Here is a 144,179-nt window from a genome sequence, read left to right on the forward strand (position 1 = left end):
TACCTGTACACCACCATGGGACATTCACATTCTGTGAATTAGAATGAAATGTGTTTTAAAGTGTTAACGGTTTGCATTCGTTTGTTTTGAAGCCACACGGTGGTACTGCCAGATGGAACTGAATTTCCTGTACCCTTGCGTCCTGTAATACTGTTGCCAAACAACATACTCCCAACATGATCTCAATATCACCACACAGGAGATGAAGATAAGAGGCATTTCCGTTAATTGCGTCAAGTTTGGGAAGTAAAAAAAAAATCTTTTGTAGGCAATTTTACGGTTGGGGTACAATTTATGCAAGTCAACCTGAGTGTATCGTCACGCTGCCTGAAGTTTCATAATTTTTTCCATAAAGGTCCAGAAAGTGGGTTAATGCTGCACAATGCAGGGGGAATACTTAAGTTGTGAATTTAAGCGTAAGCCTACAGCAACCGCTTCAACAGTCTTCAAACTCGCGACAACACCGCTCCTTCACAACAGGCGCTTTAATTGCCATCGTGAGAGCCACCATACTGCGTTGAGAGCAAAGAGGGGGGGGGGGGAGGAAACCAGATTCTCCTGGGCGGATGGCGCAATGCGAAAAATATAAAAAAACACTTCAACTAAAATTATTACACAATGTACACGATGACCGACTTGCCTTGCCTGCTCATCCCTTAAAATTCCCCTGCACCTTTCACCCTTCCCACCGAGACAGACAGCCTCGCTCACCCCTCCACGGTCACTCCGTCTCGCTGTTAAGTGACACAGAGTCACCTTTGGGGGATGATGCTCGCGATGACTGCCCCTTCTCTCCCGGCGCTTCTGAGCCCGAGCCTGCATGTGCTGCCACTGTCGACATCGTCGAATCATCCACGCAGCCGCCCCCTGGTGGTGCCGGCGGGTTTACCGCTGCCGAGGATGTTGTTGAGGAGGAGGAAGAAGACGAGGATGAAGATGAGGAAGACGATGACACGGACACGGCTGATGCTGGCGGTGATGATGACGATGAGGTGGAGACGGACCGCGGCTTCTCTTTGAAGTCGGTGATGATGACGGTGAGGTTTCCCACAGTGACGGCGAGATGCTGGGCGCTCTTGCGGTCCACGTTCTTCAGCCGCGGCCTGCCAGGAGCGAGTGCAGGGCAAGCCACCACACGGTTAGGTTTGTGACTTTGTGACTGTTTCGGTGCAAACAGCTGTGATGAAATGGTCCCTCTTTGTACTTTTCTAGAAATTACTGGCAGCCAATAGAGCAAGCTGTAAACGAAAGTCATAACCGATTAAACTTGATAACTATACTCGCTATATATGTATTCATATGTGCATCTGAGAATCAATTAGACTAATATACTCATGTAGGTGCTAGCTGGACTGTTGTTAGATCACAGGACGTGAAAGATGGTGTTGACTTTGGGAGGCCTTAATCTCGTGGTCAATTGATCATGGCTGATGGTGATGTTTATTTAATTCACCACTAACTATTATTTTGATGCATACCACTACAGATTCCACAATCTTGACAACAATTTAACTAATTGTTGGAGGAGGTTAAATTGTTACGGTCCTACAATTGCTTGCCATATTTCTGTTTGATGACAATTATATACTATGATACCTCCTTTACCAGTGGCAAAATATAGTAATAGGTTTTTACCCTTACCAGATGACGTCATCTGGTCCAACACCAATGGAGACTAGGCTCTAAGAAAAGCTGTCTCGGGTGTGGACCAATCAACTTCAAGGACAGTGCATATCATTATCATCATCAGAGTTGTTTCTTTTTGTTTGCATTTTGACTGCTTGTGTTGTGGTTATTGCAAACATGATGCCTTGTATAAAGGTGTCAGTTTTTGTACCAGTTGAAAGGGTAAAAACCTATTACGACAGTTATAGAGTTGCAGATAAACAATGTGGTGATATGATTGAAGCACCTTAAAACACCCGCACAGGTGGATTACATGTAAACATTGATCACTCATTATAGCAAAGATTTTCATCTTGAGATAATGCTGCAGCTCAATGCAAAAACACTCTTTGGAATTCTCAGTGTAACCGTTGATAATTATTTCTGAACGGTGCAGCATGACTAAGTTGTAAAAAACTCGTTCACAAGAACACTCCGTTCTGAAGCCCGAAATTTAAATTGGTAAGAGAGCAATTGGCTGTGTCGCCATTGAATTGGTCGTCCAAATCGTGGCGCAAGACTTTGAAAGCCCTTCCAGGACACATCAGTGATGATTACAGTATCCTGGCATTTAAGCATCCAAGTCAATTCCTCAGGGAGTATTCTACTTGGGAGATTGTTCAACATCAACATTTTCAAAATGTGTACCAAGGGGATTTTTTTACATTAATATATATGTCTCCATTAGCATACATGCATGAAATTGTAAATGCCCAGATAAAAAATAAATCTCCGTGTCAGCATTAATTTGATTTTGAAAAGTGTACATTAAAAAAATATTAACCTATTTATCTATTAATGTTTGACAGTCTAAAAGACTCCATTGAGACGTTTGGCCAATTCAATTTTAAGAAGTACCCGGAGATAACCCACAACTCACACAAGGGAATAGCACTCAAATGTCCACACGTTTTCTGTACTTTCAACCAGCGGGTTTATCTACCGACCCTTGCATCCAAAGTGCCAGGCTACAGGAAAGCAGCGCCATGCCCATCGTCATCAAATAGTGTACGCAGGGGTGCAGCGTGGTCAGCATGGGCCCTGACACAAGGAATCACATGGGACCCCCCCCCCCCCCACCCGTCCAATTTCCTCCCCTCTTCTGCCTGTGCCTCTCCGGCTCGTGGGCCGTGCTTCGGTTGTACCACCTCCACATTCGACAGTTGTGCCACTGAGTGTACGGTTTTGTAGACTCGTGATACACATCAACGGTGTTGAACAATATCCCACCAGACGATAGTGTGCACCTTAACAAGTTTCACTAAAATAAGACAACAAATTGTGATCCCACATTATTCTGGAATTGAAGCGTTCGTGACTGCAGGAATCCATACTCTTTGGTTCTTTCGGTAAAGTCTGTTTCAGCTGTTTCAGCAGTATCCCTGCTGTGATTGTCTCACCTGATGACGGTCGCTTGTGTTGCGATCGAAACGTCGTGATCTATTATTTTTTTTATCCCACATCATATTCACATCCCTGCCATCCTTGCATCAGGGCCACTGAAATTATTTTGGAGCCCCAGGAAAAAATGTCAGATGAGTCCCTATCCGAGGCCCCCTTGGCCCTTTCTAACACCTATTTGGATCTAAGTTCAGGGAATGGCGACCTTCTGCACCTCCCCCCACCGCTATGGCCCTGTCTCACTTACCGAGCCTTGCGGCCGCTGCTCTTCTTTCCTGGCACGGAAGAGAGCGAGTCCTTCTCCTTGTCGGTCTTGTCGCGCTCGCTGCCAGCCCGATCCTTCTTCTCCTTCTTGGGGGGCGGCTGCACCGGCGAGTACTGCTGCACCACCTGCTGTGCCACCAGCTGCGAGTAACGCGGCTTGCTGGTCAGCGACAGGTCGGAGGTGGGGGACAGTGGGGGTGGTGGGGAGGGTTCGGCGTGCAGAAAAAGGTCAGTTTTTTTCTGCTTTTAGAAACATCACTTTAACGTTTTTAAATCCGTGTTTTACTAAACCCCAAACGGATGTTGGGAATATCTCTGATGGACAGGAGGCAGAGTGCAGAAGTTAGAACCTTAAAATAAGTTAATAATAATTTCCAGGTCAGGGAAGCAAGACACAGATGGTTTGTACATTTGTTTTGAAGAAGAAATAAAGAATATGCAATGATAAAGACTATGGAGAAGTCACTGGTGCAGGGCAGAAGGAGTAGGGGAGATGGATGAAGAGATGGGAGGATGCGATTTAATGAGATACGAGGACGGTGGATGTGACTAGAGACGAGGTACAGAATAGAAGCGCACGGACAAAGAAAATCCAAGCAGCCAAAGCCATGTAATTATGGCACTTTGTGGCTTCGAAGAAGAAACGTCGAAAATATTGACGTATTTTTGCGCCACTGTGCTGCAATAAACCTCTTCCTCTCTCTCTGTGGAATGCACAGGAGCACATGGATTAGGGAACAAAAGTTAATCCAAGGAGACCGAAACATAACATTGTTGAGTTGGCTTGGGTAGAACACTTCGCTAGAAAGGATGATAGTCAGTGGATGAGACAGGTGTGGCATAGGATGCCTGTGATGAGTGGCATCGGCATGGGGAAGCCTTCAACCTGCAGTGGATAAACCATGGCTGGTGATATTGATGATTACAAGTGTGCATTTACATGTATATACTCTATGTGCTATGGAGTGATGAAATCGCTTCATGTGCGGGATAAGACCGATTGCGGCATCACAGAACCGTGATCGGCAGTGACAGCATGGTGAGGCATTCATCCAGCCTTGGACAGAGAATTGAGTTTTCATGTGCAGAATTAGACAGATTGCAGACTATGACGATTCTGTAATAAAACAGGTCAACTTAACAAAACATTGTTATGTGGCAGAGTACTGCATGTTCTGGCCGGCTTCCCGCTACCCACATCATTCCACGGTCTATTTATAAAATGGTGTTTGGAAATTATAATTTAATGGAAGGACACCCTGTGCCTAGGAGTCAGAAGACTGCTTCACCTGCTGGCACAGGGGCAGCATGAGCTCCTAGCTGGGCACATTATAATTGGCACAACACAGATCTCATCTACTTGGCACACTTTTGCCTGAGCTGGTTAAGCATGCTGATCAGATTCTCACCAGCCTGCATCCTTTGGCAGATGCTCATCGGATAGATTTACACATCCCCCCCACCCCCCACCAAAAAAAAAGACTTGCATTTGTATGTTGGTGTAAATTGTTCCTTCCACGTGCAAGCTTTCCATCATTAAATTCCACTTGCAAAGCGCACAGGCAAATCACGGTGGGGGGGGGGGTTAAAGCGATGCGTGGCCACAAATGCCAGACCACAAGCACGCCACGTTCCATAAATAGTCGCCCCATGGTTAACCACCGGGCTAGCAAGTGCCATTACCACAGCTTGGTCTTGCATGAATTCATCTGTTGTCTGCATCGCCCTGTGGATGTATTTGGCCAGGCATATGAAAACGCAAGTGGAGCAGCGGTTCAGGCACTGCGCTATGAACTCGATGAACCGAGCTCGATCGCTGCGCACCGTTAATATCAGTGGCAAGTGAATTATTAAACCGGTCTTGGGAAACCCTCTTTACCAGCCTACACTGACCACTGTGGTGAAGTATGGTCAAACAACACACATGGGGGAAGCCTTCATCCAGCATTGAATTGACAAAAGGGCTGAAAATGAAAGTGATGATTAAATTATAATGTAACAAAGCAGCTTTTACAATGACAACTCTGGTGTGCTTTACATGACAGCCCTAACCACTCGGTAAACAATGCTTATTTGACAATGGTCATGACACGTGCATTATTGGCCAGCTCCAATGAAATGGACCTTCAACTGTTACTGTGCGTTCGAGTGCACTGCACCCGACAGTCGACGTCTAAAAACACAACTAAATGCATGGAGCATGACCAGAAAAAACTTAATGCAGCGCACGTTTTCTTCTGGCGGCAACTTTCCTTTGTATGGACCAAGGCCAAAGACCGCCAGGCAAAAACAACGTAACAGTGCTTTCTAGTTGCAAAAACCCTGCCCCAGTGCACACACCCACACAAACCAGACATGCACGGTCCTTTTTATAGCAGTGTGGCATGCAGACATGTGTCTGGCAAAGCCCTTTCCTCCCGTTCTCACCCTACCCCCAATGCACCAGCCGAAATTTACAGCCAACCCCGACAACCCAGGGTTTGTATTTATTTATCTTAGCCACGAGCCTCTGGAGGGCCTTAACGTGCCACGTTAAATTAAACACGAGCAAACCTCCCCTCGCTTTTCTCCAAGGCAGCCGGAGTCTGGCGTTTTTCACTCGATGCCGGCGATGCCTTGTTGCTCGAAGCTTACCGCTAATAGACTTATCGGTGCAAACCTCATCGCCGCTGCTCAGGCTGCGATTATATAAGCGGTGGACAGGCACGGATAATCGTGCCTCACAGCCTGTTGTCACTGCCAACAATACCACGGCGGCCCTTTTGATTCAGAAAAGGATGGAGGGGAGAACCAGTCGGGGCCATCTGGAGCAGTGTCTAAACACGCTTTCCCTCTGTGATGAATTTACCACCGTGAATTATTAATGTCAATTTTTTTCAGACACTCTCACTCCAAACGTTTCATCCCCATGGTACGTGCAACTAGAAGTGGCTCATTTTCACTCAGTGCCACAAAGAACGGTTTGCTTCGGCTTACTGAAAGCACTGTCAGCTTGTGATATGCCGCTTTAATCTTGCGTGAAAAATAAATAACAAAATGAATATAACAACATTATGGTCACACAAGTCAGTGACTTCCTGCTCAATTGAGGTTAGGGTAGTGCTCGTCTCTTGTTTACAGACCTTAACCATTTGTGGAAATGTAGCATTCCTATGTAGGGGTACGCTAATCCATTGACTACCACTGTTAACCTCTCACAAAGCGGTACTCCACTTTATCAACCACGGAGGGTTTAAAAGGCCATGTCGGCCAATGACAGAGACACAAACTCATCGGATTGAGAGCCACGTCAGCAGCTCTAAACAACACAACCACATACCTATTGCCCTCCACACTACAACATTCATGACATGTTCAGTACACAAAATGCCTCTGGATGTTTGCCATTACCAACCATATCCACGTGGTTTTGTGTTATGTTTTAACACCCCACAGGAGGGGGGAGCATTCAGATGTTTCCTTGCTCCAGTGAACTGACACAGAGCTCAGTGCCAAACTGTCCACCCACGCATATCCAGGTCTGTGCCAGGAGCCATATAACCAGGAAACAATGATGACGATGACGGACGGTGACCGGTGATACAACACCTGGCCACTTTTTACCACCACTGCCGCACGCGACGGCAGATAACGAAACAAGTTATCTGGTGTTGTGGACTGCCCCTGATCGTGTTTGAACAACACATGGCAGGTGCGGCTATCTTCTTGAAAAATGGAAAATGAGTCACCTTATTGTGAATGTAGTGAAGTGAAATCTGTTCATCACATACCTGACCACTGTTCATTCTACTCTTATACAGGATGTGTGAGCGCTATGCATTCAAAAACTCCTGGTGCCATCGAATAGATTGCCACACTAAACAAACAATTGGAATGTATTATTTGCCAGTTGGTATTCATACTCTTTGGTTTTTTCGGTAAAGTCACGTAGGTATAAAATAAACTCACGACGTTTCGGGCGCAACACAAGCGTCATCATCAGGTGACTTTACCGAAAAACCAAAGAGTATGGGTTCCTTTAGTCACGGAAGCTTCAAATCAAGTTGTTATTCAGTGCCATAAAAGAGAGACTGATCAAGTCACTATACAATGAGCACCTACATTTGGCAGCCTATGTATGGATGGTGATCTACTGTAGGTGTAGAAGTCATGTCCTTCAGTTTGTCCATCTGTTGTGCTAGATACTAACGACAGCACAAATCTGATTTATCAAGCATCTAAACATGACTGACTCTCAAGTTATTGCACACCAGGGTTTCCCAACTAGTCTCAGGCAGGCCACATTATAATACAGTAAAACCTTGGATTGCGAGTAACTTGGTCTGCGAGTGTTTTGCAAGACGACCAAATTTTTTAAATAAATATTAATTTGATAAACGAGCGAGGTCTTGCAATACGAGTAGTACGTGTTTACGCTTTGTCTGCCGAGCGTCACGTGATCACAACTGTTATACGAGTGCTTTGATATACGAGTGCTTTGATATACGAGTGCTTTGATATACGAGTGCTTTGGATTACAAACACGTTTCCGGAAAGAATTATGCTCGCAATCCAAGGTTTTACTGTATTAGCATACGCATGTAGGCCATGTGTCATTATATGCCATGTGTAACCACTAATCTATACCTCATCTCCAGGTCTCTCATCTCTCTCTCTAGTTTATCTCACGTTCAGGTCACTAACCTGCATCCCTTGCCCACAGCTTTCTCATACATCGCTATTGTTTATCCCTCGGCTCACCAATATTCATCGCACGTTTCAGCTCTCTCATCTATAGCTCATGTAGATCTCTCTTATCTCACAAGTGTGTATCTCGTGATGGCTCGACGAGACAGCAACTGCCTTTGCAGGCCGCGAGCCGCCAGTTGAACAACCCCACTGTACAAGATGGAGGGCGTGCACTCCATGGGGTTCAGGGAAAGTGTAGAGGTTTTTTGGGGTGTGAAGGAGAGGGTGAAGAAATGTTAGGATATGGACTGAAAACTACAGTACTGTGATGGTGGAAACAACACAGAACAACAGTGTCAATAATTATAGGCATAGAAGCACGAAGCCTTAAACCTGAACAAGGGAAAGGTCTTATAGCAGGGTGGACAGCCAGAGGAAGATAATTCAGATATTGAAAGCATTAGTAGAGAATGAGCGACTTCCCGATGAGTGGAGGTGGTGTTGGCAGACTAAGTTGTAATTTTAATGTGTACAGCGTCCAAATGCAATTACTACGCAAGACACTGTACAAAAAAGAGATAAGTGCTTTACAGAGAACTAAAAAAGGAGGGATAGGCAATATATGTTTACAGTAAGGTGTAGCTAAAGATACTCTAAGGCGAAGCAACAATCAGTTCAAAGAGGACAAAAGTACAATCTTGAGACCTGGAGTTTAACAGGGACGAGGAGTCGGCAGCACAGATGACATCGGGAAAGGAGTTCCAGACTACAGCAGCAGCATCCAAGAAAGAGCAGCACTCCTATCAAGCAGAAACTGAATGAGACACTGTGGGGAATGTACCGGGATGAGAGTGGAGAGGTATGTGGCAGCAGGGCTTAATTACAGCCAGGTGTGTCCACGTTCGCGACCCAGAAAATTTCAGTCACCCGGTACACCACATCGAATAAACATCTCGTTATAGCTTTAGCTACTGGTTACGTGCCTACTCGTCCACCTTTGACCCGGAAAATATTCAGAGAGAAGCCCTGGATGGGCGTGAGTCCACCCTTACCGCGTGGAGGTCCCCTTGCGCACGTCACACATGCTGCACTTGAACGCCTCCGCCTTGTTGCGGTACGTGCACACGCTGCAGTCCCAGAAGCCGTCGTCTTGGTGTTGAGGTTTCGCCGCTCGTTTTGGTCTAAAACAATGAAAGAGCAACGTGAACGTATTGCAGGCAGGCGCAACGAAAAAATCCTATTACCAAAATAACCAATATACACCAAACCTCGGAAGCTAAGCATGTGTCTGTGCCTGGATAGTGCTTGGATTGCTGTCCTCACACAAAGCAGGTTTTAATAGGGTTACAGGGATATTTTGTCAGCAGAAGGTAATGGAGCGAAATCTATTGTTGGTATTGTGATAAACTCCTAAAGCTATGCTCCCTGCCTTTACCACACAGCGCTGACCAGAATGGAAAAGTCTGGTCAAATAACTCCCATAGTGTGGGGAAGACCTCTTCCAGCAGTGGATTGGCGAAGGGGTGGGCCAGGGCCAGTTCAGATATCTCCGGCCAATGATGGTCGGCATGAATGGGAACAGAATTGAGATCGCCAGGTTCATAGATTGATGTACTAACCACTACACCACCTCACGACTGTGTATACAAGCTAAATGGCTCAAATGTCAACATTATTAGACTTACCTATACCAAAACAACATAACAATCGCTTCCTCCTAAACACACAGTGAGACTAAGGAAACCGTATTGAGCTTTGGCTTTCCACCAACACCAACTTGTTGCAGTACTTGGATGAATGACATTGTCAGCATGAGAAGTTATTTTTTTCAATTAACTTAAATCGGTGCCTGGCTCATTTACCAGTTTGCCGTTCAGAGAAAAATTAAGGCAGGAACTGCTGCTTGAAGCACGGCATCCTATAATACATTTGACCATTGTTGGACCGCATTGGTATGTGACCTTATGACCTGTGCTGCAGACATAAGGACCCCATTGTAAAACTAACGGTATGCGGCAGGGTTTCACTCCCATATTTCCTGCCCGATGCTTCGCTTTACATTAACTGGGTTTTTTTACCCCGACAATTTAGGGAAGAACACTCACCACAGCAAAAGTGGCGTAGTGAGCGTTTTCGAACTTGAGGATGCCCGCACAAAAAAACCCCACACAATTGAAGCACTGCGTGCCCCCTACAAGTACATTCTCAGTACCCCGCGGAAATGTTTTTGGGCTCACACACAGCCATGCTGAGACACAAGCAATGAGGAAGAGAAAATAAGCAGTTTATTTAATGACCCAAAAATTACTATACTCATTCGTTCAGTCACAAAAGCTTCAATTCTAGATTGACCCGAAAATGTAGAGGGTATGAAGAGACATAACTTGAAGATTGGACCGCAAGGCCCTGTACAAGTGTGTATAGGCTTAAATTGTAGTTCGGCAAGTTCAACAAACTTGTTGTGTATGTGATTAAAAACCAGTTGCATATGTGGTTAAGCTTTATGGACTATCATGAAACGAATTGAAATATTAACAGACACTGAGACATATGTGAGAAAGCTGGGTGGTTGGTATTCAGAATGAGGTAGACACTACTAACTTCGTATATGGCAGCACCACGTCTCTATTTGCTTATATAATTGCTGGGGAAAGTAATGATACCTCTCAGGGCATGAATCACCCATTCTATTGTGTTCATGCCGTCTTCCCTTCAAAAGCCAGGCCACTGCCAGGAACTCATGCAGGTAGGTAATAAATATTTGCAGGCAGGTGTGAAGGTGTCAGGTGTACACCGTTAAACAATAAAATGAACCAGGGATGTGCATTAACATGTATTCACTATTCCTCAACTTTACTAAAACCACTTCTCCAAGTATCCTCTTATTCACAAACTCTCCCCTCACTCGTTTACATCACTCCATAGCTTTCTTACATCATTCTGCTCCTTTCTACCATCAGCCTTCTTCATACTAACCATCCTTTATTAGTTTTTTGTATATTTTTTTTCACTCCAAAGCCTCTCATCAATGTGATATGGTGGTACAATAGTTAGTGCACTGCACTATGAACTCCACAACCAGATTCCTGGCGACAGCTAGCATCTTTTGCGAGTGATATGGGGTGTCACTGGAACGAGATGTTAACTACCTCAACTAGTATACAGGAGGTCGTGGGTTCTATCCCGGCCCTGATGCCCGTATATTTAGAGTTTGTATGTTCTCCTCGTGGTCGCGTGCATTTTTCTCCGGGTCCTCCCGTTTTCCCCTCCACATTGAGAAACATGTGTTTAGAGTATCTGGCTGCTATACGTTTCGACATGATAATTCACTTCATTGGGCTATCATTTGTGGCCAAGTAGCTTCTGAAAAAAAACCTTACCTGGTATAAAAAATGTTTGTTTAAATACCCGAATCCCTCCTGGGCACCCACCTTTTACCGACCCGCACTGACCAGTGTGAAGTATGGCCAAACTATCCTCTCACTACCCCTGCCCCCTCTCAGCCTCTATCCTCACCTCTACCCTATCCCCTCACTCTTTCTCTTTCAGCCTCCCCCCTCATCTCTACCCTACCGACACCTGACTATCTCTTCACCCGGTACACCACATCCGCCCCCCCGCCACCGTTCCATTCCCTGGCTACCACATTCAGATAAGCCCCTCCCCCCCTCCCCCTGAACTTGTATTTAAGAGCTTGTCTCTTGGATTTTTCCTCACTTGATACAGGAAATTTAGCTGTGACGGTCCCACCTGATGACAGAGACTTGTGTTGCCTTCGAAACGTCGTGATTTATTATTTTATTTCTATTATTATTTCTATTATATATATTATTTATTTTTATTTTTACCTACGTGACTTTACCGAAAAAACCTAAGAGTATATCTCTTCCTTTCATAACCTCTCCCCACAATGTTACCCTCCCAGCCTTTACCCTCTCCCCTCACTCTACTTTCCATCGTCGGCTCTTCCCTCACTCCTACCTTCTCCTTTCCTCTCGCGCGTATCCTCCCAGCCTCTATCCTCACCTCTGCCCTCTCCTCACTTCCTTTCTCAATATCTACCCACTATCTTCACCTCTCACCAATACAACCTCCTCTGTCTTCACTCTTCCCGTCTCGGATTCTTCTTCACTACCCCTCTCATCTCACTGTAACCTCACAGCTTCTCCACTCACCTCTCCTCTCGTTCTTTCTCTCTCGGCTTTCCTATCAGTTTCTCCCCTCTCTCTCGTCCCGTCATCACAGGCGGGCAATTGTAAAGCACCAGTGGACCCCCCCCCCCCCCCCCACTTTCTGTGCGCCACGGTGGCGAGATTTTAACTACCTAGCATGGTATACAGGAGGTCATGGGTTCGACCCCGACCCTGACGCCTGCTGTATATTTGGAGTTTGTGTCTTCTCCCCGTGGTCGCGTGGATTTTTCTTCCGGTCCTTCGGGTTGTCCCTCAACGTTTAGAAACATGCGTTTAGAGTATTTGGCTACTATAAATGTCCACATGATAATCCACTTCGTTGAGCTATCACTTGTGGCCAGGTCGCTTCTGAAAAAGAACGACCCCATGAGAGAATCCGATCCTGGTTTGAGACAGCATGAATTATCGAGAGACCTCTGATAACCCCAAAGAGACCCCAATAACCCCGTGTGCGAGAGAGACCCTGGTCCCGGATGTGGCAGTGCTAATCATCGAGAATCCGTGATCAATACACCATCCGTGGATGATACAGTCTGGAACATTGGGACCCACGTGAGAGACCGCAAACCGGTCCAGAGTTAGACCGTCTGAATCATCGAGATCCCGTGAGAGAGAGACCCCGGACCTGGGTAAGAGTCAGAATCAATGAGGTCATGAGAACCCGGATAACCGTGAGGAAGCTTCAAGTTCCCCGTGGGAAACATTGGTTCAGGGGAAGAACATTGAAGTCATTGGCACTCGCACGACCGCCATGGCACGACCGCCTTTGGAAATCGCAGAGCGAATGCGCGCGGGGGCGCCGTTGCTTGGCACGCCATTGGTCGACGGCGCAGGCACCGGGCCAACGCGGCGATCCCAATGGTCAACTGCGTCTCCTTCAACCAATCAGGGCTCGGGAAGCTTATCCGCGCTACGAAATCTACTCCAATTCGCTTCTCTATCTCTATGGAAGGGCCATTACCCGAAACGTCGCCTGTTTTTTTTTTCCTTTTAGGTCGGTGATGTTACGGGCGAATATGTTGAGTTTGTGTTGTTAGTTACTTGCGCAGCATCACAAACAATAAAGGTGATCGCCTTCACCCAGTCCCGCTCAGTCCCGACAAACACTTAAAACCCGCGGCGAGGCACGACGGATTCGCACATTTCGCTCGGCAGAATCCGTCAAAAACAACAACTAAAAGCGACGGAAATCGGAAAGACATCGAGTGAAATGGCCTCTTTACCTGCTCAGGGTTCTTCTGTCGCCCATGGCGCTGGAGCGTGCAGGGGGGAGCTACGCTCGCCTCGCCTCGCGGGGATCGCAGCCGCCACCACCGCCGGATGACGTCATCGCGCCGAGTTACGACCGCGCGTGATAACGTCAGAGGGCGTGACTCCGCCCATGCATCAACGTCACCGGGTGACGTCATCGCGCAACTTCCCACGTCTCAATTGTCTCCGGTGGGAGGTGATGACGTCATGGCGCCGAGTTACGACCGCGCGTGAGAACGTCAGAGGGCGTGACTCCGCCCACGCATCAACGTCGCTGGGCGACGTCATCGCGCAACTTCCCACGTCGAAAGTCTCGGGTGGGAGGGGGTGACGTCATGTCGCCGAGTTAAGACCCCGCGTGATAACGTCAGAGGGCGTGACTCCGCCCACGCCTCAACGTCGCTGGGTGACGTCATCGCGCAACTTCCCACTATGAGAGTCTCGGGTGGGAGGAGGGGGTGACGTCATGGCGCCGGCGTAAGACCGTACGTGATGACATGATGAGACGTGACCCCCACACACGCATAACACGTGCAACCTGAATATATAACTCAAAATAATAATTGGCATTGTGGAGAATATACGTTAATTAAAAAAGGCAGACAATGCCTTCCTTCATATATCTGTCGCTTCATATTTCACAATGAAAGTTTTACTTTATCAACCCATCAGCCGCACGGCCTTCTGGGGAGTGTATCATTTCACAGCAGCATTGATTCAAGACAAAGCAAAACCTCTGGACTGGTTTCGACATTCAGTATCTCATCAGCAGTCACGTTTGCTTGAATACATTCGAGTGAACTGTGGATCTGATGGGTCCGATAGATCGACAGAAAATGCGAATTTATATCGTCTACTTATTTACATTGTAATTAGGGGCCGTCCATAAATGACGTCACGCGATTTTGAACGATTTTCAACCCCCACCCCCTTCGTCACACGGTGTCACAAAAAGTCAGACCCCACTCAAATATGACGTCACAAAGCTCTGCCCCCCCCCCTCCCAATTTTTTAAAAATATGCTTCAAATCGCTTTAAACTATTGTCATTGTAGTGCGTATTTAATGTGGCGCTGCACTCTGATGTTGTAAGAGAAAACATTGAAAAAAGTCTATTTAATTCAGTAGAACGTGTTGTCGATATTTATTTAAAGTTGCGCATTTTGATGTGACGTCACAAATGTCTGACCCCCCCTCCCCCCCCAGGTGCGTGACGTCATTTATGAACGGCTCCATACTTCACAACAATGCAACATGTGGCTAGTTCACCGGCGTTGGTGTAAGGAAACCTGAACTCTGCTCATGAGACACCGTGCGTGGAAATCGGTGCAGTCTTGCACGTGCTGGATCACTGCTGCTGAAACTATTCACTTTCTAAAATGCCGTCGAGCCTTTAACTACTTTTGTTTACGTGGAGAAATATAATATTGTATTGAGTTAACTCGTCTTTATTTTTTATTTAAATTTTGATTTCAAGCTTTCGTGACTGCAGGGATTCGTGTTATTGGTTCTTTCGGTAAAGTCACGTAGAAGAGAAATAATAATAAAATAATAAAAATATAAAATACAATTCTCACGACGTTTCGACTGCAACACAAGCAATCACCATCAAATTTGAAAAAAAGAAAATGTTCTTGCTGTGGATTTCACACCTGATGATGATTGCTCGTGTTGCAGTCGAAACGTCGTGAGAATTTTATTATTTAATATTTTTATTTTATTATTTCCCTTCTACGTGACTTTACCAAAAGAACCAAGAATATATTTAACCTTGTTGTTACAGCTCTCTCGCTGGTTCAGCAGTTTCACTGCTGGATTATATTTTTTCTCGCCTGAGGACGACCGGTTGTGTTGCGATCGAAACGTCGCGATTTGTTTTTACCGAAAGAATCAAAGAGTAACTATTTTGAACGTAAACTTCCCGTGACGTCATTGTGTTGTGACGCCATTTTGCGTTACAGGTGTGCGTGGGGTTTTCGTGCAGGTCACTCATGCAAATGAGACTTCTGGATCTTGGGCCCTTGAGTTCTCACCGGGTTAAATTAAATAACCTTGAAAATGGATACACATTCCTAATGTGGGTCAAGGAAACATTAAGTTCCAATCACATATTCATGGTTCTTACGGTAAAGTCACGTAGAAGGGAAACAATAAAATAATAATATAATAAAATAAGAATATTCTTTTATTATTTCCCTTCTACGTGACTTTACCGAAAGAACCAAGAATATGAATCCCTGCAGTCACGAAAGCTTTAAATCAAAATTCCAATCACATGTCAACAATTCCCGACGTTGGCATTTTTACTGGGTTGATGGCGTCACACCAAGCTTGGTTGATGACTTTCGTGATGACGTCATGGGCAATACTGGGGGGGCTCTCACACTAGCCAGACGTCATGTCTTTGCTTATGCGCTATGACGTCATATTCCGTTCGAGTTCGTCCGAAGCGAAGATGTCGTAACGTCATGACGTCATGGATGCGCGTGGTGTCACAACGCAGAGGTCGTTCACGCGAGCGCCCCCGACAGTTTCATTGCTAAACTTCCCGTTAATTCTAATTGCTCGTTAAAAAAAAACACTAACTTATTTTATACACGATATGCGGAATTATAATATTTTTGAATTAAATAAAAAACAACATCGTATACAAAATGATGTGATTAAATTTTTCATTAATTTGAGATAATCAAATAATAAAAATAAAACAATACAATTCTCACGACGTTTGATTGTTTTATTTTTATTAATTTATTATTTCCTTTCTACGTGACTTTACCGAAAGAACCAAGAATATGAATCCCCGCAGTCACGAAAGCTTTAAATCTAAATTTGCTATAATCGTTAAATTGTACTTAATGCAGTACTTCAATCACAATATGTATTGTGATTATTATGAGTGAGTGTACACATACTCTTAGGTTTTTTCGGTAAAGTCACGTAGGTAAAATAAATAATAAATAATATAAATAATAATATAAATAAAATAATATAATGTACACATATTACGAGTCTAAAACTATATCCACATAAAAACGTTCTAAAATTTTCAAGGATGTAAATTTAGCTTGAGACTTATAATTGGGATTACGTTAAATGGGTTACACTCAGTAAATATGGAACGTTGGGCCAATAGTTCGATGATTCTATAATTGCATTACTCGATAATTACCTGCAAATTACACAAAGCAGCAATCATTGCCCCCCTACTGCGAAAACGTGCCCAGGAGCCTTCTGAAACTGAGTCTCATGAAACTCGGAATAAGAATGTTTATTTATACTGCAGGAATCCGATGAACTCTAAAGCTCTTTTTGACAGATGCCCAGTCGGGGCAGGTCAGAACGTTACAACAACAAACAATACAAAAAACACGATAGGAGTGTAACGTATAGGAAATGTAAACAAATAACCTTAAAAAAATACTAATAAAACGAAAGTTTGTTTTCTTACCAGGTAAAGACCATTGAGATATTAGCTTCTTTTTCAGACGCGACCTAGCCACAAATGATAAGCTCAACAAAGTTGCTTATCGTGTGGAAATGTATCGCTGCAAAATATTCGTTGAACTGGAACAGTTATCCTCTTGCGTATGAAAATGTTTAGATGTCAACAATGTCTGGTGTCGTCTTGCTATTCCTTCTCCGCAGTGCACCTGAGTGATTGTTGTTGTTGCTACTTTGTTGACTCCTGCAGTTTTACTATATGGTCCACACCCTGGGTTGTTACGGCCACAATCACACTAAATTTTCCATTCATGAGCACGGTAACAAAATCATGGACAATAATAAGATGTATAACATTTCAACCGCCAGTAAATGTCATAATTTATATTGTCCCCTCCGCTTCTACGGAGTGTGGACCATCGGGGTAAACCGGCATTGCTAAGCAACACTGCACGTGAAGCACCACGTGCAGTCCTGGGTTGCGTAATTCTCGCGTGGCTTTGCTATGGCTCATGTGGATGTAGATTGTAGAGCAACAACAAGACTTATTTTTTTTTACAACGAGGGGTGATTCAGCCAGACGAATGCGTCAGGACTTGGCGGAGTGGTGCATCACTGCGATGACGCCTCCTTCGTTTTTGTTGTGTGTGAGTCGTGTGGTACTGCTTATGGATTATTGGATACTGTCGAGCGACCATTGCAGATTATTTTGTTGTACAGGGTGCTCCAGATGTCTTGTGATCCCAATTTTAATATCTAAGTTGTAATGTCTGTGTACCAATTAATGTATAATGTAATATTAGCGATATAAAATTTTAAAATAAATGTTGGGGTCAATTCATTGGGGGTCACTAAACGTCTGGACCACCCTGTAGGTGGTGTAGACATTCAATTGCACTGCAAACGCGATTAATGACAAAAAGGAAAACATTATTTTGGTGATGCTGCGTTGCCACTGGTGCACAAACACAAGTTACCACATTCGTTCATAATGTTGTGACATGAATATTAAAAAATAGACGTTTTAGGTAATGCCCCTTCTCTTAATAAAACATTACACTTAGGGTGAATTCTACATGCTATAAAGAAGAGCAATTTCCCGAATCGTCATCTCTTATGTATTTAATTTTTGTGTTATTAACCAACGTTTTGAGTTTTTTTTTCATGACAAAAATTACTATATTAACATTACAAATAAACAATACTAGACCTGGCATTGGCCAAACATCCCAATGTACAGCAGGACTCTCCTGAAAAGGGCCTTGAGACTTAGTGAGGCTGTCCTGGATAAATGGTATAATTTGGACCTACCATCAGTGTCAGCCATAATCCACTGCTGGATGAAGGCCATCCCTAATGCTCCTGCTAATCAACAACATACCAAGGTCTTGCAAATACCGTGGTCTTTATATTATATTTATATATAAAACCCCAGTGGGTCAGGCTGACACTCTTACGATTACTGGGGTGCAGTACCGAGTACATCCCCCGAGTTAACGTGATGGAGGTGAATGGGTTTGTGTTCACTCCTACAGCATGTTTAATCCATGTGCCTGGATGTCTTCCCTCCAGGGGGGTACATAGCTGCCAAGTCAAAAACAATGACTTCTTGAGCTCCTGGCGGGTTGAATGCCAAATTCCTAACATTCATTCATTCTGATCGCTGTTTTGGAAGTCAGTAATATATCAGCCTAACTACAACCGCAGAATCAAAACGTTCTACGGGAGCCATGTACATGCCCCTCGAAGACGTCTGGACAGCGTGGAAGAGAAGGCCAAAACACCCTTCCGCCAGCAGGGCGTTAGCAAGTAACCGCAGAACTGCACCTTTACGTTTTGATATGCATCGACAGCCCTTTTGTTATTGCCTTGCACGTTGTGATGCGTGGTGGAGCGATTCCCATTGTCGTGAGCTATAAGAATAGATTTGAATGGATGGACTCGATACGTTACGTGAATAGCGTCCACAGCCTTGGTCTACATAGCCAATATAACCAGATCAGATATTAAATATCACAATATAACGATTATCGCCAATGTCAGTTTGCCTTGACTTTGCAGTTGCATTTGACGTCATTTATCAGGCGACAGCTGATGAAGCTAGTTGTAATTACCGTTGAAACGTCGTATTCAAGATTGTAAATGTTGTGACTTTGCTCTCCAACACACCGGTGTGCTGTACTAGTAACGAATTGCCACGTTCTGTTTACGTAACAAACCTAATTGGCTGTGTCGGGTGGTGGCGGGTTTAACGACACATTTATATATTTACGCCACCTAAGCCCCCCCCCAAAAAAAACCTGTATTATGAATTTGTTAATTCGCATATATTTGATCAGCAAATATATATATGTATCTGATTTTGTTTGTTAAACGAGCAACGATAATCACGATGGAACGATGGTGCGTCGAAACGGACCATACGATTATCGATTATCCTTGACATCGTAGTATCGTCGTGTGGAGGAACAACCCTAACAGACAGAGGTGGGACAAAGTCATTGTTATGCAAGTCACAAGTAAGTCTCAAGTCTTTGCTCTCGAGTCCCGAGTCAAGTCGAGTCAAAGATGAGGCAAGTCCAAGTCGAGTCTGAAGTCATCAAAATCATGACTCGAGTCTGACTCGAGTCCAAGTCGCATGACTCGAGTCCACACCTCTGAGGTGGGACAAAGTCATTGTTGTGCAAGTCACAAGTAAGTCTCAAGTCCTTTCGGTAAAGTCACGTAGGTACCTACGTGACTTTACCGAAAAAACCTAAGAATATGAATCATTGCAGTCACGAAAGCTTCAAATCTAGAATTAAGTCTCAAGTCTTTGCTCTCGAGTCCCGAGTCAAGTCGAGTCAAAGATGAGGCAAGTCCAAGTCGAGTCTGAAGTCATCAAAATCATGACTCGAGTCTGACTCGAGTCCAAGTCGCATGACTCGAGTCCACACCTCTGCTAACAGAGTCCTGTATAAGTGTCTTCAGAGACCCCCCCCCCCCCCACGGGTATAAACCCTCAAACACCAACAACAAAGACCAAAAGATCACTGTTACATTGCTTTTATGGCTTTATTTTGGTGATTTCGAAAACGTTTTTTGGTTTGGCCATATTTGTTTGTTGCAGTACGGAGTTAGACTGATGGCCTTAATCTAAGTTGTCTTGTGGTTGTTGTTGTTTGACTTGCATCCCACTTGGATCTTTGCACACAGCCTTGGTGTACGGTGCTTTTTGTGGAATATTTTGCTGTCTTTTCTTGGATTTTCTGTTTGCACTTAGTCGCTTGAAGATGTTTTGTTGTCCATGTTTTTGTTTCATGTTTTTGTTTTTTGTTTGTTGCGGTTGCATCCAATTCAAGAGCGGAATGGCTCACAGGGCCATACCAAAAAAATGAAACTGAAAACTGAAAAAAACATTTTCATATTCTTGGTTTTTTGGTAAAGTCACGTAGAAGGGAAATAATAAAATAATAAAAATAAAACATAATAAACAACATTCCTGCTCCTCCGCACAGGCACTTCGCGCGAGCGCCACGGACACCCTCTGACCTCGTGCTCACGGTGGGGGTGGGGTAGGGGGGTAGGGGGTGGGGGCGGGGCTGTGTGTGTGGGGGGGGCCACGGAGGAGTGACGTCACCACCGCCATATTGGCGACCAGGAGGAGGCCGCGTTCGAGGCGAGGCGGATCTCTGAGCCCGGCAGCCCGCAGCGCGACATGGAACCCGAGGCCTTGCTGGAGGCCATAGCAGGCGAGTGTTGCGCGTGAGACTGTGTGTAGATGTGTAAGTGTGTGTGAGAGTGGAGCGGTGGCGCAGCGGTTAGCGCAATGCGCTACTAACCCGGCGTCCCGAGTTCGAATTTGCCCCAAAACCGCGGCTCGCGTTTATCGACGAGCGATGTTCTGCTGGGCCGTGTCCCTCCTGGCATGTCTTAGTTTCGAGCCGGCATTACATGAGGAGTACAGCAGCTGGTGCCGTGTGCGAACATCAGCACTTGGGGAGACAAAGGCGGCCGGGCGTGGTCCAAGTCCACACCACCTCCGTCGTGCGCCGCCGCGCCGCGCCGGACTGTAATCGCTGCTCGCCGACATCAACTTGCCCCGACTAACTTGCCGACGATTATCGCCGCTCGTCTTTGTGTGTCCCGTCAGACCCATTTTTTTTTATTAATTTGTTCCTCGGTCGCGTTCGCGTGGAGAGTGCGCACGGGTTGGAGTAGTTTGCGTGCTTTTGTTAAAGTGCGTGCGCGCTTGTGCTCGTGTTGTTTTGCGGTGTGGGCAGAATTTGAGAAGAAGCCGAACAAGGAGGTGACGCCCGAGCTGGATGGGTTCATGCGGCACGTAGCCAAGACGGGCGAGACGATGTGAGTCGGCATGGGCGTCCCGGCTCAGGCAGTGTTGAGGGGGGTGGAGGTCCCTGGGGCATTGAGGCCTCGGGGTTGAGGCCCCTGGGGCATTGAGGCCCTCGGGGTTGAGGCCCCCTGGGGGGGGGGGGGGGGTTGAGGCCTCCGAGTTGAGTCCCCTGGGGCATTGAGGCCTCGGGGTTGAGGCACCCTGGGGGGGAGGGGGGGGGTTGAGGCCTCGGGGTTGAGTCTCCTGGGGCATTGAGGCCTTGGGGTTGAGGCCTCGGGGTTGAGGCCCCCTGGGGCATTGAGGCCTCGGGGTTGAGGCCCCCTGGGGCATTGAGGCCTCGGGGTTGAGGCCGAGCTCCCCCGGTGGCTTTAAAGCCGGAGTTGGGGCTGGGCAGAGGCCGCAGTTGAATTGGTGGGGCATTGAGGCCTCGGGGTTGAGGCCGAGCTCCCCCGGTGGCTTTAAAGCCGGAGTTGGGGCTGGGCAGAGGCCGCAGTTGAATTGGATCCGAAGCAGAGTTTTTGGTTCGAGCTGGGAATTGGGTCGAGGTTGAGGCCCATTTGGGGTTGAGGTTGGTACTGATTTTCGGTGGTAGCGAATCCTGAGTTCAGATTAGGGGGGGATTGGTTTGGTTCTATTGTTCGAGTCGGGGCGAGTGAGGCTTTTGTTGGTGTTCAAACCAACGTTGATGATTGTGTTTTATCAGGTTTGCGGCTGGCGGTTGCATCAGAGTTGGAGGGAGGGTGGTGGGGTGCTACGTTTGGATTGGTGTCGTAGTGGGCCCCGTATGGTCGTTTACCCCCTAACCCCACACCCACCCCCTCGCCACATTTTCACTCCTTCGGTGCACAACTTGCCGGGTATGGGATCGCGGAGAGAGGGGAAGGCGTCGTGCTACGACTCTACCGTGTCACTCGGCCAAGTGAAGTAAAAACTCCGGTTAATTGTGATACGTTAATGACGGCAAAGAACAGCACAATAACAGTCAACAGCGTTATCAAACACCCCGTCCACGACAGCTGCATCAATATTTGCGTTGTGGACCTGGCAGAAGAAGCTGCCCGAAGACGGCTGTCTAATTATTAGTACAGTGGCTTGCATTAAATGAAAGATCACATTAATTTAATAATTAAAAAAAAACTAAATATTTAACTTGATGCTTTTAATAGCCCCAACACCCACCCCTGTGACAACACGAGGCTGCCTTATAGCCTTTGCCAACCTTTGTATCATTTCCCATTGGGTGGAACCCCATTGCGACTTCCTGTAAGGTGAAGTTTTTGCATGAGTTACGATGTGGCGTTTTAAAAAAAAGACGCACCTTCCCGGAGTGCACATTATACTTTATTAAAACGTAAGCTTCTGGCGGGCGTCGATTACGTAATGGTAGGTTAAGCGCCATTGGGTCGGGATTGAGCCGAGCATGGAATGTTTAGCATGGTGGGCTGTGAGGCTTGCTGGTTTTAATTTACGTTGAGCATATCCAATTTGTAATTGTTGCAATTTATACACGCCCTACCTTGCATAAATACACAACGTTAATGTTGGTTGTGCTTACTCTGTGGTGCGGTGATTGGTGACCAGTAGCATTGAGCTGCTGCTGAAGCTACCTACACAAGTATTGTTGGCTTACTGGAGACTGATTTGAAACCAGGAGGTGGGATACTCTTAAGAACAGACCTTGGGGTTCGGGTGGCAGTAACTTTGCAGCAACTGATGTAGCTATCGGACAGAAGTGATGGTGATGTGTGGTGGCATCATTGGAATTGGCTGTGATGACCTCCTAACCTTATCGGATTGTTTTTGGTGTGCTATGTAAAAAACCTTTTTGTCTGTTTAGCGAGCTCACAGATTGGCATACAACTCTGTGCCTATACAGGGACGGTTAATAATTATTTAAACTGTATAAAATATTAGCCTTTAATATGAAGTACGAGAAATTACACGTGAATTAAATTCAAAATTATGGGGTTCCCTGTGTTATCGTCAATGGATACGTTACATTTGACACGGCAATGTTGTCTAAAGTAGGATATTTTTACGGGACGTACAACGTTTTTTGTAACTACCCCACCAGCTCCTAAACCATTTCCAGAATTATTTCAGCAAATGGGTAATTGGAAATAGGGTGACCATAGGTTTAATTGCAAAAGACTGTCCCTGTGGCGACTTTCTTTCTGCCTGACATTACATTTATTAGTTCCCCCCCCAGTAATTCGTTGCGTAAGCCGAACTTCTAAACCTATTTATACCGACGTACAACTCTGTTATTTGGCTGCCTGAAGGGTAACAAAACCTTACCCATGTTTCCTGATAAATAAACAAATTACACGATTACATTCATCATCAGCAGCCATTGTCAATCCAAGCGGCTCTCCTGGTCCTGTGGTGTTGTAATCAACCTCGCAGCTCCGCACAAATTGACTTCATCGCGCCGTCTCCTCGGTACACATCCTCTAGGATGCATTGCATTCCTCAGATGTGCACTACGGTGGCAAGATGTTAATAACTACTTCACCTGGAAAACAGGAGGTTGTGGGTTCGTTTCCGATCCTGACGCTTGTATATTTGGAGTTTGCAAGTCCTCCCCGTGGTCGTGTGGATTTTTCTCCAGATCTTCCGGTTTTTCACTCCACATTTAGAAACATGCATTTCGATTATTTGGCTGCTGTAAATTTCCACACGATAAGCCACTTTGTTGAGCTATCATTTGTGGCCAGGTCGCTTCTGAAAACGAGTGAAATAGCTCAGTGGGCCTTATCTGGTAAAGTAAAAATAATTGAGTTTTCTACTCCATAATTATTCTTAACCATCGGACTTCATCCCTTCCAGCGATGACTAACTAAACTAACAATAGTTTTAATTTACCAGTTAAAGCCCACATGATTACATTAGTGAGAGAACCTCTTGTCTGCTGCATCACGGAGATGAACATGGGCATTAGCTCCTGGCATTTTTGCCAATAGCGGCGGGGGGTTCATGATGCCGAGTGCAGTGCATTGCCCAGATTGGCCAGGCAGGAGAGAAGCTAGAACCTTGTGCGTGCTGCTGTGGCAACGCAGGTTGCCGTGGACCCAGCTCAAGGGATACTTCATGTACAAGCTGGAGCGCGTACTGGACGACTTCCGTGCCTCGGTACCGGAGGTGCGCGGGCCCCCCAATCGGAACGTCGACTACGTCCCTTACGACGATATGAAGGAGCGCCTGCTCAAGATAGTGGACGGCTTCACGAGGTGGGGCATGGGAATTTGGGACGAGTGCGGGTCAGCTTGCATTCCACCCAACCCGCCTTCTGACTTGGAAGCTGAGCTTTGTGCCTGGTGTGTTAAAGAGTTTGGGTACAAAAAACTAATCTACAGGATTTTAAAAATACAAAAACAAACAGATATTCTTTGGGTCTTTATGTAAAATCACGTAGATAGGTTCAAAGAAAATAACAAAAAACAACGACGTTTTGATCACAACACAAGCGATCATCTTCCTGATGACAATCGCTTGTGTTGTGATCGAAATGTTGTAGTTTTTTGTAATTTTTTTTGTTATTTTCTTTGAACCTATCTACGTAACTTTACCGAAAGAACCAAAGAATATGAATTCCTGCAGTCACGAAAGCTTTAAGTCGAAAGTTAGAAACAAACATCTTTTATTTTCTAAATACACACCTAGGATGTGTCCCAGGCTGTCTGTGTTTGAAGCTTTGTGGAGAAAAAAAAACGCATTTAAAGGTTTTAAGCACTGTAGTCATGTTACTATCGTGTCACTTCTACACTTCCAAATACCCACTGCAGTGTTGACAATAAAGCACTTCCTACTGACTTAAAATGCTTATTTTTCTCAATCAGGAACTCAGGTCAGGCAGCCTGTGACGTGCAGCCTTGGTACGTAGTGTATTCAGAGGATAAGAGCCCCTATTTTTTTAGGGTCACATTATGTAATTTACTTATCCTGGCTTGTCTCTATTTGACAGCTGCATATGCAGTGGCTGGTTGTATTGTTAAGCAGACAGACCAACTGGAGTGGGCCCTTTCAGCTTGTTGTCAACTGCTGCTGCTGCCTTGTGTTGTGTGCAGCGCACCTTTCACAATACAACGGTTATGTGAACTGCTGATGGAGCCGAAAAAACACTACAAGCGCACGGACAAGTTCATGAGGGGGATAGAGAAGGTAAGGGGGAGGGGTCCCCTTGCTGTGTGTTTGTGTGCACTAAGCTTGGCAACTGACTGGTTGTGCTGCCACTAATTGAGTGTAATTGAGTGTTTGTGGCAAATGGAAGTTGGCCCATGGTTCTCAGCCCGGCCTCAATATTGATCATCCCTCTCGGACTGCTTGCTGTGTTCGCATTCTATTAATCAGTAATACTTTAAAATTACAATGTAAGCACAGATGAGGCTTGGCATCTTTCTGGAAAATGTCAATAAAAGCGTTTTTGTTATGTACTGTGGTGTATGACATGTACTATTATCTAATTTTTCAGAATGTGTTGGTCGTGAGCAGTGTCTACCCATCGTCGGAGTAAGTGTGCACATACGCGCACACACAAAAAAACCCGTTCATGTTTCGGCACTCGTGTAAAATAATACATTGTTGGCAGGTATTTTTCACTGCTAACCATGGCTGTTTTGTTTTCTTTCCAGGAAATTCAATTTCAGTACAAGCACCCTTAATCGAGTAAATGGAATTTTACCATCTGGTCCCAATACTGCTTACCAAGACAGGTGAGTGATGAGGGCAAATTTGGAGACATTTTGAGGAAAATTTTTACGTAATTTCCGTAGAATCTTGTCGGGTTGCACATTGTCGCGTCGTCGGCAGAGTCCATTTGACGTGTTTGATGTGTGATGGATGTGCGCATCTGCGCCTGCGCGGTTGCTATCCCCTGCGGCTACAGGTCAAACGTGAATGGCCCGGGAACGCCACGACCTCCCATCAGGTCCCGGTCGCCCTCCCCGGGGTCTTGCCCTTTGCTGCCGTCATCCAACGGGTTTGGCGACGGCACAGTGCATCACGCGACGGACGAAGAGCGCGCCTCACAGAGGTACTGTTCTCACCCATCTAAGTCACGGGTCGACTGTTGCTGCTTCACTCACCTTGTCGGTGGAAAGGAGTTTTCTTTCCAAATTCCGCACACAGCCGGTTGCATGGCATTTGAATAGTTTGTTGCAGAGCCTTATCTTACATTACATGATACTGTCGGTTTTTAGTGATAAAATACTGATTGGCATTTGCAAGCACAGGTCCCACATTATTTCTTGTCCACACGGTGCATGTGCAGCCCTTAGTCAGTCCACTGCCGGACTATAGCTTATGCATGCAGTGCGGAGCATGAGTGTTATTTAACCATATTTCACCTCGCTGCTCAATATGAAGACGGGAGGGACCGATGTGGGGGCATAAAAGCTTTGTACAACAATGGATTTTGCTACACTGTCCTCTGCTGTTCGTCACATAGCCCACAGAACACTTTGTGTCCAACTCAGGGATGGTGGACTTACATTTAATTTGACCCGTGGTCATTCGAGGCCTACCACGGCAAAACGACCTACAAATGATGGTAATCTATCACTGCAAGTACCTTGGTTTGCACGAATCGGGTACTAAAGTGGAATATTTTCAATTTGGAAACACTTCTAATTATAGCACATGAGGTTACTTTTATCCCTGCAAATAGCTCTTGCAGTGACAGAAGTACGTTGTGTGTGTTTGCACGCTAATGTATTGCTCGGCAAAGGTATTTGAAAGTTCTGCTTCAACTAAACATAACATTTTTTACATTACCAGGTAAGGCCCACTGAGCTATGTAGCTCTTTATCAGAAGCGACCTGGCCATAAATGATAGCTCAATGAAGTGGCTTATCATTTGGAAATTTACGACAGCCAAATACTCTAAATGCATGTTTCTAAATGTGGGAGGGAAAAACCGGAGGACCCGGAGAAAAATACACACGACCATGGAGAAAAATTAGCAATCTCCAAATATACAGACATCAGGGTCGAGATCGAACTCATGATCTTCTGTGTACTCGGTGTGGCAGTTATCATCTTGCCACCGTGGCACCCTGCTTATCCGTCGGTAAGAAAAAGGCTTCAACACCTCTGGTCTAACCCGAGGCTCGCGTGTTGCACCAGTTCCCCCCCGCCCAGCGAGAGCAACCCGCTGAAAACCAAGCACGGGGCGCAGGACCATCTGGAGGAGGGCACGAGCGACGACCCCCAGGCCAAGCGGCTCCGGTTTGATGAGGAGGACGAGGAGGAGGAGGAAGATGAGGATCAGCAGTCTGCGGATGAAGAGGAGGAAGAGGAGGCCGAGGAGAGGGGGGCCCGTGGGTCATCGGCTCGCTCCCCGGAGGCCACGTCCGGCAACGCGAGGTCGCCGCATGGCTTCGAACAGCGCCCGGTATCCGACATCACAGAGGAGCAAAGCTGTTCGGCCAGTGCAGGTGAGGAATAGTGTCGGCTAGCATCTGACGGAGATACGGTTTGCTGCACTACCCTCTGTTGATGTGCGTTGTCGTTGCCCATCCAAGCACCATCCAGGCTAAAATCTACATAGCTTAATACAATCTGAATAGATCGGGTGCATATTCTGGGTATTTTTTGTCATAGGTCCTTCAAGTCAGCGTTCACCGCGTAAATTTGAAACGATGTCTCATGCTTGCGTCCTCACCCTTGTAGATACTGGCGCTACGGAACATTGCAGCGTGGTGGAGTCCGTGCCCAGTTCGGTCGGTTCCGAACCGAAGGTCACTGGGGAGGAGCAGGAGGACGAAGAAGAGGAGGAGCCTGTGCACGACATGGACCAGTCGGATTGTGGGGGTGGGGTGGGTGGACCCGAGGCTGCCGACAGCGAGGCAGGAGCGGTGACGGCGGCGGCGGCGGCAGCGACGGAGGCAGCCGTTGGGAGTGGTGGAGAAGCGGCCGTGAGCAGCTCGGGCCTCGCCGGTGGTGCCGACTCTAACTCGAGCGACGGCAGCGGTTGCGGCGGAAGCAGTTCGGTGTCGTCTTCGGCCGAGCCCTCCGAGGACACCGAGCAGCCGATGGACCAAGACTGACCTCTCCTCCACACCCCCCCCCCCCTTTCCTACTCTCCGTTTGCCCTGTGTGTGTGCGACCCCGACCCCTACCGTGTGTGCACAGCGTTACCGCCCCTCGTCCCAAAAACCGCCTCCGATCCATGCCCCCTCCCCCGATCCCCCCCAATCTCCCCCCTCCCCCCCTGCAGTGCCTGCCGGTCAGTGATCAGCCAGGCACGAACTAAAGCAGTATTCTTATTTTGAGCGGGAGCACGATTTAAAGCGCTGCCTTGAAAATGGGTCTGCGTCTCTTCTCAACCCGGCTTCTCTTGGTGAAGGTATGGTGTTGTGTTCTCTTGTTGTGAGTCGATGGTCTTTGGGTTGGTTAGCGCTGTGTTTGTGCGTCCTATCTCGTTTGTTTGTTTCTTATTGGCTACGAGCAGTTTATTTTAAGTGTGTTTTTTTAATTAAACGAATTTTTTTCTCGTCACACATCAGAGTTTCTTTCCAGCTACAGAAGTGGTTGGGACTGAATGGGGAAAAAAAAGTGTCAATCGATCTTTGGAACTGCTTAAGCAAATTGCAAACGAAATAATAAGTAACATCGCACTTGAACCACCCGAGGTTGTAATTGGTTGGATATAAATAAATTGGCTACCATTCGGCAAACCAGTGGTAGGAAGGAATGTTGCTCTCACTTGGGTCAGCATTATGGAACCGTAAAACAAACAAAAAACATTGCTGTGGGAAAGAATGGGATGGCAAACATTTTAGCAGAGGCGCACTGTTCAGCAAAAACACTCATGTTTTCTTTCCTGGCATTGGTTAAATTCCCGTGTGGATTATTTGGAGCTGATTGACACTGTGTTGTGTTTTGTGTGTGTGTGTGTGGGCCGGCAGAGTGAGACGCGGATGTGTGTTTTTATGGGTTTTGATTGATCATTTTAAAATTTCCAAGTTGTCACAAGATTATACCTGAATACAGCTCTTTGTACTGTGGAAGCATCGCCTATTTTCAGGTATTTCTACTGTTGTACGCACTGAACGTTCCTTGAATTTGTAAAAACGGCAAGCTGGGGTTTGTGTAAGTTTGTACATCATTCTCTCCTCACTGTTTTTAAACAGTTATGCGAGGCCGATTCCCCCCCTTCCTCCCCTGTGCTGTTTAATTGTCATGTTGCTGTTTAGATAGGTAACTTTTGAGAGAGAAAAAATGTTGCTTAATTTATTTTTTTTAAACAGTTTCCACAGCAAAATACAGGAGTGAAAGTTTTGAAGATTACTTTTTTCCATAAACAGTACCTACATTCTCTCACACACACACACATTTACATACACACATTTACATAGGCTAGAAAACATTCCGTTAGAGAAACTCCACATGTGGACTTATGGTGCATAAATACACTCGTAGCTGCAGTGAAATTGATTGAATCTTGTCTCGTTGAGGTTACTGAAAAAATATATACCACCCGTTCGAATTTTGTGTGTAAAATGCAACGGTAATTCCTCCACCAAATGTTGTCTCCGAGGAGAGGCTATGACGTGGGAGCCAGCGGCTTTGGAATGTTGAAATGGCTACATTGCACACACGCACACACTGGTGTGTCCCGTAGGCTGGTGGTTTGCTGTACCCGTGAGTGTACACCAAGGCCTCCTGTTTAGAATCGCTGTCGTTCGCAAGTTTGAGTTGCAGTACTGCATGCAGTTTGGTGCACACAGGGCATGCGTAATATGCAAAAGTGAGCTTTATCGACCTGAGTTGGCACTTACCTCGCTGGTGCGACCACAGGCCGACTGTTTTTAATATCGATAGGTGACTTGCTAGGTTTGCTAAGCATTAGGATTTGTTCGGGAGATCCAAGTGTACAAGCTTTAGACGCGATATCTGTTGGCTCGAGCAGTTGAGAGACTTGAAACCGTTTAACAATTTTAACAAATCTAATTTTATAACGAAGGCAAACTTTGTTTTTGGTGGTGCATCTTCAGGAGCCCAATCATATCCCAGTGCGTGATTCTTGTTGAGTATCTGTCAGCGTGCTTTCCTACCATCTTGATAATTTATTTGTTTTGTCCTTGGGCTTGGCTAATCTGTGAATGTGGCACCCCCAACAGACGGCTGAAAAGCATAGCCATTCATTTGTAGCCCAGTGATGAAGAGTTGACATTTTTTTAAAGGATAAAATATCTCCTAAGGACCTTTTAAAGCTTTCTTTGTGTGTGTTTTGCATTTTTAATACTACTATTGCTTTCCTCTCTTGTCACGGCGACGTTTTTGGCCACGGCGAGCGAGAGGAGCGCGGTGGCGCGGCGTTTAGCGTGTCCTCTGCTGTCCGGTGTTTTCTCGTTCGTAGTAATTTGTTGAGTTTGACCGCAGCCACGTGTTTGTCCATTCGTCATGTCTGGCTATTACCACCCCCCCCCCCCCCTGGGCGGCCACCTCTAGTGAACATAATATAATACCTTTTTTTGATATGGTGAGTAGGTTTATAAACACACCCCTGTAGAAGCTCCTCTAGGGTTTTTTTGTAGGTTGAATGTTTATGATTGCGTTAAATGTTATCTATAATTTCCCCCCCCCTCCCCCCTTTTTAACAAAAAAAATGTTTCTCGTGAAAGCAACTTCTGTACAAAAATCTGTTTTGTGTGAGCTGACAGGCTCTGGCTTACAGTACATTTACGTAATGAAGCAATAAAATGGATGTTTGCCGATCACTTGTTTTCCACGGCGTGACATTTCATCTGTAGAATTGTATTTGTTATTTTAAGACGTGGGAGGTGGTGGTTGAGGGGTGTGGGGATTGAGGAAAAGCTTCCTGAAATAAATAGGAATTTAAAAAAATGTGTTTTTCATATAGCGCCTTTCATCAGAAGATCACAAAGCACTGTCACATCTGAAATCGTGGACGCTCCACACGAAGCAAAATCGGGAAAACAAAGTACTGTATGAAACACTCAAATTCCATAAACAAATAACTTTTTGCACATGAAGTCGGAACGATCTCTGAACCCGAAGAATGGTGCATCTCCACTCGTTACTTGCGTGTAAATGTCGCCCCTTAATATCTTGCGGAAGAATGTCACTCCTCGCACGTGCCCAGGCAAAACGCGAACGGTGTGAACAAGGGTTGACCAACAGAAACATGCGTGCTCCATTGCAATGCTCAGTCCTGTCTGGATGTGTGCTAAAGTAATGTTTATCGGCCGGTCTTGTAGAGAGGAGTAATTATCAACAATGGGGGGAAAATGCAAGTTGTCTCCTTTTTTGAGAATTGATGGTGTGTTTGGGTTCAGGTTTTGCTGGTACCAGCAGCCAGGAGGGTCATTCTTTTTGTACAAATGGTTTATTTTTGTTTGATATGTTATGGCGTAAAAGTCACGACAACACGACGGAAAACGCTGTACATTGCTAACGCCGCTCGGGTTATTGTACAAAACGTCCTACGCGCACGGGTGGTGGTGGTGGTGTTGGTGCGACGACGCGCCCCTCGATGTATACGACAGCGCCCACGTGCTCACGGTTTGGTGCACTTGGCATGCATGCATCTTGTGTTCACATTAGCCCATCCATGCGCACATTTTTTCTCATCTGTGTACCCTTGGCAAATACTTTCTATTCGTGTAAACCTTTTAACACTGTTTCTGGTGGCTTAATGTATTTGATCTTTGACTAAATTACCCGGAAAGTGCTCAGTCTTATCAGATATTGGAAGCTAAGCCGGATAGGGCCTGGATGGGCAACTGCTTCTGCACAAAAGGTTTTTTGGACTATGAACGTGGTGGGCAGCAGAGGGCAGTGCGGCTAAATTCGATGTTTCTACGTCTTTGCTCCCACACCTGTGCTCCCTGCGTTCACCACGCCGCACCGATCAGCGTGGTGATGTATGGTGAAATGACCACGACCCGCAGAGTGGGGGGTAGATTGACAAAAGGGCTGTTCGTGTACCAATGCATACCTAAAAGTAACATCGGGTGACTTAAATGTTACTGGGGTTAAAATGGTGACAATTTTGAAAGCGTTACTCTAAATATTCCAACTGATTTGCAAATATTAGTTTGTTGCTAGTCGCCCAAGTTTAGCTACAATGTTTGTTATCGGGCAATCAATCGCTTGTCAATGTCCTGTTGTCAGATGCTGTGTTGTGAATTGAAACGAGATTTGCCAAAAATATAATTGGAAAGGATTTGCCGGCGATTCACCAGAACACTGCATGTAGAACCATTACTTTTTTATAGGACAAGATTTACAAAATAAATTTTGGATTGTTTCTGTTGGAATTCATAATGTGTGTTGTTTGCAAGACGTTACCATGCTTAAACGGAAGTTAATTTGTCAGCAAGTTGGGTAAATGCTAGAAGGACAAATACAAACCATTAAAAAAGCAAAACTTTTTCCATGCCAATTTATACCATTATATACAACAGTGGGCAAATACGTATTTTCGGTTGCGAAATGTTTCCCGTAACATTTAAAACACAAACATCGTCCGTTTCCTAAAGTTACAACACTGCTCGGGTAAGTTTCATGTACAGAACATTTCTAAATGCATTTAGTCATAGCACATCTCAAAAATTACAAATAACAAAGATAGACTTACAAAGGCGAATATCTCTTAAGCCATGGGTCACAATATTGTTTCTTCCAAGTTGCTTCACAGAAACGTTTGCTTTTGTTAAGCTAACGGTTATATTTTTTTTATCTGTACATTTATGCAGCATTGGACAAGTTCAAATCTATATGCGTTAATAAACGTCAGGCTTTGCTTATCTTTAAAGTGGTCAAAGTGCAGAAGAGGATAAACTTTTGGCCGTCTTTAATGTGACATTAACATTTTACATTACAACTGGCGTGGACGGCAGAGATTGTCATCCACTACAAAATGATACTCCAGCGGGGCGGGGAGGGAAATATGTTTGCGTTCACGTTAAGTGAAAAGGGGATGGGGGCGGGGGCTACTGCGAGAGTTTCTGTGTTGTGATGCGATGGCGAGCCAGTGGCAGCCTCAGCCCAGAAGAAATGCCACGAGGACTGCTGCCAGAACCACCATCGCGGACGCGTGACCCAGGGGGTTGTGGCCGCCACTTGAACCTGTGTGCCAAGGAGTCGAAAGGTCAGCCAAAGGTCAGGGCAAAGACGCGTCTCTGGAACGGGCAGACATGTCACGTTTTACAGGTTCGGGTACACTTTACAAATCCACGTTTTTCAAGATGCGAGTACGAATTTGGAATCGATCGAAAGCTTGGAGATGTGCAAACAAATTATCATCTCCTTTACCTCGTCAAGTTAATGGTGAAAAGCGAATTATGTGGACTACAACATTAAAAACCTCGAAATGCCTCTGTGCTTTACAAAAGCAAATGTTTATTTGGTGGCCGTGAGGACCAACCATTAGCCTAGGAACGTGTTGTCACTAGCAACGGCTGGCCCTGGAAGGAGAGACCATCAGGGGCCCTGGTGGCTGAGGTAAGAATAATCAATGAGGGAGGAATGAGAGAAATTTTATCTTAAACATTACAAAATAATTCTAGATTTGAAGCTTTCGTGACTGCAAGGATTCATATTGTTAGGTTTTTTCGGTGAAGTCACGTAGGTAAAAAATTAAAATTAATAAAATACAAATAAAATAAAAATCACGACGTTTCGGAGGCAACACAAACTTGTTAATTTTTACCTACGTGACTTTACCGAAAAAACCTAAGAATATTACAAAATAATGTAACAATTCTGCTTATGTACTGTGAAAATCAACACAATCTAAAGCACTTGTGTACATCGAAAAATGTAATTTTTTGCTGCTAATTTCCAGAACGCAGTGCAAATGCAAAGAAACGAGTGCGTAAATGAGGGAAGAATAGATATAGTAAATAGATGTAGTGAATGACAAATGAGTACCTGATTGAGGGAGGAATTAATAAATGACGTAGTAAGAATGAGTAAAATGCATGCGGGAATGAGTTGGTGAATAAAATGATGACGTGGAAGGTCCGGGAAGAAATAGAATGCATGAGAGGGATGAGGAATTGGGTGAGAATAAAAGTTGAATGAATGGACTGAGTGACGGATGAGTAAATGGAGGAATTTGGGAGTAATAACTGAGCAAGTGACGGCATAGTTTGGTGGTGTGAGGTTTTGTGTGAAATGGTTTCGTATTTACATCATGGGATCTCCTTTGCCAGTACCAAAATATGATAATAGGTTTCCCCTTTTATTTCTGGCAACAAAAACAGGTGTTAAGATGTTAAAACACCAAACAAACCTTTTACGAGGAATCATGTCTGCATTCACCACAATGCTTGTGGTCAGAATGCAAACAAAAAAAACACTGATAATATATGCATTGTCCTTGAAACTCATTGATCCACACTAGAGACAGCTTTCTTTTGAGCCTCCTCTCAAACGGCGTTAGACCAGAGGATGCCTGTTTTTGTTGCAAGAAAGAAAGGGGAAAAACCTATTATCATATTTTGATGTAGTATTGTAGAGTGGTGATGTATTGTACTGTCATGGTGCAATATGTATGTGGGTGTGGAGAGTGTACGATGACGCAGGTGAGGTGTGGGTGATGTCTGCCGGGTTTCAGCAGAGCAGTGTGGTGAGTGTCCCAAGTGGCGAGGTGTCTGGTGAGGGCCGGTGGTTGACCGGTGAGTTCTGGTGTCGTGGGAGTGGTGAGACATCTGATGAGTGAGAGTGGCTTCCAGTGGAGAGGTGGAGTTCAATGGTGGAAGACCCGGTAAGGGGAGAAGGGGACAGTCCATGGGGATGATAACCCCGTGTATGGGACGGGCTGCTCTAGTGTTTTATATAGTGTCTGAATGCAGTGAGCGACTTAAAAAGGGAAGAAACAACCAAGACTCGCACTGAGCTCTTATCTTGTAGCTTATACAACCAGGCTGCGTCCTGACATGCCTGACATGACGTTGGAAACTCCTTTTTTTTTTAAACAATAGATTAACATTTACATTTAGGCGCTCCGCCGAAGCTATGTAATAAAGTTGGTGTGGCGCGAATGCCTTGTGATTTACCGTCAATCGGTTGGTGTCACGAGAGGGTTCTATTGCGGAGTTTTTTGTTGTTGTTGTTAAAGTTACTAACCAATGTGGGCCTGCGAGTGAGTGAAAGGACAAAGCGCCGTGCTGTCAGCACGAAGATCCTGGGTTCGAAACTTTGAATGTCGGCAGGTACCCGCGATTACAGCGGGGCTTCAGGTGGAGCGAGTTAATGGGCTCAGCCTGGTCACCACTGATCACGTGATTTCCCCCCCACCACCACCACCACCCCATTTACATGAGATTTAAAAAACAAATTGATTTGACAATTCCGAATCTGACATCTTCTATGGGTGTTTCGGTAAAGTCACGTAGATGGTTCAAAGAAAATAACCAAAAACTACGACGTTTCGATCACAACACAAGCGATCGTCATCAGGAGGAAAGAGGATGTAAGCTGCTTAATGCAGACTTTTATAGGATGCAGATCTTGGGTCATTAACGAAGTGGGCGGGGCTAGTTATGTTAATGTGAGAGATTTGCATGTTGATGTAAGATCAGCCTGCATCCAGCAGCTTTTCTCCTCTTTCCTCCTGATCGCTTGTGTTGTGATCGAAACGTAGTTTTTTTCGTTAATTTTTGTTATTTTCTTTGAACCTATCTACGTGACTTTACCGAAAGACCCAAAGAATATGAATTCCTGCAGTCACGAAAGCTTGAAGTCAAGATTTAATCCACAACATCGGTTTCATTGGCACGTGATGAACACTGACTTTCGTGTGGACAAAGACGCCGATTGAAGTGACCCTCAGAAGTAGTCGCGTGACATCTCTGCAGGGCCGGTCTCTAACACGGGACGATGCACTACCGTTTCGATTTAAAGCTTTCGTGACTGCAGGCATTCATCTTCTTGGTTCTTTCGGTAAAGTCACGTAGAATGGAAATAATAAAATAATAAAAATAATAAAACATAATAAAATAATTCTCACGACGTTTCGGCCACAACGCAAGCAGCCGTCCTCAGGTGAAGACCAGGTCAGTCATTCAGACTCTGTCTTCTCGACAGACCTGTTCTTCACCTGAGGACGGCTGCTTGCGTTGTGGCCGAAACGTCGTGAGAATTATTTTATTATGTTTTATTTTTATTATTTTATTATTTCCATTCTACGTGACTTTACCGAAAGAACCAAGAAGATGCACTACCGCTCTACGTGCAAAGTTCGCAATGAAATGTCTTCGTCTCCAAGACGTCGATGGTGCAATTGGAATGCAATTGAGGGGGCATGGGGGGGGGGAGATCTTTCAAACTCACTTGGCAGCCTAGGACATCCATCTCGGGTTTAAATCTACAAAATAAGAGCCAATAATTTTCAAGGGGGTGCCTTCCATCAGCGGCTGCTGCTGTCGTCATATCGTGGGGGTGTGACAAGGGTGGCGTGATGCTCGTCGCGACTTCAAAAGATCGGTAACGTCGTGCGGTCACCACCTTGATTGCCTTTTTTAGCCGGCATTTTCTCCAGAGCCGAAGCATGGTTCTCTGTGTAAAGAAAGCACAAGCGTCTTTCGGTGATGCGTGGGTTGTTCGAGTGGTCTTAATTTTAAAGGAAGATTTGCAATCCCAAATACACACTACAAGATGAGCGCAGTGTGAGTGTTCCAGACTTTCCCACACATTCGAAGCTTCGTTGGTGACAGGAAAGAAAAATCATGCATATGCATGGTTTGTGAAATGCTTTCCAACATGCCTTTGCCATTCCGCAGTAACAATGACATTGGCCATGACGATCTTCCGAGCCACACAATGAGATGACGTCATGCGGCATCACGAGATGACGTAATGACGTCATCACGTTGTCCAGCAAGGCATTATTTTCAGTGCTGGTTTCTATCACCAAGTTTTGGGCAATCATTTGATCAATTTGACCAGTTTTATCCATGATAATCCCATTAATAGAAGTAGAACTTTCCCCAAAAATTGTGCATATTCGCTCATCTTTGCGAGAGTTATCGTTACCCCCCCCCCTCTGTTTTAAACAGATAGGCAGACGGGCAGAGCTAATGCAATTACACTTTCAACCTTAGTTGGAAAATATTAAAATAAACTTTTAAAGTCACAGGCACACCACCCCAGCACCGTGGTCACGTCAGTGCAGTGACACTATTCAGAGGTGTGAGACTGATGCAGCAGTGAATGCACGAGTGCTCCCCGACCTTGTATATAAAATTTTTTTTTTTTTAACAAAGCGTCAAGCTCGTGTCAGACAGTCTATGAACATACGAAAGTTACAAGTTAAGAGCTGACAACAGATTCGGGCATGGCTTCACATTCATATTAAGAAGCGGCTGCGCAGCCCAAAGAATAAAAAAGCAGCATCAAGCTTTCACGGTCTGCTCTCCCGACACATTTCCATTTCTGCCGGCTGCGGTTTGTACAGCCAGTGCAGTCTTCACCAAGGGTTCTTAGGTTCCAACCCAATGTAAGTATTAGCAATTTAACGGTGGCAATTGCGCTATGAGTGTCATTTGATGACACGCAGAATCCATCCAAGATTGATTGTGGCCAACTGCCAAATCGCTGTCTGTGGTGCTGACGTTAGGAAAAACCGCCACTTTTTCAAAATGTTCTTGCTGTGGATTTCACACCTGATGATGATTGCTTGTGTTGCAGTCGAAACGTCGTGATAATTTGTATTGTTTATATTTACATTATTTTATTATTTCCCTTCTACGTGACTTTACCGAAAGAACCAAGAATATAGACAATACACCTTCAAATATCTGTCCTGCCAGAAAAAAATATTTTTTCCACATCCCATTGGCCACACGGCCTTTCTGCATAATTTCAGCAGCGTTCAAAACAAGCAAACTCTGGACCAGATACAACATCTGTTGTCTTATCAGCAGAGTCAAAGTCGCTTGCACCAATACTGGTGACCTGCGCAATCTCTATAGGCAAGCACCCTCTCTGTTCGGTACAAAACTATATAAGATTCCCTTTTAAACAAGGTCACTCTATATTCTTAGGTTTTTTCGGTAAAGTCATGTAGGTGAAAAATTTAAATTAATAAAAGTAAAATAAAAATAAAATAAAATACTCTCACTTGATACAGCTATCTTGCTGTGACTGTCCCACCTGAAGACGGAAGCTTGTGTTGCCTCCGAAACGTCGTGATTTTTATTTTTTATTTTATTTTTATTTTACTTTTATTATTTTTAATTTTTTACCTACGTGACTTTACCGAAAAAAACCCAAGCATATGAATCCTTGCAGTCACGAAAGCTTCAAATCTAGAAGGTCACTCTACCCGGGTCAGGTAATGGTGGTGGCGGTGATGGCACCTACCGGTGGTGACTTCTACGGTGAGCCGAGCGGGAAGCCCATCCCCACCGGGGCTGCGTGCCCGCACCTCCACCGTGTAGACGCCGTCGCTCGTGAGGTTCAGCCAGGCCGAGGTGCGTTCACTCTCCAGCACGGCTCGCGCCACGGGGCCGTTCGACTCCAACCAGTACAGCACCTGGCACGCGCGTGCAGGGGGGAGTCGGGGCAGACGTGACACGACCACAGGCGCACAGAATTCTCCGTCTCATAGCTGTATGCCGAGGCCCGTGCTGTGGGCTGTAACAACGTTCGCATAGAGAAATTAATTGCAAATCACGGTTAGGCGAGTCAATGCCCTTGACGGATTGATTCAAATGTGTGAAAGCGATGCCGCAGTGACGTCACTCTTAATCATCAGTCATGATCGATCCGCAGCAGGGCAAAGGTCACCCAAAGCCAATGTCATCGCTTGTGGGCTCACGATGCATCTACTTCCTGCACAAGAGCTGATTTTATTGCTCCGTCTCTGCGGTGGACATCTTCTAAGGTTCATCTTCTTGGTTCTTTCGGTAAAGTCACGTAGAAGGGAAATAATAAAATAAAAAAAATAAAACATAATAAAATAATTTTATAATTGTAATTATTTTTTATTTTATTATTTCCCTTCTACGTGACTTTACCGAAAGAACCAAGAAGATGAATCCCTGCAGTCACGAAAGCTTTAAAGCGAAATCTTCTAAGGTGTGTACCGACTTGGGCTGTCACTCTGTCATGAGTCTTGACCACTGGCCATCGTCCCTTCAATGACGTGTCCTGCCCAAGCTCCACTTACTCTTCTTAATGGTCGGTGTCGTCTCTCTAACTTCCAGCCCATGTGCTCCTCTCTCTTGTCTCTGAGTGTAATTTCGATCGGGCACCTTGTTATGCTTCACACATTTCAGCTTTTGTTCCATTTTATTTGTCAATGTCCACGTTTCTAGTCCATGTGGCATGGCAGGTTGCTAGGGTTCTATCACCGATGCACTCCACTATAACGCTCAGGTGTATGTTTTACAGACAGCTTGCAACTCTCAGATGAGATTGTACTAGCTCACAGGAACCATCCTGGAGTCCACAAACAATGACCGCCCTGGACCACCCTGGACCTCGTCTACAATAACATCGTTCCCCCGGCACTTGCCTTGTATCCGGTGACGGCTGACTCGTTCTCCGTGGCCTCCACGGGGTCCCAGTGCAGCGTAGTCCCCGAGCCGGGCGTCACCTGAGCACTCACGTTGTGGGGCACCTGGCTGGGAGCTGCAACACGCACGCACGCGTACGGGAGAGCACGGGTGGGCATGTGAGTCGAGTGGCGTAGCGTGGTTGGCATGGGCCCTAGTGCGAGGAATGAAATAGGGCCATCTCCACTCCCTGTCTCGTAGCTCGGGGCCTGGGATCCTCCAGCCGCATGCACGAGGATTGGCGCATTTACACGGCCTGCCCACTCGATAGCTACGCCACCAACTTGAGTCACTGGGGTTTGTTGTTTTAGATCTGCTGTTTTCTGCTGGAAGTGTCGATTGTACTGGTGGTGGCGGTGGTGATGGTGCTTGTTATGTTCCAATGAGACCACCAGTCGTGGTATTCATTCTCGTGAAGCTTGTGGGGTGGTGGCACTGGTGCCGGTGTGAAACCCAAAGCACCACGTGCACTGGGGGTGCTGGCAGTGTTGGTGATGCCGGTGGTGGTGGTGTTGCTGATGGTTCTAGATTTGAAGCTTTCGTGACTGCAATGATTAATACTCTTAGGTTTTTTCGGTAAAGTCAAGTAGGTAAAAAATAAAATAAAAAATAATTATAGTAATAATAGAAATAAAATAAAATAATAAATCACGACGTTTCGGAGGCAACACAAGTCTCCGTCATCAGGTGGGACCGTCACAGCCGAAACGTCGTGATTTATTATTTTATTTTATTTCTATTATTACCTTTATTAATTTTAATTTTATTTTTTACCTACGTGACTTTACCGAAAAAACCTAAGAGTATGTTGCTGATGGTGCCGATGGTGCAGGTGGTAGTGTGGTGCCGCTGGCGTCGCTGCGGCGTGGCTCACGCGGCTTGAGCGTGGTGCCGTTGGCGGTGCGGCTCGGCGGGCCGGCCCCCGCCCCGTTGAGCACCCGCACGGCGAGGAAGTACGTGGTGGTGGCGCTGAGCCCTGCGATGCGCACGCCCGTGGCTTCGCCGCTCACGCGTGCGTCCTGGCGCGTCTCCACCGACAGCTCGTTCGCTGCGGCCGCCGGCCAGTAGGACACCTGCGGGACACCGCACATTAGCACGAGCACGCACCACAACACAGCATTAGGAGATGAGTTGTAATCCTGGTCGGAGTCGACAATGAGTACCACTTTGTAATTCAATTCAATTGTGGTTCTGTCGTAAGTGGCCCTTGCAATGGGAGTGACATTTTCACCGCTGAAATTGACCATAGTAGCATTGCTGTGAATAGGTTTGCCTGTAAATTGTGACAAGAAAATCAATTTGTCCACCAAATTCTCTACGAATCAATTTTCAATGATATATATCTATATTTTTAATAGGGTGCTAATGGAGTTATGACATTTCAAAACTCCATCCGATTAGCCTCATCCTGATAACTGTTTTTTTAACCTTCTATCTGACAACAAAACTGACACCTTTTTTACAAGGAGTCATGTTTACATAGACCATAATACCTGCAGTCATAATGCAAACAAAAAACATAACTCTGATAATGTGCACTGTCCTTGAAGTTGATTGGTCCACACCCGAGACAGCTTTCCTTAGAGCCTAGTCTCACATGGTGTTGGACCAGATGACGTCAAAAGGCGCACAACTCAAAGACAATGCACCATCAGAGTATGAGAGCTCTTACAGTGGCAGGTTAGTAGCTATTACACTGCGTGGTGTTTGGGGGAGTGAGAGGGGGGGGGCATCACCGAGTAGCCGACAAGCCTGCCGTGCAGGCCTTCCTGTGGCACGGGTAGCCACGACACGTCCAGCTCGGACGCCGAGGCCCCCACAGCGGCGACGGACTCCGGCACGGCACTTGGGACTGCGGGACACACGGGACAGATGGGACACGGTGAGATGCGGGACCTGCCTCTTAGAAATGTGAGAAAGTAGGCGGCGCATGACGGCTTTCTTCTCTGTTTTCGGCTTTAGCCGTGGCTTGTTTGGCATGGTGTCCAATATTTCCCTCCCATGAGCTGGGAGCTTCTGCAGGGACTGAATGTTCAACAGTGAGCGTTCCTTTGGAGAAACTCACGCCCCAGCCAAAGGAATGTCGAATTTTCCACGCTAGCCCAGGGCTGTAAACGGGATATAAAGCACCTCCTAATTACTAATTTGAGCAGGAAATTGATTGTTGACTTATGCTTGTTTGCCGTAATTGTAGTATTCCAGGTCTAGCTTAATAAGCGATTTCCACTCCCATTAGGCTCTAACCAGGTTTACTTTGTGCACCTGCACCGCCACTGACCACGCTGGTCAGTGCAGGCTACAGGTAGGGGGTGCAGAACAATGGATGAGTGCAGAACAATGGATTGGGCTGCATTGCCCTATATTGCCCACAATGCCGCCTGTACCCACCGTTCGCGTGTGTCGATCGCACATCCAAGTGCCGATCCAGGCTTAAAAGGCAGCTTAGTTCTCGAGGATCGAGAAGTACCAGGCGCATTTCATCCACCACGAGGTTTTGAAAAGCCATCTTCCATCTCTCCACTAAGAGGCCAGTGTGAAATTCTTCATCATACCACAAGGTGGCAGTCAAGCTCCAAACACCGCCGGCTTCTTAGGGCAGGGTCAGTCCAAACTGAAGTGTGCATGAACATGCCCAGCTGTTTTGTCAATCCACTGCTGGGTGGATGAGGGCCTCCCCACACCATGCAAGCAGTGTGGGCTGTTTGACTATAGTTCACCACGCTGGTCAGAGAAAGCTGATAAAGACCATCCGGCATGGCGTGAGCTTGTAGCGGCCTTCTGCTCCACGGGGAGTGAAGAGTGAGTCACCACGCTGGTCAGGAGAGGAGCGTGGACGTTGAAGCATACAATTTACATTTTTGAAAATAGATAAAAAAAAATGGTCTGACTTACAGTGACCGCCTAAAATAAATATGATGGAGTGGTTACGGGGGGTGGGGGGGTGCAACTAATCATTTTCCCCCCTTCCCTCCTCCTTAGCTTTGATACTCGCAGTGCTCTTCAATAAATCTCCCTGCCTCCCTCATCCCCATCCCGTTGCTTAGCTACAACACACTCAGGCATATCAAGGGAAAAAAAGAATATCACACAATAGTGCAAGACAGAAGAAGCACGTATAAAAGCATTTCTCAAGTGGTGTATCATTACGCAACTGAAAAAATACGAGACTTTTAATGTCCCACGAAACTTACAGAGATTTTCTAGGACGGCAGCTGCCTGGAAAATAATGTGATATTTGAATGTAGCATCGTCCGTGCAAACTGCATCTCAAAACGCTGATGAATAGGGAACGCGCAGAGGTTTCGTTCACCGAGAGAGAGAATCATTCAGAGGCGCCGGAAACCACAGACACGGTGGGAAGGCAGCCAGAACCGCCGCCAACAATTGCCCCAAATTCTTGGTCCAATACTGTGATGTTTGGCCAACCCCACGAATGAGTAAAAAACTCATTAAGACGTAATAATGAAAAGAAGCCTAGCAATGTGCCTGAGGACGAGAGTTTTTAATCAGCGTGTATTACCTCCTGTGAAATAAGGCAAACTATTTGCCATTGGCAGTGATGCACAAGCACCAATAATAATAAAAAAAGACTTAGCACTATGTTCAAAAACACAGCGTGACCTTAAAAGGTAAAAGTAATAGGGGACGTGTTAGGCAATGGCCATGTTCATAGCACAAGAACGGCTAACCACTGGGCTTCCCAAGTACACAATTTACACTCGTTATGTAGGTAATATAATTGTCTATAGAAACCCATTACTTGAGGACTCGTATACCCGCTACTGCATAAAGTGGATTGGTAATGGCTGATAACCTACCTCTCTATGTGCTATGAAGGGCCATTGCCCGAAACATCACCTATTATATATTTTAATTTTTCAAGGCCACAAATTCAGTGTTATTGAAGAACGTGTCGAGTTTATGTTGTTAATTGTGCTTGCTCACCACTGCCGAAAGCAGCAACAGCATCACCAAATAATTCCACGACCGAGTGTTCATCACACGAGGAATATCCCAGGGAGGGTCCATGCCAGGGGGGGAGTGGGGGGGTGGGCAGTGCCCCTGCAACGTACGGGCCTCGGCGGAGTGGACGATCACGGCGGGGCCACGTGGTCCCTCGCCGGCGCTGTTGAAGGTCCCGACGCGCACGAGGAACGCGGCGTAGGGCGGAACGTCGGGCGGCAGCTCTGCCACGTAGAGCGCCGTCTCGGCGTGCGGCACCACCGCCTGCGTCCAGCCTCGCTCGTCGTCCTCGTCCTCGCCGACGACGTCGTCGTTGCGGCCACCGCCGCCGTGACGGCCTCGTGGTGCCATCAGCGACGAGGTGGAGGAGGAGGTCGTGGAGGTGGAAGAGGAGGAGTTTGGACGGAATGACACCACGTAGCCGAAGTCGTCCCCATAGCGTAATTCTGGGTGCACGGGCTGAGCGGCAGGAACGCGAGCGATGAGAGAATACGACTCCTTTTTTTAGCACGTGCCCAAAGGCTCAAAAACGTCAGAGTGGTCAGCAACAAACAGCACTAATAAAATAATTCTCACGACGTTTCGGCCACAACGCAAGCAGCCGTCCTCAGGTGAAGAACAGGTCTGTCTTTCCGTCTTTCCGACAGACCTGTTCTTTCTCATGAGGACGGCTGCTTACGTTGTGGCCTCAACGTCGTGATAATTATTTTATTATGTTTTATTTTTATTATTTTATTATTTCCCTTCTACGTGACTTTACCGAAAGAACCAAGAAGATGAATCCCTGCAGTCACGAAAGCTTTAAATCGAAATTTAAACAGCACTATTTAAGACTGTATTCGATACGAGTTAACATGGTTCTTGAATTGAGCAAAGTTATAAGAAGTTGGGAAAAGAGATGTTGGGAGGGAATTTCAAAGTGCACCAGTGCAAGGGAGGAAGCAGACAGAGAGAAGTGTTTGTGACCTGTGAGAATAGGTTTCCCCCTTTTTTTTCTGCCAACAAAACAGGTGTTAACATGTTAACACACCAAACTGAAACCTCATATTTTGGTATTTGCAAAGGAGGTCCCATGATGTTTGTGACCTGTAGAGTGGGTGAGTGGGTGAGCGTTAGTAGTATGTTTTTACCCTTTTAACTGGTACAAAATCTGACACCTTTATACAAGCCATCATGTTTGCAATAACTTCAACACAAGAAGTCAAAATGCAAACAAAAAGAAACAACTCTGATGATGATAATGATATGCACTGTCCTTGAAGTTGATTGGTCCACACCCGAGACAGCTTTCTTTAGAACCTAGTCTCCATTGATGTAGGTTCTAAAGAAAGCTGTCTCGGGTGTGGACCAATCAACTTCAAGGACAGTGCATATCATTATCATCATCAGAGTTGTTTCTTTTTGTTTGCATTTTGACTTCTTGTGTTGAGGTTATTGCAAACATGATGCCTTGTATAAAGGTGTCAGATTTTGTACCAGTTAAAAGGGTAAAAACCTATTACTATATTTTGCCACTGGTAAAGGAGATCTCATAGTGGGTGAGCGTTGTTGTGCTCTCGAGTGTGGTGGTTGAACACAGTGTGGATAAGACGAAACGGTCAGTCTGGTAGAATGAGTGGAGGAATCAACGAGTGACGTCCAGGTGAACAGTCACCGTCGTAGTAGCGATAGAAGAATGATGAGGAGGCAACCGATTGCTGGTGAACGAGTGAATCGGTGCTTGTAGTTGTAGTTATTATAGCTACAACGCCTTTTGTTGAACAAGGAAAGCCTTGCTGATTCTCAAGCCTAATTGAGGATGGTATTGCTGCGTTTAGATGTTTGGCCAATTCCCTGAGTAATCAGAGTTTGACTTCGTGTGGGAAGCAAACCGGAGAAACCAGAGAAAATGCACTCCGCATTAGAGGGGATAATATGTAAAGCTCCATCACTTGTCCCGCCACCTCGCAATACAAGCCTACATAACCTGGTACGCCCATCCAAGCACTAACTGGGATCAAATACTGCTTAGCTTATGATATCTAATGGGATCAAGTGCAGTCGGGGTCATTTGGTCACATTCATAGTTTTAATTGTTTCATGTCCTAGCTACATGGCTTGAATGTACCGTCACGTGGCTATAAAAACAACATGTCTATTGCAATCTATTAGTAAACTCGCCTTTTGCCCGTTCAAGGACGGGTGTATTGCAGTAAATGTGAAACTTGCAAGCGAAAATCAGACCGCGACGTGATATCCATTGCATCAATTCGTGTGCAATTTGTAAGGCTGCGCTGACACAGACCTATTTCATTTAAAGGTTATAATCCCTTGTTCATCATGACGTCCTTTTTACTTCTATGTCTCAACAGCGTGACGGAGATCGCGTGACGTGAGGGTTCTGCCTTTGTCGTGAGGGCTGTAAGTTGACGCCGAGGAGGGGGGAGGAGGCACCTCGCCCCCCCCTATGTGGAGTGACGTCACCCACTAATTATTATTAATGGACGGTGTCTATTTGGAAGACGTCACCTCTTCATGATTATTAATGAGGGGGGCTGTTCGATGTGGAGTGACGTCACCTGCTCACGATTATTAATGAGGGGGGTACTACATGTGGAGTGACGTCACCCGCTCACGATTATTAATGAGGGGGGCTGGCCAACGTGGAGTGACGTCACGCGCGGGACACACAGACATTCTCGGCTCATTGTAGTAGTAAATGTCAATGGGGGCTTCAACTTACGTTCCAGGTAATGGTGAGCTCTCTGGGGCGACCACCCCCACCACTCACAGCCACTGGCACCACAGTAGGGGCTGCACACACGCAGAGACGTACGTTCATATACAAAGAATCGCCCATGTAACACGTGATGCTGGCGAGCACCGATGAAGGCCAGAATGCCGCCGCACAAGGGGGTTGGGTAACCCACACTACGCCCGGCCACCTTTGTCTGTGCAGTGGTGACGTTTACACGCCGCACCAGGTGCTCATTTATAAGGCTGAGTCTACCTAGAAGAAGCCTTGGACCGTTTCAGATATTCGGTACCGCTGTTGGCCGTGAGTAACAAGGCACCGCTCCCCACACACAAATACACACCGCAGCACACAAGTGCAAGCGTCACTCGCGTAATGTTTTGTCAACATGTTGTTGACGTTATTGATATTTGGATGAATCCTTTTGGCGGGGGGTTTTTTTTCTTTCTTTCCCGCTTGGCAATAACATTTCAATTTCGCTCCTGGGATTGTATCACGAGACGAGAGAAGGCTCGCCGCGAAACAACGGCGTCACATCGGCGTCACGTCGTGGCCTCGCTACGTTGACGTCACTGAACTATTTTCTGAGACCCCTTCAATGGGCCACTCATCCGCACTACGCACGCAATCTTTACACAAGGTTGAACAATAACACTGGTCAACACACTTTTTCGGGCATAAGGTATTCCAACGGTTTTAAGGTAATTTTGGGGTGCTGATTCCAAATCTGGCATCAGTTTTTGTCTATCACATCAGTTTTTTGAGATATCAAATATTGCATTTTCAATAAAAATGCAGAAGACAAATATTGAATAAATGTGGATATCTACATAAAATTATATTATAAACACACTATCCTAAAAATACAGCACCATATTTTAAAACTAAAGCAGTCACTGACTCGCAACAACTTGCAATCATAAGTGACAGAGTTAATTTCGGGTAAAATCAATGAAAATGGGGTATGCCGATAGCATAACATGAGATGTGATAGCGCAAATCTGAGATCAGATTTGGAATCAGCACCCTGAAATTAGTCTAAAACAGCTGCAAAAGTCCAGGCCAGAAAAAAAATGTTTTTTTTGTTGTGTAATACAAGGTCCAGCACTTACTACATGACGATCGGATGTATATATATATTTAATAAAATTACACAAATGGGTTTTGTTTTGTGGCGCAGTTATTTGGTGACTAGGCTGAGACTCGTCGACTCGCTATACCTGAGAGCCCGTGGTTTAATCCTGGGAGGCTAAAATCTGGATTTGAACAGAGGTTTTCTCGGCAGCATTTCTCCGACATAGCATTAACCTTCTGAACCACCCAGCCAGGACTGTGAGATTGGGAGATTTTGTGTACAATTGGATGGTTTTTTTTCTTGTTTTAGGCTTTTGTGAAATTGGGATAAAAACTTTTATTTTCGATTCAAAATGTTCTGGTTTCTACTCCAGCAAAACCACCTGTTGTTTTGGGTCTCTTCTGAACGGAGGCGCATGCCGTTTTTTTAAACAAATAAAAAGGAATCATCACCTGTTCACCTCTTTACCCAAACCACCTCATTTTGATTGTCATGACTGCATTTTGCCGGGCTTAATATCTCACTGGATAATTTCAGGGTCACTGGAAGATTACTGGGGGAAATGCCACGTGCCTTAGTAGGCACAACCTACAGCGAGAAGTATACTGGATGTGGTATGTGCTGAGTGCACACGTAGGGTGAGTAGTGGGTGACGTCACGTGACGCTCGCCCTCGGAGAGAGTGGCGTCGCAGAACGTGACGTCAGGCGGGCCTTGGGGGACGGTGACGTCATGCCCCCAGGGGGGTATTTAAAGGGGGACCCGGGATGTAACCGGGGTTCGTCGGGGGTAGGAGTGGGGACTCGGGTAGTTGGTCCTCACACGAGGCTAGGGGAGGCTACTCCGCCCGACCGGCCGAGGTTGGGGTAGTCCTGGCCCGGGGCAGGGAGGAGAGCCGAGTTAGCCGGGGTGAAGAGATCCCAGTACCCTGTCCCCTGGGGAGTTATCGGCTAGGGGGGTTTTGGTTCGGCGTAAGCCCTTAACAAACTTGGCGTGAGCCCCTAACGGAACCTGCCTTGGAGTCGTACATTACACTCTCTGTATCGGCAACCCAGATACATTCAGTTCTGGTTTCTTGTTTATTGTGATTTGTTGTCGTTTTTATGTCATCATCGTTGTTGCTGTTCTTGTAGCCATTGTTCATGTCATTGGGGGGGGGGTTGCCATGTCCCCAGTAAGCGTAGAGCATTGGGCCAACATTGGGCCAACAGCTCCAACCAAATGGCCCAACGTTGGCCCAACGTTGGCATATTCCCGTGTAATTATCGTTGTAATGTCGTCATGTCATCTTCGTTGTGGTGGCGGCGGTGGCTGCGTACGGGCGGCGTTGGTGCGGATCCGTCGCGATGGTGTGCTCTGCTCGCTGGTCCCCACGTCGCTCACGGCCGCCACGCGGAACTCGTACTCAGTCCACGGTACGAGGCGCTCGCACACGGCCGTCACCGCGCTCCCCTCGATCTCTGCCGGCGCTGGCGACGAGGGGGCAACACGGCAGGACGAGGCGGGGCGAGGAGGGGAGGGGGAGACGGCCAAGGTGAAACGATGGGAGATGGATGTGGAACGAAGCTACGTGAAATAGTAACGTTAATTTTCGATTTAAAGCTTTCGTGACTGCAGGGATTCATCATATTGGTTCTTTCGGTAAAGTCACGTAGAAGGGAAATAATAAAGTAATAAAAATAAAACATAATAAAATAATTCTCACGACGTTTCGAAGCTACGTGAAATAGTAACGTTAATTCTAGATTTAAAGCTTTCGTGACTGCAGGGATTCATCATCTTGGTTCTTTCGGTAAAGTCACGTAGAAGGGAAATAATAAAGTAATAAAAATAAAACATAATAAAATAATTCTCACGACGTTTCGAAGCTACGTGAAATAGTAACGTTAATTCTAGATTTAAAGCTTTCGTGACTGCAGGGATTCATCATCTTGGTTCTTTCGGTAAAGTCACGTAGAAGGGAAATAATAAAGTAATAAAAATAAAACATAATAAAATAATTCTCACGACGTTTCGAAGCTACGTGAAATAGTAACGTTAATTCTAGATTTGAAGCTTTCGTGACTGCAACGATTCATACTCTTAGCTCTTTCGGTAAAGTCACGTAGGTAAAAAATGAAATAAAAATTAATAAAAAAATAAATTCACGACGTTTCCGTCAGAGCCAGATTTGCTGCATCAAGTGAAGAGAGAATTTTGCCTCACTTGATGCAGCAAATCTGGCTGTGACGGTCCCACCTGATGACGGAGACTTGTGTTGCCTCCGAAACGTCGTGATTTTTTTATTTTAATTTCATTTTTTACCTACGTGACTTTACCTAAAGAACTAAGAGTATAGTAACGTTAATGTTAATCAATAGTAACGACAATAATGTTCATTCATGTTCTTCCACTGCCCGATGAGGGTCACCGCACACGGTGCAGGCATGAAGGCAGTCTTGGCTGTACTTCAAGCTGGTCAGCACTGGTTGGTGAAGGTAGGGGGAGTGCCAGAACAACAATTGATTTCCTCCACCAACCCCCCCTACTGCCCATAGCGCCTGCTGCACCTGACCATGGCGCATGGATGATCACACACCCAGAACGGGTCGTGGGGATTGATTGACCGTGCAGCAAGGGTTGGTGACGGCAGGGAACATGTAGTGCGGCAGCACAGGAGTACAGTACAACAATGGATTCTGCTGCCCACAATGTAACCCCGCAACAGCCAAAGACAAACTGCCATGCGTGGTCGTCGCCCATCCAAGCACTATCCAGCCCAACCCAGCGCCAGATTAGTGCGGGGCCTGTAGAGTATGTTATTAAGGGGCTCTAAATAAAAAAAACACAAATATTAAAACACACATATTTTACCTGCACAGTAAAGTAATTGTATTTTTTCATTTCCTATATAGCCAGATAATACGACAAATCGCTAACCTTAAACACCCAGTCGTTCATAAAAGTTGAAGGCAGTATAGTACTATAGTAATAGAGCAAGTGCAGAATCACTGAACCGGAATTGATAGCTTGAAAGCATTTAGCGTGGGGCCCTTGAAAGTGCGGGACCCGTAGCTACTACATATGTAGCTACTTTTGCTACTACGATAATCCGGCACTGCCCCAACCCTGCTTAGCATCTGAGATCTGATACTATCGGGTGCACGCACAATATCCAGCCCGTGTCGTTCTTGTGTGCGCGCTACTAACCCTGCGCACATTTTTCTACTCAAGGTCAGCTTTTAAATTCTTCTCGACACACATCCTTTCCCCTATCGTCTATCTCCCCCTTCCTCCCCGGCACCTTACGAATTCAACAGTCGAAGGGCGATTGCACTCGGCACGGTCTCGTATCGACAACGACGGCATAAACGAGGCTTCGCGAAACAATCGAAGCCTTCAATCGAACCACTCCGGAATCGCCCCCCCTTCCCTTCCCTTGCGCGCGGCCGCGTGTGCCAACCGGTGGAGACGGCCGCCCACTGCCGGGACTGCGGCGTGCGAGCCTCCACGCGGTAGCGCCGGATGGGGCTGTTGTTGACGGCGCCCTGCTTCCAGGACAGCATGGCGCTCGTGTTGGTCACCTTCATGACGCGCACCGACGCTGGGGGCCCCGGCGGACCTGCACGCGGTGCCACGGGGAGCGGTGATAGGCGGGGGGGGGTGATGCAAACACGCACGCATGTGGGTGGAAGACCACGCTACCCTCCTTACCTTGTGTGCCGTACACCGGCTTTTATAGGTGTTCGATTACAGTGCTTGACCCGGCCGGAGGGTCTTATCAAGTCACGAGTGGGAGCACGCGCCGAGGCAGTGCGTGGTAGCAGCATCCGCAATCCGGCACCGACCCCTCGCGTTCCTCCTAGAACAGCTCCAAGCGAGCTCCCTGCCGAGGGGTCCCTCCTGCTTGTATACCCTGGAAAGGCGTTATTTGATTCTCAAGGCTTTTTAAGGGCGGTCCTGCCAAGTTCTTACAATGGGCAGGACTACGTTGCTGCTTCGTATCATCCCAACTAATTAATTTGCAGATAGGTTTTCAGCATCGGGACTTTTGCGTGGTTTTATTTTTTAGCGATGGGAGTAAACCTGAGAACCCGGAGGAAACCCGTGCAGAACAAGGAGCGAACGTACAAACTCCACACAGAAAAGGTGCCTGCGGTGGGAATTGAGCCCATGCCACCTTCTTGCTGTGGGGGGGGGGGGGGGGCACGAGTGTTACCAAAGTTAATTTCAAAGTAAATTTATTAGGTATAGCCCTGTGAGTCATTCGGCGCTTGAATCGGGTGCAACCGCAACAAACAAAAAAACATGAACAATAAAACATCTTAAAGTGACTATGTGCAAACAGAAAATCCAAGAAAAGACAGCTAAATATTGCAGAAAAATCACCGTACACCAACCCTGTGCAAATATCCCAGTAAACGAGCATCTCAATAATAATAATAATAGCGTCGATCCTGGGCGCCCCATCGCACCTTTGACTCGGAGCGTGGCGCTGGCAGACACGCTGTCGATGGGCGTGCGTGCTGTGCAGGTGTAGCGCCCGCTGTCTGCCAGGCGCACCTTCACGATGGTGAGGTCACCACTGTCCTCGCTCTGCCGCGTGACGGGGGGGGGGGTGAGACGAACAGGTTCCACTTAGGCACAGCTGGGGGACGATCACTCTTCTCGTTCTCTCCCAATCGTCGTCAACACCCAGGCTTATGCCTCGTGCTGCAATGCCGAGCAGGACAGAACCGCGTGACCGAGTCGATGATGATGATGGCGGCGACTCGGCACGTAACGGCATCACGAGCCATAGATTGGTCAATAACACTGTGGTCTTCAATGGATACAATATATAAGAGGTGACATTTTGGGCAACTGCCCTTCTTCACAGCAGATACATTTTGTTCACGTGTTACGTAGGGCCATTGCCCGAAACGTCAAACGCACGCATCTCAGCGGGTTTCTCTCATCTCCTGGTTAAAAAGAGAGGGAAGTCTTCACCTGGCTCGCGATCCAGAACTTCTCGGCGTCGCGGCCGGGGTCGAGGGTTCGTCCGAGCGCCTCCCACGTGTAGGTGACGCTCATCCCCGCGGCGGTGCTCGCCTGGCAGGGCAGCAGCACGCTGTCGCTCACGTTCGCCGTCAAGTCAGTGGGCGGCCGCGACATCCACGTGGGCTCTGCGCGCGTGCATCGGGGAGAGGGGGGGGTGAGGGGAGAGGTGTGGAGCCGGATTGAGCTAGTGCCGGGACCTGTAGCATCTGTTATAAAGGGAACCTAAATAAAAAAAAAACACGTAAATATTTAAACACATTTTTTACTTGCATAGTATAGTAATTGTATTTTTTCAATTGCTATACAGCCAGATGATAGGACAAATCGCTAACCTTAAACACCCAGTCGTTCGTAAAAGTTGACGGCGGCATAGTGCTATAGTAATAGAGCAAGTGCAGAATCACTGAACCGGAATTGATAGCTTGAAAGCATTTAGCGTGGGGCCCTTGAAAGTGCGGGGCCCGTAGCATATGTACAGTAGCTACTTTTGCTACTAGGATAATCCGGCACTGGAGAGGTGTGGAGATAACTCTTTGGTTCTTTCGGTAAAGTCACGTAGGTATAAAATACATTAAATTAAATCACGACGTTTCGATTGCAACACAAGCGACCCTGTATGACCTTCAATTACCAGCCGAGGCACACACACACACATTCAAGCCTTTTCCAGTTGTGTGTATGGCTCCAAACCGGGCAACTTCCATTGTTTTAGCGGGGTTGCCTGTTGGAGTTTGTTGCCTAACGTTTGTCGTGGATTCCCTCCGAGGCACCTTGGACGTGGAGCTGCAGGGTGAGGTTGGCGCGGCCGCGCGCGTTCTCCGCCACGCACGTGTAGGGGCCCCCGTCGGCGTCCTCCGTCGCGTTTACAATGAGAAGGGAGCTGTCGCGCTCACGGACAAACACCCTGTTGTGCACACACACGCACACAGAGATATAGATAAGCACGTAAAAAATATAAACTACAAACTATTTTTAATTCTCCATAATATCTTATACTCTTAGTTCTTTCGGTAAAGTCACGTAGGTAAAATAATGAAATTAAAATAAATAAATACATTTAATAACATAATTAAATCACGACGTTTCGAAGGCAACACAAGTCTCCGTCATCAGGTGGGACCGTCACAGCCAGATTTGCTGCACCATAATTTCGTTTGTTTTTTGGGTTAGATAGCGTAAATATATAAATGTGTCGTTAAACCCGCCACCACCCGTCACGTAAACAGAACATGCCAAAGTTACTAGTACAGCACACCGGTGTGTTGGAGAGCAAAGCCACAACATTTACAGTCTGAGTACTGGTAAGGCCCACTGAGCTCTCGAGCTGTTTTTCAGAAGCGACCTGCCCACAAATGAAGGACGTGGAGGAAAATCCACGTGACCACGGGGAGAGCATGCAAACTCTAAATATACAGGCGTCAGGGTCGGGGTCGGACCCACATTTTCTTGCATAATAGGCGAGGGAGTTAACATCTCGCCACCGAGATACAGACATTCAAACGTACAAAGACAAAGATCCCCCCACATAGTCCTAACAGACTTCGTTTCCTTAGTCGTGATGTTTACACACCGCACCAGGTACTCATTTAAGGCTAAATTGACCTAGGGGAGGCACAGGACCAGTTCAAATTTTCACCATTGTTGAGCGGGAATCGGACTCGGGCCACTTGGTTCGTAGTGCATAGTACTAACCACTGCACTACCACTCCCCACACACATACACACATATAAAGATACAAACGCGACAACAAAATCATGGTGGTGGGGGTTGTGAATCATGAAATCTCGACTGAGATGCAATAAACTGGGCTGCAGTCATTTCCAGTGTATCGCACCACACCAGACAACATCACACACCACACCGTTCTCACCGATCCACACACACTGTGTCACACTGCGTCACACCGTACCACATGCCACACCGGTGTCACTCATGCAGCCAGCTATGGCTGCAGGGTTTTGGTAGTACATGTTGTTTATGTCATTTATTGTGAAAATTCCGTCACAGTTCCTATGATCACTGTTTCATTGCTTTCATGGCTTTATTTTGGTGATTTCGAAAAGTGTATTGGTTTAGCCATGTTTGTTTGTTGTAGTACAGAGTTAGACTGATGGCCTTAATCTAAGTTGTCTTGTGGTTGTTGTTGTTGTTTGACTTGCATCCCACTGGGATTTTTGCACACAGCGTTGGTGTACGGTGTTTTTTTTGCAATATTTTGCTGTCTTTTCTTGGATTTTCTGTTTGCACTCAGTCACATATTCACTTTAAGATCTTTTTTTGTTCATGTTTTTGTTTTTTGTTGTTGCGGTTGCACCCGATTTGAGAGCCGAATGGCTCACAGGGCCATACCTAATAAATGAAACTTGAAACTTGAAAACCACACCAAAACCACTGCACTGCACGCCACGCCGGTCTCACAGAACCCACACACACACACTGCAGCGAAGTACCACAGCCGATCTCACTGACCACACGGCACAACACCGCACACCAGTCTCACCGCGAGGAGTTGAGAATGGGGGCACCGTGCCGCTCCCAGGAAATGGTGGCGTGGGGCGAGGCGCGGGGCCGGCAGAGCAGCGTCGCCGCACCGCCTCTCACCACGTGTGCGGTGCCGGGGTCCGGCGAAGAGCCGAAATGCGGCGCGTATTCTACGGCGGGCACACGGGGACACGCGGCTGGGGGTCGGCATGGGGGTCGCTCGGAGAGATGGATAAAGTCTGGGGTCGTGTGGTTTGTTTTTTTCCAGATTTTGACCGGAGTTCCCAACTTCGCGATTATGTCGCTGCATCCCATGACTTTGTGACCGTTACAATTCATTCTTTAGAGTTTGCAAAGCGCCACAGTTTTCGTTCACTCGAGAGAGAGATGATTCTTCACCGCAGGAAAACCACAGGACAAGCGGGGAAGACAGCCAAAACTGGCACCAGCAATTGCCCAAGACCTGTGGTGCTATATTGGGATGTTCATGATTCATCTGAACCACGCAGCCACATTGGCGTCATGCTGAATGCTAATCATGGATTTACAATGAAAAAATCATGAAAGTGACTGGAGGAAACATGTTTTAGTCCACTAAAAAAATACATGGTCAATTTAAAACTGAATTAATGCAATGTGTCGATATTATTGAAAACAAATACCTCCGTCCGTTTTGATCAAACAATATTCCACCAATTATTTTGATTAATCATTTTTCATTTTGGGTTATATCGTGTCGGTATAATGTCGAAGTTTAACTGTGTCCTTCCACCACCCAACTGGCATTCAAAGATGATCCAACCCAAAACAAACATTACGAATCACATTGGTCACGAAGGCTTCTCGGTTTTGTTAAACTGATTTTAACACGATGTATCGATACTCAGCGTGCGAAATAATCAATACAAATCTGTAAAATAATAGAACCCCACCCCCCACGTGACACTAACTTCTGTCGTTTTGGGTCAAATATGGGTGTTAAATTGCTTTAAAAAGTATTATATTATGTAATCGTGCTGCTAAATATGCTGTATAGTTTATGCCATACTTTTCACAATGGCATGCTTGCCGAATTCGTTTTTGTGACAAAATATATATTTTATGACTTTAAATAAACACCAGAGCCTCACCCATATGGCTAGAGTATGAACGTTCCTGACTAGTTACCCTGGGGCCTTGTGGCGCAACGGTAGCGCGTCTGACTCCAGATCAGAAGGTTGCGTGTTCAAATCACGTCAGGGTCAAGTTAGTGAATACAATCTTTTAAAGTTATTTTTTAAAATTTAACTAATAGATCAGGGAACAAACACCAAAAAGACACCTGATATTGATTTTTTTTTTTAAAGTTGGCTTTGGCCAGAAAACGTCAATGCCAGCCAGGATGATGGCCAATAAGACGAAACTGAATTGCAGCCGAAGGAGAGAATGTATCCAAAGCGGTCGGTCACGGTGGAGATGGAGCAATGAGATCAGTCCGCGTGCATGCGTAAAAGCCTTAATCCAGCAACGGATTGATCATGGTTGAAACCAAATGTTCCCTATGACTAGAATCCGATGTTGATGGCAGACAGCCCAAGACCTCGTGGCGCAACGGTAGCGCGTCTGACTCCAGATCAGAAGGTTGCGTGTTCAAATCACGTCGAGGTCATACCTGCATTTGTTTTTGTCAATGACATTGAGGAGGAAAAATAGAAATCGTACCCTGACGATACGCGGTGCATCGAGCGTCAGTAAGAATCGGTCGTGTTCGATTTAGCCAAATTAAATGCAAATGTGGACACAGAACAGTAGTTTGTACAGTGTATATATTCTTCTTCTTGGTTCTTTCGGTAAAGTCACGTAGAAGGGAAATAATAAAATAATACAAATAAAACATAATAAAATAATTCTCACGACGTTTCGGCCACAACGCAAGCAGCCGTCCTCAGGTGGAGAACAGGTCTGTCGGTCTTCCCGTCTTCCCGACAGACCTGTTCTCCACCTGAGGACGGCTGCTTGCGTTGTGGCCGAAACGTCGTGAGAATTATTTTATTATGTTTTATTTTTATTATTGTATTATTTCCCTTCTACGTGACTTTACCGAAAGAACCAATAAGATGAATCCCTGCAGTCACGAAACCTTTAAATCGAAAGTGTATATATTACCTACAATGCTCCACAATGCATGTTTGTATATATAATTGCTTTTCACGTTAAATAGAAATCTCTTTAGTGCTGTTATGGAGTGCACCTGCCCAAGGAACGTCTGGTATACCCAGCAGCATTTAACAGGCCTGAATGCTGATGAGACCCAGATGGTTCAAAACCTGACGCAGAGTTTTGCTTGCTTGAACAAGATGCTGCTTGATGTTGCTTTGGAAGTCCCAACAGGCTGATGGTGACTTTACAATGATGTATTTGCATGCGGAGACAGACACAAAGCGGATGCACGTTTTGTAGGAATTACCGAAAGTGTAAATTTCGTCAACCAGCACCGGACCAGTGTGGTGAAGTATGACCCAATAACCAAATACCCTGCGTATAGCCTGAACAGACTGTTGGGGCAGGTGCTGTTAGCGAGCACCTGTGAAGGCCGGCACGGCACACGAGGGGGGTGGGCGGCCAACACCACGCTCGGCCGCCTTTGTCTCCCCAGTGGTGATCTTTATACAACGCACCAGGACTGGTTATAAATAATCGTTACCGGTGTTGGCCGTGAGCAGGAATCGAACTCAGGTCGCCGGGGTTCGTAGCGCAGTAACTACTGCGCTACCGCTCCCCACAGTAACCCAAACTCCCATGAGCCGCAAGGCGTGTGGAGCAAGGCCGTAGCCATGGAGTCAACATTGGGGGGGACCAAATATTCCAGGGGGTCCGAGGGTCCCCCCCCCAGAAAAAAATTATCTAAATTTGAAAACGAATTTCCTGCCTAAAATATTGAAAAATTCACTAACACATGGGATGGACTTTTTATTTATTTTTTACAATAATGTCTAAGTGTATTGTATTACATTTCTGTTTTTACTTTTTTCTTGTTTCATTGTATGTAATGGCAGAGATTAGGGATGAATGAAGTACAACCATAACCACAATCAAATAAACAAAAATCGAAATTGAGCATATTTGAATATTGAATATTGGGGGCGGGGGATTACTGCCTTGGTGTGGAGGCCCTCTATCCAGCAGTGGAGTAAGATGTACCTACCGTACATTGCTGAGCATTTTATGGGGGGGGGGGGGGGGATTATCTCACAAAAGCGTGCGTACGTTCTCATCTTAAAGGAATGTATATAGCGCCTTAAACAAGGCCCTTTAACAAGAATTCAACAATGGTAACGTATGAATGCAATGGTGGGGATGAGGTGAATGAAAAAGATGTTCCATGACACGATCTAAAAAAAAAGGGAATGCCAAGCAAATAAGATTCAATTTATCTCTCTCGAGGCGAATTCAACACCTTAACATTTACGGTATAAAACCCGTTTTGAAGAAGCAATAATCTCGTGCGTTCGTGCCCGTGCGTGTTGTCCCTTCGCCTGCAGAGAAGCACTCCGCCTCAATGCAGCAGCAACAACCCCCCTCACCCCCTTCACTCGGCAAGCCGCGCGGACCCCGTGTGAATTCCGCCGTTCGCTCTTCACGGAGCGACGTCGGTGACGTCCAAGGACGTCGATCCTCCCCCGGTAGCCGAATCACTCCGCCCCAGTACCGAATCACTCGGACCCAGTACGGAATCACTCCGCCCCGGTTAGCCGAATCACTCGGACCCAGTACGGAATCACTCCGCCCCGGTTAGCCGAATCACTCGGACCCAGTACGGAATCACTCCGCCCCGGTTAGCCGAATCACTCGGACCCAGCACGGAATCACTCCGCTCCAGTACCGAATCACTCCGCCCCGGTTAGCCGAATCACTCCGACTCAGCACGGAATCACTCCGCCCCAGTATTGTGTCAGTGGCGACTCCTCGTAGGTCCCTGATCGTTCATTAGACGTTCCCGCTAAACGGGACCGCCACAAGTTCCCTAAGGTTCGACCGAATCGGAACTTTTCCGTATTCTGCTTTCATTTATTTTCGTCGCTGGGGTTCGGTACAAAAAATATATAAATATCCGTTACGTATAACACAGGACATTTCACCTGTTTTATTGCCAGAAAGGATAAAACTTATACTTTTAAATGCGCCTTTTGGCGTCATCTGGTCCAACACCATGTGAGACTAGGCTCTAAGGAAAGCTGTCTCGGGTGTGGACCAATCAACTTCAAGGACAAATGCATACATTATCAGAGTTATGTTTTTTGTTTGCATTACGACTGCAGGTATTGTGGTCTATGCAAACAATACTCCTTGTAAAAAAGAGGTGTCAGTTTTGTTGCCAGATAAAAGGGTAAAAAAACAATTATCACTTTTACGTATGTTGAATTTCTTTCGCACCGTACGTAACCAACCGCGGTAATTGGAGGTGCGGGGTCAGAGCAACAAACGAAACACGACAGGGTCTGGAGGTCGCACTCAAGAGGACCCCCCAACCCACAGAAGCATGCGAGTTCCATCTCCCGTAATTCTCACCAGCGACGACAAGAACGGGGTCGCCCACCCTCTGAGGTCCAAAATCGCACGGTGACCCCACGTGTCGTAGGAATACAAATATCGCACAGTGACGGAAAATAAGAGAGCTCCATCCGAATGCATTGTCTTGAGATTATTGCGTCAATTATTAAAAAGGCGAGGGTTAGTTGCATAAAAAAAACAACTTGAGCACAAGTTTCCCTGAACCGTTTAAAATCGGTGGCGATGTATTTGGGGCCGTCCATAAATGACGTCACGCAATTTTGGCTGATTTTTGACCCCCCCCTCCCCTCCTCGTCACACGGCGTCACAAAAAGTCAGAGCCCCCTCTAATATGACGTCATAAAGCTCTGCCCCCCCCAAAACCATATTTACATTTTGAAAATAAAACATGCTTCAAATCGCTTTAAACTATTGTCATTGTAGTGCGTATTTAATGTGGCGCTGCACTCTGATGTTGTAGATGAAAACATTGATTGAAAAGTCTATTTAATTAAGTAGAACGTGTTGTTTATATTTATTTAAAGTTGCGCATTTTGATGTGCCGTCACATTTCTCAACCCCCCCCCTCCCCCCCTCATCACAAATTGTCACAAATGTCTGACCCCCCCCCCCTAGGTGCGTGACGTCATTTATGGACGGCACCTTTACGCAACTGGTCAAAGGAATTGTAGTGAATAAAGTGTCAGTTTTGTTGCCAGATAAAAGGGTAAAAAACCAATTATCATATTTTGCTACTGGCAAATGAGGTTCCAATGGTGTCTGGCAATACATACAGATTCCCCAGGACAGCTACCCCAAGCAGAGGACGATGTTACAGGTTAGCAAGTCTCGCTGATAATAATCCCCTGGATGATTTTCTCTTCCTCCCCTCTGTTTTGCACGTGGGGGTCAGGTGCGGGTCGGAAGAGGACGCGAGAGCTCCCCCAATTCAGCCTTTCAATCACAACATCGAGTGTTTGTCGAGCGAACGCAAGAGTGTTCGTTGCCATGAGGTCCCACCGGGGTGCCTTGACAGCCCACTTCAAATATTGTTGTTTGTCCTTCACCGCCCCCACGCCCGCACCTCCGATGAGCACGGCTGGCTACGTACGGCGCGAAAGAAGTTCAACGTGCAACAGTTCGAGTCAATCTGCTCGACTAGTGGCTGAACCCCTCTCTAGAAGAAGCTCCACCCGAATAAAAAAAAGTGAAGAATAGCTTCATAATCAACGTTTTTGGGTTTAGATCGCGTTATTTATAAATGTGTCGTAACCCTCCACCACCCGACACGGCCAATCAGTAAAAAAGTGTCACGTTGACAAAAGACAAATAGTTCACTGCTTTAGCCCACCGGTGTGTTGAAGCGTGAAACCACAACATTTACAATTTGAGTACGACGTTGCGCTGGTAATTGCATCCTGCATCATCGGGCGAATCGCAATCTAAACCCAAAAACGTTGATTATGAATAATATTGGTCGCGAAAGCCTACGTGTTAAACTGAAGAATAGCTGCGGACGTGCGAACACAAACCCGGTGCAACAGCGGACGGAGGGAGACCTGGGTTCGAATCCGGGTCTTCAGCACCCTGTGATGATACCGGGTTCCCAAGTGCGGCGAGGTAAATGATTATTGTTGTTACATTTAACACGTAGGCTTTCGCGACCAATATTATTCATAATCAACGTTTTTGGGTTTAGATCGCGTTATTTATAAATGTGTCGTAACCCTCCACCACCCGACACGGCCAATCAGTAAAAAAGTGTCACGTTGACAAAAGACAAAAAGTTCACTGCTTTAGCCCACCGGTGTGTTGAAGCGTGAAACCACAACATTTACAATTTGAGTACGACGTTTCGCTGGTAATTGCATCCAGCATCAACGTGACACTTTTTTACTGATTAGCCGTGTCGGGTGGTGGAGGGTTACGACACATTTATAAAAAACGCGATCTAAACCCAAAAACGTTGATTATGAATGTTGTTACATTGTTTTTTTTGCTGTATTTTGGTGATTTCGAAAACATATGGTTAAGCCATGTTTCTTGCGGAAGTGCGGAGTTGGCCTGATAACTTTAATCTAAATTGTCTTATGGTTGTTATTGTTTGACTTGCATCACACTGGGATTTTTGCACACAGCGTTGTAATACGGTGGGTTTTTTTTCTGGAAGATTTGCTGGTTTATCCAGGATGTTTCTGTTGCGCGTGGATTCAATATCGGCCGTTCTATAGGAGTACGTACACAGGTGGGGGGGGGGGTAAAAAGTCCGGGTGCGTACACGGAGGGGGGGGGGGTCAAGTTTTGACAGATTTTTGCGTGCGTACTAAATGGATGGCCCCTAAGGACGCGCACGCCCTGTCATTCCACGCGGGGTGTTTATTGTTGGAAGTGCAGCCGTGAATCGGGCACGCGGAAAGGAGCATTGTAGAAGAATATACAACTGTGGTCAGTGCCGGATGAAGCTAGTGCGGGGCATGTAGCATATGTTATGAAGGGGCCCTCAATAATAAATACATAAATAATAAAACACACATGTTTAGCTTGCATAGTAAAGTAACTGTATTTTTTCATTTGCTATACAGCCAAATCGCTAACCTTAAACACCCAGTCGTTCATAAAAATTGAAGGCAGAATAGTACTATAGTAATAGTGCAGAATCACTGTGCCGAATCACTGAACCAGAATTGAATGCTTGAAAGCATTTAGCGCGGGGCCCTCGAAAGTGCGAGGGCCCGTAGCTACAGATGTCGCTACTTTTGCTCCTAGAATAATCCGGCACGAAACTGGGGTAATAACAAAAGCAACAACAAGAGTCTCGCAGACTCACCGCGCACGCGGAGTTCGGCAGCGGAGTAGATGGTGCCGTTGCCATTCCACGCCTCGCACTGGTACATCCCCGAGTGGCTGAGGTTCACCGCCGAGATCGTGAGCGTCCCATCGTCCCCCAGCTCCACCGAGCCCTGCCGGAAACAACAACAACAACAATGCAGCAGCCTCCCACCCCCGGCCTGGTTCACGACGGGCAGAGGCCTGCAAACAGCGCAGTGCCACCTTCTCGTGGTTTTACCAGGACCGCCCTCTTTGTTGAGGAGGTAGCTGGTGTCTGCGGGAATTCTCCAAGACTTCCCCGGGGACACTGAAATTAATTTTGTCAGTTGCGTAGTAATAATAATGATGTCGTTATAATACGTCGCCCAAGTCGATGAGTGTATGTGCAGTTCTCTCCTCTTCCAGTATTGCCAATTATTCCTCCACTTGCCGTGACGTGTCCCCTTTTTATGCCTCCAACCGAGGTGGCAACATCGGCGGCACCACTGCCCTCTGACCCCCTAAGTCCTAATCCTAACCGAGCGGAACGAATAAGTCGGGGAGAACAAGCATCTGCCGGTGGGAACAAATATCCGTTCCCCTAGGGGAGCCAGCCTTCAGCGGGAACCAGGGAGACGGGCTACAACACTGTGACTTGGTGAGATTCATTGTATGAATGTATCCTGCGTTAGTTAACAATGTTTGTGTAAGTGTCATTACGTGTTTGCTATGCGAATGTCAATCGACACCCGGGGACGCCCTTGCAAATGAGACGTTCAGGAATGTATGTTGAACTTCTTTCGCGCCGTACGTAGCCAACCGTGCTAATCGGAGGTGCGGGAAACCGTGGTGGAACCATGGCGGAAGCAGATGCGGGTACTTGATGCACAACGGGGAAATAAAAACAAACTCTACAGCAGTGTGCAGCGAATGTGGTCACCACCCAGAACAGAACAGAATGGAACGTATAACGACTCGATGCTCGATTTACAAATACGAAGGAGTAGGCATCGTCACAGCGATGATGCACCACCCCGCTACTCCTGACGCAATCATCTGGCTCATCAACCACCTCGATATGAAATTACAGCTATAGCAATAGGTTTTTACCGTTTTATCTGGCACCAAAATTGACACCTTTATGCAAGGGATCATGTTTGCAATAACCACAACACAAGCAGCCAAAATGCAAACAAAAAGAGACAACTCTGATAATGACATGCACTGTCCTTGAAGTTGATTGGTCCACACCCAAGACGGCTTTTCTTAGGGCCCAGTCTCCACTGGTGTTGGACCAGATGACGCCAAAAGGCGTACAACTCATAAACAGCGCACTATCAGAGTATTGAGAGCTCGGGGTAAGCATTTACATTATGATACCTCCTTTGCCAGTAGCAAGACATAGTAATAGGTTTTTACCCTATTACTGTTTTTACCCTATTACTGTTTTTACCCTATTACTGTTTTTACCCTATTACTGTTTTTACCCTATTACTGTTTTTACCCTATTACTGTTTTTACCCTATTACTGTTTTTACCCTATTACAGTTTTTACCCTATTACTGTTGCACTCCATGAAACATCGGCCGTACAAAGAAGAGGACCCAGGTGAAATTATTTGAGTACTGTAAATGATAAATTCCAAGAGATACTACCCCGTATCAATACTGGTTGAGGGGGAGATGAGCCAAGACAGCCAGCGTGCTGTGACAGTTCCACCTGAAGACGGACGCTTGTGTTGTGAAGCTTGTGTTGCCTCCGAAACGTCGTGATTTTAATTTTAATTTAATTTAATTTTACTTTTATTAATTAAAATTAAAACATTTTTACCTACGTGACTTTACCGAAAAAACCTAAGAATATGAATCCTTGCAGTCACGAAAGCTTCAAATCTAGAAAGAAATCCTTTGAGTGAATGAAAAACGAGACGAAAGTATGAAAGTGAACTCGCGAGCGGCGCTCACCCCGGGCCGCAGCGGCTCTCCGTCCCGGAGCCAGCGGTAGAACGGCGCCGGGTGGCCCCGCGCCTCGCACGCCCACGAGAGGCGGTCGCCGATATCCAACTCAGCCGGCGGGATCCCGCGCACCCAGCTGGGCGGCTCTGGGGAGGAGGGCGACGCGGGACAGACAGGGCGACGGTCGCTCTCTCCATCGCTCCCTTGCTTGCGCAGCGCATCCGAGGCACGATTTGACGTGAAGCTGTGGATTCTTTGCGATAACCTCAAACGCATTTGACTCGTGTATCCTTGTTTGTTAACGCGTTTGTACTATCTCGGGCTCTTTCGGCTGTGAAGAAGGACAACCGCTTGAAAACGTCGACTTTTTGAATGTGTGGCGCTTTTTTTGTCACGTCAAAAATACAGCCTGCATCTGCTCGAAACTTTCCGTGGCTTAGATTTATCATTCGTGCTGCATTCTGGAAGTCACCGAACCGAATCAATTTGCGGCCGTGTGAGACGGCGGGGGAAGGCGAAGCGACGACGCTTGCGACGTCGCTTCCCCTCGCGGAGAATGCGGCGGAGCACGTGGCAGGATGGAGTTAAACCACTTGGAGGTTCTGCATGGCGGGAGGAGGCACGCTATAATAATAATAATAATGCAATTTATAACGCGCGCAAATTTGTGGACGTAACGGCCGCAACTCAGAGGCGCGGAGCCAAGCTCAGAGTCGCTCGAAAGCATGATTGTAGAGGTGAGTTTTTAAGTCTCTCTTGAAGGAGGCGATTGAGGTGATGCTGCGAATGTGCAGAGGGGATATCGTTTCAAACTGTTGGGGATGCCACCGGAAAGCGGCGCATAGACGTGGATCTTGGTATCAAGAAGAGGTCGTGAGTCGCGCTGCGCAGGCATCTGCCGTGTGCCGAGCTGCAAGTCGTCAATAATGAAGAAAGGTACGGCGGGCAAGCAGACGTGAAGGCCAGGCGAGTGATGACGATGAGAGGTGTGTGTGTGGTGGGGGAGCGGGGGGGAGGGAGGGGGGCCCTCATCCCACCGTTCACGACGAGGAGCGTGGATGACCGGGCGGAGCCCTTGGCGTTGCGCGCCTCGCACTCGTATGTGCCGCCGTGCTCGGAGCGCGCCCTCCCCATCTCCAGCGCCGCCCCGGACGCCGTGACCCTCGCCCCCGCGGGCAGCTCGGCCCCGACACGGCGCCACGACACCTCCGGCACGGGGCTACATGTTGGCGAAGGCACGCACGGGCGGGCACGCGCACACGCACGCACCCACAGACGCACACAGAGACCCGCATACAGACGTGCACGCGTGGGCAGAGAGACGCACATGCGGAGACGAGCATTCAGGCACGTACGCACAGACGCGCGCACGTACAGACGCACTCGGGAGCCCGGTTTAATCGCGGACAAAGACACACGCACTCATATACAAAGACACAACAAGTACAAATATCCTCTATATAGCCTCACACAGACTGACGGGGCACGACTATCAGTAGCGATGGTGATGGCGGTAGTGGTGGTGTTGGCGGTGAGTGTGGTGATGGCGGTAGCACATACCTGTCAACCCCTTATCAGTGCCCTACCTTACTACAGACCAATTCAGACCTCATTGGTCACCCCGTGCCCTTCTAAATCTCAACGTTCATCTTGCAAAGTCCCATCACAAGGGAGAAACACAAACAAATAGACAAACATTTTGTATTGCTCGTATTGAAACGGCTGTACGCCGTATGGACCTGAAAACCAAATTTCCCTGTGCAAGAACACGGGGTGAACCGTACGTGTTGACAGCTATGGCAGCGGCGGTAGCGGCGGTGAGCGCGGTGATGGCGGTGAACGTGGTGATGGCGGTGAGCGGCGGTGAGCGTGGTGATGGCGGTGAGCGCGGTGATGGCGGTGAGCGTGGTGATGGCGGTGAGCGGCGGTGAGCGTGGTGATGGCGGTGAGCGCGGTGATGGCGGTGAGCGTGGTGATGGCGGTGAGCGGCGGTGAGCGTGGTGATGGCGGTGAGCGCGGTGATGGCGGTGAGCGTGGTGATGGCGGTGAGCGGCGGTGAGCGTGGTGATGGCGGTGAGCGCGGTGATGGCGGTGAGCGTGGTGATGGCGGTGAGCGGCGGTGAGCGTGGTGATGGCGGTGAGCGCGGTGATGGCGGTGAGCGTGGTGATGGCGGTGAGCGGCGGTGAGCGTGGTGATGGCGGTGACCGCGGTGATGGCGGTGAGCGTGGTGAGCGATGCGCGGTCTCTCCCCGCCCTGCTCCAGGGACTCACTTGCCGAGAGCGAAGCACTCGAGGCGGACGTCGCGGCCCGCCAGGACGCGCGTCACAGGGGGCAGCGCCAGCTCGACGTGTGGGGCCAGCTTCACGGCCGGCGTGGCTGTGGACGCACACACACACGCACACACACACGCACACACACGCACACACACACGCACACACACACACGCACACACACACGCACACACACACACGCACACACACACGCACACACACGCACACACACACGCACACACGCACACACACACACACGCACGTGCACACACACGCACACACACACACACGCACGCACGCACACACACGCACACACACGCACACACACACGCACACACACACACGCACACACACACACACACGCGGACGCACACACACGCGCACACACACGCACACGCACACACACACGCACACACACACACGCACACGCGCACACACACACACGCGCACACACACGCACACACACGCGCACGCACGCACACACACACACACACACGCGTACGCACACACGCACACACGCGCACACACACGCACACACACACACACGCGCACACACACACACGTGCACGCGCACACACACACGCACATACACGCACACACACACGCACACACACACACATACGCACTTTAGCGTTGGGGCTTTCGTCGTCGAGTGTTGGGTCACCTTTTCACAGATGGGATCGCTTTACAGTCGGGCGAGAGTCCCTAAGGCGCGATGCGACTTCATGCCGAAGTTTGCTTCGTATTAGATGATTTCACTATGTAACGCAATTTTTGTTCCTGGGGAGTAAGTGTTATTTCGTAATTGCGTATGCCTAAAAAGTGTAGAAAATGGCTATTATACCCCACAAACTTTGCTTTTGAGACCAAGACAGTGATATTTCTAAATTTACCTATTTTCAATGAGAAAACGGGCGAATTTGTGTCTTTGCGTTCACATACAGTCAGAAAAAAACAACATATGAATCAAAATGAACATGTATTTATACTAAAGTAATAAAAACATTACTACAAAAGATTTAGAAGTGCGTAGTTTTTCGAGATTGTTCCTCCCCACAGAGAACTCGGTCCGCTGTGGCCAGTCCCACCTGTGGCAGTGCGCCTTGGTGTCTAATATATGTCATCAGTAGCAGCACCCTAACCGCCCTCACCATCCTGACCCTTCTCACCATCCTCACCTCCCTGACTGTCATCACAACCCGAACTGCCCTCACCACCCTCACCACCCTCACCTCCCTCACCTCCCTCACCACCCTCACCACCCTCACCTCCCTCACCTCCCTCACCGTCACCATCTTCACCTGCCTCATCTCCCCCCGTCACCGCCCCTCCTCACCGTCCTTCTTGAGCCCCAGCGAGACGAAGGAGCTGAGCACGCTCGTGTGACTGCCCATGATGGAGGCGGTGACGTAGCAGGAGTAGCGGCCGCCGTCGCCCGCCTCGGCGCGCGCCACGTACAGGTCCCCCGTCGCCTGGACGACGAGACAACGGTGACGACGACGTTAACGCAACGCGGCGTCGGAACGCGACCTCGTCCCAAGGCGTTGTGCAGGGACGCGGGCTTACAATGCGTTTCGTCAGCGAGAGTGTCAAGAAAGTCGACCTATGGTCTAGGGCGCGAGCAATGCAGTCGTCGTGTGAGTCTACGCGAGTCGCTATGTCTCTAATGCAAGCGAGTCCCCTGTGTGTGAGTGTCTGCGTGTGAATCAATGGGGAGGGGAGGGGGTGAGAGGAAGACGGTCATGGGCAGAGGTGGAAGAGGAAGGTCCTGAGCCTGGACCTAAACGGGGGGCAGGAGCCGACAGCACGGGTGGCTGGGGAAAGGGAGTTTCAGACAGTGGGGGCAGCAGAGGGGAATGAACGACCTCCAGGTGAGTGGAGGTTGCCTGGGCACTTCCCCTGAAAGCTGGAGTGGAGAGTGCGTGGAGGGGAGTAGAGTGAGATGAGAGGGGAGAGGTAGGAGAGTGCGTGGAGGAGAGTCGAGTGAGATGAGAGGTAGGAGAGTGCGTGGAGGGGAGTAGAGTGAGATGAGAGGGGAGAGGTAGGAGAGTGCGTGGAGGGGAGTAGAGTGAGATGAGAGGGGAGAGGTAGGAGAGTGCGTGGAGGAGAGTAGAGTGAGATGAGAGGGGAGTGGTAGGAGAGAGCGTTGAGGAGAGTCGAGTGAGATGAGAGGTAGGAGAGAGTGTGGCGGGGAGTAGAGTGAGATGAGAGGGGAGAGGCAGGAGAGTGCGTGGAGGGGAGTAGAGTGAGATGAGAGGGGAGAGGTAAGAGAGTGCGTGGAGGAGAGTAGAGTGAGATGAGAGGGGAGTGGTAGGAGAGAGCGTGGAGGAGAGTCGAGTGAGATGAGAGGTAGGAGAGTGCGTGGAGGGGAGTAGAGTGAGATGAGAGGGGAGAGGTAGGAGAGTGCGTGGAGGAGAGTGGAGTGAGACGAGAGGGGAGAGGTTGGAGAGTGCGTGGAGGAAAGTCGAGTGAGGTGAGAGGTAGGAGAGAGCGTGGAGGGGAGTGGAGTGAGATGAGAGGTAGGAGAGTGCGTGGAGGAGAGTCGAGTGAGATGAGAGATAGGAGAGAGCGTGGCGGGGAGTCGAGTGAGATGAGAGGTAGGAGAGTGCGTGGAGGAGAGTCGAGTGGGATGGGAGGGTTTGAGGGCGACACTGGAGTTGGTCCACCTGCCTGCGACACGTATCGCCGCGCGTCCTGCTGAACCAGCGCCGGGAACTCGTTGAAGAGCCATCGGAAGCGCAGCTCCAGCCCTGGGGACGGGGAGACAACATTCAGCATTTTTTTGTTATTAACGCAGAAACATATTGAGACATGTCCCTTCGTCCAGCAACGCTTGTTATGCAAGACCTATTTAATTCAGGTCGATGCAACATTTGAGAGAAACACATTTCTGCGGAGGGAGCTGGTTGGAACGCTGGGTTGCTCGGTCAATGGCGAGGGTCAACGGCGACGTGGTGTATTCCGCAAATATGGCCGACTGTGAGGGCGGGCACAAGCCGGCGTGAGTAGGTTAAACGTTGAGTTTTATAAGGGCACCACGGGGTGACCAGCCCCTCCCTACCCAGCCCCACCCCCCATCCAGCCCCTCCCTCCCTCCCCACCCAGCCCCTTCCTGCACGACGGACACAATAATCCCCTGTGGGCTGGTGTAACCAGGAGGTTGCTACCAGTATAAGCTATGTCTGTGTGAGATCGTTCAATGCTTTTGAGAGATACATTTCGTTCGCATGAACAACTTAGCTGCGAGGTGACCAAGAGACGGAAGTGCAGACGTGAATTATTAAATCCATCTTTGCGGAGCTTGGACGGTGTTTAATCCCCCTCGTGTGCACGGTGGGATTTCTCTGGGTTCGCCGGTTTTCTCCCGCGCGAGGCCAAACGCTCACTGTACGTGGCATTCATGACCAAACGTCCCAATGTAGCAGGACCCTCATCAAAAAGAGGCTTGAGAATCAATGAAAATCTTTCCTGGGTAAAGGGCATTAACATTATTGATATCAATAAGTTGCATTTAACTGGTTAATATATTGAATGCAAGAAAATAACAAGTGCGTCTCAAAAATAAAAGTGCAGCCAGAATTTTACCAAATAAAAATGTAATCATTATACGCACGGTCCGGTTTAACTTAAAGCCTCTGGCGTTGAGAGCAGTGACATAAACTGAAATATTAACGATGACGTTAAATATTTACGGGCGAACGTCACACCGATACTGAAAAGAAATCATTTGCAAGATTTGTTCCTGCCTCGGATGTTTGGCTAATTACTACTTGAATCAATAAACCAGGTCAATACAATTCTTCAGGTGATAGTGCATTCCTGCAAATGTTTTCATTTTATTTTGCAAGAACCATGCAAAATAACACGCGATAAAAATCGTCAGTAAGGTCACCAACGACTTCACAAAAAAATCTATCTATATATATAAAATCGCAAATCTGTCTGTCTGTGTGTGTGTCTGTGTGTCGCCGGACCATACGCAGTTTCATTGGACGGCGGTTGCCCCTGGCAACGGGTAGCGACGCATTCGCTGCGGGGTGGACGCCATTTTTAATTCCCGTTAAAAATATGCGCACGCATTAACACGCGACTCTGAGGTAAATTCATCAAAGTTTCACGTCCTCTTCACTCCCCTCCCACCCCAATGTGTGCAATTACTATTATAGGGTCGGTAGATAATAAAATTATAGCGATTACACAGTATTATTGTAGCGCGGGGGGGGGGGGGGAACGGCACCCGTACCCAGCCTCAGCCGGATGGGCTATTTAGGCGAGGCCGGAGGCTCTGCACGGTACTAGGCCTCGACACCCACCACGCGACTCTGAGGTAAATTCATCAAAGTTTCATGTCCTCTTCACTCCCCCACCACCACAATGTGTGCAATTACTATTATAGGGTCGGTAGATAATAAAATTATAGCGATTACACAGTATTATTGTAGCGCGGGGGGGGGGGGTAACGGCCCCGGTACCCAGCCTCAGCCGGGTGGGCAATCTAGGCGAGGCCGGAGGCTCTGCACGGTACTAGGCCTCGACACCCCACCCGTGTCAAGCGACGACTTTGTGGTATAAACTCGATATACCCAGCGTTGCCCGGGGGGAAAATACATTTAAAATCTTATGAAAACTTTCAAACATTACATACCAATGAAAAAACAACTGTCTAATTACTTTTAAACCCGACGCGCCAAGAATCGATTCTCTGAATCGCGCAATGGAATCGAAGGTTGTAGATTCCTTTAGATTCGGACGATTCCCGTTTACTATAAGTTGCTTAAAGTCGATATAAACTGCTACGAACGGGAAATATCCGGCGTTGACCGGGGCAAAAATGTAATTAAAAACTCCTGAAAAAAAAAAAATAACAATGAAAATGAAACTCTATCATTCAAAATGTAAACCCCCAACATGCCAGGAATCGATTCTTTGAATCGCACAAAGGACTAATCGAAGGTTGTAAATTACTTTATGATCGCGCTTCCTGTTTAATATAAGTTGGTTATAGAGTTGATATAAACTGCTACGAATGGGAAATATCCGGCGTTGACTGGGGCAAAAATATAATGGTGAGGGCGGTTGTGAGTGGCGATTGTGAGTGGTGATTAGTGAGTGGTGAGGGGAGGTTGAGTGGTGAGGGTGAGTGGTGAGGGTGAGTGTTGAGGGTGAGTGGTGAGTGGTGATTGCTGAGGGTGTGATTGGTGAGGATGAGTGGTGAGGGAGAGTGGTGAGGGTGAATGGTGAGGGTGAATGGTGAGGGTGAGTGGTGAGGGTGAGTGTTGAGGGTGAGTGGTGAGTGATTGGTGAGGGTGTGATTGGTGAGGATGAGTGGTGAGGGTGAATGGTGAGGGTGAATGGTGAGGGAGAGTGGTGAGGGAGAGTGGTGAGGGAGAGTGGTGAGGGTAAGTGGTGAGGGTGTGTATATATGTAAGGTTATTAAGAAATATATTTTTCACCCGGGCAACGCCGGGTACTACTGCTAGTTAACAATATAAATTTGTTTTCGTTTTTCACTTAATTTGGCTAAAGTAGAAGCATCAGTTTGACTGCCATGCAAGAATGAATCATCTCTTGGTGAGGTCTAACGGTCACCTAAATGGGTCTCAGAACTAGTTCCGCCACGTCTACTTCCCGCGGGCCGTTCCCCAACGCGGCGCGGGATGTTTGCGGTCGTCCGGCGGCACGACGCCGACAGCAAAGTCGGAATAACAAAAAAAAGAGTGAGAAAAGTAAACCCCGAAAGCCGTCGGCTCCGCACGTGCAAGCGGTTCCGCTGAGCGGTGGGACACAACAAAAAAAACCCTCTGGAGCGTGAACAAAAGCCGGACGAATCTTACGGTCGTCGGCTGATTTATTTTTGTATCAGGCGGTGACGCACCGCCCCATCGCGGATCGATGGTGGGCTACGAATCATTGCCGCTGGCGCACCCCACCTCCATTCCCCCTGTTTGGGGTGGATGCCCCCCCCCCACACACACACACGACCCCTCGTGAGAGATTTGTGGAATCGGAGCAAAACGCGTGACCACTGCCGCGATTTGTGGCTTCTGCTACTCGTGCTGCTGCCGCTGCCGCTGATGTTATCGCTGCGGCTGATGACAATGATCATCAACATTCAACGCGGAGCAGGCGTCCGCCACCAATATTAGGATTTGTAAGTGATTTTTGGGCGAGATCGCGTACATTGATGATGACTACGTTGCTTTAGCTGTGGCTGACGATGATATTGCTGCTAATGATGACGATGGTGACGATGATGACGATGATAATTACGTTGCTGCTGCCGATGACGATGACGACCATGAAAGACAATGACAAACATCGCAATTCATTAATAACTGCGGCAGTGTACCAAACTCACCCCACGTTGAATCAAAAGCGCGGCTCCGCAGCGAGTAACGAAAATGTATTCACCAATTAAAATGTTTTCACAAACGTCCCCTCTCGTTTTGGTGGCAACAGTTGAGAGGGGGGGGGGGGTTGGAGGGGAGTAGCGATGGGGCCCCCCAATTTCACTCACCCCGTTGGCGCCCGGGAACGGCACGCATCCGAAGGCGTCAAAACGCAGGCAAGGCGCGAGGAAGGGGAGGTTGAGGCGCGGTGCGGCGAGGTGAGGTGGAGGGTTTTAATTGGAGCGCGTGACATTCAAAGTCGGCGAGACGTCAATTAACGCCGGCGGCAAAGGTGGCAAAGGGGCCGTCCATAAATGACGTCACGCGATTTTGGACGATTTTTGACCCCGCCCACCCCCCTCGTCACACAGCGTCACAAAAAGTCAGACCCCCCCCCCCCTCAAATATGACATCACGAAGCTCTGCCCCCCCCCCCCAAAACCATATTTCCATTTGGAAAATAAAATATGCTTCAAATCGCTTTAAACTATTGTCATTGTGGTGCGTATTTAATGTGGCGCTGCACTCTGATGTTGTATGAGTGTTGTTATAACAATTAGTGTTGTTAGAACAATTCTATATTTATTTAAAGTTGCGCCTTTTGATGTGACGTCACATTTCTCAACTCCCCCCCTCGTCACACGTCGTCACAAATGTCTGACCCCCCCCCTCCTAGGTGCGTGACGTCATTTATGGACGGCCCCCAATGTTGCCTCGACGGCGGCGCATCAGCCAGCGGGTGCTGAACGAGGGCCCTCTTCCCCACGTCGCACGTGGTGGTCACGTGGTGGTCACGTGACCGCACCTCGCCACGGCCGATCGGCGTGGATTGGCGGAGGCGGGGGGAGCACAGAAGTGGGGGCGTAGTGCAGTCCAACAACGGAATTGTGTTGCGCTGGACCTCGCGTTGATTCTCCTCGCTTTTTAGTTTTGGTGGCAGAGTTGGGGATATTTTATTTTTAAAAGAAAATTGTGCACAGTTCCCTGCATGAGCCTGCAAGCGGCATTGTGCAATATAATTGTCTCCGAAGCGTTGCGCTGCGGAAGCGTTGTGGTGTAGAAGTGTTTGTTCATACCGTGTCTGTCTTTCCATCAGTATTGGATAGGCTGGTCCATGTGAACTCGGTACAGACATCACATTACCGGTCCTATGAGTGGGTAGGTGAGCATGTTAATCCAGTATAGCTATGACATCCTGGTTAATGTGAGGTCAGTAGAACCATGACACACTGGTCCGTGCGAGGCCATTGCAGCGGTGCCATACCGGGCGAGTGTGGAGGGGGTGCGCACACCAAGACGAGCCCCGCGTGGAGACGCACGTGCACCGGGTCTCGCTCCTCCACGGGGAACGGGTCCAGGTCTGAGGAGCAAAGAGATCGTTCCAACGTTACGCGCGTGTCTCTGTGTGAGTCTATGGGTCTCTGTGTGAGTCTATGGGTCTATATGTGAGTCTATGGGTCTCTATGTGAGTCTATGGGTCTCTGTGTGAGTCTATGGGTCTCTGTGTGAGTCTATTGGTCTCTGTGTGAGTATATGGGTCTCTGTGTGAGTCTATGGGTCTCTGTGTGCGTCTATGGGTCTCTGTGTGGGTATATGGGTCTCTGTGTGAGTCTATGGGTCTCTGTGTGGGTCTATGGGTATATGTGTGAGTGTCTCTGTGTGGGTCTATGGGTCTCTGTGTGAGTCTATGGGTCTCGGTGTGAGTCTATGGGTCTCGGTGTGAGTCTATGGGTCTCTGTGTGAGTCTAGAAACGAGTTTACCACGTCGGCTTTCGCAACCAATATTATTTGTAATATTCAAATTGTAAAGACTGTGGATTTGCTCTCCAACACAACCGGTGGGCTGAAGCAGTGACCAGTTGGTGCGTTGGTTACGTGACAAACCTTACGGCTGTGTCGGGTAGTGGAGGGTTACGACACATTTATACTTACGCAACCTAACCCAAAAACCTTTGTTATGACTAAAGAAATGAGTTAGCGAGTGCCTATGTAGGCCAGCGTCCCCAAGTGTAGTTGTAAGGCCAGAACCACACTCACACACGCAACAACGACAAGATCCCACTGGACCGCTCCATGTAGCCTTAACAGACTGATGGAGCAAGTGCTGTTAGCGAGTATCACCCATGAAGACTGACATTGCATACGAGGGGGTGGGTGGCCAGCACCACGCCCGACCGCCTTTGTCTCTCCAATGATGTTTACACACCGCACCAGGTAACTAATTTAAGGCTGAGTCGACATCGGGGAGGCCCAGCACCGGCTCAGATCTCCATCACCGATGTTGGACGTGAGCAGGAATTGAAGTCGTGCGGGGTCGGGCTCGTAGCGCAGCGCGCTAACCGCTGCACCACCGCTCCTCGCGCGCACACACACGGACGTGCGCGCGGGTGCATCGGCACACGTTTCAAGGCCAGAGCCGCTGTCATACACGTGGACGATGAAGGCCATGGTCACGGCAATGCAGCAATACAATGACAATGAATGGGGCTTGAAATAATTATTCAATTAAAGAAGTTAACGTGGCTCACTTTTTGCTAAATATGTAGCGAGCAGATTTAGACTTAAAACTTTCGTGACTGCAGGAATTAATCTTCTTGGTTCTTTCGGTAAAGTCACGTAGATAGAAAATAAAAAATAAAACAAAAAACCCACGACGTTTCGATTGCAACACAAGCAACACAAGCAACACAAGCGGTCTTCATCAGGCGCATCAGGCGGATGAAGACCGCTTGTGTTGCGATCGAAACGTCGTGGGCTTTTTGCTTTTTGCTTTTATTTTTTATTTTTTGTTTTCTATTTACGCGACTTTACCGAAAGAACCAAGAATATGCAGCGAGCAACTTTCGGGTGCTGACTTCGTTGCCACAGTTGTCCCTTGCGGAGTTTTTTGGTGTTCGCGCTCCGCATAGGATTGATGACGAGCGGTACGCAATCCCAACCCCCTTTGTCTCTCCTTGCCTGGCGCCAACACGATCTGTCGCGTGCGCGCTCTGGTAGTCCGGTGTTCATTCACCACGGTTCAGAGGTCGCAACCGGGTACCCGATACCCGTACCCTACCCGATACCCGGCTACCCGTACCCGGCCGGGTATGGGTACGGGTACCCGTTTGCGACTCTGGTGGTGCGGCCGGGTACGGGTACGGGTAAGCCGTGAGTCACCGGTGAGTAACCGTTTGTCACTCATTTCCCAACGTCTTGTCTCTTCTCACAATTCAAGTTCCTGGAATCAACCCACCCGCGCCTGCAACATGGCTTCATCCCAGAGGTCGCAATCGGGTACCCGATACCCGTACCCTACCTGTACCCGTACCCTACCCGATACCCGTACCCTACCCGATACTCGACCGGGTACGGGTAGCCAGGCATCAGGTAGGGTACGGGTACTTGTTTGCGACCCTGGTGTGGTTTCTCAGGGCGCGATGGGGAGGCCATCTGGAAACGGGGGAGGCATTGATTTTACACGACGCAAATTGAGGGGTTTCGTTAGACTGCGTTTCACTGCACCGCGGTGGAATTAGTATTCTGTGCCGGGCATTGGTTTAATTAACGTGGATGGTTTGCTGGTATTATTATCGTTGTTATATTTCGGGCCACAGAATTGTTCCCATCCTCGAGCAGCACCGTGGTGGGATGACTGGAGTTATTTGAACTGCGCAGGCTGTCTTTGTATGTACCTTGAACTTCTTCTCCACCGTACGTAGCTAACCGTGCTAATCGATGGTGCGGGGGAAGGACAACAACACTAAACACAAAACGCAGTTCCGAGGAAATGAGTTTTCAATTCGGATTTAAAAGTGCACAGCTCCAGTGGCTTCCTAATATCAGAAGGAAGAGAGCGTTCCAGACGGACGCAGAAGCGCATCTGAAAGCGTGCGATGCAGTGACCGTCTTTGTTCTTTGCGGCTGCTGTGCTATGTGGCTGGATCTCCGTCGTGTTTTGGGGTTGTGTCTCAGTGTCGTTGTTGGGCGCGAGGTCCGACTTTTCACTCTACGTGCTGCTGGGAGCTTCTTCGACAACACGTGGTACACTCTCCTGAACCAGTCTGTTACATCGATGGTTTCACATTAGCAAAGTGCTTAAGGCAACACATTAATTTTTAGAAACACAAAGTCAAAGAGAGTCCCCGCTAAAATGAGCATTGGGGCATTTATGCTCATCTCCAGAAGTTGCAATTCCACATTCCCCTGACGGGGGCGAGTTTATCCATAGACAATGTTGGCATCTTCTTGGTTCTTTCGGTAAAGTCACGTAGAATGGAAATAATAAAAAAATTTAAATAAAACATAATAAAATAATTCTCACGACGTTTCGGCCACAACGCAAGTAGCCGTCCTCAGGTGGAGAACAGGTCTGTCGAGAAGACAGAGACTTGCGTTGTGGCCGAAACGTCGTGAGAATTATTTTATTATGTTTTATTTTTATTATTTTATTATTTCCATTCTACGTGACTTTACAGAAAGAACCAAGAATATGAATCCCTGCAGTCACGAAAGCTTTAAATCGAAATGTTGACATCTCTGGAACAAAGTGGTAGACATTCTGAGCGAGCCCAGAGGGATTGTGCCGAGTCTACCCCCCTCCCCCGCACCCCCAAACAAGATTTGAAAGTCGCTACTTTCCGATTGTGAGCCGCTCGCTCTTATCGCTCGACAAACCACGCGGCCGGATGTGTTTTTTTTCTTCTCTTCTCTCTCTAACCATTAATAAATAGCGGTTAGAGAAAAAATATATATAAATACCGAACATGCGTTTAAAAGGATCTAAATATTAAAAATGCAACGGCGTAAATCGATGGCGTGCATTTTTCATTTAAGAGGCAGAGTGAACGAGGCGGTCGAGACATCTGTCCCGACGTCTGCACGGGGCTCCACCACAGTCCTTGGCAACCTTCGTCTCTCGCTCGTCGTACATATATATTTATTTATATGTCTTTTTAAATAATCAGCTATCAAGGCCCACTTCACATTGATTGCAACTTTCCAAAGACCCATTTTCAACAATTTCGCTGGCACTCGAGGCATCGCCGGCAATCGCTCTCCGCAGGCGGCCCCTGACAATTTGCAATCAGGCGACAAAAGTGTGGGGGGCCCTAACGAGCATCACGGAGTTGACCTAAACTACCCCCCCCCCCCCACAATTTGTGGAGATTGGTGGCCACCTAATAGCCAGTCAATTGCCTGAGCCCGAGGCGAGGGAAGGGGTGCTCGCAGGTGGCTGAACTTTGTGGTGGGAAAGTGGCTTCCCAGGGCGCCGCGACTCGTCGTGTAGGTGCGCCAAGACTCTTCGTCTGGGTGCGCCAAGCAACAAAAAACCCAACAACCACGCTTCAAGGGAGCGCGGCGTCACGCGAAGGCTGCGTGTTGTGAACGATGAGAGAGCTGAGATGGATGGACCAGTGGGGGGGTCCTTATTCGTCAGGGGGGGGAGTGGGCAGGGGGAGTCGAGTGGGAGTGGGAGGGAGTCGGGCGAACGAGCGCTCCGGGCGGTGTGCTGTCAAGTGAGACGAGCGGGCGGGTGAGCGAGTGAGCCTGCGAGTGTGGGGTGGCTGAACAAACGGGTGAGCAAGCGGTAGGAGAGTGAATGGGCGAGTGGGGCAGGCGGGCGAGTGAGCGAGGGGGCGGGCGCGTGAGCGAGCGAGTGAGTGAGCGAGCGAGTGAGTGAGTGAGCAGGCTAGCGAGTGAGCGAGCGGGTGAGTGAGCGGGCTAGCGAGTGAGTGAGTGAGCGAGCGGGTGAGTGAGCAGGCTAGCGAGTGAGTGAGCGAGCGGGTGAGTGAGCGGGCCAGCGAGTGAGTGAGTGAGCGGGTGAGTGAGCAGGCTAGCGAGCGAGTGAGTGAGCAGGCTAGCGAGTGAGTGAGTGAGCGGGTGAGTGAGCGGGCTAGCGAGTGAGTGAGTGAGCGGGTGAGTGAGCGGGCTAGCGAGTGAGTGAGCTAGCGGGCGCGTGAGCGGGCTAGCGAGTGAGTGAGCGAGTGAGCTAGCGAGGGTGACTCACACTGCGGGAGCACGAGGGCGGTGCGGCTACGCACGGCGCCGTGGCGGTTCGCGGCCAGGCAGCTGTAGGCCGTGGCGGTGCGCCCCTTCCTGCGCGTGGCCACCACCAAGGTGCCGGCGGCCTGCACAGAGTGGCGGCCGTCGGTCAGCTCCACCTCGGAGCCGTTGGAGAACCACCTGGAGGTGGAGACAGCGAGGGCAGAGGCAGGGAGAGTGTGAAGGTCCGGCTCTCAGATGGGAATAAAACCAGCCCCCATAATGTGACCTAGTTTAAATTATGGTGTGCAGGATGGCACAGACCGTGTTAGACAAACAACAACGTAATGATGCTGCAATCTGCGTGTGTGTCTATCGTGCATTCGGCTTTCACCCGCCCATCGCTTAATTGTGCCATTGTCGCGTTGTGTCCCGCTCCCTCCCAACCATCGCAGACTGTAAGTGTCCATCACCTTCACCACGAAAGACACCCGCAGCGGAGCAGTCATTGCGTGTGAGCAGTCATTACGTAATGGTCTCTGTCCCAGTCGCCAATGGAAACCCATCACATTTTCAACCGATGAAAGCCTGTAAAAAAAGAACCTACCACGTTAAATTTGTCTATGCAATTTCGTTTGTTTAAAGTCTACCTCTGAGATGTTATACTCTTTGGTTTTTTTCGGTAAAGTCACGTAGGTAAAGCATAAAATGAAATAAAATAAATGAAAACAACTAAATTAAATCACAAGTGACTTTGGCTGTGACGGTTCCACCTGAAGACGGACGCTTGTGTTGCCTCCGAAACGTCGTCATTTAATTTAGTTTTTTTTTTACCCACGTGACTTTACCGAAAAAACCAAAGAGTATGAATCCTTGCAGTCACGAAAGCTTCAAATCTAGAACTCTGAGATATTAACAACATCGTTGGACCGTCATGCGACAAACGTGACCCTCTCTGGTTGGATCAGAGGTCACTTTAAGAGATCTCAGAAGTAGTTTTATGATATCAATTTCCTCTAACACGTGGCGGTGGTGGAGGGGCCACACTGGTCGTCGGGGGGGATTCTGCATTCATTATCTTTTTAATGACACGGCACCGAGAGCGAGCGCAAATTGGGAAATAATTGGAGGAAAGGATGAAATATAAACATGTACTTTGCAATAAGCTCAGCCTGCAGTCACAGAATGGCATTCAAGGCCCACATTTGAACTCCGGCCAATTCTCTATTTGTCTCGCCATTCCCGCACGATGCTGACTCTTTCAATCGATTAGCGAGGGGCTCATGCGAACGCCGCATTTGATTCACGCTTGAGACGCGCCGAAATGAGAGAGTGAGCGAGAGAGTGAGCGAGAAGTGGGGGTTTGCATAAAGCAAAGTTATTAGTAAAAAAAAAATTACGAAATGATGAACGAAGCAAAGTGCCGACTACATCGAGCATCTTCTTGTTTCCACTGATCGTAAAAAAAATTAAAGAAAAAGAAATTAAAGAAAAAAATAAAGAACTCCGGCCAAGATATGCATAACTGTGCCCGCACTTAGGAAATAACGGACACAAATCCCGTTTAAGAGCACTCTGCTTAATCCCATTTCTGCTTAAATATAAACAGGCGACGGTGGATTTAAATTAATCCGCCGAAAAATATTGGCGAAGGGTTTGAAACCGCACAAGAGTTTGTGAATTTCCATGAAAACCCGTGGCAGCAGGTGATGGTGGTTCAGGGCTTCTTCATCGCCAGAGGCAGTCTCGAGAGAGAGAGAGAGGGACGCGCTACACATGTATGTGTGTGTGTGTGCGTGTGTATGTCTGCCGTGAAGGGAGTGGTGGCGCAGTGGTTAGCGCAGTGTGTTCAACATGCGCTGTGACCCGAGTCGCATTCCAGCGTCGGTGACGAATATCTGCGCCAGTCCCTGGGTCTCCCCTAGGTCGACTCAGTTTAAAATCAGTACCTCGTGCGATGTGTAGTACTCGCTGCTCGGGAGACAAATGCGGCCGGGCATGGTGCTGGCCACCCACCCGCTCGTGTGCCCTGCAGGCCTTCATAGGTGCTCGCTAACAGCTATTGCCCCAACAGTCTGTTCATACTATAGGGGAGATCTTTGTCTTTGTGTCTGTCTACCATGTGGGGAGCGGTGGTGCAGTGGTTAGCGTAGCGCGCTACGAATCCGGTAACCTGAGTTCCATTCCCGCTCACAGCCAAAATCGGTGACTAATATCTGGACCGGTTCTTGGTCTCCCCTAGGTTGACTCAACCTTAAATGACTACCGAATGCGATGTACAAATATCTGTATTAGGGAGACAAAGGCAGCCAGGCGCGGTTCGGGCACCACCACCTCCCCGTGGATCGTGATGGCCTTATGAGGTGCTCGCTACGGCACTTGCCCCAACAGTCAGTTAAAGGCTATTATTGAAATCTTCGTCTTTAGCTTTGTCTGCCAAACCTGATCGACCCAGATTTGCAGCAGGGATATATTTTAGCTCAGCGTGAGTCTCTGTGAGTCTAAGAGGCACCTGCAGCTCAGTGCGAGTCTCTGTGGGTCTAAGAGGCACCTGAGGCTCAGTGTGAGTCTCTGTGGGTCTAAGAGGCACCTGCAGCTCAATGTGAGTCTCTGTGGGTCTAAGAGGCACCTGAGGCTCAGTGTGAGTCTCTGTGGGTCTAAGAGGCACCTGAGGCTCAGTGTGAGTCTCTGTGGGTCTAAGAGGCACCTGAGGCTCAGTGTGAGTCTCTGTGGGTCTAAGAGGCACCTGCAGCTCAATGTGAGTCTCTGTGGGTCTAAGAGGCACCTGAGGCTCAGTGTGAGTCTCTGTGGGTCTAAGAGGCACCTGCAGCTCAATGTGAGTCTCTGTGGGTCTAAGAGGCACCTGAGGCTCAGTGCGAGTCTCTGTGAGTCTAAGAGGCACCTGCAGCTCAATGTGAGTCTCTGTGAGTCTAAGAGGCACCTGCGGCTCAGTGTGAGTCCCTGTGGGTCTAAGAGGCACCTGCGGCTCAGTGTGAGTCCCTGTGGGTCAAAGAGGCACCTGCGGCTCAGTGTGAGTCCCTGTGGGTCTAAGAGGCACCTGCGGCTCAGTGTGAGTCTCTGTGGGTCTAAGAGGCACCTGCGGCTCAGTGTGAGTCCCTGTGGGTCTAAGAGGCACCTGCGGTTCAATGTGAGTCTCTGTGGGTCTAAGAGGCACCTGCGGCTCAGTGTGAGTCCCTGTGGGTCTAAGAGGCACCTGCGGCTCAGTGTGAGTCTCTGTGAGTCTAAGAGGCACCTGCAGTTCAATGTGAGTCTCTGTGAGTCTAAGAGGCACCTGCGGCTCAGTGTGAGTCTCTGTGAGTCTAAGAGGCACCTGCGGCTCAGTGTGAGTCTCTGTGAGTCTAAGAGGCACCTGCAGTTCAATGTGAGTTTCTGTGGGTCTCAGAGGCACCTGCGGCTCAGTGTGAGTCTCTGTGAGTCTAAGAGGCACCTGCGGCTCAGTGTGAGTCTCTGTTAGTCTTAGAGGCACCTGCAACTCAATGTGAGTCTCTGTGGGTCTAAGAGGCACCTGCGGCTCAGTGCGAGTCTCTGTGAGTCTAAGAGGCACCTGCGGCTCAGTGTGAGTCTCTGTGAGTCTAAGAGGCACCTGCAGCTCAATGTGAGTCTCTGTGGGTCTAAGAGGCACCTGAGGCTCAGTGTGAGTCTCTGTGGGTCTAAGAGGCACCTGCAGCTCAATGTGAGTCTCTGTGGGTCTAAGAGGCACCTGAGGCTCAGTGCGAGTCTCTGTGGGTCTAAGAGGCACCTGCGGCTCACTGTGAGTCTCTGTGGGTCTAAGAGGCACCTGCAGCTCACTGTGAGTCTCTGTGAGTCTAAGAGGCACCTGCGGCTCACTGTGAGTCTCTGTGAGTCTAAGAGGCACCTGCGGTTCAGTCTGGGACTCCGTGGGTGTGGCAGGCAGCACCTGTATGTGGGCGGCGGGGTCCCGCTCGCGTTGCACCGGAGGGCGACGTGCCGGTTGCCACCCCCCTCCAGCTGGTGCAGGACGTCCCCCGGCTCCTCCACAAACACGGGGCCCTGTCCTGCTGTGGTCGCCACGGAGCCTGCGTAGCGCGCAAACGCAAGAGGCGCCGTCGGTCAAGACGACGATTCTCGACGATCCAACCCGCGCGTCGTTCCATCTCCTTTTGTTTTTCTCGGTGCAATCGCTAACATTGCGTCTCGCCGCTTTAATGCGTACTGTACTTTTTTGTTCCTTTTTGTCTACGTCCACCTTTCCCGATCCGTATGTGTGAATCGTGGGCAATGTTCAGCGATGGTCAATGTCTTTGGCACGCTACGTGAATGCTCCAGAGCAGTGGTTCTTCTTAACCAGGGGTGGACCTTGTCTCCTTTGGGGTGTGAGATGCCCTTTCTGGAGAGTGTGATACATTGCCAGATTTCTTTTTTTATAATGTAAATCGTCGGAACTCAAATTAAGCACGACAACGCAAGTACATTTTCTTTGGGTCTTTCGGTAAAGTCACGTAGATAGGTTCAAAGAAAATAACAAAAAACTACGACGTTTCGATTGCAACACAAGTGGCCGTCATCAGGAAAAGGGGGTTAGCTTTTAAAAGCAAACTGTTTATAAAGGTTTAAAATGGGCATAGCCCAAATGTAAATTTATGCGATTTAACCCCCAAAAAAACCTGTATTGTGGATGATATTGGTCGCGAAAGCCTCCTCCTACGTGTTACACATTGGGCAAGGAGTCGGAAAACCTGCGGCTCTTTTAAGCACTGCTTCGTCACGAATGGCGGAGCTAGGAGTTTCAGGTAGGGGGGGCAACCCCTCCAGCAATGAACAATGCTAGGAGTTGTTAGTAAGTGAGGACTTGTCCCTTGATTTTTATTCGACGACGCGTGTGCGGCGATGGCACAGCCATCGATCGAGGGTCGAATTCGAACCGCGTTGTGTGATCGGCATCGCGCTCGCTGAAGGTGAATGCCTTCAGGGAAGTCGTGTACTGCATACGCAACTGCGCACAATTATGTGAGTCACTTATAACAGCTTTCCTGTTACTTATTGCCAATTATGGACTCAGACTATTGTCCTATCATCTCATAGGGTGTCTGGCACATAATATACTACACAGTGGCAGTGGGGGTCGCAAAATGCCGATGTATTACTAATAAACCTCAATGATCCGATCGAAATGAGGGATTTCGATCGGATCATTGGGGGGGAACGTGCCACCCCCCCCCCCCCCCCACTGGCTCCGCCAGTGTTCGTCACGTTGTTGATTTAGTTCCACCGTCTCGTATTCACCACACCGTGCATTGCGGCTCTTGACATATTGAGGTTTTTTTTTTGCTAATTCGAAAAAAATGTCTCCGCTTCTTGTTTTGGTTTGCCGACCTCTGCTCTAGAGGCATGCGCGCGAAACTTCGGAGGTGAGGCTGTAGATTAGCACGTACTGAAGATGCCTGCTATAGCATATGGCAAGCAAAATATGTGTATGTGTTAATTACGCGTCCAGTCATACGTTTGTGAGCCATGTGATTATTATTATAGCTGATTGAGTCCATTGCGGGCCTAGCAGAACGATGTAAGTTCTTAGCGCTGTGTGGTCGGGGTGGTAGTTATTGTTAAAGTTCCGCTTGTTTAATACAGAGCGACCAGTCCCACTCTGCTTGAACGTTAACTGATACGAACGTGTATTTAAATACAACACGCATTTTCTCATCTGCATCGGCAAAATTGCCAAGCGATATTTGAGGTTCGTGGTGGATTCTAAACTCAAAGGCCGGCGTAAGGCGAAAAACATTGACATTTACTGTGCGTGCAAATACAATAAACTGACAATTAATTACCCAGGAAAGCCACTCAATACTCTATCTTCAGGAGGGTGCTGCTACGTTAGGATGTTTGGCTAATGCCGTTAAGAACTACAACAACAATAATAATAATAAACACGATTCATAACGCGCACAGATATCGCGGATCGGATGCCATGTTCAATGGAGAACGGCAGCTTGGACAGGTGAGACTGTGAATGGGTGAGAGAGTGAACGGGTGAGAATCCTCAGCCTGGTGAGAAGCTGAATCGGTGACAGCTCAAATGAGTGAGAGCCTGAATGGGTGAGGGCCTTGAGCTGATCTTTGAAGGGGTGAGTATTTGCTTTGCGGGGACAAACCAGAGGACCTGGAGAAAACCCACCCACGCATACATCCGACTGGGTGACACTCAACACTGCCATCTACTGGCCACATTTGTAGTCCCACGCCTATAACACCTGGCAAGCTCTGGCTGTGGTGGTCACCCATGCGATTACTAACCAGGCTCAACTCTCTGCTCAACTTCTGAGATCGCAACATTCAGAAGATGTGCCCAGCAAAAAAAAAAAGCCTGAATCAATACAACTCGCAAAAAGAGCTGGAAATGACTCATGCATCGTTACGCAATAATCAATGCGTAATCACGTAACTGTTTAACAAGTAGAATAAACATTTGGGATGTGGAGACGTGAATCGACGTGAGCGGTGAAAGGGCTGAGCAGTTGTTATCGGCGAGCGCCTATAATGTCACACACGCAATTTTCATTTCGTGCCGTTTGGGCGTTTGTAAGTCAGGCCGAAGGGCCATGGCTCCTGTGTGTGTGCTAAATTTCCAATAATGGGAAACGTTATTTGTTTTGGTAAAATATTCCATCGGTGGTCACAGCTGGCGGGGGTGCTTTTGCTGGGAGGGGAGACGCCCTAGGAAATGAAATGTGGCCGAGGATCAGAAGGGTTATAGGTGAGAGTCCAAGTGTCAGCCGTCCCTAAGTGGCGCTCCTGATTGCGCTGGGGATGAGTTAATCACCCGAGGGATGGCATCTGACACGCGCGTACGCAAAGACAAAGGTCCCCCCTCCACCCCCCGCAGGCTGTGGGGGCAAGTGCTATTAAGGGACCTTATGGTGGCCGGGACGACACACGAATGGGGTGGGTGGTCAACACCATGCCCGGCCGGGCTTTGTCTCCCCAGTGCTGATGTGTTAGGGCAGTAGGTATTCGTTTAAGGCTGAGTGGACCTAGGGGAGGACCAGGACCGGTTCAGAAAGTCGCCACTGATAACCGCGACCTAGCATTGTCGCCGCGTTGCCCGGCGCCAACCAATGTACCACCACTCCTCCTTGGCATGGTACACAGTATGTACACAAACATGCACCCACGTACACACAACGACAAAGATCACCCCTATAGCCTTAACAGATTCCTGTGGTAAGTGCTGTTTGCGAGCACTTATTAAGATAGACACGGCATACAAAGAAGGCGGTGGCTGGCCACCACCAGGCCCCCCGCCGCCTTTGTCTCGCCAGTGCTGATGTGCTACACACTGCACTTGGCCGTCATTCAAGGCTGAGTCGACATAGGGGAAGCCCAGGACCGGTTCAGATATGTGTGACTGATGCTGGCTGTGAGCTGGAAACAAACTCGAGCACGCACACGTACACACCCGATGCCTACACACAAGCGTACGCACAGGCACCACACACGCACACACACACATACACGTGTAGACACATTTCCCAAAATAAATCTGAAAAAAAAACTCACTCCATTAATTTTAGTAAATCATCCGCGACGCCGTAATTGACTCACTTGAGCCCAGGCTGCAATTAAATCCTGGAAACGCGGATCTCAAGGAATAAACAAGAGAACGGATTTTGTGCCATTCCTTCCCATCATATTATCACATGGATGGGCAGGCAGACAGACATCTCGTACTGACAGACAGCTAGGCAGACAGATGCCCAGGCGGCGAGACGTATAGACAGACATCTATGCAGATAGAGAGACATGCATATAGCTAGGCAGACAGACTGACAGACATGCAGAAAGACAGACATACAAACAGACAGCCAGGCAGACATTCAGACAGGTCGACGAGACAGACACAGACAGGCAGACAGACGGCTATACAGACGTACAGATAGACATGTCTGTATATTTATCAATCCAGGAAAGAGCCCACGAGATACACCACGTGTCTCCGTTGTTGACAAGCGAATGGGTAAGTTAATAAAGTAGCAGCTACAATATAAACAAAAATAACAACTTAAAGAAACTGGCCAAGCACGCCAATGCAGGACCCTCATGAAAAAGAGTCTCGAGACTCAGTAACCGTAACCCGAGGATAAACGAATAACAATGATTCCCTTTATTGCTTCGATCATCCCAAAGACAGAGATCCCCCGTATAGCCTTTAACAGACTGTTGGGGCAAGTGCCTGTAAGCGAGCACCTATGGAGGTCGCACGGCACGCGAGGAGGTGGGGGTGGCCTACACCACGCCCGGTCAGCGCACCAGGTTACTCATTTGAGGCTGAGTCAACCTAGGGGACGCCCGAGACCAGTGAAAATAATTGCCGCTATCGTTGGTCATGAGCACGAGTCGAACGGCAATTGCCGGGTGTGTCGCGGAGTGTGCTACCGCTCCACACCGCTCGTTCTGTCACACAACACAACAACAACACAACAACAACACAACAACAACACAACAACACACAAGCAAATGCAGCACCTTCCGACGACAAGGCTCGGGGTGGATTGCGTTCGATCGCACAGCGGACTCTGCACCAGAGATCGCGCCTTTGTCCGGCAATGAGCGCGGACATCCAACACCTGCTGCGCGATGGGTCAGGCGAGAGCTCTTGCCTCCAGAATGAATTGCTCCGTCGTTAACGAAGTCAAATGCAATGTCTTACCCCGCTGTCTGATTCCAGGACCTTAACGGAATAATCGACCACGTGACAAATTTCATGACTGAGCTCTCATGAGAGCTGAGGATTGATGCTCGGGCCTGAGCGGTGCTTAATTTCTCATGGAATATCTTCTGGTTTGCTGGTAGTCTGGAGTAGGAAAATGACGAACAGACACAGCCACAGCAGCGAGAGGAGGCATACTGGACGTGGTGTGCCGTCGACGTGAAATGAAGCAGCGGCCCGAACGTTGAGCCCACCTTGAAAAGTACCGGCCCGCGATGTCTTTATCCGCACCGATTTAAAATGAATAAAAACAACGCCACTTGCCGAGTTCGCCGGTCGTTCAAAGCAGCATCGCCACGGAAACCGGCAGCGTTTAAAACCGCCTCCACGGAGAAGGGCCCGGCACTTACGCCTCCACCACCCACGCTTATCAGCCTCCACCCTCGCAGCTGTACCAGCATCTTATCCCGGCAATTTGCGCTTTAGTGCTGAGAAGAATGCGCCGCTAGCCTCCAGTAGCTACCTACGCGCTCAGCCACGCACGACTTCTGGGACAAGTGAAATGTTAATAGCGTGGCAACGGCGAAGTCACCGGTGGTGTAGCCATCAATCGTATCGGAACATCAACAGGTCGATGTGCACATCTTCATGAATGTAAAATTAAGGAGAGGCCACAGGAGTGCAACTGTGGACATGCAACCCAAACAATGGACCATATAAATTCTTGGTTCTTTCGGTAAAGTCACGTAGAAGGGAAATAATAGCTCCTGAACGTTTTGCTGCCTAGATTGAACAGGGACCCCACAGGGCAAGCGAGGGCTTCTCAACGTTTAAGGCCCCGCATGTTGACGAATGGAGGAAGGGGTTTAGGCGTTTCTCGGCGCCCTTCGAAAGCAGTGAACGCGGTCCGACTCGAGTCCCATTCCTGATCCACGGCCAATGATTTTGGTTGTCGTGAAGTATGGTCAACCAAACCACTATGCCCGTCTTGAAAGGCATCTGAGAGTGGCTTGATATTGGGCAGTAAATGCTGATTGTTTTTTACGATGATGATCATCTACGTATTCATATATTTTATCATCGTCTGTTTATATGTCCAGATGTGTGCCATCCAAGAGGATTTAAGCAAACCACTTGGGATTGGTTTTCACCTCTTGGGGTTCATCAGCAAGAGCGAGGCTCAAAACATTTACGACTTCAGTTTCAGATGTTATTGGCAAGAGCACTCCAACATTTCGATGGGGCGTTGTTGGCTGAAATAATTCCTTTAGGCCAATGAGCTGATAGACACAAAAATATGAATCCAAATTTGTTTTGTGCCCAAGGGCAAATGTAAGTGAATGTTATTACCCACAACACCCCGCTGCTCCTGACGCGGTTATCTGGCTTGACCACATCAGCCATACAAAAGAAGATGTCCCACAATTCTCTAATGACATTATCATGACATTCTACACCACACAGCGACAAGGATGTTTGCATAAAGTTCTGCCCAGTGGCACGACCAGAATTTCTGTGATGGAACGTCTGCTTGCATCAGACCTGAGATCAACTACAGCTGTCGCTGTGTTGTTTGTAATGCATTACAATCCGTGTAATTGTAAGTCCAGCTAATGCTTCTGTAATTGTAATCATCATTGACCCCTGGTTCGGTCACTCGATCTTAAGGTCACTCGGGGGATTGGTACAAAGCTTCGGTCCGAGGGTCGCTTCATTTGATTGATCGCAGAAAACCTTAGACGCAACTGGTGGGGAGTGACCGCCACCACCACCACCACAACCGCCGCCATCACCACCGTCATCACCACCAGAGTCATCACCACCGCCGTCGTCATCATGATCAGTACCTCCACCATTTGACCGTCGTAACGATCGGCCTCCCTTTGTGAGTCGCGGCTGTGAGCAGCTCATTGACGTTTCAGTCAATTCCGCTGACAAGTCACGCAATTTCTCCCATCAACAGAAGCCCTGCAAAGATAAGACTTGAAATTGCTCAACCGTGCCTCACGATAACGCCGGCGCCGGGTTATTGTACCAGTCTGACAAATTCCATCCCGGGTTTTCACAATCGTAGGCGGCGCATTGCAGGTGGTTTCATCGTTAATTAAGTTCCGTTTGTGGAGCAGTCACAACGAACGATGGTGACGATGGTGACGACACGCCGGTGTTTGGTTACCATGATTGGACTAATTCTCCCAGGAAGCCACACGGATCCCTAAACTGCGGTGAACATTCCTGCCTGGGTCCTCTGGAAAGACTGAAGTGGACTTTCCAGCCAGTGGGCCGGTGGTTATTGTGGTTCCAGCGAAATGGCGGCACATTTCATCCCCGGTTTCCTTGCAGCCGCAGCTGATGCGTGTAAGGTGGCTTCATCGTTAAATGCATGACATTGCCATTGTGAACGGGATGATACAATTCTCAGACCAATTGTGACGGGAAGCCACGTAGATTTTCAAACTATTGTCACATTCAAATAAATCATTCAATTCTTAAATTAATCGTCAATTAACTGACTTTATTGCAATGAATCGTGTAAGCCTGGAAAACCCGAACTGGACTGTACAGCTATACTGCCCTGGAATAACATGGAGCCCCTTAATACCGCTTTACACGCCACGCTAATGCCATTGTTTTTAGCATTTTTGAACGTGTGACCAAAATGTGTTAAATTAGATTCCTTCTGACCGTAATTATCTTCTATTTGTGGCAACGCGCTCGCACCACAGTAAAAACATTTTCAATTAATAAATGGCAAAGTGTGAATGGCCTCCCAGTGATGACGATGCACAACCACTTGAGGTCTTCATCGTGAGGCCTCCTTTGCCAGTACCAAAATATAATAATAGGGGTTTTCCTCTTTTTTATGGCGACTAAACTGAAACCTTTTGCAGGGAATCATGTTTACATTAACCACAATATTTGCAGTCAAAATGCAAAAAAAGACAACACTGAAAATGTATGCATTGTCCTTAAAACTGATTGGTCCACACGAGAGACAGTTTTCCTTAGAGCCTAGTCTCATACGGTGTTCGACCAGATGACGCCAAGAAGGACCCTTTATCCACACGAGCAGCACGCAGTTGTACGCCGCACGCCCCGCAAACGACTCTTCCGATCACTCGGAAAAATCACAAAGACAACACGTGACACTTCACAGAGGCCCGGAATAATTCTAGATTAGAAGTTTTCGTGACTGCAAGGGTCCATACTCTTTGTTTTTTTCGGTAAAGGAAAATAAATTAAATTAAATCACTACGTTTCGGAGGAAACACAAGCTTCCGTCTTCAGGTGGAACCGTCACAGTAAATAAGTTGAAATTAGAGTCTCACTCAAATCGCATTTTATTTTGCCAAATGCGACCCACGGTAGAGTCCACCACAACCTGGACCAAAAAACAAACGCGGTGACAGCCGCCGCCACCGCCTTGACCCCAGCGCTACCTGGCAACGCACGAGGCACGCGCCTCTTCGCCAGCAGCAACATGTTGCTTCTGCCGAGAAAGGGCACGGCCACAATTTAAACGGCGGCCGCGGTGTCACAGAAACCCCCCCCCCCCACCCGGGTTAAGATGCAGAGCCGTGCGCATTCATCGTAAGTGTTGGTTTTGTTAAAAAATAAAATAAAAAGTTGCAGGAAGCGACGGCCGCTAATTCGGGACAGATGGCGCTCAGCGGAGGAGCACCGCTCTCTCTTGTTAGACAGCGACCCGATTGGAATAAATCGCCGCAGCCGCCCTCGTACAAGGCAATAATAATTAGGCAATCCATTGCCCTGCCACAGCAGCAGCCCTCGGAATGAAATTAGGACCGCGAATTATTTTTTTTACTGAACTGGGGCGGGAGGGGGCAGAACACATACTTAGCTGTCAATTAAAACAAAATCACAGCTGTCATGCCTACTCTCTGTGTACGCGTGGCAGAATAATTTCATTGCGGGTTCACTGACTTCGTATCGTAATTAATCGTTTGCGGGGGTGGCGGTGGGGGGTGGGGGGTCAGGGGGTGGCCTGGAGGTTGGGGGGGGGGGGGCGGCGTGCCCCAATTTCTACCTCCGAGGATAGACAGAGCGAGGTTCTTGATTGCCTGCCTGGCTTTCGAAAACGTATTTCTGAAATGCATCATCAGAGGCAGCGTCAATCGTTTGAGATAATAAATACAAATGTGATGCTTCCCCACTGAACCGCTGTTCAATATATTTGTGTGCGGAACCGGAGGTGGTTATCCAAAAAGCACAGCGGCGTTGCTGTTTGCCATCTCCGTTGGCAGCTTTGAGGCTGCGGTGGGCCCTCTGCATTCTTTTTGTTGGCAGTCCCCCGCAGCAGAGGATGATCGTCTCGTCGGTGAGTCCGACGAGGGCCGACGGTCCGGGACCTACAGCGCTGCGTGTTTGAGTCGTAGGGTTCCTTCCACATTACCATGGCAGCGGCCAGTACACTCGGTGCGTCGCAAAGACAAAGATCCCCCGTATAGCCTTAATAGACTGTTGGCGGCAAGTGCTGTTAGCGAGCACCTATGAAGGCCGGCACGGTGCACGAGGGAGTGGGTGGCCAGCGCCAAGTGGCGATGCTTACACATGGGATCAGTTAGTCATTTGAGGCCGAGTCGACCTAGGAGATGCCCAGGACCGGTTCAGATATTCGTCACTGGTGTTCGCCGTGAGCGGGAATCGAACTCGGATGGCCGGGTTCGTAGCGCAGCGCGGCGCTAACCGCTGCACCACCGCTCGCCACACGAACACGAGCAGTCACCACGTGGTTGGTTGTTTTTTCTCCGCGCAAAACATCTTGAGCGTGTTCGTGCGCCTATTGCCATGCACCTCCGAGCTATTCGAAGGATCGATACGATGTGACGTGCCTCTCATTTATTTCGCGCGAGAGAGAGTTTATATATATTCTACATTGGTCTCTTACCGGTCCGTTCAATTATTCATGCGCAATAAAAGCAGCGTTCGGGCCACGTATTTGATTTATGCAGTTTGTGGCCACGTGTCTATTTAAGATAAAAAAAAAACCCCCCGATCTCGGATGCCAGCGACCTTCCCGTGACCTCATTATGCTGATTCAAGTCAGACGCCGCGTCACGGAAGTCGTGACGGAGAGCGACCGGCTTTGGCAGCGGCCGCGGATTTCTTAAAGAGAGCGGACAACTGCGACTTGCGACGCAATATACTGTGGTTCAGCTTCAATTTAAGCGAATTGTGCACTTTTTACGAACGTAATTTAAAAGTCTACGAGATTTCACACTCGTATGAGCATTGAGACACTGGTGCTCATCTTGCGTTTAAATCCTTTGCGGAGCCAGTGGTGGAAATTCCTCATTTCCATGCCGAGGGCGCGTCTCTCTACGCAGCACAATTATTGTTAACTCCCCCACGAAGTGGTGCTCGTTTTGAGCAACTTCCGAGGGATGATGACCCGAGACAACTCCCCCACACAGGATTTGAACTCGCAACCTGTTTGGTTGTGAACCACTCGCTCTCCTGCCGAGCCATCAAGCCAAGTCCACTAACCGCTGGCAACGACAATTTAAATACAGCGCCGTATTTATAACTATCTGGCGTGGACTAATGAACCAATTATTCAAATGCAACTTCTCGCTGGCTCCAGCGCCCCAGTGCCAGCCTCTTTCCCACTCGAGGGGTGCCACGTGTGGCCCACGCGAGCCGGGTGGTTGCCGCCCACGCGATCACGTGGGCGCGTGCGACTGATTGCTCGCTCGGGATGTATTACCCAGGACGTGCGCTGATGAGGATTTGATAGGGGGGTGGGGGGGTCGTGATTGATGGCCTCGGGCTGGAAGGTCGCGCTCAGGAACGCGTCTGTCCCAGAGATCCGGTGCCCCCTGGGAAACCGAGCGGTGGCGCTTAATTTAATCGCCGCTCAATTTATTTGGTTAAATTTTACGGATTTTTTTTTTTAGTTTCTGGTTTTCTGCGGCAGTTGTTTTTCATTTTGTGGGGGGAATGGGTGGTGGAGACCGTCGACCCTCGCAGGAGATTCGATTCGTCGGCAGCCGCGCTGCTCTGTCGTTGTCCGTGTGCGCGCACGCCACGCGTCGCAGACTTCTAGCCACGTGCAATCGTCTCAAACTCGGGCTAAGACTTTATATCGGCTGATAAGGCTCATTGAGCTAAATAGCTATTTCATCCATAATAGAGGTTTTGTTTTTGGGGTTAGATCGCGCAAATATATAAATGTGTCGTTAAAACCCGACACAGCCAGCTAGTAAGGGTTGTCACGTAAACAGAACGTGGCCAATTCGTCACTAGTACAGCACTAACCGGTGTGTTGGAGAGCCAAGCCACAACATTTACAATCTGAGCACGACGTTTTAACGACACATTTTTTTATATTTACGCGATCGAACCCAACAAAAACCTCTTATGTATGAGATTAGTCGCGAAAGCCAACGTGTAAAACTCGCTCTTTCACAAAGACGACCACAGCCCAGTTTCAACTGGACCGGTCCGGAACGCTGTTTGTACGCCACATCCCTCTCACCTCACGTTGTCCTCAACCTGTTTGTGTGGCTCTAGCAATATAGGGTGCAGGGTTATTAACGATAGTTGGTGTACGGTGTTTTTTCTGCAATATTTTGCTGTCTTTTCTTGGATATTCTGTTTGCACTTAGTCACATATTCACTTTAAGATGTTTTCTTGTTCATGTTTTAGTTTTTTGTTTGTTGCGGTTGCACCCGATTCAAGAGCCGAATGGCTCACAGGGCTATACCTAATAAATGAACTTGAAAAGTTGAAACTTGATAGGAAGGCGTGCCTCGTACTCCAGCAGTAGTGCCTTACACCTAAGCAGCGTTTCCAGCAAATATTAGGGAAGAAATGAATCTCCGCTTTGTAACTCTTCAAGAAAAGTTAATTCGTGTGAGGTGAGGTGGCTGGGTGACTCAGTGGTCAGGGCGCTGCGCCACCACCGGTGAGAGCCTCAATTTGAATCCAGGTGTCAGCTGTCCCATCGACAATTGCTGCACAACAAAGCTCCGCGCGGTGTGAAATTAGTTTTGCCAATTAATTTGGTAAATTTTTTTCTAGGTCTGGGAAGAGAAATCATTGGGTTCGTCTGCCAAGCAACAAATACCATTCTCATCCCAGTGCTGGACCATCCTGAAACAGATCGTGAAAGCTCAATGAATAACTACTGTACATGATGTTGCATTCTCAAATAATTGACCATACGAAGGATTTAATTAGATATAATACAACATTTGTTTCAATCGTCGCTATGGACTCCCCCCCACCCCCGACCTGCAAACGGCACTGACCGGTTTGGTGAAGTATGGTCAACCAACCGTCACGAGCTGCACGGCATGGGGAGGCCCTCAACTGGCAGCTCATGGAGTTAGACGAGTTACAAAATATTGATTGCCTCTAAGCGACCACTTTCTGCGCGTTGTTTACACTACGTTTTTTTTAAAGCGGATGCCGTGTTTTTTTTTTATTCCTCTGTAATGCCATCGTGTTTTAGACCGCATTGGCATTATAATTAACATGTCAGATTTAAATCAATATACTGTATATATTTTTGACCTCCAGCGTGCTACTTAATAAAAAATAAAATCATTTTGATATTGCGATAAAAAAAAGATCATTTTGATATTGGGATTATGATCTGCTATCTATTTTATTTCGCTTATCTGTTATTGTTCATTATTGATTCATTTAACCCTGACTTGTTGCGTTTGTCGGGGAAGCGGTGATGTTGTTTTTGTTGTTCATGAAACCCGATTTAAGAGCTTCTTGACTCACAGGGTATTTCAAAATAAACTGAAAGTGAATTGCAACATTAGCAATGGGCTTCAAATGAACAATGTTAGGCAGCATAACTCGAGCACTCTGCAACGTGAATAACATCATCGCTTGGAATTTTCCAAAAATAAGAAAAACACATTTTCGCAGGACAAATATTGCACATTTTTAAAAGCTAAAAAAAAGAATAATCTCTATGAAGCCGAGAGGCTGACGCCTGTCGACTCAGCCGTGTGGGACTGACAGCGTGCAATTTGGGGAGAAGGAAGGGCCCTAATTTCATCAATCACGGGGCATTACGAGAGCCAGGCATTCTCTGAGCGATCGCGACGGGAACTCACCGCTCGAACAGATGGCGACAACGATCAGCAGCAGCAGCAGTAGCAGCGAAATCATCGGCCGAGAAGAATCCATCTCCGCGTGGATCGTCCTCCGAGTTCCGAGATTCGGTGAACCAACTCCTCCCTCGATCTTCGCGTCTCGTCGCCGACTGCGCGGAGGCTCCGTGACCTGCCGTCGGAAGCGACAGACGGCACATAAGTCGTTGTTATATTTTATTTTATCCCGGTCCGTACTTCGGGATCGAAGTCCCGCCAGCCACGGTGAACCTTCTGGAAGCGCCCAGGAACTGCCCTGGGTTATACCGACGAAGGTCGACGCGGTCTGCTTCGAATGTCATCTGGACTTCGCACGGCAGGTGCGGTGGCCGCCTATGATCACGACTGGACATCTGTGGCCACTGCTGGACATCTGCGAAGCCACCGACAATCTGTGAAAAAGAGCCTTGTAGCTCATCGGATTTCTCCTCGTTAAAATGTTTTTATTCTGATTCGAGATCACCGATAGGGACGTTTGCCTCGCGAACAACGGGGGAAAACGACGAAAAAAAGCGATCGCTTTTGGACGCGTTGATGGCATCACAGTTGAAGCAGGGGGTCGGTAACGAGACTGTCGAGTTTAACAGTTTTCGAAGGACGCAAGTTTGAATCACTGCCCCGGGTCACAGAGTGCATTGTTTAACCCCTTTAACCCCCCCCCACCCCTTTCGGCTGCAGCGTCTTCCACGCTTCTAGCGACGCCGTTTACAACGCATGCAATCTACAGCACAATGCATTTGTAATGCACCATAACGTTTCTTTTAACTGCGAAAAGTACACCGTATTCTCCAGATTACATGACGCACTCCCTCCCGCACACACACGCCGTGTGGACCGTGCAAGTTTGGGGTGCGACTTTTTATCTGGCAGGTGGTACGTGTGCGTGTGTGTGTGCTCGTCCGTGACCAGATTGCGTATAACTTTCCTGGCACCGGCGGCACAGGTTTGGGGGGTGTTCGTCTAATTTTCCAGGGCGTCTTATAATCTCGAGAATGCGGTAATAGATTCGTGAAATACTCTTTCCCGTGCAAATTAATCCAAGCGGCATCCACCTCCTCGATTTTGTGGGGAGGCTAAATTATATTCCGCTCTCTTCCAAATCTGCATCGTTTACGGTGGGGTGGATGGGGTGGGGGTGGGGGGTTGAGGGGTGAGTGACAGCCCACTCGCCCCGCCCCCACTCGCACCACTCCACCTATGACTCGTTCTCTTCATTGTTACCGTACACGGACAGAGCAGCTTAATTTGTCAATTTTCTCACGGCATAGATTTTTGTTTTTGGGTGTTTTTTTTAGTTTGAAATGTTTTTCTTTTCTCATTTTCTGGAGCTCAGCCCCAAGACAGCAGCAACCGGCCTGCAATTTCGCAGTGCTCGGCCCGGCGTCTCGACGGCCGTGAGCGCGCCGGTGGCTCGCGGAAAGGCAGCCCGGACACGTGAAGGCGATGGCGATGGTGTTTCATAAAAAACGGGCACCCCTCATGCTCGGGGGAGAGCGGGCCGCTGTGGCGTTAATGCGTTATGGATTTCGCTGCTGCGAAAGAAAAAATAAATCGTCATCCCGCCCAACGTTAATTAGGCGACGCTCATAAATGTTGAAAATATTTCTTCAGGGACGCGGGGAGGGTGGGGGGGAGGCCGCAGGGCTGCTACTGCTGTTGCCTCTTTGCCGAGTGGGGTGTTAGAAGAATCTACACCGAGAGGGTTACGGGATCAGGGTAAACGTCGCGAGGGTACGGGTGGAACGCAGGGTGGCGGAAAGGAATATTCGCCAAATCGTGGTATTGGCCTGAATATTTAAATATCAGGTTTATAAATAAAATAAATAACTTGAGGAGACTTACGTAGAACGACCATTGTTTTTTTTTGCAATCCATTATTCACGTTTGTGGATCGCTCTCCAAATGCTGAAGCAGTAATATACACTGGCGCGTTCGTTCACGTGACAACTTTATAAATGTACTGTATGTGTAAAAAAAAAGATTTTGTATCGATCAATCGGTGCACAGTCACCACCATCTTCATCCACGATCAACCCACATCGCGTGCGCATGAGCGCACGAGTCATCGGGCAGTGGATAGACCATGACCGATGATGTTCTTGATACCCTTTGTTTTATTTCTTGCGGTGGGGGGGGGGGGGTTGGAGGCGGGGGGGTGGCGGCAGGGGGGGGGGGTAGGAGGCAGGGGGTGTAGGAGGCAGGGGGGGGGGCACGCCGAGGCTGAGCTGCGTCGTCAGCGAAGCTCGGACTCGGCTCGTGGAAACGCAGTTGGCGTCTCGATTTACGCTGAGCGGCGAGAAAAATCCTTAGAACGTCGATGCCGCCGCCGATAGGACCTCTCTTGGGCAACTCATTAAACACACACCGCTGGAGGGGGGAGGGATTAGGGGGGGGGGGTGGCAATGGGGGGGGGGGGGGGGGGCTCAGGGGGCTCAATTCGCAACGACCTCACTGCTTGAGCCGTATTCCTTTGAGAGCCTCGGTTCGAGCCCCGGGGCCGGATGACCTCTGGGGGAGAGCGCCATTGTTTGAGTCGGGTTCATGGACATGGTGGACTTGGAAGCGCGTGACTGATGAGTACAAAACAGAGGCAGAGAGGTTGAGTGTGCCTGCAGGAGGCAGTGCAGCAAGTAGGTTGCTGCCGAGCTATTTGTGTGGTGACGTGACCAAATCGCCCCGTACTTGCACGCTATCACTTCTTGGTCAGGTCTCGGATGTTAAGCAGGCATTGAGCCTGGATGGTTGCTCGGAGGGGTTGACCACCTTAAGTGAAAGGCGTTATAGGCTCCTGCGAGACTCCATTGTCAGGAGAGGACAGTGCAGCTGCTTGCCGAGTAGCGCATTCAGTACACACACACACAATGTCATCCCACGTTCGATAGCATCGCCACATCTGAGTGAATTCAAACCGCATGGAACGAAGCGAGGCAACCCTGTGCTTATATGCTCCCACTTTTATGCTTCCTGCTTTCCCCCAACCAGCAATGACCTGCGCGGTGAAGTATGGTTCAAGTTGACGACCCACACGGTATAGGGAGGTATTCATCCAGCAGTGGACTGACATGGTGTCCGTGAGACTGTACACAGAGCAGTGTGCGCGTTCTTCTCTCGCACACAATCGAGTTCTCCTGTCTCCACATTTTTCCTGGATTTTTGTCAACACAAAAAAAAAACGGTTGCTCAGAGAAAGACTCGGTCAAACATCCCGATGCAAGACCCTCCTGAAAATAAGCATTGAGTCTCACGATTAGACACATTGTTGGGTAATGCTGCATCGGCAGTCGTGTGCAAGCACAAAAAAAACTCAAAACGCTCGTCAACAATACTGCCTTAAAATATAAAAAAATATATAATCGGCGACGTTTCAGGCAACGGTTCTTCTTTATAGACCCCAGTGATGCTTACAGAGGCAGATGATTAATGAATGAATGATGCTTGTCGTAGGAACAATCATCAACGGGGAAGACGCCATATTATAGATAGTACAAGTTGATTTTATTTGTTCCACCGACCAAAATCACTCAACCTATCTAATTGGAGAGGGGGAGGGCTGTGCCACATCGCTGTGGTGTTTAGCGCACTGGACCGACGATTTCCAGAGGTCGCTGGATCGAGTTGATCTCCCGACGTGGCATTTCATTACTGCTTAATTTTACTTAGAACGACCCTTAAGAGATATCCGTTCCAAGTTATGGAGCCATTCAAATGCTTTGAGAGTGAATTGCAGATCCACTCACCGGCCCATTCATGCGCTCACCCATTACCCCACCCACTCAGCCACCCACCCGTGTCTGGGACCCATCTAGTAGTCCCGTTGCCTGTCAGAGCAGCAGTTCACCAGCATTAACTCGAGCAAGCCCGACTCTGCTGATGAGACATTGAATGTTGAAACCTATACGGAGTGTTGCCTGCCTTGAATCAATGCTGCTGAAATTATGCACTCCCAGAAGGCCGTGCGGCTGATGGGTAGTGTCAGGCAGACTTGGATTTGTTTTTATGGAGAGATGCATATGTCAGCAAGACATTGTCTGCTTATTCATTTTGTATGCAGTGCAATGTCATTCATGCGCCGTTGTGGAGCAATGTGTAATGGCCTTCCATTTGTTTCTCCACTTCACGTTACCTTGTAGGCCGTCTACCGTTGGGCCTTCTGGACTAAGGCTATCGATCAGCATTTTCTAAGGCACTCAAACTCTGCAGCAGTTTTTTTTTATCTTTGGGGTCTCATCATTAGCCAGGATTGTAAAAAAAAGGATAGTGTTTGGATGCCAGGTATTGCTGGCGTGAGCCCTCCATGTTCATCATGGGGCCCTGTTCAGTGCAATAACGAAGAAATATTTGTGCCAAGATGTTCAAACACCAAATAGATACATTTTGCAAGGCACCAATTCCGCATTAACCACACATACGTGTGGCAAAACATGCAAACATAAATATGCTCCGATGATATGAGCATTGTCTTTTAAACTGATTGGCCTACACCGGAGACAGTCTTCTTTAATGGCCTAGTCTCACCAGTGTTAGAACAGATAACGCCTATAGGTGAACAGTACAAAGATAATGCAAGTATCGGTGCACTTATAGCTTCGGCTCGAGCAGTTATGCAGACTTGATGCCTTGCAAAAGGTATCTATTTGGTGTGTGAACCTGTTTTTTATTGCCAGAAAGGGTAAAATCGATTCGTATTATTCAGATGCTTTTTTGATCCTGGCAAAAAGGCCCCTTAGATACAATATGCGTGCTGTTGTGGGGCATTCATCATTAGCCGTGCTCTGTCCAATGCTGGATGACGGAGCTCCCCAATAGGCGCCATCTCTCACGATCCTTCGATGCAATAAGCCGCTCGGCGCCCACACACAGGGATGGCTTTACTGCTCCGTCTCCACAGGAGGACGTACTCCCGGGTGGTGGAGCATTCGGAGGCCAAGTAACAATGGCAGTGGATTTGTTCATTCGCGGCCTCCGCTGTGCGTGGGTTGTAAACGCTGCCGTCAAAGCGTCGTGATTGCGCCTCCCCTTGTGCGCGTTGCTCGGAGCAAAAAAAAAATCCGCACTCAGGTCCGTCTCGCTGCGACTTCTTCATTGAGGAATAAGCCGCCAATTGCACAGCCTCGCGACCACGCCGGGAGACCGCGAAATTCAAAATTCACAGGCGGGAATGGGGAAGGCTTCTCGGGGCAACCGGCAATGACAAAGGAGATTTCTTCTCGTCGTATAAAACAAACGCAGCACATTCTTCAATAGCGCCGTGGCTCTCAATGTGGGAGGTAGAGAGGGGGGACATTTATAATAAGCGACGTTTCAGCCAACGGCTCTTATTTACGAGCACGTTGAGTTGTTATGTATTGCTCGTGCTTGTGCATCGCTACCAACGCAGCATATATTTTCATAAAACTGTCATCATCAGTCGTCGTTCCCCTCCCCTAGTTGTGCTGAGTTCCCCGCTGGTATCCCATAGAGAGGACTGTCAGGACAAAACTCTCGGAGCCGACTGATCTATGGCATCACATTTGTTGCTATGTTTGATTTTTATGAGTTCGATTTTCAACATTTTTCAAAATAAAGTACTAAGTATATCCTCAATAATTGGTAAAAAAAAGTCCAAATCGTTTAATACATCCTTAAATATCGACGACATTAAATACGTCATTTAATATGTTGACAAGTATTGAGGATATATGTGCTATTTTGTTCAAAATCAATCATATCAACAGATATTACGACATACATATCAAAAGATATGACGACATACATATCAAAAGATATGACGACATACATATCAACAGATATGACGACATACATGTCAACAGATATGACGACATACATGTCAACAGATATGACGACATACTGAGCCTCACACAAAGACACCGGAACCATCGGCAGCAGCTGCCGGTGATAAACTGGCAGTAGACAGGGCCCGGCGGGTTATTTACAACAGGCCGACAAGGACACCCAGCGAACAACGTGAGAATCCATTGCACGGCCCTGAGAGAGATTCAACACCACGAAGAAACTGCGAGTGTCTGCAACGCGTGCGTGCGTAACGACGACTTCAAACTTTGCTCTTGACAAGGCGCTTTGTTGAAGACACGGAGAGCCCCACTGCAACAGCCCCTTATACACCGACTGAGGCCACGCCCCCCTCCTCGATCATTCTCGCTGACTCTGGACGCTCGCTCCACCGGCAGACTCTGCCGTCCCCTTCCGTCTCCCGACCACGCTCCCTTCTGGAACATTCCCGTAGCCACCGGTCCCTTCGCACTCACAACTCAACCCCCTACCATTACCTCCCGTGGCCACTAGTCCATTCGCACTGCAGGCTGACTCCCCTGCCATTACCTCCCGTGGCCACTAGTGCATTCACACTGCAGGCAGACTCCCCTGCCATTACCTCCCGTGGCCACTAGTCCCCTCACACCGCGTGCAGGCTCTATTGTCATTACACACGCATGCGTGCATGCACATGCAAGCATTCGCAGTGTAAAACTGCTGCTTCAAAGAACGTATGTGTAGTGGGTACAAATGGAGAGAGGCTTCTCTGGAGGCAACACGTTTATAATAACAACATCAACACCCTAACACAAAGGGGTAGCTGCCCCTTCCACCAGGTAACCTAAGGAGGTAGTCCCTCTTGGCTAACGAGGCCCTAACACAACTGGGGGAGGCTGTCAAGACTGGACCCCGACTCGGGTCCGGTCTTGTCTTCGGGGCTTCTCTTCAGGATGACGGCTTCAGGTTTTCAGGTTAACAATAGCAGCCGGATCCGTTCAGGGGTCCGGCTTATATAGTCAGTCCCGGGGCTTCCTCCGCTCCTAGCCACGCCTCCCTTCTCGAACCTTCGAGAAGCACCTGGAACCGTTCCCGGGGTCCCCCAGCCCCCTCTTTTGGGACCCCTCCCCCGGTCCTCCGGCCACCAGCCCTCCGGGTTCATCCGTAGTGCCATGGCCCCCTGTCACCCCTGCACCGCTCAGCCCCCAGGGGCTGACACTGCACACGGAGTGCAATGCCCTCCAGCTGCGTGCTGTGGGTGGTATGAGCAGCGTCTCTCGTGCTTCACACACAGGCCGCCTTCACATGACATGCAGTGGCATCCCCCGATGCCACTGCATGTGCAGCGAATGTCGAGTCAGAATAATGAGCGAGGACTCCTCTGTCACCGGGAGGACAGGAAGAGCTGAACATTTTGAACAAATGCCATTTTCATTGCCTCCCCGCCGGAGTTTTATAATATACTTTAGGGGCAAGTGCAGTGAGCGAGCACCTATGAAGGCCACTACTCGACACACACGTACACATGAAGGGTGGAGTGGTGACGCAGTGGTTCACATATTTCATATCACTCATTAATTCTAACAAATAATGGGAGGACTTTGTGTTTTTTACATATTGTCTGCATACAAAGGGTTTCTACAGACACTTGCACAGAGCAATTCTCATAAGCAGACAAAAACTGTTAAATTTCAAATGTGCGTATTTTGTTTAGGCAGGTGAGAAATCTGCTGCTGATATTGTGTGTGTGTGTGAATTGTGTATCCTTGTCTTAAATGTACTTCTAGAGTTATGAGAAGACTGACAAACACATTCACTATATCAGTGATTGTTGTAAAATAAATAACCGCAAGAGCCAACGTTGATTTGTTTAACCGAATGGGAACTCAAGAGACCAGGATGAATCTCATGCGCAAGAGTGACCTGGGGCATCAGTCTGCTGCCAGTAGCAAGCGATGATTGCTGCTGCTGCTTGTGTGATCTCAATTGAGTAATTTGCCGTGCAATCTTCCAATTTGGCAAATTTGAACGCCGACGTAGCCACACAAATGGCCTCCTCTTGCCGATGACGTCAGGGGGGAATCTTTAACGCCCACTGCGAAGCAGACGGCGATTAGAGGCATTATTACTGCGGTTGTTATTATCACAGCAGTAATAATCGGGGCGGCCGCTGGATTTGAAACCGTGAACCTCAATGACAAGCGCTGGGCCACGTCACTCCGCTGATTTTTTTTTTGGACCAAATACACCAAGGTGGGAGCAGTTGAAGATCATTACAAAGGGTTTTTAGGGTTATGTCGGGTAAATATAAATGTGTCGTTGAACCCGCCACCACCTGACACAGCCAATTAGCAAGGTTTGTCACGTAAACAGAACGTGGCCAATTCGTTACTGGTACAGCACACTGGTGTGTTGGAGAGTAAACCCACATCATTACAATACTCTCCGACACAACCGGTGTGCTGAACGAGTCACGAATTGGCATGTTTTGTTTACGTGACAAACCTTTCTAATTGGTTGTGTCGGGTGGTGGCGGGTTTAACGACACATTTATATTTACGCGATTTAACCCAAAAAACCCCCTCTATTATGGGTAATATTGGTGGCGAAAGGCTACGCGTGAAAGTGGAAGCGCACGACGCTATGAATCCGGCGACCAGAGTTCGATTCCCCGCCACGGCTAACACCGGTGGTGAGTGACATCTGAACCGTTCTCTGACACCCTGCACCCGTCTGCCCTGACCATTGTGGTCCCTCTTCTTTTATCTGGGGGTTCGGAAAAGAGCAACGGCAGGCTGCAACTGCGCGCGTAAAAGTTGTGAGCCATTCCACGAAAGCAGCCGGGGTGGTAATTGAGTGGAGGCCGCTTGTTCCACCAGAAAACCGCGTCTTGCATTGGGCGCATTCGCAATTTGGTGGAGTCCCCTGATCCTTCCATTTATGGAGGAAATATCTCCACACCTCTCTTCTCGTACTCCACGTGGTGTGGTTGCTGTTGTTGTTGTTGGGACGTGGTTCACTGCGCTCCTGCCCACTGGCGTCGGAGGAGCAGAGAGGACCCAGAGCTCTCTTCTGTGTGCTTAAGTAAGGTCAGACAACTGCAAGATGTGGAGCAGCTTTCATACAGCAGTGGATTGAGAAGGGGTTCTGCGTTATTAAGCTTATATACAGAAAGACAAAGACTGTTGGGGAAAGTGCTGTTAGCGAGCACCTATGAAAGCCGGCACGGCACACGAGGGGGTGGGTGGACAACGTCATGCCCGGCCGCCTTTGTCTCCCTAGTGACGACGTTTTTTACACATCGCACTCGTTTGAGGCGATGTGAGGCTGAGCCGACCTAGGGGAGGCCCAGGAATGGTTCAGATAATCGTCACTGGTGAACTTAACTCGAGTCGCCGGGTTCGTATGCGCAGGGCGCTAACCGGTAGACCACCACTCCCCACACACACAAATACAAAATGTACACAGGTGCAATTTAACACGTAGGCTTTCGCGACAAATATTATTCATAATATAGGGTTTTGGGTCAGATCGCGTTATTTATAAATGTGTCGTAACCTTCCACCACCCAACACGGCCAAACAGTAAAAAATGTGTCACGTTTTTCAAAGGACAAAATAATTCACTTCTTTAGCCCCTGATGCTGCTCTATTTAGGACCGGAAGCAACAGGAAAGCTTCACCATTCTTGCCCGATGAAGCTGATTGTAATTATCAGCGAAACGTTGTACTCAAATTTTATAATGCTGTTGATTCTCTCTTCAACACACCGGTGGGCTAAAGAAGTGAATTATTTTGTCCTTTAAAAAACGTGACACATTTTTTACTGTTTGGCCGTGTCGGGTGGTGGAGGGTTACGACACATTTATAAATAACGCGATCTGACCCAAAAACCTATATTATGAATACACAGGTGCACTTGAACGCTTTGTTTTCGGCATCCCATAACGCGAGCTGTAAAAAGACAAAGGTGGCCCTTGGAAGCTCTGTTCGCCAACACTGCTGCTCACTTCATCAAAGGGACCCGGGGATGGCTGAGATGATGCTAAACTCTGGGCGGCCACGTGACAAATCGCTTTAATACCGTGAGCGCGGCGCTGCACGCGGGGACGCGCCTCGATGAGTTCTGAGCGCATGGCGCGTGAAGGCGCAGCACCTGCAATCACCCGCTCACACCCCTGCTGGTGGAAGGCACCTCCAACTAGCGAGAGCTCCCTACAGAGTCGTTGGCCTCCTCGTCAACGCGAGCCAGCCGTCATGGAAGAGGTGGGCGCACCTACATGTGACCCCATTACACGCGACCTGCCCGTCGACCGCGGTGTACCCGTGTATAGGGGCCGTCCATAAATGACGTCACGCGATTTTGGACGATTTTTGACCCCCCCTCCCTCGTCACACGGCGTCACAAAAAGTCAGACCCCCCCTCAAATATGACGTCACAAAGCTCTGCCCCCCCCCCCAAAACCATATTTCCATTTTGAAAAGAAAACTTGCTTCAAATCGCTTTAAACTATTGTTGTCATTGTAGTGCGTATTTAATGTGGCGCTGCACTCTGATGTTGTAGGAGTGTTGTTATAACAATTAGTGTTGTTATAACAATTATATATTTATATAAAGTTGCGCATTTTTACGTGACGTCACATTTCTTAACCCCCCCCCTTGTCACACATTGTCACAAATGTCTGACCCCCCCCTAGGTGCGTGACGTCATTTATGGACGGCCCCATACTGCTGGGCGGAGAGATGCGGAGATGGGGCATTTGAGAACCCTGCACCGTCGTTTCAACTGCCGCGCCCTGAGATTGAATCGAACTTGCGACCTCTGGAACGCAAGCCCCACGCAGTGTGCCAACCATTACAACCGCGGCATCCCCCATCCCCTATATACCAGGGGGAAATCGAAATAAAATTGTGGATTTTTTCGATTTAAAGCTTTCGTGACTGCAGGGATTCATCTTCTTTGTTCTTTCGGTAAAGTCACGTAGAAGGGAAATAATAAAATAATAAAAATAAAACATTATAAAATAATGAAGACGTCTGTCGGGGAGACAGCGTCTGAAGACGTCTGAAGACGTCTGAAGACGCTGTCTCCCCGACAGCCCTGTTCTTCACCTGAGGACGGCTGCTTACGTTGTGGCCGAAACGTCGTGAGAATTATTTGATAATGTTTTATTTTTATTATTTTATTATTTCCCTTCTACGTGACTTTACCGAAAGAACCAAGAAGACAAATTGTGGCTGTCAAAAGAAAAACCCGAAGAAAATAAATAACTTAGAGCGAACAGAGTGGGGACAAAAAAGGGGGAGTGTTGAAACGGTTTGACAGCGCCGAAGAGAAAAGCGCAGTGGAGTGCAGCCGACAAGGCGAGAGGCGGCGGCTCGCTGTTAAAACGGGCGCACAATGAGGGGGTCCATGCGGCCGGGCACTCGAGGCAGCGCCGAGTTTTCTCGAGGCGCCGGCGTTTTGTCGAATCGCACTCGGTAATGCGGCGGCGTAAGCCCGCAGACCCGGCGAACACCGAGGTTTGCATTTCGCTGCGTGAGTGAGGCCTTCCCATGCCACTTTCCAGCTCCCCCACCCCCAATAACAATCGCCCCCCTTCCCCTGCCACCACCACCACCATCACCATCGAGCATCATCCAGAAAAAAAACCACGCGTGGATCCCCGGCATTATTATTTCCTGACAAAGCGCGCGCAGAGAGAGAGGGAGGGAAAGAGCTTTCAGCAGCCGAGCGGCGGCTAAAGTGACGCTCCAAGGCTGCTCTTTCGTTATAGATCGATAATGAAATAAGTATCGTGGAAGCGGCGTCATCTCGCCGGCTCTCGTGAAATTCATACACCGAAGGGTGGATGGACGAGGGAGAGAGAAAAAAGAAGGATATATGAGAGAGAGAGGAGAGAGAGACAGGAGAGAGAGTTCATAGAATTATATACGATAAGCATAAAAAAAGGAAAGTAAAGATTGAAAGACGAAACTTTTATAGGGCAGCATTTTGGTTCGGCAGGGTTTTGTTGACTGCAATGTTACAGTCTCACGGCAGCGGTGTAAATCACGCAGAGGGTCGTGCACTGATGCGCCGGTTCTCCGATTAAATATGATGCTTCTATTCTCACCCGCGATGGATTCGTTGAGTTGTGACAACATCGATTGAATTTCGATTTAAAGCTTTCGTGACTGCAGGGATTTATCTAGAAGGGAAATAATAAAATAAAAAAAATTAAACATAGTAAAATAATTCTCACGCTGCCAAGCCTGGTGGTGCCCTTTCAGACGCTGTATTCCCGACAGACCTGTTCTTCACCTGAGGACGGCTGCTTGCGTTGTGGCCGAAACGTCGTGAGAATTATTTTATTATGTTTTATTTTTATTATTTTATTATTTCCCTTCTACGTGACTTTACCGAAAGAACCAAGAACATCGATTGCTTATAATTCACGGCAAATTGTCGGCAAATATTTATGACAAATTTACACGGAGGCTGAATAAAATGAATTTTAAGGAACGAAACAGGAGGACTTCTCAAAAAAATATGTTTGTCGCCTGATGAAGCTGGTTGTAATTACTGGCGAAACGTCGTACTCAGATTGTAAATGTTGCGGCTTTGCTCTCCAACACACCGGTGTGCTGTACTAGTATACTACACTATACACTACACTATACACTACTATACACTACACTATACACTACACACTAGTGCTGTACTAGTGACGAATTGGCCACGTTCTGTTTGCGTGATAACCCTTACCAGTTGGCTGTGTCGGGTGGTGGCGGGTTTTAACGACACATTTATATTTAACACGTAAGCTTTCGCGACCAATATTTTTCATAATATAGGTTTTTGGGTCAGATTATTTATAAATGTGTCGTAACCCTCCACCACCCGACACGGCCAAACACATTTTTTACTGTTTGGCTGTGTCGGGTAATGGAGGGTTACGACACATTTATAAATAACGCGATCTGACCCAAAAACCTATATTATGGACACATTTATATATTTACGCCATCTAAACAAAAAAAAACGTGTTTTTTATGGATACATAAATGGATTACAGCAGACGATGCAAATGAGTCGGTACGAAGGCGATAAGCCGTACAAGCGAGACAAACAACGCCGACGAGAGGTCGGTACGCAAGAGAAGGGGCAATGCACTGAGAGAGACGGACAGGACGCAAACAGTGATGACGATACACACAAGAGAGTCGCGACACGTGAGACGGAGCAATCGCAACGCGCACATTGCAAATGAGACGATACAATCGAAACTACAAATGAGAACATGCACCACACACGAGACAGATTAAATAAACCAAATAACTCAATTCTTGAATCGACCCGTGGCTCTGAATAATGACAATTCATCATTTTCACCGGAGGTTGGAGTGGACGTGGGTTAATTGTTAATTGCCAGACGGACATGCAGGATGGTGACGTCCGATCTGACACGGTGATTAGGTGGCGTCTGATCGAGCCATCTAACTCCGATCCGATGGTTCGATTCCTATCCTGGCCACCATCCTGAATTCAGGGTGACACGAATAACCAAGGCAATGCTACCTACTATCTAGATTTGAAGTTTTCGTGACTGCAGCGATCCATACTCTTTGGTTCTTTCGGTAAAGTCACGTCGGTATAAAACACAATAAATTAATGCTGTCTACGTTAAAGAAATGCCACTTAGACACACAGACACAGACGGATAGGTTGACGAATAGACCAACATATACATTAAGATACATTTATAGATTTACAGACAGACAGGGTTAGATCGTTGCGAACATCTTACGGTCGCCCCCGTTTTCGCCGCGCGTCGTGCGCGATCGTTGGCAGCTCCGTGCGAACTCTTAGCCGAGAGGGATAATTGCGCGATTGGCATCTCTAAGACACGACGGCCAAGCCCACTCACATTAGAGGCTGCCACAGCCCCGTGTCACGGACGGGAGAAATAAATCTGCCAGTCAAGGGGCCGGGGGGGGGGGGGCAGTGGCGTAGCTACCGAGTGGTGTGCAGGCGGTGCAATTGCACCAGTGGGCCGGAAGGGACCCAGGCATCAGGCTTTCGAATAGTGCGGAGAATCTTCTTGGTTCTTTCGGTAAAGTCACGTAGAAGGAAAATAATAAAATAATAAAAAACATAATAAAACAATTCTCACGACGTTTCGGCCACAACGCAAGCAGCCGTCTTCAGGTGGAGAACAGGTCTGTCGAGAAGGCAGAGTCATGAATGACACGCCCCAGGCTTGGAGCGACTATTTATGCTGGGATGGAGGGGCGAAGAGCGTCTTGACAAAATAATTTGCATATCAAGAGAAATTGGACAGGGGAGATATCATTCTATTCCTTGCACCAGGGCCCATGCCAACCACGCTATGCCACCGATACAGTAACACGGATATGACGAGGTCACCTTAATTGGTTCGTCATTAATCCTGACATCATATTTTGGGCATTGGACCTTCTTCGTAGCAGTGGCATTAAAAATGGTGACGTCGGCAGCACAATGATGTTTTGTATGTCAAGATGACATTTGCAATATTCGTAGCACTTTAGTCAATCCACTGCTGACTGTGTCGGTCACGGGGACTGTCCGTCGTCGATACTTCACTACGCTGGCCGACGTGGGTGGGCGAAGTGGGTGCGCTGAACCAATTCAGATATTTCTCCGCCACTGACGTTTGCAGTGGCCAGGGAATCGAAGCCACGCTGCCGGTAACCTTAATGCGGTGTGTGTGCTACACACTGTGTCACCACTCCACCCTGAGCACATTCATTGTCGGGGTCGGGCGAGGTTAAGAGGTCCTTGGTTGTCCTGGTGCTGACAGAAGTGGCTTCGTCAGCCATGACCAGGTTAGGGCGTCAACTGGCGCCCTCCTATAGAGGCCTCTGCTGCTGCTGCTGGTGGTCATGGTGGTGACCCGTCCATACGAGACATGTGTGAAAAACATAGCTAATCGGATTCCTCCAGTCTAAAGATTCTGATTCTGGTGCCTGCAGCGAGGACACACGTGGCTTGTACCACACGTAGGCGGCTTAGCCCACCCGACTATTATCCCGTAACGAATGTCTGGAGGTGCCCTGTGGATTTAAACGCTTGCAATGTGTTCCCAACATTCCGATTGATACGAATATATATTTTTAAAAAAATCGTGCCTCGAAACGAAATTTCGGACGATGCGAGTGTTTTATTGTTTCCTGAGCCATCTGAAAACACGACGTCATAGGAAGTATGGCCATGACGTCATGCAAGTGACTAGAGTACGATATGTACAGCACCGTCAAACGCGGTGTGCACTGCCCAAGCCCGTTCCACTTTCCTGTCAAGGCCACTTCTCTGATTTGAGATTGTTCTCCGGTCCACGGAAGCTCGTTCCTCTTTTCTGTATCGGCGTTAATTCCCAGCAATCTTCTTTTCACACCTTCCAGCAATTTTTTTTATCCCATGCCCTTTGTCAGCGTTTGCAGATCCGCATGCCCACGACAGGCAACGATGCCACAGACCGAAGGCTCCGCGTTGTTTTTCTTGCCACAGTGGCGCAACAGAAATCCCCACCTGGGACTCCCTCTCCACCTCTCTCCACCACCAGCTCATTGCGTGTCCATCATCACTGTCGCGTGCCTGTCAAGCCCATTATCAACGCCTACCTTTTTACAGATCAATTCAGACCTAGCTGGTCACCCCGTGCCCCGTATACATCTCAACGTTCAAACAAATGGACACATTTTTTTTTGCCCGTATTGAAACGGCTGCACGCCGTATGGACCTGAGAACTCAATTTCCCTGTACAAGAAAACGAGTAAACCGTATGGGTTGACAGGTATGTCATATCCATCATCACCGTGTCGCTGCTGCTGCTGCTGTGTGATTTACTGATGGTGGTGATGATCATGGCATCACCTGGAGACCAATGCCCTTAACGGAGAGGAGTGACATTTTCGTCAGCATTTAATCGCATGGGTTTTTTCTGGGTGCTCCGGTTTCCATCCACGTGTATAAACACTCACTAATTGGCTCAAAACCATCTTAGTATATAGAAAACCACCGCACGAGACGTCGCCGATTACTGTATTTTTATCTTCTTTTAAGGCAGTGTTGTTGAGTAAAACATAAAAAACACACGTAAAGGATTTACACTATGAGACCTCCTTTACCAGTGGCAAAATATAGTAGTAGGTTTTTACCCTTTAAACTGGTACAAAAACTGACACCTTTATACAAGGCATCATGTTTGCAATAACCACAACACAAGCAGTCAAAATTCAAACAAAAAGAAGCAACTCTGATAATGATAATGATATGCACTGTCCTTGAAGTTGATTGGTCCACACCTTGATGGCGTCATCTGGTCCAACACCAATGGAGACTAGGCTCTAAGAAAAGCTGTCTCGGGTGTGGACCAATCAACTTCAAGGACAGTGCATATCATTACCATTATCAGAGTTGTTTCTTTTTGTTTGCATTTTGACTGCTTGTGTTGTGGTTATTGCAAACATGATGCCTTGTATAAAGGTGTCAGTTTTTGTACCAGTTTAAAGGGTAAAAACCTACTACTACACGTAAAGGACTTTCAGAGCTTGGGCAATTGTTAGTATCGACGGCTCACCGCCCGACTGCTGATGCCTTCCAGTTTGGTCTGCGGTTCATGCTCGGCGATTGTGAGACGTTAAATTGACGTGAACAACGACGCTCTACATATATATATACATCCACACACAACTACACCACGTGATTATTATTAAAACTCAACAATGGCACGACTTGACGATAGACCTTTCGCCGGGCTGTTTTCACGCTTCGCAGGAAGAGGCTGTTTCCATACCTGTCAAACCCTTATCAGCGCCCTACCTTATTACAGACCAATTCAGACCTTATTGGTCACCCCGTGCCCCTTTATACATCTCAACGTTCATCCTACAAAGTCCCATCACGAGGGAGGAACACAAACAAATATACAAACATTTTTTTTGCCCATATTGAAACGGCTGTACGCCGTATGGACCCGAAAACTCGATTTCCCCGTGCAAGAACACGGGGTAAACCGTACGAGCTTGACAGCGATACTGTTCTGCATTTCCCTACGCATCTCATTTACCCCCGACCCACACCGGTGCCTCGCTACTGACGACGCAACACCCACGGTACGATGTTCCTCACTCATCGCACGCTGCACGTGACCTGTTAACGCGGCGCCAGGACAGCCTCAACTACGGCTATTTATCTTTAACAGGAGGGTCCTGCCAAGCTTTCGCAGTAGGGGGTCATCCAAATTGAGTAATTTGCAGCTTTTCCTTTTCAACACTGGAGTTGAACCAGAGAATTGGTGGATCATGCAAATTCGTGGAACTCCCTATCTAAGGGCGTAATGTTTTCAATCTCCTGGCTAACCAGGGTATGGTAGTGCAGTAAGTGGGTTTAATTTACATCTGTATTCCATCTGTACAGTACTCTACGGGAATTGAGTATTTCCTGGTTAACACGCGTGGGTTTTCTCTGAGTTATGCTGTTTTCTCCCACGTGTATAATTACGCATTAATGGAATTAGCCTAACATCCTGATATAGGACCGCAGAACTTTGACAATTGTTGGTGACCGCTTCTGGCTGCCGTTCTAAGGACTCGTTGGTGGTTTCCCGTGTGTCTCCGTGCGCTTTTGAGATGACATTTGCGTGAATGACGCTACGTAAGAATAATAGATAATTATTATTTAAAACAGCGGGGTTTAAAACGTGGCTACAGCCAGGGGTCACGGTTCCACGTCTCCCCACGCCGCCGAAACGCGTCTAGTGCAGCGTCAGAGCGACCATTGCCCGGACGCTTAATATTTAATGACGCTTCATTCTGCGCAGAGGGAGCTTTGATTTTTCCACTGATCCCGCATGGAGGGGGGGGGGGGGGTAGCACGGGGAGAGAGGGAGGGGCGGTGATGGGGGGTGGGCGGAGATGGAGAGAAGGCGGCTGGAATGGAGGAGGACGAGGGAGGGATGAAGGGTCAGGGACGAGAGGTTCGGGGAAGAGAGGGAGGGAGGCAATGGGGGGGGGGGGGGGGGGGAGATGAAGAGAAGGAGGCTGAGATGGAGAGGACAGCAAGGGAAGGATGGCGGGTCAGGGGAGGAAGGAAGGGGAATGTGACAAAGAAGGAGAAAGGAAGAGATGGAGTCAGGAGGCAGTGAGGTAGGCACCATTAGTGGAGGCAGATGAGGGTCGTTGATTACGGAGTGTCTGCATCCTGAAGCTGTTGGATTTCCAATGCACAGGTTAAGAGTGAAAATATGTCTTTGTTCTGTAAGCAAAGCTTAGTCTTGAGATATAATGATCATCATGACCACCACCACCTATTGGTTGCGTAGGCATCGGCAAGGTAAGGTTAAAGGTCAAAAGCAACGAGCCTACCTTTATCCTATAATTTTACCCTTGCCTCATACAAATTACCCGATTACAGGGTAATTACTGGGGCACTACACATGAACAAGGTTTATAACAGGTAAATGCTAGGTAGAGCGCTTTATTCATATAGAATACTCTCGATGATTCCAAATTTAAATGGAGGCCACGGATTGCGCCATGGAGCTTTTAGCGAGCGGTAAACAAGGTGTTTACCGGGTAATACTTCGCGTTACCTTAACCCTACCCTTTACCTTACCCCTTGGCATGTCGACACCTTTACCCTTTTACCCAGTAAAACGGGTAAATTACTTTACCTTGCCGAGACCTATGGTTGAGTGAAGATGAACGCATCACAGAGCGCACAGCTCAGGTGAGCATGCAGTGGACACTCTCGCAGTCAGCGCAGGCTTCGCGGCTGCCCGGAAAACTCTCTTGAGATGTGGCGGTGGTGGTGGTGGAGGAGGAGGTGGCAGCGATGGCAGTAGCGGTACACCAGGTAGGTTTGCAGCTACCCGTTGCGAGCGTGACTCCTTAAGACATTCCGTGACCTTTCTGCGGAGCTCAGCTGCCCAACGCGAATTGCTATCAATTGCGAGTAGTCTTAATCTTGATTGAAGCTTTCGTCACTGCAGGTATCCATACTCTTTGGTTCTTTCGGTAAAGTCACGTAGATAGAAAATTAATCGCTCACGAACGTTCCGATCGCAACACACGCGGCCGTCATCAGGTGAGACAAACACAGCAGGAGAACTCGCTGACAGCAGTGATCGATTAATTTTCTATCTACGTGACTTCACCGAAAGAACCAAAGAGTATAATGACGAGTCTTGGTCTCGGCCCGGGGAGTTGTTTCGCCGTAGCCGCGCTCGGAGCGCTTAATTAATACATGGGGGGAGGGAATCAGCCACGTTGATCCTGGGAGACGAGTGGGAAGATCTCAATATTACAGCTCTCGCGGTGCCCATGGGACTGTCGAGAAAAGTAAGCGGGCTTGGGCAGGACACGTCAGAGGGGATGTACTGGAGGGGTGATGGCCAATTGTTGAGATCGGGGCTTCATTTCAGCCGGGGGTCTGTCTCGGTCCGGCGGATATGTCAGTACCCTGCACACCACATCAAGTGTACCTCTTGTTATGAACACGGCTACTACGAGTCACGTGCCATATACGCTCGTTTTCCAGCTACTCGGGAAGAAAGAAAATATATTCACCGGCACGCCACGTCCAGTATGCTTCACGCTACAGCTGCGGCTACGACCAGTAACGCGCATCCTACTCCAGGCTACCGGCGACGCAGACGACGTTCAGCGAGAAATGAAGCCCTGGTCGAGACTGGTGATGGAATGGCAGCTCAAGAAAAGAGAAGAGAATTTCCAGAGAGGAGAAACCGCAGTGGAGAGGGCGCGCTGAGATCCTGTCATACGCAGGAGTGAGATGGGCCGTGGCATCGCACAGATCGTGCCCTGGATCGGTCTGTGCTGTTATTTCTGTGTTGTTATCTCCCCACATGCGCGGTGGAGTTTCTCCAGCTACTCTGCTTTACTCCCACAGCCAAACAACCCAATCCGGAATCCTCTTGAAAACAAGAGGATTCAGTGAGGGATTCATAGTTAAATTTGTTATTATTACCATAGAAGTATGACGGGTGGCGACCTGTATGTGGATGCCTTCATCCAGCAGTGGATAGATAAGGGCTCACGCCGATGATGAATGCGACCCCAGCACCTGCTAGGCTGCTCGCGCTGTGTGTCGTGTCGCTGCAGGCGACGCAAAGGCAAAGATCCCCCGTGTAGCCTTAACAGACAGTTGGGGAAAGTGCCGTTAGCGAGCAGCACCTATGAAGGCCGGCACGGCACACGAGTTGGTTGGGTGACCAGCACCACGCCCGACCGCCTCTGTCTCCCGAGTGGCGATGTTTACACACAGCACCAGGTACTCATTTGAGGCTGAGCCGGCCCTCATGTGTGCTCGCTCACAGCACTTGCTCTTTCAGTCTGTTCAGGCTACACGGGGGAATTTTTTAAATCTTATTTGGCGACGCGTGTCTCTGTGGTAGTGTCGGTGAACGCGTGTCTCTGTGGAGCTGTCGGTCAACGCGTGTCTCTGTGGTGCTGTCGGTCAACGCGTGTCTATGTGGTGGTGTCGGTCAACGCGTGTCTCTGTGGTGCTGTCGGTCAACGAGTGTCTCTGTGGTGCTGTCGGTCAACGCGTGTCTCTGTGCAGCTGTCGATGAACGCGTGTCTCTGTGGTGGTGTTGGTCAACACGTGTCTCCGTGGTGCTGTCGATCAACGAGTGTCTCTGTGGTGCTGTCGGTCAACGCGTGTCTCTGTGGTGCTGTCGGTCAACGCGTGTCTCTGTGATGCTGTCGGTCAACGCGTGTCTCTGTGGTGCTGTCGGTCAACGAGTGTCTCTGTGGTCCTGTCGGTCAACGCGTGTCTCTGTGGTGCTGTCGGTCAACGCGTGTCTCTGTGCAGCTGTCGATGAACGCGTGTCTCTGTGGTGGTGTCGGTGAACGCGTGTCTCTGTGATGCTGTCGGTCAACGCGTGTCTCTGTGGTGCTGTCGGTCAACGCGTGTCTCTGTGCAGCTGTCGATGAACGCGTGTCTCCGTGGTGGTGTCGGTGAACGTGTGTCTCTGTGGTGCTGTCGGTCAACGCGTGTCTCTGTGCAGCTGTCGATGAACGCGTGTCTCTGTGGTGGTGTCGGTGAACGTGTGTCTCTGTGGTGCTGTCGGTCAACGTGTGTCTCTGTGGTGCTGTCGGTCAACGCGTGTCTCTGTGGAGCTGTCGGTCAACGCGTGTCTCTGTGATGGTGTCGGTCAACGCGTGTCTCTGTGGTGCTGCAGGTCAACGCGTGTCTCTGTGGTGCTGCAGGTCAACGCGTGTCTCTGTGGTGCTGTCGGTCAACGCGTGTCTCTGTGGTGCTGTCGGTCAACGCGTGTCTCTGTGGTGCTGTCGGTCAACGCGTGTCTCTGTGGTGCTGTCGGTCAACGCGTGTCTCTGTGGTGCTGTCGGTCAACGCGTGTCTCTGTGGTGCTGTCGGTCAACGCGTGTCTCTGTGGTGCTGTCGGTCAACGCTTGTCTCTGTGGTGCTGTCGGTCAACGCGTGTCTCTGTGATGCTGTCGGTCAACGCGTGTCTCTGTGGTGCTGTCGGTCAACGCGTGTCTCTGTGGTGCTGTCGGTCAACGCGTGTCTCTGTGGTGCTGTCGGTCAACGCGTGTCTCTGTGCAGCTGTCGATGAACGCGTGTCTCTGTGGTGGTGTCGGTGAACGTGTGTCTCTGTGGTGCTGTCGGTCAACGCGTGTCTCTGTGCAGCTGTCGATTAACGCGTGTCTCTGTGGTGGTGTCGGTGAACGCGTGTCTCTGTGATGCTGTCGGTCAACGCGTGTCTCTGTGGTGCTGTCGGTCAACGCGTGTCTCTGTGGTGGTGTCGGTGAACGTGTGTCTCTGTGGTGCTGTCGGTCAACGTGTGTCTCTGTGGTGCTGTCGGTCAACGCGTGTCTCTGTGGAGCTGTCGGTCAACGCGTGTCTCTGTGATGGTGTCGGTCAACGCGTGTCTCTGTGGTGCTGCAGGTCAACGCGTGTCTCTGTGGTGCTGCAGGTCAACGCGTGTCTCTGTGGTGCTGTCGGTCAACGCGTGTCTCTGTGGTGCTGTCGGTCAACGCGTGTCTCTGTGGTGCTGTCGGTCAACGCGTGTCTCTGTGGTGCTGTCGGTCAACGCGTGTCTCTGTGGTGCTGTCGGTCAACGCGTGTCTCTGTGGTGCTGTCGGTCAACGCGTGTCTCTGTGGTGCTGTCGGTCAACGCGTGTCTCTGTGGTGCTGTCGGTCAACGCGTGTCTCTGTGGTGCTGTCGGTCAACGCGTGTCTCTGTGGTGCTGTCGGTCAACGCGTGTCTCTGTGGTGCTGTCGGTCAACGCGTGTCTCTGTAGTGCTGTCGGTCAACGCTTGTCTCTGTGGTGCTGTCGGTCAACGCGTGTCTCTGTGATGCTGTCGGTCAACGCGTGTCTCTGTGGTGCTGTCGGTCAACGCGTGTCTCTGTGGTGCTGTCGGTCAACGCGTGTCTCTGTGGTGCTGTCGGTCAACGCGTGTCTCTGTGCAGCTGTCGATGAACGCGTGTCTCTGTGGTGGTGTCGGTGAACGTGTGTCTCTGTGGTGCTGTCGGTCAACGCGTGTCTCTGTGCAGCTGTCGATTAACGCGTGTCTCTGTGGTGGTGTCGGTGAACGCGTGTCTCTGTGATGCTGTCGGTCAACGCGTGTCTCTGTGGTGCTGTCGGTCAACGCGTGTCTCTGTGGTGGTGTCGGTGAACGTGTGTCTCTGTGGTGCTGTCGGTCAACGTGTGTCTCTGTGGTGCTGTCGGTCAACGCGTGTCTCTGTGGAGCTGTCGGTCAACGCGTGTCTCTGTGATGGTGTCGGTCAACGCGTGTCTCTGTGGTGCTGCAGGTCAACGCGTGTCTCTGTGGTGCTGCAGGTCAACGCGTGTCTCTGTGGTGCTGTCGGTCAACGCGTGTCTCTGTGGTGCTGTCGGTCAACGCGTGTCTCTGTGGTGCTGTCGGTCAACGCGTGTCTCTGTGGTGCTGTCGGTCAACGCGTGTCTCTGTGGTGCTGTCGGTCAACGCGTGTCTCTGTGGTGCTGTCGGTCAACGCGTGTCTCTGTGGTGCTGTCGGTCAACGCGTGTCTCTGTGGTGCTGTCGGTCAACGCGTGTCTCTGTGGTGCTGTCGGTCAACGCGTGTCTCTGTGATGCTGTCGGTCAACGCGTGTCTCTGTGGTGCTGTCGGTCAACGCGTGTCTCTGTGGTGCTGTCGGTCAACGCGTGTCTCTGTGGTGCTGTCGGTCAACGCGTGTCTCTGTGGTGCTGTCGGTCAACGCGTGTCTCTGTGGTGCTGTCGGTCAACGCGTGTCTCTGTGGTGCTGTCGGTCAACGCGTGTCTCTGTGGTGCTGTCGGTCAACGCGTGTCTCTGTGCAGCTGTCGATGAACGCGTGTCTCTGTGGTGGTGTCGGTGAACGTGTGTCTCTGTGGTGCTGTCGGTCAACGCGTGTCTCTGTGCAGCTGTCGATTAACGCGTGTCTCTGTGGTGGTGTCGGTGAACGCGTGTCTCTGTGATGCTGTCGGTCAACGCGTGTCTCTGTGGTGCTGTCGGTCAACGCGTGTCTCTGTGCAGCTGTCGATGAACGCGTGTCTCTGTGGTGGTGTCGGTGAACGTGTGTCTCTGTGGTGCTGTCGGTCAACGTGTGTCTCTGTGGTGCTGTCGGTCAACGCGTGTCTCTGTGGAGCTGTCAGTCAACGCGTGTCTCTGTGATGGTGTCGGTCAACGCGTGTCTCTGTGGTGCTGCAGGTCAACGCGTGTCTCTGTGGTGCTGCAGGTCAACGCGTGTCTCTGTGGTGCTGTCGGTCAACGCGTGTCTCTGTGGTGCTGTCGGTCAACGCGTGTCTCTGTGGTGCTGTCGGTCAACGCGTGTCTCTGTGGTGCTGTCGGTCAACGCGTGTCTCTGTGGTGCTGTCGGTCAACGCGTGTCTCTGTGGTGCTGTCGGTCAACGCGTGTCTCTGTGGTGCTGTCGGTCAACGCGTGTCTCTGTGGTGCTGTCGGTCAATGCGTGTCTCTGTGATGCTGTCGGTCAACGCGTGTCTCTGTGGTGCTGTCGGTCAACGCGTGTCTCTGTGGTGATGTCGGTCAACGCGTGTCTCTGTGGTGCTGTCGGTCAACGCGTGTCTCTGTGGTACATTGCCAAGCCTTGCGGGCACCATTATCCCAAATGAGCACCGAGACCTCTCTCCTCCTCCTCCTCCTCTTTGCTCACCTCCCCGCTCACTTCCGCGCTCTTGAATACTGACCCCCCATCGTCTCCCCGCTCACATTGCCTCCTTCACTCGCCCCCTCTACCGCTTCCCTTCTCACTCCCTCCAACCCCCCTCCACTCTCCCACCTCCATCACACGCTCCGTCGTTCTCCGCTCGTTCTCGATGTCCCTTCTCCGCGTACTCCCCCACCTCCCTGTGCACTTCTCCTATCTCCATCGTAACTCGAACATGGAGAACACAATCTCTAGGGGTGGGGGTCTTGGCATTGCGGGGTGCAGTGGACTCAGAATATTTATAACGCGTAAATACACGGATTCAGCAACGAATTAATTTACGAACGCAATTAACGATGGTTTCGCTATGGGGGCTTTTAGGAAGAAACTTTTATATTCAGACGCAAAATGCTGTTGCTGTTTTTTGTCTCCAAAAATATTAAACGGAAGAGCATCCTTCACCGCTCTCTTCCACGGTCATCGTACCAATGAAACAAATGATTTAATCATGATTGTTTTTCAAAACATTTCTTTTTTTCCTTTAAATTACTCCGAGCTTCTAAGCGCAAGCCCCGGGCCACGATGTTAATTAAGATAATGAGGCATCCCGCGCATCTCTCGATGAATGAAGCTACAGATACCGTTTGTTGTTGTTGTTGTTGTTGCTGTTGTTGTTGTTAAAACTCGACGGGACCGATGCGCGTCTCCGCCCGTGCTCCTCCGCGCGCTATTTCTGGCGGAACCGATGGCAGAGAGAATCACGCGCGATCCAGCCGCCTTGTCAACACGTGAGCATCGCCGAACGAGTCCCAAGACTCCGACCACTGGATCGTCTATCTTTGGCGACCGTGCTTTCGGGATGTGCCGCGCGAAGCCTGCCGTTGTCGCTCCACGCGCCCGGGAGCACGACGTGTCCTGCCCAAGCGACAATCTCCGCGTTCCTTTTTCTGTTCTGTCGGTACAATTCCAAAGCGTGCATCTCCCCGCTCTTCCTCGCGTACTTGTCAACCGTTGGTTCATGTCCCCCGTCAGGGTGGATGTTTTTGGAGCCGTCGCTGTCGAACAGCACGCGGTACAAACCCGGAGACACGATGGGGAGGGATTCTAGATTTGAAGCTTTCGTGACTGCAAGGATTCATATTCTTAGGTCTTTTCGGTAAAGTCACGTAGGTAAAAAATTAAAATTAATAAAAGTAAAATAAAAAAAATCCCGACGTTTCGGAGGCAACACAAGTCTCCGTCATCAGGTGGGACCGTCACAGCTAGATTTGCTGTATCAAGGGACCCAAGCCAATTTTTTTTTCTCCAGGCGCGTACTGCTATGGGGCAAGTATAGAGTTACTCCGTTGTTTATTTTGACCTTTACATGTTTTTAATATCCACGCGGGAGCCGAGGAATGGGTTTTGTTTGAGAGAACACGTCAAATGAGGAGATGGAGCAATGTAATCGTGAGCTCGTGTGGAGGTGCTGGGTGGATTATGACATTGCAGGATCGTGAGATGGTGGTGGCTTGGGAGGGGCCTTCATCCAGCGGTCGATAGATCATGGTCGATGATGATGATACATGCAGGCGCTAACTTGCGTGCCCTGAGATAGCTTGCATGTGAGCAGGTAATACAGATTTGTAAACAACCTACTCGCTGCACTGCCTTCTATTCCCGATTGCTTCCTTGCTACGCCTCACACAGGCTGAATCTCAGCATGAGTCACCAACTCCACTTACAATTCGGTCGATGAGGAACATGCTGAATCATCAAACCCAAATCATATTCGAATTAGTGTATATTCAAATAATATTTTACATTTTCTTCCAATTGGGATATCAACATCACGTGATGAAAAACCCATCAAATTGGGTAGACTCACAGTGAGTAATGTAACACGAGCCTGTGTTCGAAGACGGCCCGTGGAACCTGACATTGCAGAACTACTTCTGGGGCCCATGCAATTGCCTCTCATTCATAGTAAGTTGTGTAGCCTTCTCACGTGTCCTGCCATGGAGATGATCGTCGCATGGTAAACAAACCAATGATATATTTTAGTCCCCAGAACTCTCATATACTGATTTGAGTGAGAACCTCATTTTGAATTATGATTTTTTTTCTGTGTTTGTGTAGCTATTCATTACCGGGTCTAATACCACCAACTCACTACACTGGAGAACTCCGTTTTGGATGAAACGGAGAGTCGAGCCCAGGTTCTCAGTGGTGCTGGCTCGCCGTCTCTGACACAGTGTGCCTGAATTAAGCGAACATCTACATTTAACATACAGTATTTTCTTTTTCGAGCAATGAGTGAGCGGGCTGAAGCCAGCAACTGACGACGCCTGCGAAACTCAGCTTTGGATAAAACCTCGATTCGAACTCAGAATCTCAACAGTGTTGGCGCCATGCCCGCGACTTGGCCATAGCGAACAGCCCCGCTTTGAGCCGTCAGACCCACCTAGACCTCATTCATATCAAAGGATCCCGAAATCGCATCACGTCCTCCTGCGGTTTAACACGCAGGAGGCTTTCCCCACCAATAATATGCAAATAGAGGGTGTTTTGTTTGGGTTAGATCGCAACTATAAATGTGTCGTTAAAACCCTCCACCACCCGACACCGCAAATTAGTCAGGTTGCTCCCGTAAACAGAACGTGGCCAATTCGTCACGAGTACAGCACTAACCGGTGTGTTGGAGCGCAAAGCCACAACATTTACACTCTGAGTACGACGTTTCGCCAGTAATTACAACTAGCTTCAACAGGCGACAGCCAGATTTGTAGAGAAATCCTCCTGCTTCATTTCCTTAAATAGAGGGATAGATGTGATCACGTCACTTGTGAGCCCTTCACGTGGGAAGGGGGTCGGGGGGGGGGGATTCATGAATACAAATAAATGACAGTGGATATCCATTGCCGGTCTGGTCATTCATTCTCTATTCTCCTCCGTTTGAAGCCGGCGAATAACGAGCGGCGATTAATCAAAAGAAATTCACGTCGCCCGGTTTGAACACAACCGATCCCAACCGCATTGACGTGCTCGCAGAAACCCCCACGCGGCCAAACCCGACAGCTGCAATCAACGAGTGAATTACAGATTCCCGCATCGATGACCCACGGCACACGAGGCAGGCAAGAGAGGGAGATTTCGCAAGCGGAGAGTCCGCGGCGCGGTATTGAACTTGTCTCCCGCCCCGCGTCCGTCCATCGCTCTTTGGGATTTATGCGAGAGCCAGCCGGCCGGCGATTTTATAGAAATGGGCCCCGTGAAGTCTGACCGCCTCCTTGCACCGCCGCAATCGGAGTATTGACCGGCGCTCTCCCTCCAGAGAAATATATTTTACCAACGTGGGGCACGTGGGCTCGCCTCCAGAGACACACGTGGGCCAGTTATGGCGACTATTCCTCGCGCGAGTGTGTGTGTGTGTGAGCGCGCGTGTGAGCACGTGCGTTAGAGTGAATGCCGCGGTGGTGAGAGCTCTCAACGCACTAGTCTTGAAGTTATCATCGGCGTCGTCATTATTTGCGATCATCGTCATCATCAGTACCATCGTCACCATCATCGTCGTCACCACCACCATCATCATCATCATCATCGTCACCAGCGCCGAAACCACAAACACCACCATCATTATCATCACTCCCACCACCACTATCACCATCGCTGTCATGATCATCACTACCACAATTACTACTGCCTCCATCATCATCATCATCATTTTTCTGGGTTTGATGAAATAAGTATCACTGGCTTATGTTAGATAAATGTAGAATTTCCCTCACTGCCACGGGACATCCCATGGAAACGAGCATTGCATCGTGCTCGTGTGAGCAAAGAGAGGCTTTCGACAGGGGCTGGCCAAAATAAAATAAAAATACTCATCTATCCACACGGACGGTAGCGAACGTCGCCCCCACGTGCCCGTCACGGTTGATCATCATTCTGCCTCCTCTTCGGCCCGTCCCTCGACGCCACCGAACGATCACCAACGCGCAAAGGGGGCGACGTCCAATCAGCGACTCGCAAGGTCAAGTACTTGACTAGACCTTCGACGTGTTATTGGCGCAAAGGTCAAACGCACGCCGTGCCCAGCGACACGCTGGCTTTGCCAGCCCATTTGCGCACAGCGACGCACAGACACGGGCGCCTCGCGGGGCCAAGCGGTAACCGCCCGTAACGTCTCACCAGCGTGGCGGCTTGCGAGGTGAAAACCATTCTCGCACGGCCACCAAACCACTCAACATCAACTGAAGACCACGGGCCTGCCTTGGGGTGAAGCAGAGAAAGCTCTGCCAATGTACCGTCTGGCACGGCGTGGGCTTGTCGCGGCCTGTTACTCCGCAGGGAGCGAAGAGGAGTAAGTCAGTCACCGCCACCAAGACGGCTTTGCTAGAACCAAGTTGCGAGTTCACCACCGCACAACCAACACCGCCGCCGCCCGAGGTGGCTCCAAGGCCGAGAGAAGATGGCCCTCTCGGTCCCAGCGGCCTCTACCCCCACCCCACCCCAACGTAGAGTGGCCGACAGGAGTCGCGGCCGTTAATCTGCTCGCTGTGGGTGGGAGGGAGCCGACGGGGAAGGCATCCCCTGCCCCGCTCAAGGCGCCGTCACATCCCCTTCGTCTCGGCTCGTCCACCCTAATCCTCATTAAAGCCAGGCCCGCGGAACAGCGGTGATAGGAACCTGCTCTGTCCGTAACCATCACCAACCCTCCCTTTCAAGGCCCCCCCCCCCCCCAAAAAAAATGGGTGCATTTCATCAATTTTGTCGTGTGCGTGTGAATAAAATGCAATCCTGCGGGGTCGTGCCTGTCGTGCGCTGATAAACAGGTTCCCGCTTCCGAAAACAATGAGTTTTTTTTGGTCCACGTTTAACAACTTCCCCAAGAATTAAATACACAGATTCGTAATGAAAGGGCAGCAGCGTCAGTCGGACGTGACTGATTCCCTTGACGATGCAAGAGGAAAACGTGTCCGCGTTTAGACAGAGTAAGTCCTCGTTTAACGCGGTAGATGCGTTCCTGCGTAGTGCCGCGATTAGCGAAAACCGCGTTTCGCGACAGCAATTTCCCCATAAATGCTGTGACGATGAAGTTTGGCGAGATACGATGTACTACTAGGCACACGCAGTGAGATCGCGGGACAAATAACTGAGGGTACGCCGCCACGCTACTGCATCATTTCGTGCACTGAATTCCACTGCTCAGCCGCGCAGCCAAAGAAAGTAGTTCGTCGTTGACCGCTCAGAAACCGCGTTATAGCGGTGCGCGTTCCGCGTTATAGCGGGGCGCGTTCCGCGTTATAGCGGGGCGCGTTCCGTAGTTGTGTGAAAAGTGTTCCCGAATGGAAGATCCGCACGTTATCGCAAAAATACGTGTGAACACGCGTTAAGGGAGGACTTACCCTAAATATACACACATTACTTTGACCCGCACCCCCCACCTTGCCTCAGCATTAGACGCCACAGAGGGGCATGAGTGTTGTTAGCGAGCACCTATTAAGGAAAGCCAGCTCGGCCCATGAAGACGCGGTGGTACGGCCAGCCGTGATATCACTCCCCGGTTGTCTTTGTCTCTCCAACACTGACGTTTACGCAGCTGGATCAGGTACTCTGTTAAGGCTGAGCCTACCTAGGGAAGGCACCGATTAAGACAGGTTCGGATAAAACCACGTGCCACTGATGCGGTGCACCCGTGGCTAGGAGTTGAACCTAGGTACACACACAGACCGTGCAGTGATCAGGAGAGGGCTCTGCCTGCTTGACGTCGGCTTCAGCGTCACACTCTGGGGGATCGTGAATTTGCTGCGTTCACGGAGAATTTTCCGTTGGGCGTTTTAGCAAAGTTTGTACTGCGAGACTCAAAACGTGAGGCTGACCCTTCTCGATGTTCTAGTTGTATGCATACAGCACCAACAACAACCGCGATACGCCACGAAGCGGCGGTGACGTCACGAAGGCGCTTGTGCCAGGCCACGTGCACTTTAACGCCACGTGAAGTGTGACATCATACAGCAGCACCACCACGTGTGCTGTGCCGGCCTCCATAGGTGCTCGCAGAAAGCAGCACTTTTCCCAACACTCTGTTGAAGCTCTACAGTGCTGGGGATATTTGTATACGTGTCTGTCTGTGCACATTTCTGCATCTCTATTTGTGTCTGCGTGTGCTTATGTGTGTTTGTGTGCATGAGTTTGTGGATGTATAATAGTAGTGTAGTGGTTAGCGCGCTTCATTGCAAATCTGGCGACCCGGGTTCGATTACCCGTTCACGGCCAACACCGGTGACGATTATCGGAACCATTTCTGGGCCTCCTCTAGGTCGACTCAGCCTCAAATGAGTCCCTGGTGGGATGTGTAAACATCACCACTGGGGAGACAAAGGCGGCCGGGCGTGGTGTTGGGCACCCACCCTCTCGCGTGCCGTGTCGGCCTTCATAGGTGCTCGCTAACATCACTTGCCCCAACATTCTGTTAAGGCTATACGGGGGATTTTTGTGTGTATGTATAGCCGCAGAAGACTGCATGAGGAAGTGCTGCATGCGAACACCAATCAAGGCCGACACGGCACACGAAGGAGGATGTGGGAGGCCAACACCACGCCCGGCGGCCGCCTTTGTCTTCCTCGTGGCGATGTTTCGCATCGAACCAGCTACTCATTTGAGACTGAGTCGACCTAGGAGAGGCCCAGGACCGGCTCAAGTAATCGTCGCCATTGTCGGCCGTGACCACCACACTGCCGCTCCCCAAACATCCACACGCACGCCTTTTAATCATCGTCCTGATATTTGCCTTAACAGGTCAGTTGGAAGCAAACAAATAGAGGCCGGTTTATGGAGGGGCATTTCCCCGGGTCACTGGAGGAGCGATCGGTGAGCTGCGGGTGTCGATCCGCAATTGATTTGGATTCCGAGCCTGGCTTTGACACCCGCAATGAAACGTTCGGCTGCCGGCTTTGTGGGAACGCAGGCGACGCCGGGTCGCACGTGTTCTTGCCGCGACTCCAACTGGCGACAGAGACGCGATGGCTTGCTCACGCCACTGGTGGCGAAGGGCCTCCACAACAGCAAGTGACCGGCAGATTGCCTCCGTCAAGGGCATGTTTGGCCGTGGTGTTTCACGTTGGGCAGTCCGTTTTTGGAGGTGGAGGGCGTGTGTTCTTCGGCAACACCGGCACGTTAACATTTTTTCGACGATTTTATGTTTGCATAAAAAAAAACCTGCGAAAGTTTTGCTTTTGACAATCACAGGCCGCCTTTGTCTCCCCCAGTGCTGATGTTCACTCACTGAAGGCTGAGTCGCCCGATGGGAGCCGCCAGGCCCGATGCAGATAATCTCCACTTCTGTTGTTTCGCGAGCGAGAATCGAACTTGGGTCGCTGGGCCGGATGCGCAGCGCAGCAAACCACTACACTGCCACTCCCCAAAGAAAGACAAATACCCCCCCCCCCCGTATGGCCTGTGACAGACCTGTTGGGGCAAGTGCTGTCAGCCAGCGATCACCGATGAAAGCCGGCACGGCACACGATGGGGTAGGTGGCCAACACCACGCCCGGCGCGATGCTTACACACCGCACCAGGTACTCATTTGAGGTTGAGTCGACCTAGAAGAGGCCCAGGACTAGCTCAGATAATCTTCACTGGGGTTGACCATGAATAGGGATCGAACCCGGGTCGCCGAGTTTGTAGCGCAGCCCGCTAACCACTACGCTACCGCTCCCCACTAACACTCAAAGACAAAGATCCCCCGTATAGCCTGGACAGACTGGGCGGCCTACACCACGCCCGGCCGCCTTTGTCTCCCCAGTGGTGATGTTTACACACCGCACCAGGTACTCATTTGAGGCTGAGTCGATCACTAGTGCACACACACGCACAGAAACAACACTCAAATGACATACGCACACACAGACAAGGGCAATGGAAGAGAATCAGACGCGACCTCTGTAAATTCCGCGCATGCTGCTTAAAAGCCACGGCGATAGCGATACGTCCACAATATCCCAAGCACGGAAAAACATTACGTCGGTGTGGTGAGTTCCACGGCTGGCAAGCACACAACTCAATAATTTTTCGATGACTCCCAAAAAAAATTAAACGGGAAGAGAGCTGTTTAAAGCTTTCGTGACTGCAGGGATTCATCTTCTTGGTTCTTTCGGTAAAGTCACGTAGAAGGGAAGTAATAAAATAATAAAAATAAAACATAATAAAATGAAATAATTCTCACGACGTTTCGGCTACAACGCAAGCAGCCACCCCCCCCCCGGACATCTTCTTCACCTGAAGACGGCTGCTTGCGTTGTAGCCGAAACGACGTGAGAATTATTTCATTTTATTATGTTTTATTTTTATTATTTTATTACTTCCCTTCTACGTGACTTTACCGAAAGAACCAAGAAGAAGAGAGCTGTTGTTCCCCGTACGAGAAAGACATCAGCGGATAGACTTCACAGCCGGTTACATTTACGTCGGGACACGGCCAAGAATACAACGGCCGACTCAATGTCACGATTTAGGACTCTTCACTGGAAGGTCCCATTAAAATAATAACAATTAAGTGGCCATGCAATAAATGAAAGCGCGTCTGCAGATATCGAAAATCGGACTCGGTTAGCACGACTTTGTAAGCACAAATGTCAAACACGTACGCTCGTACCCACACATACACACACTGAGACAGCGTATAGCCTGGACAGACTGTTGGGTAAAGGGCTGTTAGCGAGCACCTATTAGGGCCAGCGCGACATACGAGGAGCCGCATGGGGTGACAAGCACCACGCACCCCCCCACCCCCCCACCCCCCCCGGACATCTTTGTCTCTCCAGTGCCGATGGGTGCACCGGGTGCTCATTCAATGCTAAGGGGAGACCCAGGGCACCTTTGGATAATGCCACTGATGGTAGCCGGGGCTGAGAATCGAACCGTGCTAGGCCGCGGGGTTGGTAGCGCAGCGCGCCTACCACTACACCGATACAACTAGTGTATATAGGCCCAACAATATTCTACAGACCTCCGTTAATCCACTGCTGGATGATTGCCTCCCAATGCCGTGTCAATGATGGTGGTGGGTGGGAGAGGAGGGGTGTTGGAGCTTATTTCACCACGTTGGTCAGTCAGTCAGTGCAAGGTTGGTGAAAGGTGGGATGGATAGTAGCCATGACCAGCGTTAATATCACGAACTCAGGTGGCCGGGTTCAAATCGCAGAGTTCTAACCACGGCACCACCGCTCCCCATAATCCACCGCGAGAGCCCCGCGCAAGGGTGTATTTGGCCTACTCTTCCACACTGGCCACGTGTTTTGAGAAGAAAAGCGGGTGGACCCACACTCAACCCCTGCACTCACTGACAGTGCTCGGTTCGCAAGAGGCTTGGGGGGGAGGGGGGTTTAAGAAACTTCCCAAGTTTGTTTTCTCTTCAACTACCGCACCGGGAGATCGGATCGAACCGGCGACCTTTGCAATTGCAAGTCCAGCGCGCTGCTGGCCATGAACTCAGGAGTCCCGGGTTTACATCACAGTGCGTCGCAACCACTGCACCACCGCTCCCAAGAATACAACAGCCATGCATTATATCATAATAATAATAATAACAGTAATAATAAAAAAATATAACGGTAATAATAAACAATAATTACAGTAATAATAAACAAGAATAACAGTAACAATAAACAATAATAGCGGTAATAATAAACAATAATTACAGTAATAATAAACAATAATAACGGTAATAATGAATGAGATTCAATGTCAATTCTCACCCGTTGAGTCGAGGGTGAGAGCCGCCTCGCTCGAGTCGCAGTCCCTCGCGCCTGCTCTCCCGCACCCGGCGATGTCCTCTTCCTTCGCAGTTCCACGCCCCTCTTCTCCCACTCCCCGTTTCCCAGCCCCCCACTCTCACTCCCACTCCCCGTTTCCCAGCCCCCCACTCTCTCTCTCCCCGTCTCCCAGCCCCACTCTCCCTCTTTCTCTCCTCACGACCAACCACCCTGAACTGCGAGTGCTGAACAAGAGAAGGATGTGAGGCGGTGGGGTAACGGTTGCTGGGATGGGAGAGCGAGGAGAGAGGGAGGAGTGAGGGAGTTGAAGGTGGGAACGGCGGGAGGGGGTATGGAGCGAGGGAGGAGCGGGAATGGGTGGATGCGGCGGTGGGGAGAGAGGTGGGATGTCGATTGAGAGAAACAAGAGAGAGAGAGAGTGCTTAGGTTGTTTTGGTGGGGGGGGGGGATTTAGGGGGCAGACGGGAATAGTGGAGCTCACGTGACGCGATTGATTCAATGTCCATACAGAGGTTCATTTGACAAATCTTTTACAATCCCTGGTTAGTCGGATCTCCCCTTTCCCTCTCTCTCTCTGTCGGCCTCTCTCACCCTGAATCTCTCTATCGGTTGCCAGCTCTCTTCTCTCTACGAAACGTCCTCACTATCATTGTCGGTTACGATCAATCCACTAATGGATGAGGACCTCTATGACCGCACCGAGGTACTCGCTGACGCTTGAGTCGACCTCGGCGAGGCTTAGGGACCGGTGCAGCTAAGACACGCGCGGGGCACTCGAGATCCACTGCCGTTGTGCGTCAAGATCGTGGTCGGGAATGGACCTTGAGTGGCCGAGTCGTGAGCGCACCATCGCTACCCGCACAACGATATCCACCGCCATTCGCCACTAAGTGGTGGCGACGACACCACGGTGATTGCGACAGCGCTAGGTGCACATTGAGGTCACCGCACAGACCCAGGTGCCGTGAGTCGACTGACTTGAGATGACTTGCAGATGCAGCGGCTCTGCTCCATAATGTGCCAAATCGCACAGGAGGGAACGTCGCTCTTACTGTCGCCCGTTGCTGTTGGAGGGCGACCGCCTCCAACTTGCCCAGCAGCGTCCTTCACGAACGCCCTCCACAGAGGCCGATCTTTGACACCGTTGTGACCGGCCATCGGCAAAACCCACGAAGCTCCGTGTCCTTCTGGACCACACCAGTGCATCTCTTCTCGAACCCGTGGCACGCCGGTTTAGCCCCCCCCCCGTTTAACCCACACACACGGGCAAACACACGTACACAATCACACGTGACGAAACACACAATCACGCACACAACACACACACAGACAAAGGACACACACATAGATGCACCAAAACACAAAGACCCCCCGTATAGCCTTCACAGACTGTTGAGGCAAGTGCTGTTAGCGAGCATCTTTGAGAGCCAGCACAGCACACGAGGGGGCGGGCGGTATGGCTTATCACATCACCACGCTCGACCGCCTTTGTCTCCCCAGTGGTAACACAGGAGATGCCCAGGACCGGTTCCAGGATTCGCCACTGTTTATTACAGCACCCGTACGAGTGAATCAGACTCGGGCCAACGTTTTTTTTTTATTTATAACGCGCAGTGTGCTAACCGCTGCGCCACCGCTCCCCACAACCGCCACACTCACAAAATGCACTCCCGCACATGTGCGCCACGCGTCGTACACATCGGCGGGCTATTTAATCTGTGCAGGCGATGTTAGCAGCAGTGCTCGTGTCGTTACTTGAAGGCGAGCGCGGGGCGCCTAGAAACCTCTCCTCGAAATGCAGCGGCAGCGAGCGTAGTGACTTCACGCTGGTCCATTCGTCACGATAAATAATGGAGATAGACAGCGCGTAGTCGTAGTAGTATTACTATTATTATCATCACTAGAGACTGACAGATCGAGAGAGATAGACAGAGCGTAGACGGGTTGACAGACGTATTTAAAGAATGGGGGGTGGGTGGAAGTGGTGCCAGGGTTGTGTTAGATATTCCATCGCCACTACGGGAGTTGTATTTTCTAAGAGATCCAGCCACTGTTTCACGTGTTTCGCATGGGGAGCTCACCGGATTTTGGGGAGGGGGGGTTACGTGTGAAAGCAGGATACGTTTTGTATGAAAACAAAAATGATTCGGATATTTGTTTTTTTTCTTCTAGATATTTCCATCAGGAATACATTTGTGATTTAGAAATTCAGATAATTTTTTTTCTTACTAAGGACAATTTCGCATCTTTCCACCCCCCCGCCCGGATTTTCGGAACCCTTTAATAACCCGTAACAATTTGCCATGTTATAGTGCGAACTATTGTGACGTCGTCACTCGATGTCACGTGCCACCATTCTTTAGCAGGAGAGGCAAGAACGTGACTATGTGACGTCACATTTCCGAATGAATTCGTAATTTCGTTGCGAGGCTGAGAATTTCCGATTCTCTTCGGATGCACGCTATAATTGTGGCACGCTATAATTGTGGCACACGTCCCTCATACGCTTTTTATGTATATACACTGCTTGTTTTCCCACAAAGTATAAACTACCCGGAATGCACCCAGTCTCGTCATTTCTCGGAATACAATCACGTGTTGAGCCTGGCGAGTGTTTCGATTGGTGACCACGATGGCTAAACAGGTTGTTAAAGTCGCATGCGAAGGCTTTCACGACCAATGCTGTTCATAATTAGTTTATTTTCAGTTAGATCGTCTCGTAGGTATCATGTCATAAAAGAAGATGATCCTCCACCACCACATAGAGCCAATGAATAAATTTGCCAAATTGATTTGCTTTGTCACCAAAACCGAAATGCTAAAAAGCAGGAAATTGTTTTTTGTCAGAATATTGCTCGCACGTGACAACTTTATTGGATTGGCTTTGTCGGTGGGTGGAAGGTTATAGTAAAAAAAAAATTTCATTTTTTGACTGCAGGAATTCATATTCTTGGTTCTTTCGGTAATTTTAATTTTATACAAATAAAATTAAAATTAACCATTTTTAATGAAAAATAAAAGCAAAAAAACCACGACGTTTCGATCGCCTGATGAAGATCGCTTGTGTTGCGATCGAATCGTCGTGGTTTTTTTGCTTTCATTTAAAATTTTTTTTACATTTAATTTAAAATTTGTATCTACGTGACTTTACCGAAAGAACCAATAATATGAAAAGTAATTTTCCTACCTCCGCGATCTCACCCCGAACAAATTAATTACGAATCAGCTTGTTATAGTTTCAAGCTTCAACTTTATTTAGATAGCATGATAGATTATCTTTTTACAACGGTGACCTGGGGTCAACCAACAATGGGAGCTAGGAGGCTTGCGAGGGCTACGTGTTGGGCAGCAGAGGCCAGGGCAGCACAATGTATTGTTGTGCTGTACCATCTATGCGCCCACGTCTATGCTCCAACATGCACGCACTGTATATATATATACAAAGACAAAGATCCCCCGTATAGTTTTAAATAGACTGTTAGGGCAAGTGCTGTTAGCGGACACCTATGAAGGCCGGCACGGCACACGAGGTGGTGGGTGGCCAACATCACGCCCGGCCGCCTTTGTCTCCCCAGTGGCGATGTTTTTACACACCGCACAAGGTCGACCTAGGGGAGGCCCACAACCGGTTCAAATAATCGTCACCGGTATTGGCCGTGAGCGAGAATGGAACCCGTGTCGCCAGGTTCGTAGCACAGCGCGCTAACCGCTACACCACCGCTCCCCACGTAGACACATATATATACACCCACACACGTATTTTTATAGGGGAGGATTTACAAATTATTCTCATCCCCACTTTCCCCTAGTGGGTTCCCTACCCTGCTGTATCCAACCCCTCTATCTCATTAATTATCCAAGCGGCCCCGTTAGCTTTTTATATTCGTACGTGCGCGCGCGCGTGTGTATGTCCACATAACGCGCTGTGGACATGTATAGGTCTATCGATCGCCTGTGTGGACAGTGCATCCGCGTGCCTCGTTCCTCAGGCCGGCGAGGTGGGGGTGGGATAGAAGAAGACGTCTCATGATGAGCATTCAAATTCAACCACAGGGCGACCGGAAGCATCAGCCTCGTGTGTACCGGGGGGCAGTGGAGATGGGTGGGGGTGGATGGGGGGTGATCGGTGACGGCACGGGGTCATCTAGACACGTGGGGTCATACACATGGCCGTGCAGACACGGGGTCATTCAGACACGGGGTCATACACAGGGGTTGTACAGACATGAGGTCGTACAGACACGGGGTCATTCAGACACTGGATCATACACATGGTCGTACAGACACAGGGGATCATACAGACACGGGGTCATACACAGGGGTTGTACAGACATGAGGTCATACGGACACGGGGTCATTCAGACACGGTATCATTCAGACACGGGATCATACATATGGTCGTAGAGACACGGGGGATCATACAGACACGTAGCGTCATACGCAGAATTATACAGATAAGGGGTCATACACATTGGGGGTCATACATATTGTGGGTCATACAGACACGGGGTCAAACGCAGGGCTTTATTTCTCACTCAATGTTTTCCGGGTCCCTGGTAGACTGGGAAAGTGTGCACGTGATGGGCAGTCACTGCCGCCGCAGGGCTCGTAGCGCAGTACGCTAACCACTGCACCACCGCTCCACACACAGCGAGTCAAGACCACACGCACCCGCACACACCCGGCGCCTCGTGGGTTAACTAAACACAATACACAGACAAAGATCCCCCGTAGAGCCCTAACATACTTTTGAGGCAAGGGCTGTAAGCGAGTACCTATGAAGGCCGGAACGGCACACGAGGGAGGGTTCTGTGGTCAGCGCCACGCCCGGCCGCCTTTGTCTCCCTAGTGGCGATGTTTACACATAGTACCAGGTACTTATTTGAGGCTGAGCAGAGGCGTAGCTAGGATATTTTGCGCCCGGGGACGAACTATAAAATTGGCGCCCCCCCCCCCCCCCTGTTTAATCACATTTTCGTATTACATCGAATAAGGAATAACAATTAACATTTTAATGAAACATTGTATTTAAAAAAGCAAATTTATAGAAATTATATTACATGGCTAACTCAGTCACTGTCGTAGACTGGTTGACATAGTCTACAAAAGATACATTTTTCTTGATTTCACTGTCGCAAACTGGTCAATCACCTAATCAAAATCTGTTTTTTCCAATGTTTCTCTTTCAACGCTAAGAAGAGCAAGATCGCTGAGACGATCTTGTCCCATTGAAGCACGAAAATACGACAAAATAAGTTTCAATTTGCTGAACGACCGCTCACAGTTTGCAATTGAAACTGCTATTGTTAATAAAATTTGCAGTGAAATTCGCAAATTCGGAAATATGTCGTCTCCATAAAACAAAAGAAAACCAAGAAGATCCAAAGGAGTTTCTGGTAGAACTTCATTCCGGTTACTGAGCAGCATTTTGCAATCTCCAATTTCTGTGAAAAGTTCGTGCCCATTGATGTCGGTGTCATAGAAATTTCCAAAATCTGTGCAATTTCGACGAATTGCATCGACATTTGTGTCGGATAGAAGAGTTTTGACGTCCATCAGAAATCCAAATTTTGTGTTCAGGTCTTTTAGTCGTAAAAACCGTGTTGACATCTCCTGTTGAAGTCGATAAAATACGCTCTTCATAACGCGCACAATTTCTTCTTCTGCCACGCCCGCCGCAATAAGTTATAATGTAACGTTGTAAGCCTCATTTTGTCGCCCCTTTACCTTGGCGCCCGAGGACATATGTGCCCCCCCCCTAGCTACGCCTCTGAGGCTGAGTCGCCCTAGGGGACGGCACTGGACCGGTTTAGACAATCGTAACCGATGTTGGTCGCCGGGTTCGTAGTGCAGCGCGCGCTCCGCCACCCTACAGCTCCCTCGCGTGCACGCGCGCCGCTGTGGATGAGCTACCGCCGCACGTGCCTAGGAATATGACCTCGTGTTGAATCGACAAACGGTGATGCTGTCGCGTTTGTAGTGGTGCACAAGCACGATTGACAAAAAAAAAGACTCAACTCATTCATAAACAGCACTACCGTAACAGGAAAAAATATATTTAAATAGGCGACGTTTTGGGCAATGGTCCTGCTTCATAGCACATCAATGCATGGCATGTTGCGCAAAACGTCGCCTATTTAGATTTTTCCTGCTTTGGCAGTGTTAGTTATGCATACTTTGAGCTTTTGATGTTGTTTTTTTAGCTGTACGTACGACGGTGACCGTACTGCTGATGACGATGATGATAATGATGCTGATGATGATGCTGCTGCTGATGATAATTGTCATTATAATGAGGTTGGAAACGTTGCTCGCAGTCCCGTTTCTACTGATGCTGCTGCTTCTGCTCATGAGGGTGACGGTGAATAGGCCTGGTTCAGCTACCGAGGACAACGAAGAAATGATCTATAATCTACTGGTACTAAGTTTCAAGCTCATTTTGTGTACCCAGGTGAGAACTTGAGAAACCAGGATGAGAATAATATGTAAGAGTGATTTGGGGAATTAGTCTGCCAGTAGCGGGGGCAATGGTTGTTGTTATGTATAATGCCAATTCAGTAATTTCCCGTGTAAATGTCGAATTTGGCCAACTCTATTGAATGACGTTAGGGTGCTCTAACGTCCACTGTGAAACACATGGTCCGTGGCACAGTATTCTTGGCTACGAACGGTGCGAAAGAAGTTCAACATACATATATTATACAGCAGTAATAATCAGGGCGGCCGCTGGATTCGAACCGTGAAATCCTACAACGAGCGGCAAACCCGCTTATACCTGGGCCATGCCACTCATGATGATGATGATCCGTATACAAACTGATTGTTTGATGATGATGATGCTGCTGCGCTGGCAGTGATGCACAATTAGCACAATTAACAAACAAACAAATCAACCCGAACACACTTGTCGACAAGAATGCCAAAGGCCAACCTTCATAGCACATCAACAAAGAGGCTAAGAGCGATGGAGTGGGCAATACGAGTTGGAGACCGCACGTTGCACCGTAGGGCCTGATGCACGTTACACCGTAGGGCCTGATGAGAACTACGTGTTTTTTTTTAACGATGACCATTGTTTTAATTGGCATGTGATTAGTGACCTAATGGCTATTGAGTAACAGGCAAAGTCTTCAATGCTCGCATAAAGTGCGGCTTTAGTCGCGTTACGTCAGCTGTCGAGGATCACGAAACTCGCTGCGCCATCAAAAACAAAACAAAAACCACTTCCTCCGTCTCCCCCTCGCTGCTGGACCTCTCCGCGTCCATTAAGCCACGCGCGGCGAGGGCAAAAATAGACCCGAATGTATAAATAATAAAGATTTATCTAGAAAGTGCTCGCCGAGACTCGGAGCTCGTGTTTGCAGGAGGGTGCTGCTTACACCGGCATGTGCTTGTCCAATTCCAGTTTGTGTGGCGGCGGTGGTGGCTAAAATGCTGCACGTGGCCGCCTGGAATATAATCCACAGGCACTGTGGCACCAGTGGCGAGGGTCGGTGGATCGCGCACACACAGATGACTTTGTGCTCAACTCCCTTGCCGTGGTGCGTCGATGAGGTGCCATAACACTGGCCTGCCAGCAGAAGGCAGTAGAGCAAGCGGACTGCTCTCCAATCTGTTTCCATCTGTACGGGGATGGAGCGTGCCACCCCCCCTCCCGACCCTCACGCCTGTACGTTTTCTGCGAGGGCTCCGCTTTCCTCCCGCGTGCACGTATGCGATGTGGTGTACGTTGGATTTCTTTCGCACCGTACGTAGCCAACCGTGCTCACAATTATTTGGCTGAAAACATTTGAATGAACACACCATGCGCAAGGGCCCTCCTGAAAAATAGTCCGTGGCCTCAGCGCAAGTTTCCAGGATAATTAAGAAAATTATTATGCAATTATTTAATTCTTATTATTGTTAATCGGGCCCCTTTGGTGCAAATAATATAATGGGGCACGCTGTCCAATTTCAACCACCCTCCTGGCGGCCCGGCGCCGGGACTCACCTGGCCCCTAGATGCCAGGCAAGTCACGCCGCCTGCACACTCGATAGCCATGCCACCGGCTCACGATTCATTTGGGACGTTTGGCTGGCTACTCGGTGATGGCTGAGGTCAGAGCCATCTTTCATTGGCTCGCATTGCTCCGCCTGCGAACTGCTTCATCCCTGCTGCCTATCGCAACCGATGTTCTTTTTCAGGTGTGCGCCCCTTCTCGTTTATGGTTGTCACTGCGCCATCACCCGATGCTCGGAGATTCATCTCAGTCCCCGGGAAGGGAAAGGGAGGAGTGGGGGGGCAGTGAGGGATGAAGGGGGGAGGGGCGGAGGGACGGGAAGGGTGGGGGGGCAGTGAGGGATGAAGGAGGGAGGGTGGAGGGATGTGTAGTGGGGGGGGGGGGCTGCTCGCTCCGCTTGAGCGGTCAACTCGCTCCATCCCATTTGTTTGAGACATCTGCAAGTGTGGCGCGTGTACACGCGTGTTCTGACACTGACTGCCGGCGCGGGATTGTGTAGGGCACCCATCATCATCATCATCGCCGGGTTCGTTAGAGCTGTCGTCATTATCATCATCATCATAGTCGCTATCCTCATTGTGGTCGCTGTCATCATCATCATCATTATAGTGGATATCATTATTCGTCGTCATCATCACCATCACCGCTATTTTAATTATTTCCATCATCATTGTCAAATGATCATCGTCGTCGTCTTCCTGGCCATCACTGCCAACAGCATCGGTGATTATCTATTCGCTGCTCATCACGGGATGAGATTGCAATTATCGGGTCATCATCAACGTCATCCTCACCGCCATCATCATCAGTCACTTGAGAGGCGGTCGCATGTGGACATCACCTAAATAGAAATTTCACGTCGACGTCTTGCAAAAGCTTCCTTCCTGCCTGCGGATATTTCCTAGTTATCCTGCGAGCGGGATTCTCGTGCAGGCTCCGTGTCTACGTGATCCACCAACTCCACATCGCTGAATTCCAGGCGTGGTGCATCATCGCCACCGCATGATGCTGACGACGACGATGATGCTCACCATCAGCATCATCGCCACCGCATGATGCTGTCGACGACGATGATGCTCACCATCAGCATCATCGCCACCGCATGATGCTGACGACGACGACGATGATGCTCACCATCAGCATCATCGCCACCGCATGATGCTGACGACGACGACGACGATGCTCACCATCAGCATCATCGCCACCGCATGATGCTGACGACGACGACGATGATGCTCACCATCAGCATCATCGCCACCGCATGATGCTGACGACGACGACGAAGATGCTCACCATCAGCATCATCGCCACCGCATGATGCTGACGACGACGACGACGATGCTCACCATCAGCATCATCGCCACCGCATGATGCTGACGACGACGACGATGATGCTCACCATCAGCATCATCGCCACCGCATGATGCTGACGACGACGACGATGATGCTCACCTTCAGCATCATCGGCATCATCCCAATGGTGTTACATCGTATGAGCGCCCTGCGTCACGAACCCCGCAACCGCAGTTGATTAACCACCACAGCTGACATCAATGCCCTCTGATATTTGAACCGGTGCTAGACCTCCTCTAGGTCAACTAAGCCTCAAATAAGTACCTGGCACGGCGTTTAAACATCAGCACTGGGGGAGACAAAGGCGGCTGGGCGTGGTGCTGGCCACCTACCCTGTCGTGTGCCGTGCCGGCCTTCATAGGTGCTCGCGAACAGCACTTGCCGCAACAGTCTGTTAGGGCTACACGGGGGACGTTTGTCTTTATTTGTGTATGTCTTTGTGTGTATATTTGTGCATGTGCCTGTGTGTAAGTGCAGCTGTCAATTCTAGACATGCCCTGCACACGACACTTAACGTCTCTGCCGCTCAACATTCAGCGAGAAGAGAAGCGATTTGATTGAATTTGATTCAAGAGCTGTTTCACATTCACTCAACCGATGCACGCGACGTCATTGTCATTCTAAGCAGGATTTGTCCAAAACATCCCAAATACAGCAGCGGCCCTCCTGAAAAATTAGTCTCGAGACTCAGTGAGGCTTTCCTGTATAAATAAACAATTTTTTCTGAATTTTTTCTGAATTTTTTAAAAACTCTATCCAGCCGGAGGACCGTCCATATGGCCACGAAGGTCATATGTAATGAACATCAAGTCATCAATGAATAATGAAGTCAATCAGCTGATTGCATTTAAATTGCTACATTAGTGTGAACGGCACGGGAACTTTGTTGTGATATTTGATGTTGGTAAAGTGCACTATTTTCTTACAAATGTTTTAATTTTTTCTTTTTTTATAAGGCACAAGCGCACATGGCCAACTGATGGCAGTGTCGAACAATGAGTGCTTCTGTTGAGGTGTTGATTGTGAATGGTGTAGCCTACATTAAAAAACAACTACAACTCAACACATTCGTCAATAACACTGTGGCCTTCAAATCAAACATATATAGCCGACGTTTCGGGCAATGTTCCTTCTTCATAACACATTCATACTCTCAACGGTACATTCTAATTTATGCTATTTCCAGGCGACCTTTCAAACCGCGGCGCTTTGTCATTGGAACCTCAACCGCAGTGATGTGACCAGAGCCCACCTAAAAGTCACTTCAAAGTATTTTTTTCTGTTTAACACGTAATAAAGTTTTTGGGTTAGATCACGTGAACAAAACGCACCAAAGAGTTATTACTTACGTGACAGACCTTACTCGCTGTGTCGGGTGGTGGAGGGTTACGACACATTTATACTTACGCGATCTAACCCGAAAAACTTTAACGACGCTTCAAACTTGGGCAGCCCAGGACGCGCAGCCGAGGTATGTATCCGTAAGATTAGCAGCTCGTGTTTTGGTTTCTATCTTTCAGCACCATGGACAGATCCAATAGAAGCATTCACATAGCTACTGTTAGGTTTTTTCGGTAAAGTCACGTAGGTAAAAAATAAAAAAAATATATAAAAGTAAAATAAAAATCACGACGTTTCGGAGGCAACACAAGCTTCCGTCTTCAGGTGGAACCGTCACAGCACGCTCGCTGTATCAAGTACATCGACTTGTGTGGGCTGTATCAAGTACAGCAAGCGTGCTGTGACTGTTCCACCTGAAGACGGAAGCTTGTGTTGCCTCCAAGACGTCGTGATTTTTATTTTACTTGTATTATTGTTTATTTTTTTATTTTTTATTTTTTTTACCTACGTGACTTTACCGAAAAAAACTAAGAGTATGAATCCTTGCAGTCACGAAAGCTTCAAATCTAGAATTCACATAGCTGTCAACCCATGCGGTTTACTCCATATTCTTGTACAGGGAAATTGAGTTTTCAGGTCCAAACAGCGTACAGCCGTTTCAATCTGGGACACATAAAAACACTTGTATATTTGTTTGCGTTTCTCCCTTGTGATGGGACTTTGTAGGATGAACATTGAGATGTATAATGGGCACGAGGTGGCCAATAAGGTCTGAATTGGTCTGTACTAAGGTAGGCACTAATAAGGGGTTCGCAGGTATGTATGCATTCAGAGCGTGTTTTGTCCTAAAAGAGCCCACACAAGTCGATGTGCGGCTGCGTCTTTCAGCACCATGGACAAGAGACCAGATACACATTCAGAGCTTGGTTCGTATTCATAGGAGCTACATGAGTCTATGCACACATGTTGTGAAACTCCCTTCCCGTGAGCGTCGAGGCCATCGTATCTTGGCTTGCCAGGAGAAGGCAGCATAGCAAGTGGACTCGTCGCTGTTTTCAGCTGTACGGGGATAGAGCGTTGCACCCTCGCACGCGTGGGTTTTCTCCGGGTGCTCCGGTGTCCTCCCACACGTATAAACGCTCATCATCAATTGCCTGAAAACAACTTAAAACCCAACGCAGGGCCCTCCTGCATAAGAGCTCTACACGACCCAGTGTGGTTCTCATGGATGAATAAGTAAATCATAATTCTGCGGGCTGTGTCTTTCAGTCAGCACCATGGACAGAGACCACTGACGTGTGAACATCGTCTTGGTCCTGGTAAGATCCACATCAGCCTCATATGGCGCTGACGAAGCCACAACGATGATTTCCCCTTGCGTGAACTTGTAAAGCGAAAGCGATGTGGCGGGGTGGAGGGACGAGGGGGTGGGGGGCTGGCGTGGTGGGAGGGGGGCTTAAGGGCTGGGGTGGTGGGCCGGGGTGTGGGGGAGGGGGACGAAGTGTTGCTGTTAACAATAAATCTGTAAGATCACGAACAATTACAAGACGGGCTCCTCGGGATGAGGGAGGGGGTAGGGCAGGGGGGGGGGGGGGCTATTGGGCTAGTCGGGGGGTTGGGAGGGGGGGTTAACAATGTATCTGTGCGATCGCACACAATTAGGAGACGGCCGACTCGGCGCACGAAGGACATCTCAGTTTCCATCGGCGGAGATCGATCCGGCGAAATTAAAATGCAAGTGAGCGCACGCTTGCGCACAACACACACGTATACAGACACGTGACCCCACACACGTATATAGACGCATGACACGAACAACAGCCTCCATTCGCCACTTCGTGGCGATGATATCACAACGGCGCTTCTGCCAGGCGAGGTGCATTTCGAAGCCACGTGAAGTGTCCAAGGCTCGCTGGCAGCAGGTCACGGGACAGACCCAGGTGCCATGGGTTGACTGACTTGAATGACTGGCAGATGCACCACCTGTGCCCCCCTACTGTGCCAACTCGCTGCATCTTAGCCGCCCGACGCTCCGCTCGTTGTTGTGAGCGTCGCTCCTCTGCTCTCCGTTATCGTTGGGGGCGACTGCCTCCAACTGCCCATTCGCCGATCATGACACCGCTGGTAGCGGTCTTCGACAAGTCCACTCGACTTCACATCATCCCGTACCACACCAGTCCATCTTCTCTGACGCCACGTGCACACAAACACATATATACTCATACGAAGACAACAATCTCCTGTTTGAGCTTTGGATTACTGTTGACGCAAGCTGGTGTGGCTTCAGCATCACGCCCTAGGCCGTCTCAGTAAACCTCGGCCCTGATGTGTAGAGGTGCTCGTTGACGGCTAAGGGTAGGCCCAGAACTTATTTAGATATTACTCGCCACTGATGCTTATAATATGGTCGGAAATTGAACTCAGGTCTACGGGATCGTAGCGCAGTGAGGATAACCGATACATTTCAAAGACACACTCATACATTCTCTCCATCCACGCCCCGCCGCTTTTGTCACCCTAGTGGTGCTCATTTGGGGCTGAGTTGACCTAGGGGAGGCCCAACATTTGTTCACATCATTGTGAGCGGTCCTGCCCGTGAGCGGGAATCGAACTCTCTCTCTCTCCCACACACACACAATCTCAGGCATACGTACACACCACATTATCTGGCTATAGAATCATCTCACACGCACGCCATCACACACACGCACGCGCGCGCCCGGTGCAAACACTCACACACAAATGCCCTCAAATTGCATTGACATTTAGCACTGCGCCTAATCTTGCTGGGAGATGAGGAGGGGGGGGCGAGAGGAGGGGGAGGTGGGGGCAGGGTGGGGGCCGAGTGGGGGGGGGGGGGGGGTGCAGGGTGAGGGCAGGGTGGGTGGGGGGCCAGGGTGTTTGGGGGTTTCGCTCGCAGTTGCCTGAGCGATCGATCCTCGCGCTAGCCGCCGCAAATATTAGCGCGCATCGTCCGCACCCCCACGTCGCACTCTCTCCAGCATTGCAAAGCTATCCCCAACTGCGATCACCTCCTCTTCGTTACGCACACGCACCCAGCTCGTGGCAATCGCGATTACCAACCACACTGCCTTGTAACACCGGCACGTGTGTGTGCAGTTGTAGCTGGCGCGGCGTGTAAACATCGCCACTCGGGAGACAAAGGCGGTCGGGGATGGTGCTGCCCACACACCCACTCCTGTGCCGTGCCGGCCTTCGTTGGTGATCGCTAACAGCACTTGCCCCAACGGTTTGTTAGGGGCTATACGGGGGATCTTTGTCTTTGTTTTTGTATCGCAGTTGTCAGCGCGCTGAGCTGCGAAACTGGCCACCCGAGTTCGATTCCCGCTCACGACCAACAACACCAGTGACGATTATCTGAACCGGTTCTGGGCCTCCCCTAGGTCGACTCCGCTTCAAATGAGTACCTTGTACGGTGTGTAAACATCGTCACCAGGGAGACAAAGGCGGTCGTGCATGGTGCTGGTCACTCACTCCCTCGTGTGCCGTGCCGGCCTTCATAGGTGCTCACTAACAGCGTTTGCCCGAAACGTCTATTAAGCCTATACGGGGGATCTTTGTCTTTGTGTATCACAAAAATATACGTTCGCGTCGTCTGTGTGCAATATAAGGAATAAAATACAACACATCTCTTGATGTGAAAAAAGCAACACTCTTAACCGGTTTCGACAATGAGTGTCTCATCAGCAACCAGGCAAACGTGAGTCAGTGCTGATGAACTGCCCAGATTCTATGGGAACCTCATTTGCCAGTTAAAATATGATAATTGGTTCTTTACCCTTCTATCTGGCAAAAAAGGTGTCAGTTTTGTTGCCAGATAGAAGGGTAAAGAACCAATTATCAACTGCCCAGATGTTTACTGGCGAGGAACTCTCTCTCTTTCATACACGGGCCCGAGTTCGGCGGAAAAAAAATAATAAAGTGATACACAACAAGAGAATAAACATGAGCGTCTTTGTGGAGAATATAAAATAATCAGCAATGTCACCTTCACATA

At 48.9% G+C, this 144,179-nt stretch overlaps 3 protein-coding genes and 2 non-coding genes across 6 annotated transcripts in view; 3 read left to right on the top strand and 2 right to left on the bottom strand.

Moving 5' to 3' along the window:
* The window catches only part of LOC144729365 (YY1-associated factor 2-like), a 14,580-nt gene extending 1,035 nt beyond the window's left edge, over positions 1–13,545 (bottom strand). The window contains exons 1-4 of the mRNA XM_078609568.1: positions 13,415–13,545; positions 9,051–9,179; positions 3,314–3,490; positions 1–1,103 (exon numbers count right to left, since the gene is read on the bottom strand). The exon at positions 1–1,103 is cut by the window's left edge and continues 1,035 nt beyond it. Of these exons, the coding sequence (XP_078465694.1) occupies positions 722–1,103; positions 3,314–3,490; positions 9,051–9,179; positions 13,415–13,440 (714 nt within the window). The 5' untranslated portion in view covers positions 13,441–13,545 and the 3' untranslated portion in view covers positions 1–721. The remainder of the gene's footprint in view (positions 1,104–3,313; positions 3,491–9,050; positions 9,180–13,414) is intronic.
* A 6,939-nt stretch (positions 13,546–20,484) lies between these two features.
* PPP4R2 (protein phosphatase 4 regulatory subunit 2) lies at positions 20,485–30,940 on the top strand. Of its 2 annotated transcripts, XM_078609569.1 has the most exons (9): positions 20,485–20,616; positions 21,148–21,229; positions 24,278–24,448; positions 25,286–25,379; positions 25,690–25,727; positions 25,850–25,930; positions 26,104–26,250; positions 27,342–27,652; positions 27,888–30,940. In XM_078609569.1, exons 1-9 carry the CDS (start codon positions 20,583–20,585, stop codon positions 28,262–28,264), a joined length of 1,335 nt encoding a protein of 444 aa, XP_078465695.1. In that variant the 5' UTR covers positions 20,485–20,582; the 3' UTR covers positions 28,265–30,940. The 2 variants fall into 2 exon arrangements, with proteins under 2 accessions (XP_078465695.1, XP_078465697.1); XM_078609571.1 differs by lacking the exon at positions 24,278–24,448.
* Positions 30,941–31,553: 613 nt separating this feature from the next.
* LOC144729499 (contactin-2-like) lies at positions 31,554–96,068 on the bottom strand. The gene is made up of 25 exons (XM_078609835.1): positions 95,991–96,068; positions 95,731–95,899; positions 82,861–82,999; positions 78,967–79,142; positions 74,242–74,337; positions 69,259–69,338; positions 67,925–68,060; positions 66,589–66,694; positions 65,354–65,535; positions 64,326–64,462; positions 62,381–62,513; positions 55,043–55,193; positions 53,312–53,445; positions 52,491–52,666; positions 51,977–52,097; positions 50,965–51,123; positions 48,842–48,991; positions 46,437–46,507; positions 43,825–44,173; positions 41,488–41,603; positions 40,626–40,824; positions 39,712–39,827; positions 38,556–38,727; positions 36,699–36,749; positions 31,554–33,314 (listed from the first exon to the last, which is right to left on the bottom strand). The coding sequence occupies exons 1-25, from the start codon at positions 96,066–96,068 to the stop codon at positions 33,229–33,231; spliced, it is 3,483 nt and encodes a 1,160-aa protein (XP_078465961.1). The 3' UTR covers positions 31,554–33,228.
* On the top strand, positions 56,196–56,267 carry TRNAW-CCA (transfer RNA tryptophan (anticodon CCA)). The gene has a single exon. It is a non-coding gene; the product is annotated as a tRNA-Trp (tRNA).
* Positions 56,600–56,671, top strand: TRNAW-CCA (transfer RNA tryptophan (anticodon CCA)). Its single transcript has one exon. It is a non-coding gene; the product is annotated as a tRNA-Trp (tRNA).
* Positions 96,069–144,179: the final 48,111 nt, after the last annotated feature.

The sequence above is a fragment of the Lampetra planeri genome, chromosome 32 (genome assembly GCF_965212315.1).
Source record: "Lampetra planeri chromosome 32, kcLamPlan1.2.h2, whole genome shotgun sequence".
NCBI lineage: Eukaryota > Metazoa > Chordata > Hyperoartia > Petromyzontiformes > Petromyzontidae > Lampetra > Lampetra planeri.

Bases quoted from the DNA above. Each gene is read 5' to 3' on its own strand.
- PPP4R2 (XM_078609569.1), top strand. From the start codon at position 20,583: ATGGAACCCGAGGCCTTGCTGGAGGCCATAGCAG. The intron at 24,449-25,285 runs GTGGGGCATGGG...TGTTGTGTGCAG, and splicing joins ATAGTGGACGGCTTCACGAG to CGCACCTTTCACAATACAAC. The intron at 25,380-25,689 runs GTAAGGGGGAGG...CTAATTTTTCAG, and splicing joins TCATGAGGGGGATAGAGAAG to AATGTGTTGGTCGTGAGCAG.
- LOC144729499 (XM_078609835.1), bottom strand. From the start codon at position 96,068: ATGACATTCGAAGCAGACCGCGTCGACCTTCGTCGGTATAACCCAGGG. The intron at 44,174-46,436 runs GTAAGTTGAAGC...CCTGCCGCTCAG, and splicing joins AGCTCACCATTACCTGGAAC to CCCGTGCACCCAGAATTACG. The intron at 38,728-39,711 runs GCAAGTGCCGGG...CGCGCGTGCCAG, and splicing joins CAGCCGTCACCGGATACAAG to GTGCTGTACTGGTTGGAGTC.